The sequence below is a fragment of the Schistocerca piceifrons genome, chromosome 4 (genome assembly GCF_021461385.2).
Source record: "Schistocerca piceifrons isolate TAMUIC-IGC-003096 chromosome 4, iqSchPice1.1, whole genome shotgun sequence".
Lineage (NCBI taxonomy): Eukaryota > Metazoa > Arthropoda > Insecta > Orthoptera > Acrididae > Schistocerca > Schistocerca piceifrons.
Window position 1 is genome coordinate 573,325,754 of NC_060141.1, and position 144,179 is coordinate 573,469,932.

General features: G+C 39.6%; 2 protein-coding genes across 2 annotated transcripts; one reads left to right on the forward strand and one right to left on the reverse strand.

Annotated features, from left to right (window-relative positions):
• Nucleotides 1-17,983: 17,983 nt before the first annotated feature.
• On the reverse strand, nt 17,984-93,741 carry LOC124794900 (pre-mRNA-processing factor 6). The gene is made up of 19 exons (XM_047258600.1): nt 93,522-93,741; nt 93,285-93,344; nt 89,006-89,105; nt 86,606-86,741; nt 86,034-86,190; nt 85,648-85,775; nt 76,971-77,148; nt 76,653-76,797; nt 69,672-69,845; nt 62,970-63,109; nt 54,456-54,598; nt 53,910-54,088; nt 51,510-51,725; nt 39,493-39,656; nt 38,269-38,446; nt 26,979-27,180; nt 26,471-26,609; nt 25,496-25,622; nt 17,984-19,114 (listed from the first exon to the last, which is right to left on the reverse strand). Exons 1-19 carry the CDS (start codon nt 93,614-93,616, stop codon nt 18,962-18,964), a joined length of 2,814 nt encoding a protein of 937 aa, XP_047114556.1. The 5' UTR covers nt 93,617-93,741; the 3' UTR covers nt 17,984-18,961.
• Nucleotides 93,742-125,124: 31,383 nt separating this feature from the next.
• LOC124796012 (piggyBac transposable element-derived protein 3-like) lies at nt 125,125-126,765 on the forward strand. Its single transcript, XM_047260095.1, has one exon. The coding sequence runs from the start codon at nt 125,125-125,127 to the stop codon at nt 126,763-126,765; it is 1,641 nt and encodes a 546-aa protein (XP_047116051.1).
• The last annotated feature ends 17,414 nt before the right edge of the window (nt 126,766-144,179 follow it).

Consider the following 144,179-nt stretch of genomic DNA (forward strand, 5'->3'; position numbering starts at 1 on the left):
GCATTCAGCGAAAACAGTCATGTCATAACCCTGTGAATATACTCTTTAGCACTTATCTGGTAAGTACAGAATCATTCAGCATAAACGCATTGTCTTGTGCTACAAAACTTTTCAGACTGTGCTCGTGATATGATTCTATGAGTACAGAACGTGAGACAGGATTTTAGTAATCGTTCAACAAGCAAATTAATGAATATGAATAGCGAGTTGTATTAGCTACTGCTAGGAACACGTTTCCTACACTGTAGAGAAAAATCTTAACTGCTCTGCGATGGTAAGCCGTTCAGGCTTAGCACAATCATGGATGGGGAATAACGTTGCACTCCAACTGAATGTTTTAGTCGTTGGATACGAACACAGAAAGTAGTACGTAATCTGTACACATTGAAGTATAATGGAGTACTGCATTTTAGCCTGCTGCTTTACCTTAGTATGCAAGTCATTTAAAATCCAATCGAAATTTTACAAGGATAAATAAGTTACGGCTTTGGCTACAGCTGCAGTGGAAATTAATGTTAAAATGCAGGCTAACTTTAACCCCATTCATGGCAAATTTTCACTTGTCCAGAAATTTTGCCATTAAAATTGTTCAATTTTTGACAGTATTTGAGTGAAAAGGAGAGGGGAAGTTGCAGCACATAATGTTTGTTGACTAGATTTTATGGTAATGCCGTAGGTCAAACTCGAAAACTTTTCACAGTATCTCATGGAGCTAAGGCACGTAACACCTAACATTGTGAGTAACGAAGGTGGCAGGTGAGTGAAACAAGTGCACTGTTACTACATAACCTTAATGCTAGAGACAGTCTGTGAACTTCGACTCAGTGGCCTTCTTGGGCTACTCAGAAGGAGAAGGCTATGTGCTAGCACTAGATTTCATCCCTTCCAGTCTCATCATCATTATCATCATCGTCAACAACAACAACAACTACTACTACTACTACAACTACTACTACTACTACTACTAAGACTACTACTAATACTTCCACTACTACCACCATTACTACTACTGATTCAATCCCAGACTAGGCTTATACTGCCATATTATAGACTGCAATTAGTGATTAGGCATTTGCATACGTTTTAACCCTGTTCCAAGTACATTCCTTCTCTTTTTTTAAAACCATGAGTAGCAGAATTTGGTTTATGATGCGACTAGGACGAAATGACACTGTGAGAACAGCGCGCGTTTAAAGTCGCAGGCTGAGGATAAGGCCCCTTTACGCCCTCAGATATCTGCATTACCTTGGCTGTACGTACAGATAAATCGTTGCGTGTGAATGAATCGCGGACTAAAAAATGTGTCTTCGTTAATGTCTGTGTTTGGCTTGTGCCAAATCTGACTGCGATCGAATTTACGCAGACCAGCTGTGCGGACCGGATTAAGTGCTTTAGTACTTCATACATGACACGACATGTTTCTGGAATGAAGTGTCTCAACGCTTACTGTGATATCACAGCAGAAAATTTCAGATAAGCTTAGTTTTTGCCAGTTACCAAGTATCTTAACGTTACTGTAAGTCTTTCAGATGCGCTTAGCGAATTCCCCATTACAGTTTCATTGCACCTTATACAGTATGTTCCAAAAACACTTTAACAAACTCTGGTGACAGGTTCCTTACACCAAAGCAAGAAAAAAATCTGTAATAAAGGGGGTTTAGAGTCACGATGACGTATATTTTGACATATCTGCTTCACCAGTGTCTTAATTTTAAAGCTGGGAAATTGTTGAATGAACCAGGTGGTGTCACGATTATCAGCAACGTGAACTTAGGTGGCAGCAGTGATAGTGTTTCTCTTGTTGCAAAATTTATTTAGCGTTCATCTCAAAACACCGTTATGACTCTAAGCCTTCGCTCTAAAATGCATACCTTAAGAGCTATGAAGACTTGTTCATCTTCGCTACTGTGAAATACATGTCTTCTGTGAAACAAGTGCTAATAGTTCTTAAGGTATGCAGTTTAACACCCATGTTTACTGGACTTTTTTTCTTGTTGTGGTGTGAGGAACCAGTCCCCAAGTTTGTAACAGTATTTTCGAAACACCCTGTATAAGGCATAACATACCGCGACAACACAAAGAACGACTCTTCGGCCTACGTAGTTAAGGGTTGGTTTCTTTTTTACGCTAGATTAATATGCAAAAGCGTTACACGTTTTAAAAGCTACTCTTCTGCGTATTGGGGTGTGTCTTTTTATAACTGTAAATAATAGCAGTAGAGAGAATAACTATCTTCTAAGCAAATTTTCTTAATTTCGTCATTGCCAGAAAATACTCTGCACTCGCAGGATACTGATTACACGTTTTAAAAGCCACTCTTCTGCGTACTGGGGTGTCTCTTTTTATAGCTGTAAATAATAGCAATAGAGAGAATAATTATCTTCTAAGCAAATTTTCTTAATTTCGTCTTTGCCAGAAAATACTCTGCACTCGCAGGATACTGATTCAGGATTGGGAGAAAGCTACATTGTTGTTTGAAGGTGTAAATTCGAATTGAATACTACAGACGAGATGCGCAAACGGTCGTCGCAAACATGGTCTGCTCAGGTAGACTTGAGCGTGTAAAGGACCGTAAAGGCTCCTCCTTGTTAGCTCAAGATAGCAAAACAAGGAATAGGATAGCCCACGTAACTCTCCCGGTTACTTACACCGTCTTCCTTGTATTTTCTTTATCTAATAGGTTTCCCGCCCTAGGTGGTGTCCCGTCTCGCCATGCCACGCCCTCGATATAGCCGCAGAAGGCATTTTTCTTTTGGTCTTCCATTCATACGCCTTGCTGAATAACAAAGTCGAAAACGAGTCTCCGCCGTCATCGGGCGGGGAAGATGACTCTTTATCTCGCTTCTGAGGGGCAGGTGCTGTCCGGCTAAGAACTGCGCCGACGTGAGTGCAGCGGATCAAACTAGATTACACCTGAGCTTTTAAAGTGAGGCAGCTGCCGTGCGTAAAGTAGGGGCCAAGTAGGCCGCCTGCCGGCCGGCGACCTGTGACGTCACGCCAGCCTCGGAATTGGCAAGCAGCGCTGGCCCGCGTCCACCGCACTTCGCGCCTCCCAAACGGCGCCACTAAAAGGCCCCTGCACACGCACCAATAGCGTGGCCAACAAACTGGACGTGTGTAGGCGTTTCGACCGATGTCGGAAGGGGACCACCCGACAGCCGAACCCCCCCCCCCCCCCCCCACCAGCACCACCACTGCACCCAACAAATTGTGTATTGTTTAGCGCTGTCATGCCAATCGCCTGACAAAAATTCATCTTTTGCCATTGTGTTGTATAACAGGGTGCGAGGTACGTGAAACTGTAAGGGCAGAGTTTCTGAAGAAATTAAAAGACTGCAGATGTTTCTGGGAGACGTAGTGCGGGGAGTATAACATATAGATGCGAGAAATGAAGCGCTTATTTCATTTTTTTAACGAATCCATAATGGTTTCGTGCAGGATATAGAAAGAATAAAAAAGTCAGTTGACCTTACGTAGCTATATTTTTAGGTTTTATTTCCGATATATTGGATGGACGTTAATTCAATAAACCAGCTTGGTTCATTGGTTGTATTTATTAGATGATGTGTGCCACCAACGTTTGTAGTCTTTCTTCTTCGAATTTGAAATGACTTTCTTAAACTCATAGGTCATCTTTCATGCTACATATAGATAAATTAATAACGTTTACTTGGACATCTTTTGTTTTATTGATTTTGGTTTACCACTATGTATTTCCTCAGTCAACTATAAATCACAATGCAGGTTTCAGGAAACATTTTAATTGATGGGATGCAGCAGCATTGAATTTGAGATCCCCGTAACTTCTACCACTAGCTAGAAATTGTAATGTAGCTAACAGTCTCTCCTTGCAGCTTACAGCCTCTCGCTTGACTGTACACTTGATCGTTAAAAATGTTCAGCAGTGCCGAAATGCATGTTTCATCCTTTCTTAGATAATTACGAAAATCATCGGGTCCCAACTGCTTAAGTCACAGAACGTGGGTAAATTTGTTTTCTTGCTCTAGCCAATTCTTTGCTCACAGCTTCCTATCGGCTTTTATGGCCTTGGTACCTCTAAACCAACCAAGGCAAACCTCCCTTTTTTTCTGTGTAAAACCAAGCGGGATCTCATAGAATATAAACAATGATGATGATGTTTGATTTGTGGGGCGCTCAACTGCACTGTTATCAGCGCCCATACAAAGTCCTAACTGTTACACAGTCACAACACAAACACCCAGTCCCCCGGCAGAGAAAATCCCCAACCCATCCAGGAATCGAACGCAATACCCCGTGATCCAGAGGCAGCAACGCTAGCCACTAGACCACGAGCTGTGGACAGAATATAAAGAATGAACGAGATAAACAAATTACAATAATAGGGAGGCATTGCAATCGCTAAGTGCAGTCGGTCGGGACGTATGTAGAGTGCCACGAAATTGTTCGGTCGGTCGGCCGATAAATTATTGCATGTGTAGGAGCCTTTTAAGTGCGGCCACATTACGGTTGGGGATAGTAGGATAGCCGCTTCCTATTGATGCCCCAAAAGCAGTACAAATATAGCTTGCATCTTTCTAAGCAGATACAGATCGATATTATTTTACTTTGATATGCCTACACACCCGAATGTATCGATAAATAAATGTTCATTTCATCACCATTTTATATTGTACTGCATCACAAATGTACCACTTGATGATGAGGATTATTATTATTATTATTATTATTATTATTCCTTTCCAAAGAAACAGCAGTTAAGCTGTTTGCTGAAAGCTAAAGAAAAGTTTTAAAAAATAAGGAGAGTCGAATGCAGTGCATCTACATACACACCAATGTACAGACCCCACAACCTCTGTACAGTGCCTGACAGAGGTACCCTGTACCACTACCAGTCGTTTCCTTTCCTGTTCCAATCACAGATATGCCTAATTTCTCGTATCTTATCTTCATGGTCCCTAAGTGTAATGTATGTTGGCAGTAGTAGAATTGCTCTACAGTCAGCTACAAATGCCAGTTCTCTGAATTTTCGCAATGGTATTCCTCGAAAACAATGTCGTCTTCCCTCCAGGTATTCCCATTTCAGTTCCCAAACCATTTCCATAATACTTGTGTGTTGGTCAGACCTACAGGTAACAAATCTAGCAGCCCACCTCTGAATTGCTTCAATGTCTTCCTTTAATCTGACCTGATGCAGATCCCAAACACTCAAGCAGACTCAAGAATAGGCCCACTAGTGTCCTATATGTGGTCGTCTTTACAGATGAACCACACTGTCCTAAAATTCTCCCAATAAATCAAAGTGGACCATGCCAATTCCATTTCATATCACTTTGCAACATTACACCCAGATACTTATATTATGTGACTGTGTCAAGCAGAACATTACTAATTCTGCAACCGAACAATACACTTTTTTCCCTACTCATCTTAATTAACTTATGTTTTTTCTACATTCAGAACTAGCTGCCATTCATCACACCAACTAGAAATTTTGTCTAAGTTATCTTATATCATTCTACAGTCACTCATCTTCACCACCTTCCTGTACACCACAACAATATTAGCTAACAATTGCACATTGCTGCCCACCCTGTTCCCCAGATCATTTATGTATATAGAAAATAATAGTGATCTTACCACAATTCCCTGCAGTGCTTTTGACAGTACACTTGCGCCTGATGAACACTCACCGTCAAGAACGATGTACTGTGATCTATTACTTAAGAAGTCTTCCAGCCACTCACATATCCGGTCATACTTTTGTTAACAGTCTGCAGCGGGGTACCAGGTACAGACAGACTTCTAGTCTGCTGCCATAAGATAGTTTTTCTGATGCCACTACTTGATGGCTGACAGTATCATGCGGTTTCCTATGGGCTCATAAAGTTTTCCATCTCAATTTCTCATAAATACTATCAAAGTGCATTGATTGTAGCAGAGTAGCATTTGTTACACCAAAGTATGTACTACAATCGTAACAAGATGAGGAAAATCAATGACCCACTGGGTGCACGCTCCCTTGTCAGTGGGAAACTGATGGCAATGTGGACAGTTCTGAGGAGAAAAACTGGGAAATTGTTGAAAATGGAGGGATGCAGATCATAGTAAATTAATGGAATTGTACTTGCAACCAATGGTGGGACACAGCTGATGGTAAAACAATAGCCAATACTTTGACTGAGCTATGTAGGCATGCTACTCTGTCTGCCAAACAGGTTCAGGTCACCAGAACATCATTCCTACAATATAAAATTCCTCAGGTCTACTGATAGCTTACCAAACTAAAGATTTTGGGTTCACCTCATATGCTGGCACATTATTTCAAACTTTCTGGCAGTTTTGTAATGGTAAACACACTCCTTTGAAGTGAAGGAGAAATTCTAAATAAAAACTTGTTGTCTACTACTATCACTATACAATCTCTGTTCCAAAATGGTACAACTACTTCAATGCATTTAATAAATTGTGTGACAGATTGTGTGCTGCTAGTTGGAGATAGTGCCCACATCCTTCTTTGACATGCACAGAAACATTTGAACTACAATCAAATAATTTGTCTCTTGTTTGTACTTTCTCCCAAGGATTTATGTCATTAACCAACTCACAAACAATGTTGACCATCATGAATCCATAAATAATAAACTAATGGAGAGAGTTCAAGTGACATTGGTGACTTCCAAAAGCACTTCTCATTACCAGTTATAGGATAGATTTAATTAAAGTACTATACTCAAAGCACTTAATTTATACATTCTGCAGAAACTGCAAATAACATTTATCAATAAGATAGTTAACTAGGACTTTGAGTTGGTTGTCAGATATCCTGTACCACATGCTAACTGTACTCACCAACATAGCTGAGGCCACTAATGAATGCTTGTATGGTGGCACTTGACTTTGAGAAAGCCAATTTGAACCCAGGTGGTGAAAAATAAAAGGAAGCCCCGTATTTGGATGACAAGTAGACAAGAAGATGCTCAAACTCAAAACCTCTCTCATGGAGTGAGGGCACATAACACTGTAGATTGTGAACTTCAGCTCAGTAATGCCCTTGTGCTGTTCAAGAGGAGAATGCTATGGGCTGGCAATAGATTTCATTCTTTCCTATCTCATCATCATTATAATCATCATCAACTACTACTACTACTATTCATGATTCAGTACTCAGGATAGGCTTATATTGTCATATTATATCACTGATGATTAGGAATGTGTGTGGATTTAATCCTGTTGCATGTACATTCCTTCCCTTAAAAAGGCAAATGCAAAGGCCCTCAGCAACATGTTCTGCTGGAATTTCAGACAGCATGCCTCATTAAAACAATCATCAACAAAAACTAGACACATGAGTTGCTTATCAATACCACATGATATCAATAAAAGTTATCACTAACTTCACTTACTAAGCAAATCAAGACAACAGTTGTTACAATTTATTGATAAAATCAAGTTGCATTTCAGGGACTAAATTCGTATCATCAGTAATAATAATTAATATTTCAGGAATGATCTTCACTAAAATCAGCCACACTAATTAATAGGTGGTCACATTGAACAGCTGTAAAGTTGCTGTTTGTTTAAGGAAATCAATGAAGTAGCAGTATATAGTATTTGGTCACAATGTCCTGAATGAATGCCACCCAGCTGTGAGTCAGGTGAAGCTGACAGCAGTTGGTTGACTTTGGGTCATGACTGTTTTCTGTCTGGCCACTGCCAACATTGGCAATCTAACAATATAGTACTTGTGCATACCATAGTCATTACAAAGTGATTGTTGAGCCTTACCATATCAGTAAGCACATGTGTAGTGACAGTTCTGCGAGATGAAATTGCAGCATGTTCTCACCCACACGACCTCTTCTACCTAGATAGCCAATGTCTTGGAAATTGGATGGGTGGAGCTTGCTTCCTCTGCAACCCCCTCCCCCCCCCCCTCTCTCTCTCTCTCTCTTTTCTTTTTCTTTTTCAAATTATTTTTTTTTTTTTTTTTTTTTTTTTTTTTTTTTTTTTTTTTTTTTTTTTTTTTTTTTTTTTTTTTTACAAACTGTACCTTGCACTTAGTTGCAATTTAACTGGCAACAAATATATCACATTTGACAACAATTGCAGTAATCAATCCCAAGTATCTCCTTCTGTGGATGAAGACCAAAAAGTAAGAATAAGAAACAATGAGTGACTCCAGAAACTCTATATAGGTGATATAGCAAAATAGCTATTGGTATTGAAAAAGGCAATAAAATGAGTTACTCAGCACTGATTATTTAATTTTTATAGTGAAGCAGCTAATGAACAAAATTTATTTCACAACAGCCAAGTGTATCTATGAATTTTAAGTCCCCATCTATATAGTTCATAGGCACCATTAGTAAGATTTAAAAAAAACACCAAACGTACAGATATACATTCCCTGTACCATATCATTCCACTTTCTAGAACAGTTGCCACTGCACAGCAACAAGCATATATTTTAGATTGTTCTTTTGGTTGTTCAACTGAGTTACTGATTTCAGTTTTCTGAACAATGTTTTGATGACCAATCCAGTTGTCTTCTTCAGGTGTTGTTAGGTGCGTTATTGAGTGTACTCCAACCAGGTAATATGCATAATGACACGGGTCACAGAAACGGAAGAAAACCACTGTGTCAATCTTTACAATACTGTACAAGAAAATGGAATCAGTAACTTGCATGAACAGCCAAACCCACAACATTTATCAAGCATCACAGCTATTTATTTCTCTGGCTATATACAGAAGCAATCATATATTTTTGCCAATGTGTAAAGAGGAGAATAAACTGCTCACTTATCTTGTTTCTGACATATATCTTAAATATACTTTCTACATGTTGTTGAAAGTAACTTTAATGGTAGCTTGTGCATTTTGTGTAATTCTTTCTGGGCTCTCATGTGTACACATAATTTCAAAATTTATTAGCTAGCCATCAGTCACTAAATATTTCACAGAAAAAGTACACACCTAATGTTACACCAAGCTGATATGACATTAAAGCAGTGTTTAAAAACTCAACTATCCAAAAGTGTATGTTTCTTACTTGACTGAAGCCAGAAAAAGAGAGGTGTTGCCAGTACACACACACACACACAGACATGAGAGAAAACAGAGAAGTGAAACTGTGTCTGGTAAAGTCTTTTCTGTTGAACAGAAAAACAGAATTTAAAAAGAAAACTTTTAAACTTTTGTACATGACTATTTCATTACATGTTATAGTTACCAGTCCATCAGGCAAGTTTTCCCTATTCATTCCACCAAGTTGTGGTTTTAATTCCCACAAGTCTCAAAGTTTATTTTCTTTCATAGGTTTTACTTTACAACAGTAATCTTATGAGACAGAAAATATTCTATTGAACAGTGATGAAAATCTTGTGTGATGGGATATGAGTTATTACATAGTGATGATACTGATTGAAAACATTTTTAGAATGAATGAATGTAAACCTAAATGCATGTGTTAAGTAGTGTTAAAATAATGTATGTTCAGTATCAGACCTTATCAATACAAACTCTGAGACATGTACAGCTTACTGTTTTACTTTATGCGATTTGTGAGTGACATAGACAAGAGTATTGCATTTTCACAGTCTTGTTACATTCAAGTCACACACTCTCTTCAGAATCAAAGAGAAATGCAAATTTTATTTGCACAGATAGCTAAAATAAACCATACTAGAATACTATATGATTTCATGAAGTTTGAACTGTTTGTCAATAACATTTTATTTGATGTAAAACACTAGTCTGTCAACAGGCTTAGGTGGATGTATCTTAGCTGAAGTATAGCATGAATATGAATCATATTATACATAAGAACTCTTAAAATTTTGTCTAATGATAGTGTAAATTATCTCTTTCTAGTCAATTTAAACTGTATGTATTTTATTTCTATGTGTATAATTTTTTGTATTTATGTACATCTGAAAATAAAACATCAAAATATAACTACCCAAACAAAAAGCAACAAGATTGCTATAAATAAAGATACCAAATTATCCCATAAATGAACTTCTGGATTTCAGAAAATGTTTATGTGGTATAGTCCATGTAAAAGTCTATGAAAATGCAAGCAATCAGTGTTTCCACAGAAATCTGTAACTGTTTGTTCATCAGCATTTCACAAGGAATGTGCAAGACCTCTATGAAGAATAGTGTGCACTGTCACTATCAAACATATCTGGGATACATTTAATTGGTAAGTCATCGTCATGTTTCTCAGGTAACAACTGCTGATGCTTTGTGATGTGAAAACAAAGTGCATGGAGGGAGATTCACTAGCAACATATTCAAATGTTGTTTGATTTCATGCTCGACATTTAGAAAGCCTGATGGCAACATGTCGGCACTTCACAGTGGACTGCACTGTGATTAAACATACATAGTTCTTTAATTCTAATCATTTGCGTGTCTTGTCATGAATCTAATATGTAGTATATAGCTTTAGTAATCATTCTTGGTGCTGCAATTATCACAAATATTAGTGTATTGCTGTGACTTGTTGCCATTCTAGTTGGACATATACCTTATTTTATGGACTATAAGGTGCTACAGACTATCACACACACCTTAATTTTTAAACATTTTTTTAGATAGCATTGTTATTTTTTTTATTATTTGATTTGCAAAGCCCAACTAAAAAAATTCTTAGTTTATAAAACTGAACTGACATTTAAAATCTCTGAAAATCATCATTTGAACTTTCTTCTTCTCCTTCCTCTTCATTGTCATCATTGTCCTCTTTATATATAATATGGTCTTCACTTACATTGAGAGTGATACTTATGCCCAACTTCATGAAAGATTGAACAATAATCTCTTTGCTCACTATAGACTACGACTGTTTTATCCACTGACACACTTGTTTGATTATAGGTCGTTTTAAAGCTCCCTTTGGCTGAATTAATGGTGGGTTTCATCCATTAACCATTTGTTCCATTCCTCTCTCATATACACTTTAAATGCTTTATTTATCAAGACATCAAGAGGTTGCAGTTGTGAAGTAAGTCCTCCTGAAATAAGAGCAAGCTCAGTATTGTCCTGTCTCAGTTTCTCTTTTCACAGAGCTTTTCACATGGCTACTAAATTGATCTGGCACAAGAAGAGATCTCTCCTTCAATGAAGTGGCTTTTTTTATCTTCCTCACTCTGTTAATCAATAATTTCACACCAGCCTCATCCATCCAACCCATCATGGACATGGACAACACCACCTAGCAGTATTTCAGAAGGTTTTGGCATTGTTTTGTGATTGAAAACAATCATTGTATTAAGTTTAGTTCTGTCAGCACTGTAGTGCATTTTTTCATGTTCATGTTTAGCACCTTTCATGGCAACAGTTCTATTAGCCACCACATCACATCGAATGTCAGAGGAGTTTTGTCCAGTTCGCTATTGATTTAGTTACTCACTTGTTTTCTTTCAATGTTGAATAACAAAGTAACGGAGATATAATATTTTTCTTCATACTCTTGTGGCATTTTCTGAGATAATTTGGTTTTGCTTCGCATGCCTCAGGTTATGTCTTTATCAACCAATCCATTTCTTTTATTCATGTACTGCCATAAACTTTTTTTCTCCCCAGTTCGATTCAGTAGCACTTCTTTAGTTACCTGATCTACTCATCTAATCTCAACTTCTGTAGCACCACATTTCAGTAGCTTCTATGCCCTCCTGGTCTACACTGTCTATGCTCCTCATGTTACTTCCATATAAGGTTACACTCCAGTCAAATATCTTCAGAAGAAGACTTTCTAACACATAATTTTATATTGGATATTAAAATATTTTCTCCTTCAGAAATGCTTCTGTTGCTATTGCTAGTCTGATTTTATATACACTCTACTTACAACATTGTCAGTTGTTTTGTTCCCCAAAAAACTCATCTACTACTTTAGTGTCTCATTTCCTGATCTAAATTGCACAGTTCCACCTGATTTAATTTCACTACAATGCATTACATTACAATGACTAAATACCCTTACCATACACACTGAAACATGAAAATCAATACCAAATGTTCAATGCCTGGCATTAGCCGGACAACCTCAGGAGATGTCTCCTGCAGATGGAGACGAAACATTAGGTGGAAATTTTATACATCAACCACGGCCTCTCAGCCCAGAAGTTTCAACTGAGGAATTCAATAAGATTGATATCAAGAACCAGATGGATTTCAGGAAAAGTATATGCAACTGGTTCTTGGCCAGAGTCAGATTGAGTTTTCTGAATTGGAGATGAATGGACAAGTATTCATTTTGACAGATTTGGGGAAAATGTTTGGTAAGAGAGGTATATAAATTTTATAAGAAAGGTAATAACAGAAAAATTATTTATTTTCTGGTACCATATTTTATAGACTCAGATGCTACACTACGGACTATAAGATGCACCTGAATTTTTAAGTAAGTTTTTAAAAAATAACATTTTCCCCATTTTTATTATTAGATTGCAAAGCTAGACTAAAAAAAGGTCTTAGTTTACAAAACCGAACTTGTCTCGTTTTTCAAAATCCGTGAAAATTATCATCTGAACTTTCTTCTTCACCTTTGTCATCATTGTCCTCTTCATATACAAGAGGGTCTTCCCTGACATTGAGAGCATTACTTATCCCATACTTCTTGAAAGATTTGACAACAGTGTCCTCTCTCACTCTAGACCGTGAATGTTTTATCCACTTGCCTGACTATAAATTATTTTAAAGCCCCCTTCAGCGTGAATCCATGTAGGGTTTCATTCATCTTCCATTTGTCTCATTCCTCTCTCATATACACTTTAAATGGTTCATTGGGTAATACAGGATGGAGTGTAACAATATAATAAAAAGGATAGTTCTACTCACCATACAGCAGAGATGCTGAGTCACAGATAGGCACAGCAAAAAGACTGTCAGAAACTAAGCTTTCGGTCAACAAGGCTTTTGTCAAACATATATATATATATATATATAAAAACAAAGATGAGGTGACTTACCGAACAAAAGCGCTGGCAGGTCGATAGACACACAAACAAACACAAACACACACACAAAATTCAAGCTTTCGCAACAAACTGTTGCCTCATCAGGAAAGAGGTAAGGAGAGGGGAAGACGAAAGGAAGTGGGTTTTAAAGGAGAGGGTAAGGAGTCATTCCAATCCCGGGAGCGGAAAGACTTACCTTAGGGGGAAAAAAGGACAGGTATACACTCGCACACACGCACATATCCATCCACACATACAGACACAAGCAGACATATGTCTGCTTGTGTCTGTATGTGTGGATGGATATGTGCGTGTGTGCGAGTGTATACCTGTCCTTTTTTCCCCCTAAGGTAAGTCTTTCCGCTCCCGGGATTGGAATGACTCCTTACCCTCTCCTTTAAAACCCACTTCCTTTCGTCTTCCCCTCTCCTTACCTCTTTCCTGATGAGGCAACAGTTTGTTGCGAAAGCTTGAATTTTGTGTGTGTGTTTGTGTTTGTTTGTGTGTCTATCGACCTGCCAGCGCTTTTGTTCGGTAAGTCACCTCATCTTTGTTTTTATATATAATTTTTCCCACGTGGAATGTTTCCTTCCATTATATATATATATATATATATATATATATATATATATATATATATATATATATATATATATATATATATATATATATATATATATATATATATGCAACTCACACACGCACGACCACAGTCGCTGACAGCTGGAACCAGACTCATATTTCCCTGCCTGATTTTTCAAATGACTACTAAACTGGTCTGGCACAAGAAGAGAACTCTTCTTCAATTAAGCACCATCCCTTCTCTTTCCCACTCTGTTAATCCATAACTTCATACCAGTCTCATCCATCCAACCCTTGTCATGGACATGAACAACAACACCTGGTGGTATTTCAGAAGGTTCTGGCACTGTTTTGCACTTGAAAATGATCACTGGATTGAATTTAGCACAATGTGAAAGGACAAGACTGTAGTGCATTTTTTCATGTCCCCTTGTTTTTATAGTTACAGCTTTAGTACCTTTCACAGCAACATTTCTATTATTCAGCGCATCAAATGTCAGGTGTTTCATCCATATTCGCTATTTCGCTTAGTTCCACACTGGTTTTCTTTCACTGTTGAATAATAAAGTGATGGAAATATATTAATTTCTCTTTGTACACTTGTGGCATTTTCTGAGATATTTTGGTTTTGGTTCACATGCTAAGCCCACAGCACTTTATGATTCTGTAGCACCAGACAACTCCACCCTTAAAGTCTGTAGGCTCCGTAGTGCTGGCTTACGAGCATGTATTTGAATCTTTTTTGTGTTAACTCGATTGCCATTTTGATGATATCCTTGAATCCATTTCAATACGTCCTCTTCTAGTTTTGGCAATTTTGCATACAATCTTCTATTTGCACATTTAGTCTTCCTCATTTTTTTCAGTTCTTCTTTACTAGCCCGCCAATTGCATATGGTTTTATCTGTTGGTGGAAGGCCGAAATGCTGCTCAGCTGCTCTGTTTCCATGTTCTTCTGCATATGCTATTATTTTCAGTTTATATCTCACATCATATGAACACCTTTTTTTTCCATAATAAAACTAGCTATTAACAAAAACATTATACTGTTACTGATAACACAAATCACTTTCAATTTAAGTTCACTGGCACTATAGACTACAATGGCACATCATAGGCTAGACAGTGGTCTGGTTGTGTGATGGCAGGGCAGGAGGGAGACAGTGTCAGCAAGCTTGTGAATCACCGCAACTCATGTTCATTGCATCAGTGCACTGCTGCTGCCAATTGAATCCAATGTTTACCAAACAGAGATAGGTTTCCTGCGGCATCGAATATATCACCATTTTTGAGACTGGCAGGAATTTTAAGTCAAACACTGGTCATTTTTTAGTTAATTTTGGAGGTGGAAGTTATTCTACTAAAATATTACCACAACCATAGTGCCCAACCCATTAGCTGAACGGTCAGCACGTTGGAATGCCACGCATGGGGGGGCCCAGATTTGATTCCCGACTGGGGTAGGACATTTTCTCTCTTCAAGGACTGGGTGTTGTGCTGTCCTCACCATCATTTCATCCTCATTGTTGACGCACAAGTTGCCCAATGTGGCGTCGCACTCAATAAGACTTGCACTTGGTGGCCGAACTTCCTGCCTGGGAACTTCAAGCCACTGACGCCATACGTTCATTTCCATTTTCCATATCCCAACCATAGTGACTGGTAAATGTAGAATCAATTTTTGGCAAAATTCACATCTACTTTTATTATTTTTTTGTGTTTGTAAATGTTTAGATGCACCAATATAAAAGATTATCATGCTACATGAATGAAAACGAACAAAGCCTTAGTTCTTTCAAATTGACTGTTAACAAAATCACTGATTGGGAACTTTTTGACTAGATTGTTTGCTTTTGCAAAAATTTCAACACCTTTTTGTTCCAAAATGGTCTTTGTTTTCTTGGTTTGGCACTATTTCATCTTTCAAGAATGAATGTTCTGTTGAAAAGCAGGAGCGTTTTCCCATCAGTGAACTGAATGTGTCACCAAGTTTTGGTGTTTCTGGACTTAACTTGTCTTTTCCTGCCCAATTCGATGATTACAAAATGTGCAGGCTATTAATTTTGGCCTTCTGTGGGCATTCACTGCAGCACAACCCATGCTTGACAATGGTACAAATTGAACTGACAAGCTATTTAGCAGAGATGTAGAACCAAAGATACAGTAATTCTATTTTTACGTTAGGAGAAGGATTTCGGCGCAGTCGAAAAAAGTTACACATTTCGTTTTCCAGTCACTATAGCACAGAGTCCAGGCATTTTTGCTGTAGCAGCAGATAACTGTGAGCGTAAACAAGCTAGAATTTTGATTGCCAGACAGGAGAGGAGAGGTGCAGGAAAACAAGCCCGCTTCCCTTTAGCAGGGCAGCAGCCTACAGCAGGACTGACACATTGTTATAGGGATGTCAATCTCTTCTGGTGTTGTAAGGTTGGTAATCAAAATCAGTGATACACCACATCTGTACAAATAAGAAAAGAAAACCATGAGCAGTACACAATACTAAACATATGGGGATGGCTACCGTGCAGTTGCTTGTTGAGGTTAGCACAGTATTGTCAACAACGTAGTTCAGATCTGACCTCTATTGGTATTCGATATGATCACAGTTCTAAACATCCGCCACCTAATTTACCATGCTAAAAGTTTTTGCATTATACCATGTTTTGAGCTTTGGCTAACAAACAAATGTATGCATTTCTCTGTTGTAAAATGCTAGGTCCAATGGCTGAGCACTACTACATTGCATTACATGGTGTGTACCTTAAATAGACCATTCAACGATCCACAACTGGCATGGCGCCAGCTCATTGTGCGCATTGATATGTCATTGCTTTCATATCCTTTTTATTTTGTAAACAGGTCCTTATGTCATTATCTTTTCAAACTGAACTTCACCAGATGATGTACAATTCTAATAATTGAAAATTTGTTACATTTTCAATACTTATATGCAGAAATTGAAGCTATTTAACTGACTGGTAAAATAGTTCATATGGATACAATTCACTATGAAATAAGGTCTATTAAGTAATTTCACTTTTTCACATTTTGAGGCAGAATCCGCATCTATTTTGCATTTACTAAAAAATGTGAATTTTTGGAGTCTCTACCCATTCATTACCCACTAAAATTACACAATAATTTGGTCCATCCGTACGCCCTTTATATTCCCAATCCTAAACTACAGTTCAGTCACCTGTGAACGATTTCAGTAAAAAATCTGTTACACATGACCACTCACAATCTCCCAAAGCAGTCGAATCACCACGGATGAAAGCATCTCTGTCATATACCAGTTGCAATTCAGTTTCTGTACAAAGTTTTATTTATATATGACAGCTAACCAGTTGTCTACTCACATAAATGGTCACTGTCAATATGCTGTTAACTGTAAACTTGACCACCTCATTGTCGAACATGCTGCACACAACACCCAAATGAGAATCCCAGCACCAGCTTACTCTCTCTCTCTCTCTCTCTCTCTCTCTCTCTCTCTCTCTCACACACACACACACACACACACACACACACACACACACACACCATCCAGAAGAAATCCCTTTCCCTGTCCCACGTCTTCGCCCTCCACCATGACGCCTCTGCCTGGGCGACCACCCGTAAAATCATGTTACTCATATTGTGCTAGTTTGGATGTTTAGTGATACAATGCAAGCTGGTGTAATAAGTCTGCTTCCAAGGAGTAAAGAAACGAAATGCTTGGCAATAGCAGAGCACATCTGACTATCAAGGAAGCAGCAGCTACACATGCTGACCAAGCAATTGCATGAAAGGCTTTTCTATTATTATCATTTTTGGGTAATTTTATTATTTTACTTGATTAAACAGTCAGTTCTTGGTGAAAGACTGAAATTAACAAAAAATAGCTTTAACAATAATAACACTGCAAAATGTACCTGAAATCTGAACCTGGGCCATTTAAAATACAAAGTTATGAAACATAAGCAAAAAGTGTGTTTTCTTTTGTAGTAATATTATGACATGTAATATCACATTTTAATGTCAAAACAATGAAGATTGTTTGTGTTTTATGTTGGAGGGAATGTCAGTTTGTTACAATGAGTCACACAAATGAAACACATCTCACTGTAACTATAGGAGGCAATAAACAGGAGATATATGCAACTGGGTTCTTGTAGCACTTTGTTACCTACAATAAGCAGTATAAAGTAATACAATATCTCAATTTAAATCTAAGTTGCTTCTAATTATAATTTTGTACAACTTTGTGAAATTTATTTCTACCAATGTGTAGTCTATTGATAAATAGTATATTTCTACACACTTTTTTTAGGGTGGGGAGGCGGGAGGGGGGGGGGGGGGGGAGAGGGGACGACATGACACATTGACAGAATGTGCTCATAGCTTCATAAAAATGATTTAATTTTTTATGGATATTTGAAGAATGAGTGACATAAAAGTAAGTATTCTTCTTTATGAGTCATATTTTTAATATTTATGATTCATCTGAGGGTGAAAATTACAGTTTCCTAGATGCATCAGCAAACTTTGGTCATCTTGGGACTATTTGTACAATAAGGTTACAAAAGTTAACAAATGTATATAAACAGTGAAACTGGTTATTTAATTATCCATCTTGACTGGAACATACATTACAGTTCCACATCTGCAGTGATTGATGTAATAAAACTATGTACACTTTACATAACTCTTGATGGCTAGGAGATAGTCCACAGAAGCACTGAAAAAAGTTAACTCCTGCCATAAAATTAAAAAAAAAAAAAGTATATATACAGTTCACCACAGTACAGCACAATATAAAATTAAGATGAATATAAATTGTTGCTATCACATTCTTTAGGTGCTTCAATGTGACCACAATTTTTTAAAAATAAAATTATACACCACAATGACTGTGTGGCATTGAAATTGAAATTAATATGTTGGATTTTGCTACAAAAAGATGAATGATGTTTTCAAGAACATCTTTGAGGAGTGTGGTTAATGGCAATTTACAGAAAGACAAATACTGCTCTCATACAAATGAGATCGCATAAGCATGTACACAACTTAAACACATTACAACACACAATAAAACATTATGTTTACTCCAAATGAACATTATATATGCTATGTGATTGTTTAGTAATCACTTTTGAAATATGTTAATGTTCTGAGCACTTCATTTACAGCCAGAAATAATACGTGTATAGCCCTGAATGAGAGGTCACCATGTAACACACACACACACACACACACACACACACACACACACAATTATTCATGCCAAAAAAAAGGGGCAAGTGTAGCCACAGAAAACACTAAAGACACAACTTTGTTTTCTTTCAACTCACAATATATACTAACACATGTAGGTCACATGAGGACACACATAAATATTACAATGTTTTATACAGCATTACTCACTCACTTAAGTGAACTACTGTTATTTACACAGGAATGGGAAGATCCTTTGCAACAAGACGCAAGATTTGTTCTGTATTGAACCGCCAATTACGAATGTCCTTTGAAACCTTACACCAAGCTTCACCGTGATGAGGCTCTGCAGCAATACATCTCTTCTTAACCTCCTCTTGTTGCTCCTACACAAAAATGAGATAAATATGTATATAAAAATGATACAGTACAATGGAGTCACAAAAGACCAGAAGGCACTAAAATAATACTTGGTATGTTTTACCCTTGCATCAATAACTGGCCCACTGCAAAAAGTTCTACATAAAAAATTGTATCATCACTACATTATATAAATAATAAGTATGGAGTTCAAAAGCTAGACAAAATACACACAAACAACAAAATACTTAAGTCAGTGGGCACCAAAACTGGAACTGCTGTAATTATTCTGCTTCACAAGACAGGAGACAGATTAGATAAAAAAGGTGCACCTTTCATATCAGTTTTCTCTTTGTAACGGACAACATGAGTTTATAAGTCCTGCTAGCTTTCAGTATGGCCTGGGAGAGTAATGCAGCAATGATGTGATTCCGTAGATTTCCTCGGCACAGCAATGAGTTGGAACAGCTAAGGTATGGTAGGTGCTGAGTGCCAAGGACAAAAGGCAGCCACAGATAAAAGAATAGGAAATCCTGGAAGCAACTGACGTGTGAGCAAGTGGCAGATACATTGTCAAACTGTCAAAAGTGTTGGTTTAGAGCTGTGAAATATTACTCCCAAGTATTACTGGGAAAATTACAAATATTGCGGACAGTGAACCTACATAATAAATGCATATATCAAATTGTGTGATTTAATGTTAGGAGTTCAATGCAGTATTGCATGCTGTTGCATGTTTTGAGTGACACTGATTTTTATAAACAATGATTAAATAAATACTTTAAATTATACAATTGGCAAACCAATGCTGCTACACTCACAAACAAAATGTCAAACTGAAGCTGAACTGCATAGTAAACCCATACTAACATATTTTACCAGGAACTCAACTGGGTCTACAGCACTGGTTCTTAAACTTTTTTAGTTCACAGCTGTAGCACTGTAGCAAGTTCCCACAGAACACTGACACGAGTTGGCAATAGTAAACGGGGAGACAATGTATGAGTCGGCAACAATACGAGAGCCTCCATCTAGCATGTGCACAGCTTGTCTCCACCAATCAAGTTGTTCGTACGCTCACAGTCCTAACGCAATCCTTGTTGAGGCATACTTTGAGGTGGATTTTTAGTTACACACATGCATGCACTGTCCAGTTAATGTGCTGATTTTTGGCAAAAGAAAAAAATTTTAGATGAGTCAGTGACAGAAACAAATAACAATAACAAAAGTGAGAGTGATAGATTTCAAATGTAAGTCTTGTGAAAGCAGTGAAACCCAATGGAACAGTGTGTAAGTACCAAGAGAGTTATTTAAACTTGGATTTACGTTCAGTGGACTTGAAAACTGTCTGGTACCAGAATGCATCATTCTTAGAAAAACTAACCAATTATCCCTAGCAAACTGAAAAGACTGTTAAATAGCAACCATGGTCGCGACTTATCTGGGAATGAAAAGAATTATTTAGCCAACTGATCTCACCAGCATAAAAGCAAGCCAAAGCTATAGTATGGAGAGCAGTTATTTCTGAAAAAGTACAAGTGGCCAGTTATAAGATTGCTGACATAGTAGCAAGAAAATGCAACCCCATACTACTGCAGAGAATGTAATTTTTCCTGCATGTTAAGAAATGGTGAAATCGATGTTATGTGATGGTGCTAAAAAGAAAATGTCTTTGGTTCCACTGTCAAATGATTCATCTTCTGATACTATTTCCTGGAAAACTAATGATACGTCTTCAGATATCTAGTACAATGTCCACAAAAAGCGAAGCGATGGTCATGTATTTTCACTACAGCTCGATGAGTCAACTGATATAAGTAAGGAATGTAGACACTGTCATGAGAGAAATTGGAAAAAACATAAGAAGAAGATAACAAACCTCATGAGACAACAAATACAAAACACAAATATTAACCATAAACAATCAAAATACACACATCAATTTTACCCTAGACTGATGAAAATTATATGTTGAAAACAAGGATTGAAATACAATGAGAATATAAAAGTAGATGAAGAATACATAGAAAACCTCATAACATAGTCAGAAACTGTTCTGAAACAATAGGAGAAAAATGAAAATAGCAATATGAACACTAGGCTAACATGAGAACTGATAAAAAATGAAATACACAACATTATAAGACACATGAAAAACCAGAACGACAAAAACAATAAAAACACGAATCAATAACGCTCAAAAACCTCAGACAGATACTCCAAAATGAACACATCATCAAATCTAAAACAGACAAAGGAAATACAGCTGTTTTTATGGATGAACAACAACAGATGGACAAAACACAAGATTTCATTTCACAAAATGGTGTAGCAATTTTAATGGCCAGTAGTGTACTTTATTTATGATGCTGCCAATTGCAGCAAGCAATTGTGCCATTACTGTTGTATTTTACCAAATACTTTGTGTACTCTGCTTTGCTTTCTGTTGTGTATTGCTAATTGTTTTCTTTTCTTATTTTGAAATGAGTGAAGAGACTAATACTGGTCCATCACAGGTTTCAAGTACAGCTCTCAAAATACCAGGAGGGCTTGCCTTCCCTATGATAGTGTGTTAGGTCTGCTTTCACAGAAGCACAAATGATTGTCAAAGACTACAAATCCTGTGAGAGGGAGAGAGTGTTTGTACCACCGCATGAGTCCTCATCCTTCAGGTGGTCAAAGTTTTCAATTGCTTATGATTGCTGCCGAATGTCATCTTAATCATGTTGGTAGTAGAGCAACCAGAAAACAACATTGTTGAACATATTTCAATCTTGCCAAGGAGAAAATGCTGCTGATTTTCAAAACAAAGAATCACTTGTTGAAAGCTTAAACAGAGTCAAAGGAAGAAAATGGGCAAAGATCATTTCGGAAATGGAAAAAAACTGTATACGATTTTGTGAAATATTCCACTCAGAAGCTCTTATTATGGAGAGCAAAGATCATTTCGGAAAGATAAACTGTGTAGGATTTTGCACATTCCATTCAGAAGCTCTTATTATGGAGAATAAAAAGTATTTATTCTCTTTTATTATTCTTTTATCCCCAATCACAACTTTTTAAATTTTTTGTGATCAACTTCCTCTACTAATTTCATAAAAAATTGATGCTAATTTTGTCCAAGACAGATTCTACGAGGTGCATTCAAGTTCTAAGGCCTCCGATTTTTTTTCTAATTAACTACTCACCCGAAATAGATGAAACTGGCGTTACTTCTCAATGTAATCGCCCTGCAGACGTACACATTTTTCACAACGCTGACGCCATGATTCCATGGCAGCGGCGAAGGCTTCTTTAGGAGTCTGTTTTGACCACTGGAAAATCGCTGAGGCAATAGCAGCACGGCTGGTGAATGTGCGGCCACGGAGAGTGTCTTTCATTGTTGGAAAAAGCCTAAAGTCACTAGGAGCCAGGTCAGGTGAGTAGGGAGCGTGAGGAATCACTTCAAAGTTGTTATCACAAAGAAACTTTGGGTAACGTTAGCTCGATGTGCAGGTGCGTTGTCTTGGTGAAACAGCACACGCGCAGCCCAGACGTTTTTGTTGCAGTGCAGGAAGGAATTTGTTCTTCAAAACATTTTCGTAGGATGCACCTGTTACCATAGTGCCCTTTGGAACACAATGGGTAAGGATTACGCCCTCGTTGTCCCAGAACATGGACACCATCATTTTTTCAGCACTGGCGAATACCCGAAATTTTTTTGGTGGCGGTGAATCTGTGTGCTTCCATTGAGCTGACTGGCGCTTTGTTTCTGGATTGAAAAATGGCATCCACATCTCATCCATTGTCACAACCGATGAAAAGAAAGTCCCATTCATGCTGTCGTTGCACGTCAACATTGCTTGGCAACATGCCACACGGGCAGCCATGTGGTTGTCCGTCAGCATTCGTGGCACCCATCTGGAAGACACTTTTCGCATTTTCAGGTCGTCATGCAGGACTGTGTGCACAGAACCCACAGAAATGCCAACTCTGGAGGCGATCTGTTCAACAGTCATTCGGCGATCTCCCAAAACAATTCTCTCCACTTTCTCGATCATGTCATCAGACCGGCTTGTGCGAGCCCGAGGTTGTTTCCGTTTGTTGTCACACGATGTTCTGCCTTCATTAAACTGTCGCACCCACAAACGCACTTTCGACACATCCATAACTCCATCACCACATGTCTCCATCAACTGTTGATGAATTTCAATTGGTTTCACACCACGCAAATTCAGAAAACGAATGATTGCGCGCTGTTCAAGTAAGGAAAACATCGCCATTTTAAGTATTTAAAACAGTTCTCATTCTGGCCGCTGGCGGTAAAATTCCATCTGCCGTACGGTGCTGCCATCTCTGGGACGTATTGACAATGAACGTGGCCTCATTTTAAAACAATGCGCATGTTTCTATCTCTTTCCAGTCCGGAGAAAAAAAATCAGAGGCCTTAGAACTTGAATGCACCTCGTAATTTCGCCCAAAATGTATTGGAATTTTGTCAAAAATAGATGCCACGTTTTCAGGTCCATATTTATGTGGAATAACAAAAAAATTTTAACTGCAATAACTCAGATCAGAGGGCAGTAAAGCTAACTTTAATTGCTTGGAATTCATTTAGGGAAAAATTACCTACACTGAAAAGTATGTCCCTTACGTGCTTCACGTGGAACATTAATCAGGATTGTGTGCTGGAAATTCTCGCCCATAGCAGTGAGGCATGGGCCTTAAATGTAAAGATTATTAGAATAGTGAGAACTTCTTGGAAGAATTTTGTTGGTTCTGTCAAGGAGAGACTCAAATCAAATAAAGAGAAATAAAAAGTGATTTCTGGATGTAGCGATGACTGTCAAGAAATTAAGAAACTAAGTTGTATTAATATTTTGGGCACCAAGGTTTTTCTTCTGCAGCACCACAAAGAAATGACTGCACAATAACTATAAATGAGTTCTTAGTGTATGCAGCAAATTTAGTAGCAAAGGTTGAACAATACTGACCAACATTTTCACAAAAAACTGGTATTTAATACTGATGTACTTTGATTTAGAGCAAAATTTTTGTATTTATTAAATATAATTTCATCAGCTGTGACTGATTCATCAGGCCATGGTCAAGATAATCAAACAAAATCTTTAAGACCTGAAGAATAATATACATGTCCATTTTTTAAAAAGTTGCCACTCTTTACTAATAAAATATACTAAGGAAATGTTCAATTCATTACACTTATCATATGGTAACACATGAATGTCATATGCCTGTTTTTCTGAACTTTTTTTCATTTTTTTTCAAATTCTAAAATCCAATATTTCTTGACCTCCAGACTACTTTTGTTATATAATAAGCTTCTTTTATCAGGATTCTTATTCTTTTTAACAGATACATGTATTTTTCTTATAATTTTATCTCTTGGTAATTCCTTACAGTACAGCAGAACAAAATTTCTTAACTAAAAAGACTGCATGAGGCATGTTACAAAGTATTGAGAATTTTGTAAATTCATGTTTGTATAATTCTGATTCGCATGATTTTCAATATTGTGTTGGTACCCATGCCTCAAAAGTATTTGTACACTTTTATCCATATCAGATGTTTAGTCTGTTGTCAGTTCTCAAAAATGTCGTGCACATTTTGGTAATTTTGGTAATTATTTATTTAGTATAAAAATGGGCCACAGAATATGTATCAAATTTTGTTATAAGAATGGAATAAAGTGCAGCAAAGTTTTAGAAATGTTAAATATGGCTTCTGGTTAGTCTGTTATTAGTAAATCAAGGGTTTATTAATGGTACTAATGTTTCGAAGAAAGCCATGAAGATGTTGAATATAACAAATGCCCTCTACACACTAGCAAATCATCAACCAATCAAATCATGGAAAAAGAGGAAGAAGTTATTATGGATGATCACCAAATCACTAACAGATGGTGTTGACAAATCAATTGGCTGATGCAATGAATTTTTTTTCCAATGTTTTGGTTAGGAAATGTGTGACAGCAAAATTTGCTCAAAAATTGTTTAGTTTCAAACAAAAATAGCTGCAAGTGCGAGCACCTCAGATGTTGCTAAATGTATTCAACAACGATGTCAAACTACTAAACATGTCATAAAAGATGACAAAACATGGTCTTAAGGATAGGACCTCGAAACTACGACCCAGTGACCCCATGGGAAGTATTCTGGATTGCCAAGATTGAAAACAAGTGTTGCCCAATGTGATAGTTCATGCAAGTAATTTTTCAACTGACTTGTGAAACCACAATGGTCAAAGTAAATTCTACTTTATTATTTGCATGTAAGTACTCACATTAGATTAACTTAAAATTCATAGGAATGTAGAAAAGTAACTGAAGTATTTGTAGTAAAATATGATAACACTGTATTTAATAATAAGTACAGGTGCAGATTAGTTATATTGTGACTGATACTTGCCTCTGTTCCATTGAGTAATTCAAACTTGTAGAAATATGCCCACGCATCACCGAGATCTGAGTCAATCTTCACAGTCCTGTTGAACCACTCACGACATTTCTGAAGTTTCCTCTCTGACCAAAACAACCTTTTTCAAAGAAAAACATGACAATAGAATGATTAATGAATGAAGAGTTTGTGCATGAAAATATAAAAAATTAAAAATATGTGTAACCAATCACATTTCAGTGACAATTATTCTTAATTTACAATTATTGTTACGTGGAGTTGTGCAGCAGCAGATGTGCATAACAATTATCTACGAAACTACTGAATCACATGAAGACTTAAAAGCTTCTGCTGTAATGACAAGTCACTTCTTTAAAATGATTTATGTTATGGTTTGAAACCAGAGTTAGTCGAAATAAAGAAAAAAGAAAACAGCACTCTTCCAAAAGAGCTTTACATGGAAACTTCCAGTCTGAACTACAGTCTCCTACCATTAAATCAAATGGACCATCAAGCCACACTAAAGAATGCATATTGAAAAAAAATTAACAGATAATTATGCTTTAAGCTTCAAGTACATCAAAAAATTAATAACTATTGTTACAATAACCATTATGTGATGCCAAAAGCAATGCTGTTTCGATCATCACCAATATTTAAGCTTCTTTTACTTTTGTTTACAGAGGTGAGAGAAGAAAGAGAACACGAAGATGGAACCAGGATAGGGTATAAAGAAGAATTTGGCATCCAAATCTCGTCAGAAAGATTTTTTCATTGGGATTCTATTATTTACAAATAATCATCAATCATCAGCCTGAAATCATCATAATAATGGAAGATATAACAGTGGAAGAGAGTGATTTAAGTGTGACAAAATAAAACATTTCTATGCCTCTCCAACAGTTTGCTTCCCTTAACAAAGGGTTTTTATGATGACAAAAGTTGCACTGTGTGTAATCAGAGAGTAAGTATATAACAGACACTTACTTAGAGACAGCAAGGAGTACATGAGGGTCATGCTCACATCTCTTCAGTGCATCCACACTTTTTGTCTTTCTCTGAGGTCTCTGTTCAAGGAAAATAGCTTCTGCCCATAAAATGCCAGATGTTGGGCATTCTTGCAGTGCTGTAAAATTTGTTCAGTAATAAGTTTTTATTACTGGAAATAGAACAAGTCTATCTGCTTGAATTATCAACAGTGTTGCAGATGAGTATCTTATTTTGCACAAATCTAATTACACATTAAAAATTCATATTCCTCATTAAATTTATAATGGTGTTACTCAAAACCAGTTTCGTAATAAATTGGGGTTCTCTTGTTAAACAGCTCTTGCAATATGCTATTAAAGAGTTAATATCAAAATTCAAACAATATTGTAACAGTGAAACACATGACATTCCTTAAAAATAGACAAAAACTTTTAGGTGAAGAACAAAAGTTTCTTTCAAGGTAAAAATTTCAGCCATCACAACTGGCCATACATTCCACACATACCTTTAGCCATTAGAGTATTGGCTATGTCTCGTAATCCACCACGAAATTCAACACGTATAGCCTCCAACCACAGTTCAGCACATTTTGGATTGCGCAATCGGCCTTTCTCCAGTACTGAACGTGCTTTTGTTAACAGACCACGACGTTCTTCCAAGGATGACAACAATCGCCATAATGGAATTGAAGTAGGACACTTCTTAATCTATATAACAAAACAAAAACGCTGGCAGGTCGATAGACACACAAACAAACACAAACATACACACAAAATTCAAGCTTTCGCAACAAATTGTTGCCTCATCAGGAAAGAGGGAAGGAGAGGGGAAGACGAAAGGAAGTGGGTTTTAAAGGAGAGGGTAAGGAGTGATTCCAATCCCGGGAGCGGAAAGACTTACCTTAGGGGGAAAAAAGGACAGGTATACACTCGCACACACGCACATATCCATCCACACATACAGACACAAGCAGACATATTTAAAGACAAAGAGTTTGGGCAGAGATGTCAGTCGAGGCAGAAGTGTAGAGGCAAAGAAGTTGTTGAAAGACAGGTGAGGTATGACTGGCGGCAACTTGAAATTAGCGGAGATTGAGGCCTGGCGGATGACGAGAAGAGAGGATATACTGAAGGGCAAGTTCCCATCTCCGGAGTTCGGATAGGTCGGTGTTGGTGGGAAGTATCCAGATAACCCGGACGGTGTAACACTGTGCCAAGATGTGCTGGCCGTGCACCAAGGCATGTTTAGCCACAGGGTGATCCTCATTACCAACAAACACTGTCTGCCTGTGTCCATTCATGCGAATGGACAGTTTGTTGCTGGTCATTCCCACATAGAATGCGTCACAGTGTAGACAGGTCAGTTGGTAAATCACGTGGGTGCTTTCACACGTGGCTCTGCCTTTGATCGTGTACACCTTCCCACGTGGAATGTTTCCTTCCATTATATAACAAAACAGATAAACAAAAAATAAACAATTTTTTTTTGCACTTTCTGGATGATTATGAAGCAGTCAAAGACATATCTAAAAACAAAGATGATGTGACTTACCAAACGAAAGCGCTGGCAGGTCGATAGACACACAAACAAACACAAACATACACACAAAATTCAAGCTTTCGCAACCAACGGTTGCTTCATCAGGAAAGAGGGAAGGAGAGGGAAAGACGAAAGGATGTGGGTTTTAAGGGAGAGGGTAAGGAGTCATTCCAATCCCGGGAGCGGAAAGACTTACCTTAGACTTACCTTACCCCTAAGGTAAGTCTTTCCGCTCCCGGGATTGGAATGACTCCTTACCCTCTCTCTTAAAACCCACATCCTTTCGTCTTTCCCTCTCCTTCCCTCTTTCCTGATGAAGCAACCATTGGTTGCAAAAGCTTGAATTTTGTGTGTATGTTTGTGTGTCTATCGACCTGCCAGTGCTTTCGTTTGGTAAATCACATCATCTTTGTTTTTAGATATATTTTTCCCACGTGGAATGTTTCCCTCTATTATATTCATAACATATATGAATCTTTCGTATAAAATACATAGCACATACAGTTTATTTCATATTAGAGGAAATTAAAAGAAAATATTAAAACAACAAAAAATACCTTCAATATATGGAATGATTCATTACAAATCAAATGAGAGTAAGTCCTTCTGTTACTAATAAAACTGTATGAGAGACAACTCAGTCTCCAGTTTCAAAATTCTTTTATCCATTACATTGTAAAACCTGGCAAGCATTAACTAAAACATCTGTGTTCAAAAAAAGAAATCAAATTTAGCAAGCACCACGTGAACCCTATCTCTCTGCAAAGGAAAATACTATGATGTGATCATAGAATAACATATTCTTTTTATGTACATACATGTTCTAATCTACAGTAATGCTTACTTTCAAAGCTATATCATGCATGATAGTAATGTAACAAAGGAAATTCTTACATGTTATTCAATTGCTAAATTTGTGTAATGAGAAATAATTGAGCAAAAATAGTAAAATTAAAGAGAGGCACCAGGTACAAAATATATCAATATGAATGGGCCATGGAAACCAATCATGCCATATGTTGAAAATAGAATCAGAGTACCAAACACAGGAAAAACAAGGTAAAAAATGTGATACATTTCAGAAAATCCATGAACATTAAATATGGCCAATCCATGTTATGATAGCAAGTACACGGAAAAACATTACATTTTATTAAAATTAGTTATCTTAATTTAAGAAGAAACAGAAGCAATGTGGAATCTATACATGCACATTAAAATTTGCATTATGAACATTATCCTGCAAGTAAACAGTGTCATATACTCATGTTCTTACATCACCTCTGGCTACATGATCATCTCTTACAACAAAAGGTCTCCACTCTACTTAACTCTAATATGCCCTACACTATGCAGACCACTCTCACAATGGTTCCACAACTTCCCTATGCATACAGGAACAGCTAATTTAGGATTGTTCTCCCCTCTAATCTTAGGTTTCTCAGATATTATTTTATTTCATTCTTTATACAACTTGGCAAAATGCCACATGCAGCTGCAGTAAGTATGTGATGTTTAAAGCTTTCACAGCGTACTGATTGTTCCATAAAAACACGGGAGAACTGCCGGATATCAGTAACTTCCTGCCACGATATTTTGGCGCAGAGTCTTCTGGCCATATTCAGGTGAATGCCACTGTAGTAGTACTGCAGTAAGCAGTAAGTATATTCTTTAAATTGCAAGTCATTACATAATCTCATATTTCTGTCCAAAATATTTGTTTTCCTCTGCTCCAAAGGTCTCAACATATTTTACCTCAGGATGGTGCATCTGAAATATAAAACACTGATCACTGCTCTGTCTTCAAAGTAATGGACAAGACCCTCCACAGTCACTGTCGGATCCTGGTGATGAACTTATGTTGTGAAGAATTCAAATTCAAGATCTCTAATTGTTCAGAAATTAGCTGACTTACTGGAGCTTCAATTATCATTTATCCATTGAAACAAAAAGCACACTGCTAAATAGTAACTGCTGCTTAATAGGAAAGCTTCCTGGCTACCCAGTTCACCTGAAGAGCCAGAACTTGGAAATTCCTTTTTATCAGCTATTCACTTTGTGAAACATCCATTGGTTCCCCAAAAATTAAATGTCAAACATTAACAGCATATTCATGACAAACATGCAAGGCAGTGGCAGAATGCTATTAAAATATTTTTATTGGTTCAAAAATAAGTGATTGGCCATCTGGAGAAACACCTTCTTTTGTCCTGGCTTCTAAGTCGAATAGTTGTCGACCTTCCCTTGGACCATGTCAGTGTTCACTGTGGAGACAGTGGCTGTCACACAAGAACACTCATTCAGGTCACCTGAAGTGCACCAAGATCCTAATCATGTCTGACTTATTAACTCTAATACTGGCTCTCGACAACCTAGCAATGTACAGGTACACCAATGTACGTCTTATGAACACAAAGAAAAAGGTTGCATGCTACAGCAACATAGGACTTCAGTGATATTTCTCTGGAAACCAGAACTCCAAGGCATCCAACATTATGAGTATGTAGACTTCTTTGCAAAGCACACAACACAACCAGCAGTAGCATATTCCTGATTTCAATGCTACAGGCAATCTTCCTGAACTTAAACCCCAGAGGTCATTGGTACTATAATCTTTAACCTGCTCCTGTACAAGATTGTGGTTTATGGATTCAACATGAGGCAGACAGGACCTAGTGCCCAACATAAGGATGTGCTCCCATAATGGAAATTTCCTGTCATGTGTACAAAACAGGCATCACACATCCAACTTTTTTTACATGACTCAACATCAGAGTGTGATTTAAACTATATGTTATTTTTGCATGAATGCTGTGGGGGCACACCTTCTTATGTCACCACCACAACTGCAGAGTTGTTATTCAGCACTGCTGGCAACAGACCACAATGCAAGCAGGCATTTCACTTCTTGCCAGTGCTGTCGCTAGCCGCATGTTAACAGTGTGGCCCTCTTCTTCCATCCGTCATGCTCAGTGAAGGTTCTACTTGATCACTAGGATTGTTCTGTGAATCTGCTATAATGAACTTTGCCTGTTATTGGCCTCGGCTTGGATTGTTGTTTTCCTTAGTCAAATTTCGTGTGCATGTGTAACTCCGGTGCTCCATCACTGATGTATTTCTTGTGCTTTTGCTTGTTGTAACAAAATTGTTGATACTACAGTTTTTGGCAATGACGTTATTTCATATCTGCGTGATCTGTGAGCACAATGGAGTGTTGGTTCCGCTGTTACAACAATAACAACAGCAGCAGCTTGGGCAACAACAACAGCAGTTAGACTTGCTTAGTCAGCTGGTTACAGCTTTGCAGTATGTCACGGACATTCCACAACCACCCTTGGAACAATCATCTGCGGCCCCAGTTTTTTCACCACCATTCCAAGAGGCAAAGGGAGAGTGTGACTTGTACATGCAGCATTTGCAGCAACATTTTGCAGGATTTCAGGTAGTGGACCCGACTCTGCATAAATCCTTTTTCTTGCTTGGATCGAGCCCAAAATATTTCGTTTCCTCTGGAAACTTGATCCATTAATAGATCCTGCAGCATTGTCATTTTCTCAAATGTGTAAGTTCCTCAGAGCTTATTGTTGTAAGGAAACCCCACAGGGTGCACACACACACACACACACACACACACACACACACACACACACACACACACACAAAAAAAAAAAAAAAAAAAAAAATCCCTTGATTTTTCCTAGATTTCCAGTCAAAAATACTGTTTTTCTGAGGCGAAAATACACTTTTTCCCTGTTGAAAATTCTTTTTTTCCCAGGTGAAAGTAAATTTTTTCCATGTTAAATGACAATGTGCATTCCCTTGGAGCTGTAAAATATACCAATACTTTGAAGAGTGAAGGTTTTATACACCAGCATAAAACTTCCCGGCACTTTAGGAACCAAAACCACAAAAAACATCAAGTTTTCTAAAGACATTTGATGTGCAGCAAAATTTACACTAAATATTTTTGTATTATGAAAGTATAAGCACAAATTCCACAAAATACAACACGATAACTTCCAAAGCACTGAAATCTAGATTGCGATGCACTTTTCTCAGCCAGCAGAGCATAGGACATGTAGTGTAGTGAGCCAACAGCAACAACACTGTTAAACAGCATGAATACACAAACAAGAAAAGTTAATGGTTTAAATTAATATGGATACAATATAGCTACAAGAAATACTAAGCTTTCACATATAATATATGTCATATAAAATTTTTTGCTATTTTTTTCTGAGGGTGTGGTTACTCAGGATCCTAGGAGCATGCCTTAAACTGGAACACCTAAATATCTCTGGCTAGGACGATTATAAATTTCACTGCTGTGCACCGAACAATTTGTGGGTTACCTGGCTGAATAAATGTTCCACCAAGCACTTCAACTTTCCCATTGAAAAGCTAACTAAATGTGAAATTGCTCGAGGGCTCACCTCGCACATTTTTTTTTTTTAATGATAATTATACTTTTTGCCATCGTTATTGGATAATCTGTAATCTATGAAAGAACTAAAAAAAAATACGAAAAACTAATCTTGAAGATTGGTCTTTTTTAGCGTGTGTTACTCTTTAAGATATATCAAACGCAAATGTGCCAGTAAAATTTTAAGTATTGGCGTAAATGGCTGGTCTTTTGAGCCTGTAATTTTTCTACATGTCTGGTCCTCAGTGTTAAGTTTTGAATGAGAGTCTAATGCTCTGTGATTTAAGAAGTTAGTCACACTCTCCCACATGTACCATAATTCAACGTGCGTAAAAGGAAATTTACTTAAAAAGTAACGCTTCTCAAACCACCATTCACAATATTTTCTCCAACTTGTTAGAAACATAAACAATTGTGATTTTATGTTCACTGAAAGCAGTTTGTTGTTACAAAGTATTGCCAAGTATTTGGCATGTTTTGCTGTCAGTGGACACTTGTGGGTGCACCGTGTTTAGTTGTTGTAAATGGCTCACTTTCTTTGCAACTGTAGTTTTATTTTGATGTTATTCTCTCATTTATGTTTTATTACTGCAGTGTTATTCTGCAATAGTGGGCTAAGTAAAATTCTTTATTAAAGTATCAGTTCTTACCAGTCAAAATTACAAAACTTTAACTGAAAGCTAAAACAATGAGAAATTCCCGGAATTCAAAAAATTCCAGCATTTTCCCGGATTTCTCCCAGATGAAAAAATAACCAGGTTTTTCACAGATTTTCCCGGTTGCCCTGGGGCATATACACTCTGAAACCCACATTGCGGCATCCTGCCTGAACTTTCATCAGCAACAAAAGAAACTGGACAGTCCTATCATCTGTGGGTAACCGACTCCAGGGTTTAGATCATTAATGCAAATTCATTTGTGCTCATTGTAAACAGTCCTTTGCTAACTTTGATATCACCTGTTCTGCTCCAGACAGAGGTGTGTCAGGAGGTGTTGCATTTACAAGATCCCACAGTCGAGAAGATCCTGGCTGTTGCTCAGGCATTTGAAGTGTCACAGGCTGTGACTGAACAGTTTGAGGATATTATGGACATAGCAGTAGTACAACCACTACCTCAGTGCAGGTGTCATTAAGCAACACCCTCATCATTTTTATCTGGCTTGCAAAATTCACCATCGGATTGTGGCTTTTCCCCTCGTGTCGTGATTGTTTCTGAACACATGCCTGCAGTTGCTGCCCACACAGGTGTGTATGGTGTGCAGCTTGCCATAAACATGGCCATGTAACAGCTGTTTGTTGAAGCTGCCTGCACAGCCAATCCTTGGGTGCAGACATGGAGTTTATGGAGATTCAGAGTGTCATACCAGTGCACAGCCAGGAGCTCAGTGTTCCCAGCAATATTTATATTATGCTGCAAATTCAACAAAAACAATTCCGTTTATATGTTGATATGAGGGCCTCTGTGCCTTTCTTGTAACATATCATCACTTGGATCACCTGTCTCTATTCTCCACCAATTAGCACTTGGTCAATTCTAGTGATCAGCTGATTCTTGTTCAAGGCCAGTTCATAACTAACGCTGAGTATTGGCATGTTAAGGGGTGGTCACATTTTTGGCTGTTGACTGTGTGAAGTCTGAAACTACTTTTCATCTCAACACATTCGCTTTGAGTTTCAAATTCAGGATGCTGTGCCTCTCATTTCCAACTCCATCCCATTCCAGATGTTGGATGATCTCTTCTGTGAGTTCAGGTTTCTGCTGCTTCCAGGACTGGGTGCTGCAAAAGACTGTGATGCCCACATTGCCCTTAAACTGAAGGCAGTTCTCAAATTTTGTTATGCTCAGCCTATTCCATTTGCTCTACAGCTGACTATCAAGAAAGAACTGGACAAGATGCAAGGCCTGGGCTTCATCAATCTCATGCCTTCCAGTCAGTGGGCTACAACTCAAGTCTTTATCCATAACCCTGCAGGGGCACTTCACTTGTGCGGGTTTTTTAAATCCATCATTAACGTTGAATGAATAGTGGACTGCTATCCTATTCTTCACCCTGAAGAAATATTCGTGACACTGGAGGGCAGTGAGTGTTTTTCGAAAACTGATTTGGCACAGGTATATGTCCAGCTTCAGCTCGATTCTGGTTCTTAATAAATTATGGTAATCAACACTCCCTTTGGGTTTTACTGTAATACATGCCTACCATTTGGCACTGTGAGTTCCAACAATTTACCTTACCAAAGAGTTAATGCAAGGTGTTCCATACTGTACAAGCTATCTTGAAGACATTAATTTCACGAGTTCCTCATGGCAGAAACATATCACTAATGTCTGGATTCTGTTCACTAAATTGCAAGAGGTGGGCTTTAAGTGCAACCTGCTGAAATGGAAGTTTTCTCAGGCCAAAATCAATAATTTGGGCCACCTTCTTTCAAAGGACAGCATCAAACATATGAAGCATCATGTTGCGGCCACTGACAATCTACGTAAGCTGCAGAATCTGAAGGAACTACAGTCATTCCTGGGTTAAGTCAGTTATTATTCAAAATTTGTCAGGATTGTGGTGGATATCATTCATCCATTGATCACATTGCATAAAAAAGGATATTCTTTCATTTGTTTGGGGGACTGCGACAGATGGGCCACCCATATTAAGTTGCTGCTAAAGTCGTTGTGGTGCCTTGGTCCCTTCACACTGGGTAAACAGCTTGTCCTTGCAGCAATGCAGCAATGGGGCAGTACTGGCTCACAGAAATGCTGACAGCTCTGAACAGCCTATTGCATATGCCTCGAAGATGTTGACAGCTATTCAGTGCAATAACTCACAGTTAGAAAGGAATCTTTAGCCATAACGTACAGAGTTGGAAAGTTCCACGTTTTGTTCTACGACAAGTTCCATGTCATCACTGACCGTAAGTCACTTGTGGCACTCTTCAGTCCCCACTCGCAATTTGCCGACAAGACCGCAGAATGACTCCAGCATTAGGCTTCGTTTTTGTGTGTGTATCACTATGAAATTCATCACAAATCCATGGTACACCATGCTAATGCAGACGCATTGTCTCACCTGCCAATGTGACCCGACCTGTCGTTCGCAAAAGCCAAAGTTTTCTACTTCCAAATTAATGCTCATTGGCAGCACATGGTGGATACTCTTCCAGTGAAAGTCCATCACGTAACACAGGCCACCCGGAAAGATCCCATGCTCTGACAGGTAGTGGATTCTGTTTAAAATGGTTGGCTCAAGTGGCTGCCCACCAAGGTGTTCGGTCTGCTCCCCCTATTTCCTCCCTTGTTAGGGCAGTCAATGGCGCTCTACTCCTTAGCAATGACTCAGATAACCCTGCATCATCATCCTTCCAATACTACAGGCTCACATCCTGGCTCCCAAACCCTGTGCCCATTGGCGTATGACCCACACGATAGTCCTAGTGCAGTGTTTTGTCTACTGGCCTCGAATCAATTTGGCAATTGAGTAGATCGTCCATGATTGCAAACAGTGCACCAAGCAGTAGGCGGCATCACCAAGAGCTTTTGCTTCCTGTCCCATGTTGAGTGAGCCACTGGACAGCATCCACATTGACTTTGCAGGATCCTTCTGCAATTCTATGTGGGTAGTGATGCTCGACAAGCTGTCCAACTATCTGTATGTCCTGTGCATGTGCCCTATCAGAACAGAGGAGACTATCTGAGCTCCCACTCAGTTTTTCATGACTGCAGGACTGTCCCTGATGATTGTCTCTGATAATGGCCACAGTTCACATCAGCATTGTTTCACAATTTCTACACCTGCAATGGCATCATCCACTTCACTTCGGCAATGGTGTTATCCACTTTACATCTGCATCATTTCACCCACAATCAAATGGAGAGGCAAAGCGTATGGTGTGCATCTTTAAAACAGTGTTAAAAAAGTGCTCGGCAGACTCATCATAAGACTCAAGATTGCTTTGTTTCTCAGCACCTACATGAACACACCACTGAATCCCTGAAGACTGGAAGATATCCTTCACAGCCTGCAGCTCTTGACTCTGGTGAACCTGTTCTGCCTGGTGCTGTTGCCAGACAGGTGTGCTCATGCCCTTCACGGTATGCCCTGAGTGCCCCTATCTGGCAGCATACTTTTGGTTGGCAGCCTGATGAGTGCTGGTGACAACACGAGTGATGTACAGTTAGTGCATATTCACCACGGCACTGGTACGGTATCACTGTCCCACCAAGAATCAGCTGCAACCTGGTTAGGGCACCTACCTACCAGCCGCCACCACAGTCACAAGAAGACCCCTGCAGGGAGTTCGCCTGCAAGCACCCTCCACTCCAGGGGCCAGGCGCCACGGGAGCACTGCTGCTTGAGGCACTGTCAGGAGCTGGTGACATTGAGTTGCAGTTGCTGGCAGCACTGAGATCTCAGTCGGTGTTTGACAGCAGCTGCCTGGAAGCTGCCCTCTCACAGACGCATCCGGTGGCCCTTCCCTTGTCATCGTGATGACTACCTCTCAACGCCAATGGTACATTTTTCTCATCACCAGTGAGTGCAGTGTTGTTATCGTGTCTCCAAGTCACTTCCAATAGACTTCCAATCATATGCCCTGCTGGGCCGCAGACTGCACAGGCTCACGATGATGACAACCCTTTGGACACCGACAAGCTGATGGAGGTGATCATCGTGGCATACAATGGCTGCCACTGCCATGCAGTCGTCTGAGTGAACCCTGTGGTCTCCTGAGCTATGCCAGTTCATCTTCAGCAGCAGACCCACCCACCTGGTACATCTTCTACCTCCTTCCAGCGATGTCAGCTCAACAGAGAAGGGGAAGCACGTGGTGGTGCGCAGACTTAAGACGTCACCACAACTGTGGAGTATGTATGTGATGTAGCTGGCAAGAGACTGAAACAAAGGCATGTACTTCGCTTGTTGCCAGCACTATTGTGGGCCGCATGGAGCCAGTGCACATCAACAGTGCAGCCTACTCTCTCTTGCTTCAGTCATGCTCAGTGAAGTTTCTACTTGACAACTAGAAGTATTCTATGATTTTCCTGTAACAAACTTTGCCTGTTATCAGGTTCAGCCTGGACTGCTCTTTTCCTTAGTCAATGTTCACGTGCATCTGTAACTCTCGTGCTCTGTCACTGCTGTTCTACTTCCGGTGTTTTTGGTTGTTGTAACAAAACTGCAGATGCTACAAATGCTCTCAAATCAGCAAGTCACTATGTGCAAGACACTGACAAACTAAAACATTTATTTCCCACTAGTACCTTCATTATCTTCTTATTAGAAACTGCAATAAGGTACATAATAGTCATGGACTTTTTAACTGGTTGTTGCCTGCAAATATTATTGAACCTATTTTCTTGTGCCTGAACTTTGTACTGTATATCCTTACTTTTATATTACGTCTTCTGTTTGATGCATGGTACGTGAGCCAAATGCAACAGATAAAAAAAAGTGAGATTTGAAACATATATATTGCCACATTTGACCACATTTAAGATAAAATTTCTTCTAAATGATTTGAAAATAAAGGAGATAGTCACAAATCTAACCACAATGTAATGTTGCTATAGTTCCATAGCAACACATATTAGATGACAAGAAATAGTTGTGGAATCACTTCTGTAACATATTATGACAATAAAGCTTTCTGTTAAGATTTAGAATTATAGGGCATCTATTGTTCAAACACAAATACATAGTACACATAAAACACCTCTATTATTGAACTTTCAACAACTGCTGCAATAATTATGATGACATTCAATAATCATATTTGAGCTGATGAAGCAACATGACTGGCAACAAATGGTGATGATGACGAAACTGTGTTTACACTCACCCCCATGTTATATGTGTCCCACGCCTTATCAACTTTCCCTTGCTGCTCTTCTATTTGACCTTTCATCAGCCAGAGTTTAGGAAATTCTGGAAACACTTTAATAGCTTCTTCCAAGAGCATAAGTGCTTGCTCTAGATTGTCCAAAGCCCACTCAAGCTTTGCAGATTTCATCATTACCCTACAAGATTGAGAATTTTAGTGTAAAGAAAAACAATTTAAATAATCAATGAATGACAGAATTCTAAACATTTATTTTTTTTATTTTTTTTATATTTTTTTAATAACATATATATAATACTCCAGAATGAGATTTTCACTCTGCAGCGGAGTGTGCGCTGATATGAAACTTCCTGGCAGATTAAAACTGTGTGCCGGACCGAGACTCGAACTCGGGTCCCGAGTTCGAGTCTCGGTCCGGCACACAGTTTTAATCTGCCAGGAAGTTTTATACATAATATTGTTCAAGAAATGTAGTATGGCAATCACAACAGAATACAGAAATAAATTTAGGGAATCAAACATTCCTAATGAAGGCGCAGCAACATCCACATTAAAGCAAAAATGTTTAAAAGCTTTATTAGTTTCAAGTACTTTAAAACCAAATGCAAATATGCACTCACATGTATTAGCTAGAACTTCTGAAAAAGCTTACATTATTGCTGAAAATGTTTAATGCATACTGAATGTCCTAATAAAGCATGAGTTCTGGCTGAGATAAATGTACAGAATTTATAAACACACTGATTATTGACAGAATTTCCCAGAAGTTGCATATTACTGGTTAACGAAACCCATGAAAATATCAAAGGAGATACATAAAAGTTGATAATACAAACAGAACATCAAATCTGAGGAAACACTAAGAAAGTTTGTCAAGAGTGGCATGCAAAGCGATAATATTATTCGAATGTGATAATCTTTCTCAACCACAGGTTTCTAAAGACTGAGATTCATTACTCTGATATCCCTACCATCATTGTAAAAGATTAATGAAAAAAATTGCTTGTGACTCTTTGAATACAGTAAACCTATATGATTTACTTTCTGTTTAACATCAGATTTACTAACTTTCTTTTGACTAATTACAAGCACAATCATAAAAATGTAGCACTGACCTTTCATCTTAACAAAATAGCATGGAAAATATGTAGTCCTGTGATTGAAGAAGCATCGACAACATTTTCCCTGATTTCAAATTTTATGTCAATAACGGATTACAGTTACCTTGGGGTTGGTGCAGATGCACGAGCCTTAGCCAGCAGACGACGAGCACGTTCATACTCAGAGTTCTCCGATTCAAGTTTGACAGCAGCAAGCCAGATTTCTTCTGAGTTTGGGTTAGCTTGAAAGGCAAGCGATAATATTCCTCTTGCAGCAGGTACGTCACCCTGAAACAGAAAACCTGATAACACCAGATTACATCCAGAGCAATTTGCAATAAACTGGAAGCTAGCTGTCAGGTTGCTGTGTTAGGACACAAAAACGCTCTCTCTCTCTCTCTCTCTCTCTCTCTCTCTCTCTCTCTCTCTCTCTCTCTCTCTCAGCTCCAATGCTGATGATTTAGCTAAATACAAGGAATACTGTAAAATATTTAAAAAAAGTAATTCAGACATCTAAACAAATGCACTGTGAGAAGAAGATAGCAATGTCAGGGAACAAAATAAAAACAATATGGGACATAGTGAAAGAGGAGACTGGTAGAACCAGAGAGGAACAAGAGCAAATAGCACTAAGGGTGGATGACACATTAGTAACCGAGTGACATAGTGTGGCAAATCTATTCAACAAGTACTTTATATCTGTTACTGATAGAATGGGATTGTCAGGGTCAGTAAATAATGCCCTTGAATATCTGAAACTAGCCTTTACAAATAGCTTCAGGTACATGAATATGTCACTCACTTCACCAAAAGAAATAACTTCCATAATAAAATCTTTAAAAACAAAGCATTCTAGTGGTTACGATGAAATATCAACAAAGTTAATTAAGGCGTGTTCTTGTGAGTTTCGTACAATTCTAAGTTACTTGTGTAACCAGTCAATTATAACTGGGACATTTCCTGACTGGCTAAAACATGCAGATGTTAAGCCTCTATTCAAGAAAGGGGATAAAGAGATACCATCAAACTACAGACCGATTTCACTTTTGCCAGCATTCTCAAAAATTTTAGAAAAAGTAATGTACAGTCAGCTTCTCAACCATCTGAGCACAAATAACATATTATCAAGAACACAGTTTGGATTTCTGAACGATTCTGATATCGAGAAGGCTATTTACACCTACAGTGAAAATGTACTTAATTCATTAACAAGTTACAAGAAACAGGTATTTTCTGTGATTCGTCAGAGGCATTCTATTGTGTGAACCACAACATCCTTTTAAATAAATTGAATTCTATGGTGTCATGGGCAGTGCTGCAAAATGGTTCAAGTCATACCTCACTAACAGGAAACAAAGGGTGTCAGTGCAAGGGACTAGTGAATTAAGTCATCAGTCATCATCAGAATGGGAAGAAATTACATGTGGTGTCCCACAAGGATCCATCTTAGGGCCATCTCATCAGTTACACTAGCAGAAGCAGAGTTCGTTTAGTTTGCAGATGACACAAGTATTGCAATAAATAGTATGTCGAGTGTAGATCTAGAAAGATCTGCTAATGATATTTTCATGGATATTTATAAATGGTTTAAAGCCAACTCACTGACATTCAACTTCAAAAAGACTCACTATATGCAATTCAGAACCTGTAAGAGGTTTCCACCCAGCATATGCATGAAGTATGAAGAAGAGCAGACAGAAGAGGTTGACAGTCTTAAATTCCTGCAATTACAACTTGATAATAAATTCAGTTGGTAGGAGCGCACCACAGAAATGCAGAAACGCCTTAACAAATCTGTATTTGCAATTTGAGTGTTAGAAGACATAGGTGACATAAAAATGAAAAAGCTTGCATACTTTGCCTACTTTCATTCCATAATGTCATATGGTGTAATATTTTGGGGTAACTCTTTAAGTCAAACAAAAGTTTTCAGAGTCCAAAAGCGTGTAATACGTATTATTTGTGGAGTAAATTCATGGACGTCCTGTAGAAACCTGTTCAAAGAACTGGGTATACTAACTACTGCCTCTCAGTATATTTACTCCTTAATGAAATTTGTCTTAAATAATATATCTCTTTTCCCAACAAACAGCTCAGTTCATACATACAATACCAGGAACAAAAATGATCTGCACAAGGACTTAAAAGCACTTTAGTTCAAGAAGGGGACCACTACTCAGGAACATTCATCTTCAATAATTTGCCAGCAAACATAAAAAATTTAGTTACAAATAAAGATCAGTTTAAAAGGAGCCTGAAAGACTTACTAGTGGCCAACTCCTTCAACTCCATTGACGAATTTTTTAATAGAAACAAATGATGTATTTTATATATTCATACTACTAGTATTGTTATTTCAGCTTTAAAAAAAAAAATATATTGACATGTTCTACATCCACGAGGATCTCCTCAGCACGGATCTATGGAATGAAAACTAATCTAATCTAAATCTAATCTCTCTCTCTCTCTCTCTCTCTCTCTCTCTCTGTGTGTGTGTGTGTGTGTGTGTGTGTGTGTGTGTGTGTGTGTGTGTGTGTGTGTGTTTATTGTTAACTTTGAAGAAAGGGGTTACTGGAAACCTTCATCTGCAAGTTCAGTCTTGTTTATGTGTAATTAGGACTGTCCAGTATCTGGTTAATGTTGCCATTGGCTTCCTTCCAAACTGTTACTTTATATCATCTATCCTTTGTTGATGTCTCATGTTCTGTTTTCTACCTCTCACTGCCTGTTAGCATCTTTACCTGTGTTTTATTTCTCACCTTTGTTTACACAAATGAATTAGTCTCTCTCATTGTAAAAGTTGTCCTGAATTTGTACAGCACAATGTAGTAGCAATGTCAGCCACTTTCTAGACAGTTTTTCTAATTACCCCCACAACCACTGGAGTTCTTTTTAATGTTATTTAATTATGGCATTATTTCACTTTAACTTGTGACCTGTCCATTGATCCTCTACATAGCATTTTCATTAGTATTTCAGATGTAATTCACAACAATATGGCCAACCATGCCATATTTTGTCTGCATTCTACAATCAACTATACTTAATGAAATATTTTCACACTACAGAATTAAAATACAATACACAGTGTAACTTCTGTTTTTCATTTTGCAATACCTCAAATAATTTTAAAGTTGTATGTATAATCACTTCACATTTCTATTCATTTATTTATTTCATCATGCATTTATTTTGCATTTTTACTTAAAGCATTTACCTCTCATTTGTTTGTGTATGTGTGTGTGTGTGTGTGTGTGTGTGTGTGTGTGTGTGTGTTTTAGTTTTCACAAAAAACATTAACCTCATAGCTAAGTTTCTGGACAATCTCGTTTATGTTCCTGTCTATTACTTAACACTTCAATAGTGTGGTGTGTGGTTACCTGCAGAGCTCCAGTGTTTAATGATAAACATTATTAGATAGTAAGTATCATTCACAAAAGGATGATGTTATGTGTCAACTCACTATGCGCTAATTAAATACATACAATGATTGACTTTATGGGTTTTAGTGAAATCAGCAACATACATGATGCATCATTTCTCAGACGAGCATTGTTAAGAACAGGTTGTTTAGTTGTGTAAGAGCTAGAGGTGCAGTCTGTTTGCAGTTGCCTTTTTTGTCTGAATTTTGTACTGTGTCAAGTAGTAGGCACACGATATTTGCATTATTAACAGGGGAGTGTCTAGAAGAAATTAAAAGCAGAGCTAAAAATACAATGTTTTGTCTGTTTAGCGCCCGAAAACCTCAAACCACACACACACACACACACACACACACACACACACACACACACACACACACAATGTTTTGAACCTCATTGGTTACTGATAGACAACTCATGTTACCCTGATCCATTTCCAGAAGTTATCTGAGCAATTGATATGCTGGGAGAAGCTCAAGTTTCACACTGCTGATGTACTATTACAATATTGTACCAAAACCATTGTCATAAGCTTGTACAATACTCTACTTGTATGATTCTATCTAGTTTGTGAAATAAGATTTTATGCACACTGAAACATGGACTGAAGACACTTGCTTTTCTTGCGGGTATTAAGAGTGCAGATGGCAAATGTATACTAAACTAAGAAGGGAAAACCAAAAGGTATTACTGCATATTGGCAGAAATACATAAGTTCATACATAAAGGCAACATAAAAGAAGTGCTGTTAATAATATCAAGTCCCAGTTCTGCATCAATGGGTATTTCATAGTCTTGTAATGTCTTTTAAGAATCAGCCCAGTTAGGCTCAGGATTGCATAGAAGTAGTAATTCCACACTCTGCTAATAAGGACAGCATAGGTTTGAATCTGTTACCAATGATATTTTTGACTATCTATACACTTGTCTTCCCATCAAGTTCTACAAAGGTCCAAAAAACATTTACTGCCACTTGGAAAATCCAGGACAGCATATGACAATATCATGAAAAGACTAGATTGCTACTCACCACATAGCTCTCTGCTATGTGATTAATAGCAACGGTCGTGTGTGTGTGTGTGTGTGTGTGTGTGTGTGTGTGTGTGTGTGTGTGAGTTGTTCGTTTCTGGTGAAGGCCTAGTTGGCTGAAAGCTCAATTTCTAACAGCCTTTTTCTGTGCCCATCTGAAAAACATAGATCATCACTTGGAAAATCCATGATGGAACATGACAATATTATGATAAGGATAGATTGCTACTCACTATATAACAGTGATGCTGAGTCCCAGATAGGCACAACAAAAGAACTGTCAAAATGTGAGCTTTTGGCCAACTAAATCTTCGTCAGAAACAGACAAAACACACACACATACACACACGCACGCACACGCACACACACACACACACACACACACACACACACACACACACACACACACACAAGAACATGGAAATACAACTCTCTCTCTCTCTCTCTCTCTCTCTCACACACACACACACACACACACATACAAGAACATGGAAATACAACTCACACACACACACACACACACACACACACACACACACACACACACACGGTCACAGTCTATGGCTGCCCCAGCAGCAACAGACAGCCAGACATTGTGGTCATGTGTGTGTGAGTTGGTGTGAGTTGTGTATACAAGTGTGTGTGTCTATTTTGAATGTTTCTGAAGAATACATAGCGACCAAAAGCTCCTTTCTGACAGTCTTTTCGTCATGCCTATCTGTGACTCAGCAGCTCCATCTAATGGTGAGTAGCAACTATCCTTTTTATAATACTGTTAAAGCATAATGAAGAAAATAAAGAGCATCTTTAGCATCACGAGGCACCTGACTTGACACCTCTCTCTCTCTCTCTCTCTCTCTCTCTCTCTCTCTCTCTCACACACACACACTCTCTCTCTCTCTCTCTCACACACACACACACACACACACACACACACACACACGCACGTCAAGAATCTCTGATAGTATGGTCTTCTACAAATATCCTTAATCGGTGTACAACTGTGAAATGCACAATGCTAGATCAGATAAAGGATTCAGACAGTTTGGATGGAAGAACAAAGTGCCCACAGAGTTAAAGTAGGTTTGCCCCTTGAAAACATCTCATGGAAACTCTAAGTAATGGGATAGAACTTTAAATATTTTTGTATGATTTCCATGGGGCACATAATGGGAGTACAAAACTTGATGTTGAGAGAAATCTTGGATTCATATCATATGCTGGAAACAAGTACAATGATGATGCTTATAGCAGATCACAGTTTCTTGTATCAAAATCCAAGTTGGTAACATAAGACTTCAAGAGATCTGCAAGTTTAGAAAGCAGTATAACAAATAGGAAGATGGGTCAGTAGAATAACTGTTACCTGACTGTAAACAAGAGGAATTTAATGTGACAGTTTGAATAGGTCATGGGAATATGCCCAGGTAAAATATTAAAACACAGTTAATGTTTTGACAGGTAACCTTCCCATCATGAACTACTACGTGATCTGCTTCTGCTTTCCAGTTTGAACTCGTGGACAGAGCTATGTCAGGCAACGCAATATATACACATCAAAAAAGGTTTTGTAACACCCCAGTTCCCAGAACTCCTGAAGACTGACATTGACTGTGGATACTGTATCACAGACACAGTCCCTTTGACTGTTCAGAGATGTCACTAAACCAGCCCAAAGATGTAAACAATCATGCATGAGCAGTGCCTATTAGATGGACGGGATCCAACAGCTGATCAGTTCCAGTCATTCCTCTAGGAAGGAGGTACACAGCTCGTGTTGTCTGTAGTTCAACCATGCCCAGACGGTCAATTCCGCGGTTCGACCATATCTGCATTGTTACTTTGTGGCAGGAAGGGCTCTCAACAAGGGAAGTGTCCAGGTGTCTCGGAGTGAACCAAAGCAATGTTGTTTGGATTTTTTTTTTTTAGCACTTGCAACCTACGTCCCCAATTATTTGCTTGATGTATTCCAATCTCTGTCTTCCTCTACAGTTTTTGCCCTCTACAGCTCCCTCTAGTACCATGGAAGTCATTCCCTCATGTCTTAGCAGATGTCCTATCATCCTGTCCCTTCTCCTTATCAGTGTTTTCCACATATTCCTTTCCTCTCCAATTCTGCGTAGAACCTCCTCATTCCTTACCTTATCAGTCCACCTAATTTTCAACATTCGTCTATAGCACCACATCTCAAATGCTTCGATTCTTTTCTGTTCCGGTTTTCCCACAGTCCATGTTTCACTACCATACAATGCTGTACTCCAGACGTACATCCTCAGAAATTTCTTCCTCAAATTAAGGCCAGTATTTGATATTAGTAGACTTCTCTTTGCCAGAAATGCCTTTTTTTCCATAGCGAGTCTGCTTTTGATATCCTCCTTGGTCCGTCCGTCATTGGTTATTTTACTGCCTAGGTAGCAGAACTCCTTAACTTCATTGACTTCGTGACCATCAATCCTGATGTTAAGTTTCTCGCTGTTCTCATTTCTACTACTTCTCATTACCTTCGTCTTTCTCCGATTTACTCCCAAACCATACTGTGTACTCATTAGACTGTTCATTCCATTCAGAAGATCATTTAATTCTTCTTCACTTTTACTCAGGATAGCAATGTCATCAGCGAATCGTATCATTGATACCCTTTTACCTTGTATTTTAATTTCACTCCTGAACCTTTCTTTTATTTCCATCATTGCTTCCTTGATGTACAGATTGAAGAGTAGGGGTGAAAGGCTACAGCCTTGTCTTACACCCTTCTTAATACGAGCACTTCGTTCTTGATCGTCCACTCTTATTATTCCCTCTTGGTTGTTGTACATATTGTATGAGTCGTCTCTCCCTATAGCCTACCCTTACTTTTTTCAGAATCTCGAACAGCTTGCACCATTTTATATTGTCGAACGCTTTTTCCAGGTCGACAAATCCTATGAAAGTGTCTTGATTTTTCTTTAGCCTTGCTTCCATTATTAGCCGTAGCATCAGAATTGCCTCTCTCGTCCCTTTACTTTTCCTAAAGCCAAACTGATCGTCACCTAGCACATTCTCAATTTTCTTTTCATTCTTCTGTATATTATTCTTGTAAGCAGCTTCGATGCATGAGCTGTTAAGCTGATTGTGCGATAATTCTCGCACTTGTCAGCTCTTGCCGTCTTCGGAATTGTGTGGATGATGCTTTTCCGAAAGTCAGATGGTATATCGCCAGACTCATATATTCTACACACCAACGTGAATAGTCGTTTTGTTGCCACTTCCCCCAATGATTTTGGAAATTCTGATGGAATGTTATCCATCCCTTCTGCCTTATTTGACCATAAGTCCTCCAAAGCTCTTTTAAATTCCGATTCTAATACTGGATCCCCTATCTCTTCTAAATCGACTCCTGTTTCTTCTTCTATCACATCAGACAAATCTTCACCCTCATAGAGGCTTTCAATGTATTCTTTCCACCTATCTGCTCTCTCCTCTGCATTTAACAGTGGAATCCCCGTTGCACTCTTAATGTTACCACCGTTGCTTTTAATGTCACCAAAGGTTGTTTTGACTTTCCTGTATGCTGAGTCTGTCCTTCCGACAATTATATCTTTTTCGATGTCTTCACATTTTTCCTGCAGCCATTTTGTCTTAGCTTCCCTGCACTTCCTATTTATTTCATTCCTCAGCGACTTGTATTTCTGTACTCCTGATTTTCCCGGAACATGTTTGTACTTCCTCTTTTCATCAATCAATTGAAGTATTTCTTCTGTTACCCATGGTTTCTCCGCAGCTACCTTCTTTGTAGCTATGTTTTCCTTCCCAACTTCTATGATGGCCCTTTTTAGGGATGTCCATTCCTCTTCAACTGTACTGCCTACTGCGCTATTCCTTATTGCTGTATCTATAGCGTTAGAGAACTTCAAACGTATCTCGTCATTCCTTAGTACTTCCGTATCCCACTTCTTTGCGTATTTATCCTTCCTGACTAATGTCTTGAACTTCAGCCTACTCTTCATCACTACTATATTGTGATCTGAGTCTATATCTGCTTCTGGGTACGCCTTACAATCCAGTATCTGATTTCGGAATCTCTGTCTGACCATGATGTAATCTAATTGAAATCTTCGCGTATCTCCCGCCCTTTTCCAAGTATACCTCCTCCTCTTGTGATTCTTGAACAGGGTATTCGCTATTACTAGCTGAAACTTGCTACAGAACTCAATCAGTCTTTCTCCTCTTTCATTCCTTGTCCCAAGCCCATATTCTCCTGTAACCTTTTCTTCTACTCCTTCCCCTACAACTGCATTCCAGTCGTCCATGATTATTAGATTTTCGTCCCCCTTTAAATACTGCATTACCCTTTCAATATCCTCATACACTTTCTCTATCTGTTCATCTTCAGCTTGCGACGTCGGCATGTATACCTGAACTATCGTTGTCGGTGTTGGGTCTGCTGTCAATTCTGATTAGAACAATGCGGTCACTGAACTGTTCACAGTAACACACCCTCTGCCCTACCTTCCCATTCATAACGAATCCTACACCTGTTATACCATTTTCTGCTGCTGTTGATATTACCCGATACTCATCTGAGCAGAAATCCTTGTCTTCCTTCCACTTCACTTCACTGACCCCTACTACATCTAGATTGAGCCTTTGCATTTCCCTTTTCAGATTTTCTAGTTTCCCTACCACGTTCAAGCTTCTGACATTCCACGCCCCGACTCGTATAACGTTATCCTTTCGTTGATTATTCAATCTTTTTCTCATGGTAACCTCCCCCTTGGCAGTCCCCTCCCGGAGATCCGAATGGGGGACTATTCCGGAATCTTTTGCCAATGGAGAGATCATCATGACACTTCTTCAAATACAGGCCACATGTCCTGTGGATACACGTTACGTGTCTTTAATGCAGTGGTTTCCATTGCCTTCTGCATCCTCATGTCGTTGATCATTGCTGATTCTTCCACCTTTAGGGGCAATTTCCCACCCCTAGGACAAAAGAGTGCCCTGAACCTCTATCCGCTCCTCCGCCCTCTTTGACAAGGCCGTTGGCAGAATGAGCTGACTTCTTATGCCGGCCGCCAATGCTGATTATGTATCAAAATTTAGGCAGTGGCGGGGATCGAACCCGGGACCGAAGACGTTTTGATTATGAATCAAAGACGCTACCCCTAGACCACGGTGGATATGAAGGAGATACAGAGAGACAACAACTGTCAATGACATGCCTCACTCAGGCTGCCCAAAGACTACTACTGCAGTGGATGACCGCTACCTACGGATTATGGCTCGCAGGAACCCTTACAGCAACACCACCATGTTGAATAACGCTTTTCGTGCAGCCACAGGACATCATGTTATGACTCAAACTGTGCGCAATAGGCTGCATGATGTGCAACTTCAGTCCGGACGTCCATGACGAGGTCCATCTTTGCAACTAGGACACCATGCAGCATGGTACAGATGGGCTCAACAACATGCCTAATGGACCGCTCAGGATTGGCATCACATTCTCTTCACTGACGAGTGTCGCATATGCCTTCAACCAGACAATTGTCAGAGACGTGTTTGGAGGCAACCCAGTCAGGCTGAATGCCTTAAACACACTGTCCAGTGAGTGCAGCAAAGTGGAGGTTCCCTGATGTTTTGGGGTGGCATTATGTGGGGCCGACGTACGCCGCTGGTGGTCATGGAAGTGCCATAACGGCTGTACGATACGTGAATGCCATCCTCTGGTCGATAGTGCACCCATATTGGCAGCATACTGGTGAGGCATTCATCTTCATGGACGACAATTCGCACCCCCATTGTGCACATCTTGTGAATGACTTCCTTCAGGATGACGACATCACTCAACTATAATGGCCAGCATGTTCTCCAGACATGAACCCTATCGAACATGCCTGGAATAGATTGAAAAGGGCTGTTTATGGATGATGTGACACACCAACCGCTCTGAAGTATCTGCGCTGAATCACCATTGAGGAGTGGGGCAATCTGGACCAACAGTGCCTTGATGAACTTGTGGATAGTATGCCATGATGAATACATGCATGCATCAATGCAAGAGGATGTCCTACTGTGTATTAGAGGTACCAGTGTGTAGAGCAATCTGGACCACCACCTCTGTAGGTCTCGCTGTGTGGTGGTACAACAAGCAATGTGTGGTTTTCATGAGCAATACAAAAGGGCAGAAATGATGTTTATGTAGATGTCTATTCCAATTTTCTGTACATGTTCCGGAACTCTTGGAATTGAGGTGATGCAAAATTTTTTTTTGATGTGTGTATGAAGCATAGCCATATTCTTAATTATTAAAATATTCTCAAACAACAATTAACGTAAAGAAACATTAGTGGATGATCAATCAAAGATAGTTTTACTGTGGCAACCTACAGCTCCAATGATTTAACAAGCAAAGCCATTTCATTACTAAAATTACATGAACTGCAAACAATTAAGCAACTCATTCCAAATGATTGCAGAAGAAAGCACAATATTAAGCATCTCACTCCATGGGAGAAAGATGAGTCTTTAGCATCCTACTGATGATGAGGTCATTGAAGACAGAGCACAAGCTTGGACTGGCGAATGAAACTGAGTGTGTCCTTTTCAAAGGAACCTTCTCAGCATTTTTCTTACGTGACTTCATGAAACCATTAAAAATCTAAATCTTATTGGCAGGACGCATAGAGATGAGTATGTTAAGTTCAATTTAAGTGGGAGTACACAAAGATGCATTGACAAAACTTTGCTTTGTAAACTGAAAGTTATAACAGAACATAAAAAGTCTGGTCTAAAGCAGTAGATTCTGGAAAGTTGTTAACTTTTTATTTAAAGTAAACTCTACTAGTCTCTCAGTTTCAAAATTAACTGTTCAAGACAAAGCTTTGTATATTTCTTTCAATAACACACATTTTGTTTTTGCAACACGCCTTTTCTAGTAAAGTGACACAAAACAAGCACTAACACTACTGTAGATTAAGTTTTCATAAGGATAATCAACTTCTTGTGCCAACACTGTGCCACTGATTGACAATAATCCTATTATATTTATCCTTGAGACAGCTAAGTGAAATTTCTGGATAAAGCTCTTAATTTTTCACATAATAAGACTACTTATACACAACTATTGTACAAACACAATTACATGTGATAAAGGACTTAGTCCTACAATTTATAATTATCTAGCAGTCTTCATTTGATTGCCTACCTGTCACTCAGTGCTTCCTATATGTGATACGTAGCAATCTTTGTTCTTTTCATACTACTGTACAAAGAAATATTTATGTCAGATTCTAATATAACTGATCTCAAATGTACCATATAGAATTTTTCTGACACTAAAAACATTTAACACATTTTTCTCAATACAAAGAACTGACACGTAACCACATAATTCATACAGCCACCAAATGTGTAACCTTTCTAACAAACTAAAACTGCAAACCAATTTTCTACCTAGAGTGACACTCTACCAATGACTGAGATTACCTTTAAACCTGACTCAAACATTCAATATGCCAGTACTTCTATCCTTTCATCTACAAATTCTACATTTTGCTTGGATACTAATTTTTCCCACAGAAATTTATAATACTTTGGATAGTACTGACAACATTTTCGTATATCTTATATAAGAGGGAAGGCAAACAAATTCTTGCTTGGGATGATGTGTGAGACACATAATGAACAATATGAACAGTAGTACACTTACAGCCATCCACTTAGATTTGGCACCCATTAACCAAAGAACCTCTGACTTTGGACAATGTGCTACTGCTCTCTGTAGTAGTGCTTCCAGAGAATCTCTGGTGCCATGATTCTTTTCAAAATATGCAGCACGGAGCCAGATTGATTTTTTACTAGGAAAAGTTGCAAGTGCATGGGCGTAAATGGCACGAGCACATTCATATGCTCCCTGTTGTGCACACTGAAACATAAAACAGTAAAGTCAGTAAAGAAACAGGACATGTGCAAGAGTTTATAACATCACAACATTACATTTACATCTGTTCATCACAAGCTATTACACAGCACGCAGCAGAGAGTAAACCACAGTCACTTTCCCTTCTTCCAGTTGCAATGGTGTAAAGGAAGGAATGCAGTCAGTACCTGCCATACAGAGGGCTACAGTCTCCCTTTTCTGATTTTTTCTTTCTTTTTATGTGATATGTAAATTTGAGGAAGCACTGTGTTCCTTGAATCATATTGGAACACAGGCTCTTGTAATTTTAAGAACAAGTCTTTCTCTGATGTGCAGTGCCTTTCCATAATATCACCCACTGGAGACTACTGAACATTTCTGTACTGTGTTCTTGCTAACTATACAAACCCATGACAAAATATTCAGCAATCTTTGAATCTTTTCTGTTTCCCATTATTAAAACTTGGTAAGGGACCCATATGGATTAACAATGGTCAAGAATTGGCAAAATAAGAGTTTTGTAAGCAACCTCCTTCTTGGGAAAATTACAGTCCCCCATGGTTTGCATCTGCCTTTCCCAAAGGCACATTTATGTGATCATTCCTTGAAAATTGACTGATTGCCAATCAAACAACACCAGGTCTTTTCATTTATCTATGTACATTGTATTACACTTAATGATCTTAAGGACTACTTCTTCTTGTATTTCATGTATTTCACCAAAATTTTTGAATGATTCTGGAATTGAGAATCACAGTACCAACCTGGAGTCTGCTACCTCAGTCTTTTGGATCTCACATATGATCACAGTAAACACTGTTTCACGTGACTGGTGCTTGTGACATTTATGTTGTTGATTCTGTTCCAAAAATCATCAAGTACAAGCATGAAATATAATCCATGATTCTACAATTGCCGTGCACCAATGAGGTAGGTCTGTAATGCTATGCAATTATCTTGTAACGCTAAGACTGGAATGAGCTGTGGCTTTTTCCTATCAAGAGGTATGCTTCATTGTTTCAAGTAACCACCTGATTTTTACCAGAAAAGGGACGAGTTCTTTCACATTTTCAATACAGAGTATAAAATTATCTCAAATTCTGACACTATGTATCTCATCACACTTTAATGGGTTTTTAAAAGCAATAAATATGCTTAATGGCAAGCTTTTTGGGTGCCGCAGAACTGTTGATTCCATTTCATGTAAAATATTTTGATAACTGCCACGTGCTCTTCTTCAGGTATTGTAACTTGTGTTATTATGTGTACTCACTGCCTAGACTCCAACCAGATTTGTTGAAAAGCACCAGCTACTCCAAGAACACCTGGCAGATCACCACAAATATATTGCTACCATTAGCATCAAACCTTCATTTCCAGGTTGTATTCCAATTGCAGTTTTAGATTTTGCTGTTATCCTAGTCACATTTCTTTTCTAAATACAATGATGCATTACAATTGTTAATAACTAAAAGTAATTTTGGCACCTTATACTCAACAGTGTTAGATTTACATTTTATTTTTCTGGTCTGTAAGGACATATACTAATGAGACAACTTGAACAACGAGAAAAAGTTAAGAATTACTTAAAAATTTAAATTCATTCCCTGTTTATCTATCACCAACAATGTGTTCTTGTGAAGTTTCACTTATAAGTTTGAAGTCATTCTACCAAGCAGCAAAGTGGAATCTAAATCATTTGTTTAAAAAAATGGGAAAAATACAGTATAGAATAATGACAGTATTATGAAAAGGATAACTGCTACTCACCATATAGTGGAGATGCTGAGTTGCAAATAGGCACAATAACAAAACTGTCAAACAAGTAAACTTTTAACCAAAAAGGCCTTCTTCAGAAGTAGACAACACACACATACACACTCATGCAAATGCAACTCACAAAGACAGGACCTGCCGAGGCTAGTCTGACCTCGGCAGCTAGAGACTTTGGACATGTGAGTGTGTGAGTTGCACTTGCAAGTGTGTTTGTGCATGTATGTTCTCGAATTAAGATTAAGGCCTTTTGGTTGAAAGCTTACTCGTCTGACAGTCTTTCTGTTGTGTCTATCTGCGAAACGGCATTTCTGCTATACAGTGAGTAGCAACTATCCTTTTCACAATACTGTCACTAAAACATCAGTTTAATTTTTCAAATGCTATAAATTTCATTGTTTTAAAGTGGTTCCTTACAGACTCTGCATCATCCATCCAAGTGTGTTTCCTGTCTTCCTCTTCAACACCATGTCCAATTATGGTTCTGATCAATACTTGACAGCAGTGAACAGAACCTGATTTTTCAGCTTCTATTGCTTCTTTAATCCAGTGCTCACGATTGATTTCTACACCATTTGAGCTCAGAGATGTTATTGCTGCAAAAAGAGGAAAATATATGATAATGTGAGAAAATATGGCAGTGGAGGGAAATGTGAGAGATGAATATTGTAGATGGAGACAAAGGCTTGACTACAGAGAGCACATTCAAATGGGTGTAGGTTGCAGCAGTAATCCAGAAATGAAGTGACTTACACGGGATAGACTACCATGCAAAGCTGCACTGCACTGAACCATTCTTTGGACTGGAGCCCACAACAACAAAAATGTGGGAAACACAAGGAGAACATTTTCATTAAATTACAACTGGCTTATTTGTCTCATAAGACTTTCATTGTTACTGTGAAATAATATTTTAAAGTGGACGATTTCTAGCCAGAGGCATTTTGCAATGAATCTGCTTACCTCTCTCAATGATCTTTTCCACCATATGATTATTCCCATTGGCCTCCTCAAGTTTGGCAGCAGTTGTCCAAATCTGTCTGTCAGTAGGTATATTTTCTCTTGCTTTATTGAGGACCTTACGAGCATTTTCGTATGTCTCTAATCTGTGACAAATACAAGACACAACATTCAGACACAGAAAGGAAGAACACCATTAAAAAATTGTTATACAAGAAAGTTTCCTGACCTACAATATTTATGGATAAATGCACATCAATGCAAATAAATGCTTGGAAATAATCTAGTTAAATAAATGGCAAAATGATGAAAATAAAAAAAATATGGCAAAGTCCATTAAAAAAAGTGTTATGATGAGATTATGTATATAGTAAGTGGAGCACGAGTAAAAAGTGACATACTAGAATAATACTGGAGACAGTACAATTAAATCCTTGTGTGCTCAAGTTTTCTTCAGTTCTTGCTTCAGCATACAACCAATCCATAAAGATATTTTGAAATCAGGCACTACAGCAATAACAAATAGCATGCTATGGTACCATCCCTCTTATTCCAAAACCATGATGTGCTAAAATGATTTTGACTTATGTGCATTGGTGAGTTACATTTTTCATGTCCTCTGTTATGGAAGAAGGGAGTTGACAGCAACATCATTAGAGATGGAGAACAAGCTCAGTTAACGAAAGGATCACAAAGGAAATCAGCTGTACCCTTTTCACAGGAACCACCCCAACATTTGCCTGGAGTAATTTTGCAAAATCGCAGAAAACTTTATCCTTTGTAATGGAAACACCTCAAATGTGATGCTGTGACAGTGTAGGATAAAACGCAACACCTGCTATAACAGAAGTTTAAAAAAGTGTACTTTGTAATGCCACAACAATGAAAGTCACACAGTCATAATTTTGGTAATGTTGGCATAATGCCAGAAGAGCGAATAACACATATTTGCATTCTTGACAATCCGTTAAATATCCTGAGATAATTGTATAAGCAAAGATGTATTAAATATATTGATAAGATGTCATGACAAATTTTCTTATATATGATTACAACCTTGAATTTCATCATTATTTATCTCACTTGATGTGTAACGATGTGACAACATTATAGCTGTTCACTTAAGTGAAGAGTTCGTTACTGACAGCATTACAGTTAGGCAAAGACAGCTCAAAAGCGTAGCCGGAAATAAGGTTGTGTATTTTTTACTTCACTTTTGGTGAGTTCAATTTCCGTACAGTACGACTGAAAGAGCGAGAACAACTCTCCGGATGGCACAGATGATGTTTAAGCAAAACAAAAACAAAATGCATCCTATATCTTGTTACATTAGATTCTTTGTTCTTTAAATCTCTAAGCTCCCTAGGCCCAGAATCAGATCTTCAGGATTCATTTAATGAATTCCAGCCTTCCAACTGTACTGAGATCACCAGTTTTAATAATGACTGTGTTATTAATTGTAATAACAATACCAGCAATACAAATGATCACAACTTGATAAAGGTATCCAAAGTAAAATGTAGTAAACCTTCTTTAGGAACTCACCTTAATTATATCACTGTGATTTTCATCACAGAACCTAAATGTCATTTTAATACCTGAAAATCATTCATTTTGCAGTCATTAAGAAATGGATAAAATGTGGAGAAAATAAACAGACAAAAAATATGGTGGAACGAAATATGGTACACTGGATCTACACCGGGAACAAAATAATAAAGAGACTGACAGTGAAGCACAGCTGAGCGTGGAAGGGGCGATGATGTCGGTTTGCCAATGCGTGCACGTGCATTATGGCTTTAGCAGCAACAGCTGTGTGGTTACTTACTGGACTACCTTTTCACGCCGCCTTTTAATGTGCAGTATTAAATTCACTTTACAGGATCATTATGTCCATGTGGCCTATCAAATGCACTCCCATGTATAAAATGATACTGTGTCCCTATTATTTGTATATCTCAACAAAAGCAACAGGAAGCGCACTGTTTTTACAATAATTTGAATAAATCACGCTCAGCTGTCACACTCAGTATGTAAGGGGTGTTGAAATTGATCTGAATCATTCATATAAATACAATAACTAACAACATTAAAACAATACAAACTGCTTGTGTACTTACCAATCACCGTAGTGTGCATGCAGAGTCATACATGTGCAGAGGAAAATTCCTTAATAATGAGATTTATTGTGCAATTACAATATGCACCACTCAGTAAAAAATATGAAATACAAACACAAAAATAAAGATGAATTAAGGTAAAAGGTATATGCCACTTAGTTCAGAATCTCTTTCTCCCTCGACAATGTCATTATCTGAGCTCTGGTCCGTGGACAAGCCACTGGAATTGCCCAAGGATATAATTATATTTTCTATATTACTCTTGCCATTCACTTCACTTTTCCATGCTTCTTTAAAAACCGATTCTGTGTGGCGTACAACATTTTTCCACTTCTCAAGCATTATTTGTTCCCTAACAGTCTTTGAATTTCTGCCACAATGAAGCTTTTGTTATTTTTTGCCTGGTAATTTTTAATTTGAGCCTAAATCATTTTGATAGTGTTAAAGTGGCAGTGTTATGGTGGAAGCCTAAGAACCCTGTGGCCATGTTCTTTAGCTACCTCATCCACAACATACTGTTGAAACTGTGGCTTATTCTTTTTACTATTTCAATGAGCTCCACCTTACATAAATCGTATTAAATTTTCACATTGCAGCATTTTAACCATTCAACAACATCAGCCTACATCAGCCTTTTTTGTTGCCATCGTTGGAGCTTTATCTTTAATAACTTAATGGTATGGGGCATTATTCATTACAATGACAGATGGGTGATTTAAGCTATTGAACTGCTTCAGAAAACTGTTGTAGTTCATTTCCTCATGGCAGTTGTTTGTTTTCTTCGATTTGTAAACAAGGAGACAATTAGGTATGAAACCAGATGCAGTTTCAGCACACAACACAATAATTCTTGCGCCCTTTGCCACATATGCTGTCAACTGTCCAGACTTTTCTGACAGAACGATCAGCATTTATTCAGGTTTTGTCAAGTCACACAATGTCTTCAAATGGCACTTTAACAATTGTTCTTCAAAATCGACAAAGCCATGCTACGATGCCACCTCTCTCCATTATAATTTTCAGTCGATTAATTTTTTATTCTGAAAACTGAGGGCTCTGACAACTATTAACAAAGAAGTTTTGCTGCCACTGAATCACTCTGCCTTGCAAAGAGTAACACATAGCTTTTTTTATAGATGGATGTTCTTTTCTTTCAAAATATCCATATATATGGCAATGAATAGCATCTTGTTAAAAAGAGTCCAAGTTTGTTACACATGGTTCTGTCCTCTTCTTTCCAGGTGTCCACAGTTTGGATGAACCATTCTGCACAGTATTTCTCCTTACAAATTTTGATGACAGTATTTTTGTGTATCTTTAAGGCATCTGCAGTTCTTTCGACTACCTTCATTAGAGGCAATAGAGTTGCAGCACTGTCTCTCTCTTCCTCAAAATATTCCCACACCAAACAAACAAATTCAAGTGTCTGACCACACGAAACATGAGTAGATAGCTGAACTTTCCATCCTGCACACTTTCACTACAAGTTTCAGACACTCTGAAGCAAAATAAACTTGCGACACTGAGAAACAAAGCACACAATGAAACGGACCACAACTGTTTATGTTGCTGACCGTGAGCATCATCTACAACTGGCTACAGTGGCTGCTACCTGCAGTAGCAGAGAGATTTGACAACAGTGAACAAAGATTTGACAATGGTGAGCAGAACAGGAGGCACGGCCAAGCATGTTCTCTGACTGTTGCTGTCACTTTAGTAGCAGCACTGTGAACAGCTAGATGTCAATCTCTTTGTTATTCTGATCCAGGTTTACATAGGCAGTGTGTGGGGCAACCCTGACCATCTGCAGCATGACAGAATAAATAAACACAAAAATGTCTTGTATTATTTGATACAGATGCCCAACTCAAGAAACCCCATGCTTTTAGGAACACAGAAAATTCAGACCGACGACGCCATTTTATTGAAGGACATACCCAATAGAGTCACACTAAACAGCCAAAGGCATTTGGCCACAAGTAACAAAGCATTTAGAATGGAGAGAAGCAACAAAGGCAGGTGTGTTAGCATTTTGCACACAGAGAGAAGGAAGATACGTTGCGACGCTGCCAATTTCCTTCTGTCAGTTCACGCACGGAGACAGCTAGCATAAACATTGTTCCTCAGTGAACTTTAAGAATTGCATTCTTAGTAATGAGAATCCTTACACGGGCGCACACACAACCTTCCACATAGAATTAATTGATGTTGAACTCAATCACAACATTCCCAAGGTATAAAATATCAAGATAAATAATTTCTCTACATTAAGTTCTATATGGTTGAAGATGACAGTCTCTGAAAGTAAAATAGCTGTAAAGAAAAACATAAAAAAATCAAGAAAACCACTGTATGTGGTAGCAAGGTATATATGCAAAACTTTATGCTGTTTTCAGATTTGTAAAAACTTTCTTAAAAACTCTAATTTATATATATGTAAGTAATAACGAATATTTTTGCTATTTTATAACAGAAAGCAAATGAAAGCCCAGTGATGATGCTGAGACCTCAACGAAACGTCTCTGGTTGATAGCACAAAAAGAAACAATTGTGTTTTGCTCAAGGCGGATCCCTTCCAAATGTACAGTTTATTTGTAAAGCAAAGACAGACAGAAGAGCTCCAATCTCAAGACAATATATACACTATTTTGTCAGTAATCATGACGTAGATTCATTATTTCAATGTTTACTGTCAATGTTTAATGTTCTGTCTTTTGAACGACAACAATTTGTTTTGTTAATCAAATGAATTTTTGCATTACTTACATTAGGCACCTACAGTGATCAAATACATTTAAAAGCATTTTCAAGTTTTAATAATTTGTGACCATAAGGATATCAGAAATAGATCGTTTAATGTGTTACAAAAAGCTAATTTCCTTTCATTGTGCAACCTGCTGTGGTGTTACAGTATGTCTACTTAACTGAACGAAATATGTTTTATGAAGAAAACGGCATTGTTATGAAGTCAAAGATGAAACTTGAGCTTCTATTAATTTTTTATGCTGCTGCAGGCACGGTCACACAATGTCATAAGTATCAGTAATTGGTTCTTAGATACATCACAGCAAGAAATCCACGCCATCGTCTTCGCAGTCTGACATAGATGAATCAGACTCAGCAAGATTTATGATGATTGGTTCCATAATCGTGTCCCTGCCAATTTCCCTGTTGTAATCTTCATCTTGCAGTTTGTTTGCATGTCTTATGCAAGCTGCCCATGCAGATGTTGAGATGCGGTCTATTGCCTCATGTGTAAGTGTCTCAACATCTGCAATTTTGAATGTATTGTTCTTTTCCGCAATATATGCTTTCACCTGAGTCCATACCAGCTCGATTGGGTTGTAATGGCAATGATATGGGGGTAATGATACTGTGTCCATACTGTTCTGCAGCTTCATCTATCTCGTAAACTCTGTATGCAGGCTTGTGTTGATTGACAAGAACCAGCAATTCTGCTCTGGTATGCAAAGAGTTATGGGGTATTCTGTTAGATGACAGTCATGCAATAACGTCTGCCTTTTGGGAGTTCGTATTTGGAGCTTTGTTCACTTGCACTGAGTGGATGCTTGCATTATCCATGACTATAACTGAAAACGCAGGAATAAGTGGCAATAATTGTCATGTAAACCACCTTTTGAAGAGTTTGTACGTCATTTCAGAGTGGTAATCTTCAGAATTCTTAGCTGTAGATGCCTTAAAAATCAGCTTACCCAGGGGAATAAAGCCAGTATCTGCTGATCAGACATGAAGCACTATAATTCTATTGATTGGCAACTCCATGGAGTGTCCTGTGCACCACGACCAGATAATGGATGTACTTGGAAGGAGAGACAGCATTGGTCATATTTTTTTGTTTTATTAACCGCAAAATCGATTTTCGGTCACTTAGTGACCATCCTCAGTGCTGTAATATACAATTTAAATTGGTAGGCACTGGTGTCAACAAGCTTAGAGCGACCACAAAACAGGCTCCCAGTTTATGTGATCGCTCTAAGCTTGTTGACACCAGTGCCTACCAATTTAAATTGTATATTACAGCACTGAGGATGGTCACTAAGTGACCGAAAATCGATTTTGCGGTTAATAAAAAAAAAAAATAAATAAATAAATAAAAAAAATATGACCAATGCTGTCTCTCCTTCCAAGTATTTCCAACTATAATTCTGTTACCCTTAGCCCTTGCGTGGTTCTGATTAATGAAAGTTTCAGCTAAGTAATAAATTCAAGATGTGCCAGCTTCTCTGATCTCCTGCATTGTTCTCAAAAACATACTTCTTGCAGCTGCAGTATCGCTTCATTCCATTAATAATTTCCTAACATCATTCGTTTTCTGATACCTGAACCCCATGTCTTTCAGTCTCCTCAACATGGTCCATTTGCTTCCGTTAAAATTTTCAGCTTCTTTCATACACGAAACTAGTTTTTCTGCTGTTGGATACTCGCCTTCAGCATACATGCTGAACACTATGCGCCACAAAACATTTTTCATGAAATCGTCTAGTTCACCCTCTTCTTTTTTGCGGTTGTGTTGCTTCCCTGGTGATTTGAAAACAGCTGAGCCGCAGGCTTGTGTAGACGTCTTAGCATCACTGGATATTCTCTGAACGGTCCTCAAACCAACACCACAGACTTCAGCTGTCTGTTCTGGCATTTGGGAACAGCGTGACCCGTGCCTTGTGCCGGCATGGATTAAAGTACTGGTACACACAGAATACTATTCCTCTTGCCTGTTTGTGTAGTACTTGGTGTGATTGCCTACCATCACCCATAATGAACACTATGAAGGCAGTCAGCACTCAGCACGGAACACAATGACTGAAATAAACAGTTAGAACTTCCAAACACAGCATGACCCGCACAGAACGAAGATAAGAATGTCACTGATGAGGGATTGGCTGTAAGTAACGTGGTATACTTCCACATGCTTCTGCGCATCTGACCCTCATCCACTTTCGTAGCTGCTCTCCACTCTAGCAGTTATTTTTCGACATGGCAGCAGAAAGAGTCACTAAGGACCACTACTCATTATTTTCCTTAAGTGCGTCCGTATGGCTAAATGGGATACGAATCTCTCTTAAAATTCTAATTCAAAATTAAGAAAAAAAGACAAAAATTGAGAAAAAATTTAAGCAGCTATGTAAAATCCTCTGTTTGAGATTGCAATAAATGATCAATTCCGTATTTTGTAGAATTTCTTCCATACTTTTTCCTGTCAAGTTCTCTCCCTCTTCCCTTTTTACTATTTAAAGTGATTTATTTCTTCTGGCATACTAAACATCAAAACTGATCATCAAAATACCTACTGCACTTTCTGTAGAGCTCAATCAGATTATTACCACACAGTGGTACCAATTTGAGTCAATCTTTCACACATTGCATTCAACAGATCCATATTAAAAAGAAATTCCACTAATGTCAATAAAAAGCATGTACACAATAGCACAAAGAAGCAATTAGCAGCTTCTTCACAGTACTTCAACAACTAAAAATGGCCTAATTAATTATAGCACAATTTGTGATATTAGCTAAGCTATTTGCACACTATTTATCCATATAGCAGTCACAAATGAGCATCTCATTACTGTACAGAAAAAATAAAAAACTACCACTATTAAAAAGACAGCTCCTCATCTATTTATACTACTCAAACACTGTTTATCTATGATTTCTAAAAGGGGTGCGTTATATGGTGCTGCTTCTAATATATCTGTCAAAGGTTATTTGACAACTACAAAAAAAATTTTTAAAAAAAATAAAATAAAATAAAAATAAAATATATAAAGGGCATGAGGAATTAAGGAACAGAGCAAAACAGTACAGGCTCATGTGTAACAGCTACACAAATGTAAGAACATACTCTTATATTTAAATAGGAGAGAATAGGATAAGACACAACAGATGGAAATATGGCATATTCTATAGCCAACATCAAGCCTCTTGTTTGGTACTCTTTAACAATTTCAGGCTTACATTTCTCAATGTGTCAGTCCAATAGACTCCATAAAATCCTTTTTTGTAACTGGCAGATATACAATAATTTTATATTATTGAAGTTTTTTACATAATTACCAGTCACAAAGCACAAAGATGAGTTTCACTCTTAACTGAAAGAATAATTTTAATTTCTGTCAATGAACATGTTGGCTAAGAGGTAATATTTTGCTTGAACTTGCACATTCCACAAATACCAATGTAGCATCACAGACTAACACGTTATACACAGCTATGTATACAGCTACCATGGAACTGAGTTTAATAATTGAACAATGAGTTTTCAGTAAGTAAAACTGTTGGTCTCACTGGTCTGATGACAGTCAACATGTTGGAAAGAAGGCAGACTATAACTAAAAAGGCAAAATATTGCTACAGAATAATACAGATGTAGCCGACTCACCTAGCAAGTGCAAGCCAGAGGTCAACACTAGTTGGACAGCATTCTACAGCACGACTGAGCAAAATCCTTGCATCTTCTGGATCTTCAAGCTCTACAGCAGCTTTCCAAAGTCGAACTGAATTAGGTATATGTTCAAGAGCCTGGAACAATCCATTTAACCATTTTGAGAAAGGATGACACGACGTATACTACAAACTTAACAACACGCGTAAAGCTGAAATACTAAACACCTTTTTCCAAAGCTGTTTCACAGAGGAAGACCACACTGCAGTTCCTTCTCTAAATCCTCGCACAAACGAAAAAATGGGCGACATCGAAATAAGTGTCCAAGGAATAGAAAAGCAACTGGAATCACTCAACAGAGGAAAGTCCACTGGACCTGACGGGATACCAATTCGATTCTACACAGAGTACGCGAAAGAACTTGCCCCCCTTCTAACAGCCGTGTACCGCAAGTCTCTAGAGGAACGGAAGGTTCCAAATGATTGGAAAAGAGCACAGGTAGTCCCAGTCTTCAAGAAGGGTCATCGAGCACATGCGCAAAACTATAGACCTATATCTCTGACGTCGATCTGTTGTAGAATTTTAGAACATGTTTTTTGCTCGCGTATCATGTCATTTTTGGAAACCCAGAATCTACTCTAGGAATCAACATGGATTCTGGAAACAGCGATCGTGTGAGACCCAACTCACTTCATTTGTTCATGAGACCCAGAAAATATTAGATACAGGCTCCCAGGTAGATGCTATTTTCCTTGACTTCCGGAAGGTGTTTGATACAGTTTCGCACTGTCGCCTGGTAAACAAAGTACGAGCCTGCGGAATATCAGACCAGCTGTGTGGCTGGATTGAAGAGTTTTTAGCAAACAGAACACAGCATGTTGTTATCAATGGAGAGACGTCTACAGACGTTAAAGTAACCTCTGGTGTGCCACAGGGGAGTGTTATGGGACCATTGCTTTTCACAATATATATAAATGACCTAGTAGATAGTGTCGGAAGTTCCATGCGGCTTTTCGCTGATGATGCTGTAGTATAGAGAGAAGTTGCAGCATTAGAAAATTGCAACGAAATGCAGGAAGATCTGCAGCGGATAGGCACTTGGTGCAGGGAGTGGCAACTGACCCTTAACATAGACAAATGTAATGTATTGTGAATACATAGAAAGAAGGATCCTTTATTGCATAATTATATGATGGCGGAACAAACACTCGTAGCAGTTACTTCTGTAAAATATCTGGGAGCATGCGTGTGGAACGATTTGAAATGGAATGATCATATAAAATTAATTGTTGGTAAGGCGGGTACCAGGTTGAGATTCATTGGGAGAGCCCTTAGAAAATGTAGTCCATCAACAAAGGAGGTGGCTTACAAAACACTCGTTCAACCTATATTTGAGTATTGCTCATCAGTGTGGGATCCGTACCAGGTCGGGTTGACGGAGGAGACAGAGAAGATCCAAAGAAGAGCGGTGCGTTTCATCACAGGGTTATTTGGTAACCATGATAGCGTTACGGAGATGTTTAGCAAACTCAAGTGGCAGACTCTGCAAGAAAGGTGCTCTTCATCGCGGTGTAGCTTGCTCACCAGGTTTCGAGAGGGTGCGTTTCTGGATGAGGTATCGAATATATTGCTTCCCCCTACTTATACCTCCCGAGGAGATCACGAATGTAAAATTAGAGAGATTCGAGCGCGCATGGAGGCTTTCAGACAGTTGTTCTTCCCACGAACCATACGCGACTGGAACAGAAAAGGGAGGTAATGACAGTGGCACATAAAGTGCCCTCCGCCACACACTGTTGGGTGGCTTGCGGAGTATAAATGTAGATGATGTAGATGTAGAACACAATAACATGTCTGAGAAAAGTCGAGACAGATAAACATGACAGAACTGTATGGAATTACACAGAAATTATACCATACCTGGACATGTTATAACGCCTCCCTAACATGTTAATGATCTCCTCCTTTCTGCTCACAAAATCCTGGAAATTAACTAGACACTGCAGAAATGACATAATGCACACCTTTAGCTGCTGTTCAATTTAGTCTTTATAAGAAATAAAAAGAATTGCAACTTATGGTGTTATATAATGTCATTTTTGTGATTTATAAAAGCTGTGGACCACGCTCAACAAAAAATAACTAGAATTTGAAATGAAGGTCTCCTCCATGATGGAATCACATATTAATTATAGACATGAGACCTGATAACAGGACAGAAAAGTAAGAAGCTGTCAAACGGCATAAATTTCCCTTCAGTGCAGACCCATTATAAAGTGCGAAGTTTCAGCAACATTACATCAAAGACATGAACACTGCTCCCTAAACATTCATATAGTACATTTACAGCATACTCACAAAATATTTCAAAGTTATTACACCAACTCTGTCAGATCTGTGAATGTAATGTACTCAGAGCAGATGCAGCCCGTAATTAAAGGTCACCCCAAAATATATATTAAAATAAGTTTCTCTGTAATGTATTACAGAATTTAAATTATCAGAACACATTTCACATATTTCCCACATTGACTTAAATAATGCTGGTCAATACTGACATGTGACATCATGCGATGTTTTTCGAACAATTAATAGCTACTCCTAAGACTGCGTTTAGAAATACCACTTAGCTCTGCTTAGCAGAGGTTTGGGGGCATGGCTTCCTTGAAGTACAGCTCTTATGGGCATCCTGAAGGCTCTGATGCTTGGACATCCTGAAGGGTCTGGTGTTTCGGCCTAAGGGTGTCCTATCAACCTACACACAATTTTCATGTTCCATTGCTCACATCAAAAGGGAATGAACAGAGTTGCTGAAACTCTGCTGTCGAATCCCTGTCTCTATATATCTCTGCTATGCTTTGATGCACCACTATTTGACATATTGTTTTGATAGTTTTTTAGAGACTTTCCTGTTTCTGCCAAGTCTGTCCATCATTGGAATTAGTTTGCAAATGTCTCATCAGAGTACACTAGAGTACAGTTAACATAAGAATCAGCACCCAACGAGAGATTTCACGAATGATTAGAGAGGAAAGTGCGTGAAATGTACCACTGTGCAAAATATGTCCTGTTACTTTAGTTTCCTTGTTAGCTGACTGCAGGTAACATGCATTATTAGCAAGTTTCTTTTTGGGTGTTATGCACGAGCATAGTGAGTTTTACTATCTTGCTAATAACAGCAGCATACCACAAGTTTGAAAACAGCGCAATGTGCAATTTATCAAATAAAATTTTGGAACATGTGATTAGGAAGGAAGTTAAGGAACTCGGTGCACCCAGACTTGATGTAAACGTGAATCGAGAACAAAAATAGCATAAATCCAGGCAAGGGTATACACACAATTTTAACAGATCAATGTACAATGCAGCTGAGTGGTTGTGTGTGCTGTACCACCACCTAAAATACATATTTTTGCAGTACACAAGTATAAATATGATAAGCACAGTGCATAAATTACCATGCCGGTCGCTCGGGCTGCTCAAGTCAGCCAGTCATAGCACAAGACCTATGACATCATGGAAACATCACTGTTTCATCACGTAATCTCAGAATGCCACGATTTGAGAGCACAAAACATTGAAGTCTGAAGTTTAGAAATGAAAATACAAAAAACATTAAGCCTGGAGCAAAGCTAACGCACACCGCATTAAAGATCTCTCCAAAATGCATCTTTTAGTATGATTTGTTGTGGTAAACTGTCGTGAAATGTGATGTTGGGGCATAAATAAGTTACCTATACATTTTATCTTGGAGTTAACTTCTAATGTTATTTAATGGTTGATTACAAAACCAAAAGAAGATACAGTATGTAATTATTTGGCTAGAGTGCAATATTGCTCCCCTCCTCCACCCCCACCCCCACCTTCTGAAATATTGATTCTTTTGACGAACTGATCTGTAGTGCAGCTCGAGGTCTAGGTTAGTTCCGATCAATAAATGTCACAGCCTTCCCCAGCATGCAAACCTCACGCTGCGCTTGATTCAGGGATATATAATATGAGAAGTGCACATAAAATGTGACAGGTACGAACAAATAATAGAAAATCTGGAATGGAACAACAACAATATGAATTAGTCTAATTTTAAATGTACCTTAAAATGTGCCTGTCTGCTGCTCAGTGCCTCCTCTATATGGTGAGCAGCAATCTATATATAATTCACATTATTACACGGTAGGAACATATGGAGAGTGGAAGTGGAAAAAGTGTCAAATCTGGCAAATCTCACATTTGTCAGGAGACTCAAAAATCTATGCATCTTTTTGTGTACAGAACTTATTTATGATCCCACAGAATTATTCTGTCCATCTCATCACCAGACAAAATGCTAAGACAAATTAGAAAATAAATAATTTATTAAGAATGTTCTACGTGCCATACCATGAAACTGGTTCTAAGTGCCAATAAGAAAGTTTCTGTTTGAAGCACCACTAAAACAGAGGCACTTCATTTTATTTGTGATAATACAAGAACAGAAATACTGAAGAAATACTTTAACAAGTAGAACTGTAGTCCACAAAAACCATTTCTCATTTGTTTAATCTCTCTCCCCCACCACCACCGAAGAGAATAACAAAATTAAACACAGAAAAAAGTCTCAGTATTGACTTCTGTTTCTTACACAACTCCATTCTTGGGATCAGATGTTGCAAAGTGAAGTTTTGTGCCATGTTTTCAGATAGACTATTCATTCCACACCTTGTGTCAGAATATTGTGCTGGTGGAAATCGGGGACAAGACTACCACCTTGCTCAGCATCTGCCTTTTCTACTATGCTGTGCCTTTTCCCAGTACCAACCATGCTGGCGAGTGACACTGCCAGAACTTACGAATTCTGAGAATATTTCATTATGTTTCTTTGTAGTTGCGTAGTCGGGTATTAGATGTGTTCCTTGATCATGTGTGAAAGTAGTTCTTTGTGCCACACCTACCATACCTTGCTCTTACTGTTTGGTAGTCGACTTACAAGGTACATAAGGAAACATTCCTGCAAAGCATACATTGACAACAGTGTTTCCGCAGCATCTTTAAAATCAAAGAAGTTAGCTGTACACACTATCTGAATGGCAACTGGACTTCTGAAGGAAGAACTGCTTGGCACAAAGACCATGCACCTTCTAGTTATGAATGTTTGAAACATTTATCCCATGTTTTGACACTTGGAAGAAATGCTGGGACATACAACAGAGTATCACAAATGTGACAGCACTAAAAACTTGTTTTTGAAAAAAAACTGCACTTAGAATATTGTAATGGTTTCCTTTCTGGTGATTTTATTTTATACAGCAGGCTCAATTTGAAAAAGGGCTGTTAACATGTGAAACAAATGTAATTACAACCTTTTTCACTGCTATAAAGTAAGATGCAATCCACTTATCTCTGCTGATATGTAATGTATTTTTCCATTTATATTACATTTTGTTCAAGTGAGCTAATGTACAAGACTTGTTACTTTTTTGATAAACTTTACAACCAACCTCAAAAAATCAATTAACAGTAATTTATTGTCAAAGAGAACAATATTGATGAGATGTCATAGAAATCATCCTCTCAATACCTTTGGCTTGCATAACAGGCACAACAGCGGCCAGTTTATACTACAAGGTAGATAAATCCCAGTCAGCCACAGCACTTGCTCATCTCAGGGGCAGTGAATTAAATTCTTCTGAAGAAGTTTAAACACATTAAAAACAATCCATTAAAGGAGTAGTGAAATTAGGCATTTCCCCTGATTGTGGTAGCAGCAGGAGTACAAAATGTAAGCACAACAATTTTGTGACATTATGTTTTCCATTTCCACTCCTCATATTTTTACTGTATACAGGTAGAATTCTGCTTACAAGAAATTATACATAGAATAAATATGAAAAAGAAGTTCCACAAAGTAGAAGAGGAGGCTTCATTTAAGATACATATATAGTGAAAATATCTAATGACATACACACAAACGTAATTTATTAATGTGACTTTTCACTTATACAGTATTCGAAACAACTGAACATAACAGACTGCTTGTGTGAATGGTGTGGAATAAATGAGAAGTTGACAATGTGGTAACACCTGCTAAAAAGGAATTGAAAGCTGAAGGAAATGCAGCTTACTGCACATTGGCTTCTGTAATTGACACTGGTGTTATCCATGTTAGATACATGAAGTATGCATGTTAGATATGTCAGTGGCAAAGTGGGGAAGTGTCAGACCGCTCATCTAAAAGTAACATATTAAATCCTCAGTAGATGCTGTCTCCCCCCACCCCTCCCATCACATATCATTTCCTTCACCCATGGTTGTGATACCAAGCTGTCTCATGTCTTTTAAGAGCATTTTAAACTGCAGATTAACAACAGTGGAAATTCCTGGTTGAAAAAATACATAAAAATCTGTATATTCATGCACAACTGGCTAGGTAAGTTAACTGAAAGGTCAGAGGTAGAGCATATCAACTGCAATACAACCATATGTAATATAGCACAGAAGTGTTCAAAGCAGCTTTCACATAAAGGGCAGCTTTACTTTTACTTATCAAGATGGTTTCAAAACAGAATGATTGTAGTCCATCCCCCTCTAATAACAGATACACTAGTTCTCTACTAACAAACAGCAGCGTGCTAACTCCTCAGTGATAAGGGTTCAGACATGTTTTAAGTGTTTTAATAAAACAGAAAACAAACAATCAAAAATGTAATATGGATATCATACCTTCCTGTAGACTTTTCGTTTTGCCTTTATTTCAGTCTCCAGATCAGCAGCTTTGATCCATATCCGCACAGAAGTGGGTATATGGCGAACAGCCTGGGCTATAACAGCTCGTGCAGTGTCTGGAGGTTGCAGTCGAGCTGCTTCCAGCCACAGATCTTCAGACTTTGGATTGACCTAAGAAAAAAACATAAATACCATCACAGCAAAACAATATTATATGAAATGGAATTACTGCTATGATTCAATGCATGTCTTTCTGGAAAGTGGGAGACCTGCCTGATGTGTGTAATGAAACAGAACATATTGATGGTAGTCGTGGCAGTAGATACATGATGTTGACAACTAGTGTTTTGCTAACATAAAGTACAGCAACACTTTCAATTATTTATTGCACATTAACTAAACACTGTACAGATGTCATACATACTGCATTTTGAAAAGAAACTCTGAAATTATTTTTTACAAACATTCGATATGCGAACCATGAGTGGCCCAGCAGACATCAGTACGGTAATTGAATTCTTGCCATACCTGTCCCAGCATGGCATTGTTGACTGTGGCAGTCGCTTCCCGTATTCTCTTCCGGAGCTCTGCTACATCACATGGTACAGGCGGTACATACTTCAGATCTTTAATGTGTCCCCACAGAAAAAAGTCACACGGAATGAGATCTGGTGATCGGAGAGGCTATTTCAAACTCCAACAAACAGAAAGCTTGCTCAGCACCTGAACTTGCCATGTTTGCATCTAGCACTGACTATCAGCAAATTTCCAAACTACGCTGTGGCGATATATATGAAAAGAAATTTTCAGGGTTTCTCTTCAAAGTAACAAATGTATGATATCTGTACAATGTTCGGTTCCTGTGCAATAAATAATTGAAAATGTTACCGGACTTTATGTACACCCGTATAACACAACGTTCATCAGTGCAGGCAAAAGTTATCACAACTCGGTTCATTGGGATTACAATATTTCATAATAAAATGCAATCAAGGTCAGTTAGTATGTGCGATAACTGCCACTTCATGTCTCAGCTGGATATGAGACGCACAACAGTCCGAACAGTGGCAGCACTGTGTCCTGTTACGGCTACCTTGGGTGATCTGCCAAATGAATAAACAACAACTACAACACTAGCCATAGCATGCCAGCAAGACTCACCAGTTGGCCAGACAGGCCGATTTCAATATGTCTGATAGAGTGTGAACCATTGCAACATGGATGCAAGTCTCGCCTTTGGCCACTAATCCTACTCACGCAGGTGCAAACACTATGTACAGCATGTAGGCCACTACAGGCAGTTCATGTCACTTCATTGTACTATACAGTTACCTATGCCAATGATCAAGAGTTAGGATCATGCTCCAAATTCTGGACTACCATTTTGGTATATTCTATCATTCTCTGCCAATGCTTGGTTGGACTAACTGGACACTGTTCATTGGAACAGACTCTGGTTTGCGAACTGGACCTGTATTTTCATGGTGTGTGAAATAAACACCTGTTAGTGATTGACAGTCTGGGTTCTTTCAGTCATTACAGTATGAGTGTAAATATAGATGAACATTACACATATTAAATGGTAACAGATAATGAGTTAAGAAAGAACAACCGATAATGTGTTCATTTCTTTTATAAGTTGTAAGCTGCCTGCATGTGAGAAAGAGTGGGGCTTGTCCCAGCAACCAATGTGCTACGACCCAATAGCAAGCTTTCGTCCCCAACATCTTCCACTTAAGTGCCAAGTTAAAGTGAGTGATTAGTACGAGGATCATGGAAATACTTCAGGATAAGTAGCAGTAGATGAGCTACAATGACAAGCAACCGCTGCCACTCATTGGATCATAGTTCCTCATATACAATATTCTGTTTATTAATTGGAATTATCTTTCATGAGATCCTCCTTCTTAAAGGCTCCTGTGGTTTCAGAGGTGCTGCATCTTTCCTCTGTTCAGCAGCACTGTCATTTAGTGCAGTGATGAATGATATTTCATCCACATTGCTGTGACCATCAAACACTTCCTTGAAAGACAGTTGATATGCTTGTGTTTGTGTCTGCTTTTGAATACCACAGTACTTTGTACTTCTGAAGCCTCACTGCCTGTCTCACCAGTCAACCAAATAGATCCTGCAGGCCAGTCAGTCTGCATAGAGAATGGTGGTCCATCACAATGGTGAATGGTTTGCAAAATAAATATGGCCAGAAATTGTTGATGGCTCTAACAACCACAAGACACTCTTTCTCCATTGCAGAGTAGTTCATCTCGGACTTGGAGAGTAATCTGGAAGAATAAGCTATCATCTTCTCAGCACCCTTGTGGATTTGTACTAGAACTGCAACTCTCATTAAAAATGCTAGCACCAGTGCAGTTCTGTCTCAGCATTCTCGTCGCATGATGATAGGACTGGTGAGATGCTAGTGCCTTCATAAGGACAAGAACAGATCTTTCTTGCACCTCGTTACAGGGAAATTTTCCTATCCCTGCAGTAGTCCTTGCGAGGGTCGTACTTTGATACTGAGGTTCATTATGAATCTCCAGTAGTACAAGCAGATACCACAGGAATGTCCCACATCATGAATGTGCCAAGGAGCCACAAAATTTGTGATTGCTTTTTTTTTCTCTGGATTGGTCAGACTCCACTACCATTCACTGAGTCCCAAAAATTTTTGTTTCCAGGGTGGTGAAGAGACATATTTTTGGATTAGGATGGACACCTGCAGTCTGAACACACTTCAACAGGGTTGTCAGGCAGGTTAGATGTTCTTCAAAAACAATAATTTCATCCAGATAGCAAAGATACATCATCCATTTAAGATGGGCACCTGCAGCCTGAACATGCTTCAACACTGTTGTCGGGCAGGTTAGATGTTCTTCATGGTCCTTTGAAAAACAATAATGTCATCCAGATACTGAAAACACATCATCCATTTAAGGTGTCAAAGCAGATCACCCTCCATATGCTCAAAAGATGGCTGGAGTGTTACACAGCCCAAATGGCTTAAATTTGAACTCAGACAGACTGACAGATGTTCTGAAGGCAGTCTTTTCCTGGTCAGCCTTATTAACCTCAATTCGCCAGTACTCTGTCTGCATGTTCAAAGTTGAGAAATACTTTGCCCCTTTCAAGCAGTCTAAGGCATAAAAAAATGAGCGGCAATGGGCAGCAATTTTCTTTGTAATTTTGTTCAGTTTTTGGTAGTCAACACTAAAACTGTTGTAACCACAACAGGAATCGTCGCGGGGTTGCCGCTAATGAAAATGCAGCAGGACCGAACAGGACCGGCCTGTAAACAAACAAGACAGACGAACAGGAATGGAAGTACAAGCACGACGATGGACAACATAGCAAGACACCAAGATCAACAACAAAGTATTAAGCAACAGGGTCACAAGAGATAACCTCACGAAATCAAAACAACATCCACTCGTAAATGGGAAATAAGCACACGCAACGTAAACACGATGTCTGTAAGTGAGACATTAACTGATTCAATGCGAATACCAGACTGCCTCGCTGCGTGAGAGGCAGCCACCTAAATACGCGACAGGGTATGTCGCTATTGGCCACTGGGACCACGTGCTCCACAGTGGAGCCCTCACATTAGACTCAGGGCCAGGAGCGAGCGCAGCCACGGCGTACAGCACGACTGCTGCAGAGACCTCTAGTGGTGATCGAGTTCCATGCCATCTGGCGTAGATTCGAAACCTGCGGCGCTCGGTACCAGAAAAACACCATGTGCCATCGTTCTTCTTCTTCACAAGGACTACAGGAGAGCTCCAAGGACTCTCCGAAGGTAGAATGATGTCAACTTGCACCACCTTCTCCATTACCTCCTGAATTATCCACTGTTCAGCCAACATTGGCAAAAGTGGGGCAGAATGGCTAACACTCAATGACATTGTTTCTCAAGAAACCCGGAACCCATTGGCAGCTCAACAGCAGCTTCCTTCCCGCAGCAGTAGTGAGCGCAGAACTTCTCCAATGGCATGCACACCTTTAGGGATGAGCTATGGCTGCTCACGACAATCAGTTATCTGAAGTTCTTCATGATCTCCTGCAATGTTTATGATCATTGCTGGTAGGTAGATTTCTTTTGTGAGCCTGAGTAGCTTTTTTTAACCAGCAAAAGCTTCACGGTTTTTACTAAGCACCACTAATGATGGTGAGGTAACAACATCTGCACCAGCAAACAATTGCCCAGCCCAATCTCTGTTGTGTGTACTTGTTTGAATAGCTTCGTCAATCTGAAGCTCTGACCTTACACAATCTATGACTGCTAGTGACACCAGCAAGAAGCCCCATCTGAGAATAACATCAAGACTACATACTGATAAAACAATAAATTCAAAAAGCTATGTTCTGTCACTGATAGTTATGATTACAATGCATGTCCCTGTTGACTGGACAATTTCCCATTTTCAGCCTTTGGCATAATTGCTTTCATATCATGGAACATAGTCATCTTTAGCTGGTGACAACAAACATTCGACATTACAGGAAAAGAAGCCTATAAGTCAACTAGCACCCAGAGAGGATGGCCAGTGATGAGATTTCCTGACCTTTCATCAATGGTCAATTTTCATCTACGGCAGCCTCATCTTCAAAGATGGTCACCTGATTTAGTTTTCCTGAATTTGGTGGCTAGGTGAGCAGCTGGTATCTCTATACAATGATGGGGAGGAGCTATGGCATGATGAGAAGTGATCTTATCCAGGGTACAGCAACAGGGTTCATGCCGCAGGTCAACTGTAATCGTCTGCAGCTGACTGCCGCTAACCATACTGTTGTAATGATTGATGTCATGGGGTGTAATAGTTGTCAGCACTCATTGTCTTTCTCTGCAGTAGCATCTTGGATATCCACAGTGGAAACAGATCTCTGTATTGTCCTCTGTCCTCCAAATGTCTGTTCTTCTGTGATGTTTTATAGTTGGCGAAGGGTTGATTGTACCTGCACTGGTCAGATACTGGGTTGTCTTTTGACAGCTGCCGCATACGTTTGAGTCCATTGTTCATGGGGCATTCTACTGGTGGCTGAGATTAGATCCGCAGATTGATAAACCTCCTCTTCAACATACTCTATTACCCTCTGATGTGTAGGGCAACAGTCATGGCCGTTGTCTCTCGTGTACTCAATCTGATATTTCCAACTTCCATAAACTGCTGTACCGCGTCTCTTGCTACCTTATGTACAGGAGAGGCAAGATCATAGTGATCTTCAATGATTGACATAGGGGCCACATTCAGGAGTCAATCATACCTTTTTTATATAACTCTCTCTTTTTTTTTTTTTTTTTTTTTTTTTTTTTTTGCAACATTTCCCTGACATGCTGAAATCACTTCATGAAGCCTTCTATTGTTGTGACATTCCTTACAGAAGAGCTTCGTGCATGTCTGCTGCGCTTCATCAAATGTGAGATTTTTTCAGTTTATGTAATGTTCAGATTCACAATGTTTCATACGGCCAAAACATTCTGTACGTGAGTATGACTGTCTCATTTCACCCTGATACTGGGCTCCTTCCTTCAATTGTTCTTCTACTAAGTGTGTTTTGCTGTAGATCACCACCAAACATTTTCTTCAGTTCAGCCTGGAATTTGTCCCAGCTATTGATTTTCTCATTTCTGTTCCTGAATCAATGCTGGGCTGTGCCATTCAAGTAAAAGTATACATTTGCCAAACACATCGTGTCATACCATCTGTTGTATTTGGCAACTCAGTTGAATTCTTTCAGTCATTTTGTTGGGTCTTGATCAGCTCTCCAAAAAACACTGATGGATGCTTGAAATGTAGCTAAGTTACTGCTAACTCGGAATCCATTGGTCTCGCGTATATTCATACCTTTGGGATGATGTACTGTTTGTATTCAGGTTCCTGTTCATGTAGGTGATGGCTTTTAAATTGCTTAATTGGAGCCAAGGTTATATACTGTTTTGAGGTACCCAGCATCTCCATGTCATGGCATAACAAACATTAGAAGTCCTGAGAACCTTCCAAGAAGTATAAATACTAAATAACAAATACATGTTGGTGATTGGGACCTGCAACACTCCAGCCAATGATGCTAACCAATACTCCACAAGGGATGCACCACAGTTCACATCATTATTTCTACCTTGCAATGTTTTCAGTACCATACCAGATCTGAATCAATTTTTTAGTCAGCATACACACTGAGAGACTTGCTACTCATATTTTATAAACCAACTGAGACGGTAAAAATCATAACAAAGTACTGCGAATGTGATCAATGGAACTTGTAAATCCATAACTCATCAGTTCATAATCATTTTCACTTAGATTTAATTGGTGAGATTGTTCTCTTTTATCTGATTTATGAACTACCTTCACTTCAGCTGTGTTTCATTAATCTTCAGGCCTTCAAACCTGATACTCTGTAATGCACATTTTGCCCCTTTTTTTCCATACTGCTACAACACATTTATTATTTTTTTTTCCCTGTGTACCATGTCTTTCATGTTCTTCTCCTGTTAACCTACTGATGACAAACAAGTTAAAAATATTTAGGTTTTCTGTTAATCTTCAATTTTACCCAGTGTGGATTATGAGGAATTAATTCATGGTGGGTGGATCTCTGGTCCAATAGCCACAACATTTTGGCAAATAACAATGTTGCCACCTTCAGGTGTGTGATAAGTTCATCAGTGCAAGTGATGACGGCAACATGATTGTTTGCATGTATAAAGCTTTTATGTGTATTCCATATCAAAGTCCCTACTTCTATCAAAACTCTGCCAACCTGCCAAGACTATATCTACTTCAACTTTCCATTTACACCCACTTCCAAGACTGTCTGAATGAAATCCTGTGTGTTTAATGTCCTTTTTGCATGCTAAAGTTTTTTCAACTGAAAAATAGCAGCCTCAAAAATTATCAAATAATGGTTTCAAATTTCATAAGGGTGACATTAAGGAAAACAATAAATTCAGAGTATGCAAGATTTCAAAGCCATTACCTCACAACCTTTCATAATAAGGTTCCTTGCAGCTTGTACTTTGCCAGTAACCTCCTCCAGTCTGGCTGACGCTATCCAAGCAGGTGGGTGGTTTGGATTTGTCTCTCGCACAGACTTTAAGAGAAGTCGTGCCTTCTTTATGTCACTGAAAATAAAATGACTCAAGAGTGAAAAAATTGTATTCTGGTTCCAATCAATGGCAGAAATAAAAATAGGCAGAAATCTACTATTATCCTGTGTAAAGCAAATCCACTAAATAAAAGATCATAGTTAAATTTTTGTTAGCAACAATAGTACATATACCCAATCAAAACTCACTTTATGTCTCCACCATATGATGGTATCATGCTCTGAAGATCTGTCAGGTATCCTTTAGGATCAACTACTGTCTGGCCCTCTACAGAGTCAGATACTTGGCTCAACTTCACATTCATCAATGTGTTGCGAGCTTGTCCAATTTTGCACAAGTCCAAATCTCCAGTAGGTGTTAACATTCCTTAAAGCACAAACAGAAAAAAACCTAAAACACTGTACAAAATACTGATGACTTTTCCTAGACAAAAGAACAATTACATACATTTTACACATATTTATTAAAATAAAAGTATCCACAAACAAATTAAAAATATAAGTTTTCATAAAAGTTGTGTGATGAGTGGCTTGTCCCCACAATTGGCATCACCTTCCAAAAATATTTCTGAAAGATAACTTGTAAAAATGGAACTTCCTTATGCTGTAGGTAAATCATTTGAAGAGTTTTGTCAATTAAACAACACAAGTTGATAGGGCTTCCTTCAAATCTTTTTATTAGTTTGCAGAACTTTTGTGATGCTTGTTAAAGAAAAAACACATTGCCCACAAGTAACTAATTTTTTGTTAAAAATTGGCCATTGTTTAATTTGACCCTCATGTCTTTTTTACCGTTCAAATCGTGATTCAGTCAAACAACAGCAACTACTCTGTGTCCCATACAATAACATGTTCAGTCTATGTTCTACTAATTCACATGAACATACCTTTAGCAAATCTCAAGCCAAATGTTAAGTTCAAGCAAACTACAAATAAAAAGTACTTTGTTAACTGAGTCCTGATAACAGGACATAGCGATAATAGTTATATGTACCTACCAACTTCAACACAACATACTCTCTTTTTCAGAAATTTTCAACCTAGGAATGACTACAAGTCTACAGAAATTTCTATCAACATTTTCAATTCTACAGTAATAACAGCTTCATACGTTACCATTTATTTTAATTTTTATAGTGATAGTCTCCCACAGCTTTGGATGTGATGAATGAAACATTTGGTCCAGTGCACTTCCTCTCATCAGCAAAATTATTAATCTAATGAATCTGAACACAAACATGCAATCAAGTCTCACAGCCTACGTGGGATCAATTCAAATGTAATTTAAATCAATGGATCAGCTACCATGTAAGGCTGCAGGTATCACCCGTACTGGGATTGACATTTTTTTAACACCTTAACAGGGTAACCTCAAATCCACCTCACGTCCATATCTGGCCCTATGTCTCCATATCTGGCCCTACGTCACCTCTGAATGTGTCATCTAATACCAAAATTTTTTACCTGAGAAGATTCATGGGAAAATGATGTTTAGTAGCCCTATGCCACTGTCACTCATGTACTATCACTGAAAGTGTCAAGAGGAGGGGTACATGAGAATATTTATGTTATCTTGATGAGAAGAAACAATATTTAATGGGCTTGGCTATAGCACAATGGTAATGATTAAATCTTTAAGGCAACCAGCCACAAATATGGTATTTTTTTAATTTTTAATTTTTTCAGAGTGTATACGCAGACAAGGAAAAAAAATTCCCGGATTTTTCCCGGTTAAAAATACACTTTTTCCGTGTTATTAAATGACAGTATATTTTCCCTCAGAACTGTAAAACTTATCAATCCTCTGAATGGTTATGTTTTTATACACGGGCGTAGAATTTCCCGGCACTTTAGAAGATGAAACTCAGGGCAGAAAACCCCTTTTGGAAAGATTTTAGATGTGCAGCAACATGTACACTGCATATTTTCGTATTACGAAAGTATAAATTCGAATTCCACCAAACACCGCATGATACTTTCCGAACCATTGAAATCGAGATTGCAACGTGCTTTTGTAAGCCAGTAATAGCTCATGTCACGTGATCCCGCCAGACGATGACAGCGGTTATTGAGACCACAGGACACGTGATGTAGTCAGCTAATAGCAACATCAATGTTAAGTAGTGCGGACACACAAACAGGAAAACTTAATGTTTTAAATTAATATACATAGTGTTGCTGTAAGAAAAGCAAAGCTTTCACATATAATATTGGTCTCTAAGGTTAATAAGCCGCAAGAGAAGCTAAGCTTTCACATATAGTGTTGATCTTTTTTGTGCGTGTCACACTTTAAGATATATCACACAAATGCGCCAGTAAAATTTTTAGCCGAGTCCAGTGACTTGTCCTCAAAATTTTCCACAAATAAATTAGCTACCACAGAGGAGAGAGAGCTTCCCGTAGCACATCAATTTGGTCATAATAACAACATGAATGTCTGATCTTCTGGGCATGAAGTACTTCTAAATGGCTCATCATCAAACGCTCTGTGATTTCAGAAATTCATTGTACATTCTTGCACGTAGTTCAACTTGCGTAAAAGGAAATTTACTTTGATAGAAACGCTTTTCAAACTGCCATTCACAATATTTTCCCATGACCTGTTAGAAATAGGTTCGTTTCAGTAGTTGTCAGAGAGCGACAGATAACAAGCGCCACCGCATTGGCAGCTACTATGACGCAGGAAACCCGTATGATCATTTGTGTAAAACATTAAAAGATCTTATATTATGTCATAAAAGAAAAAATCCATCAGAGGATACTCCAAAAGAAATGGAATTTCGTGAGCCATACTCAAGTGGCACATTTAAAGTGCATACTTAAAGAGCACATTTGTATGTCCAGATTCCCAATGAAGCAGGCCACGACCTGATATTAAGCTTTTCAGTGTGGGTTTCGGGATGTAAATTTTCTTTGAGTACCAGTACTGTATGAAAACGTGCACTTGAAATGCAATGAGCAGTTGCAATTAGCCAATAGTGTGGAACTAAGCACTTCGTTTCAAATACATTGACTGCCTCATTGTAAAAGATTAATAAAAAACCAAATTTCTTTAGCAAACCGACAAAAATAACTTCATTGTTCTACAAGGCGATAAATGAATGATTGTCAGATAAGTGGAAATAAAATAAAATCTGAAACTAATAACATATATTAGCCTTCCATAATCATGTGTATGTATTTTACTTCACTTGATAGCTCTCCGCCACAGAAATCCATTTTTTTTTTTTTTTCATTTGACGTGAGAGCAGTAAAAGAAGAGGAAACAGCAAAATCACTAAATGTAAACACGGGCCACGTGGAGACTACACACTTCCCCACTATAACTCAGACTGCTCTGCACGTCAGCCCTGGATCTACGATATTTCAGAACCGGGGCAATACAAGAATGCGACCCCCCCCCCCCCCCTCCTCCACCGAGCGTTTGAAATATGACGTAAAAATTTAAAAAAAAAAAAAAAACGTATTTTCAATAATATGTTCATTTTGTGGTGCACATCTTTCTGAAGAGTCTGATACATAAAACATGTATGTTTGAGGAAATGTAAGACATGTTATTTGGGCTTCACACAGCATTCTTTTATCACACGTCACTGTATTTCGCTCCTTGCAATTGAAACATATATATTTTGCACTGGTTGCCATAAAACTATTAATTAAAATGTCCTGTGGTGCCTCTCCTGTTCCCAGTCGCCCAGTTTGACATCCTACCCCCCCACTAAAAAAATCCACAATTAATACTGGGTGGGTCTCTTTGTGACTGGGAGAATAAGAACTCTTCAGAAAATTTGCACTCTTTATTGCCTGTTAGCTAATAACTTTCTGTTTTGGGTGACATAAAATTAAATATAGGGTACCTAAAATCAGTAAAGACAAGAAACAAGCAAGACAATACATATTTCTTCAATCTTTAGCTCCTATCTTTGTTTTCGCTCTAATCTTGCTACAGCTTTACAGGGTATGCCTCCCTTTCTGCGAAAGAATCTATTACCTCATCAAAGATTGTTAAATGTTTTGCTACATGAAAAATCCAAATATCGTTGTCTAATACTGCGTAAGATGTTAATACAAATAGTACCCAAGACTGGTGTGGTTTCTTGATCTGATTAAGTCTATTTTGTCACCATCTGCTAGATAAAACAAAGTAGGCCTTTCTATCATTGCAGCAATTGTAACACACACCAAATAAACAAGACTGTTTTGGCACAATTGGTCAGTTTTATAACATGACAGAATATAATTCACAAAGACCAACATAAAATGCCCATTAGGCCCACTACAAGCAAAAAGCTGTATGTTAGAAAATAGTTTCACATTTCATTCATACACTCCAGTTTCTCTAGCTTGAGATCGAAAAGTAGTAGTATGAGATTTTTGTATAAATTTGGAATCATCATATTCTTCCATAATTTGTGTGATGTCCCCGTTCCTTCTCCTTCCTCTTTCTAACAAACAATCCTTTCATGACTAATTCTGGAACTACTCCTGCCTTTGTCAAAACTTATTCACCGGTTAACTTCACTAACCCTGCCAGAATCACCAGTTTAGTTATCCCTGATTATTCTCTGGTTAGGCATTGTTATGTTCGTACAAACCATTTTCCACACTACTTCCAGAATAGAACTTAAGCGGCTGCTAGACGGGAACTGTACAACTGGGCCTTACTGGTGTAGTGATCTGGGAAAAAATTTTCTCAAAATTTCATTTTCTTGGATACAATGAGAAGATAATATGTAAGCTTTCTTAGCTGTTATTCCTCTTAGTCGTTTACTTCCACTCTGGTAGTCTGAGTCCATGGATTTTGCTAGTAATTATAACAACGCTGATCACTCGTAGAACCAATCAACCACATAATCAGACAGCGATTGACATTCACTCGTTCAGCTTTACTCAGCTCAGCTCGTATAGCCCGGTCCCCTTTTGCTTGCAGGAAAGTTTATTTTTAGATGCGAGGAGGATTCCCCTGACAGATACATCATGCACACTATGCACATATTCAAAAATTAACTTATGATTCATTCAGAAATCAACTTACAGAGTATGTTCAAAAACCAACAGGGATGCGTTTCAAAATCATATGAGTAATCGATAGACCAATGTACGCTGGATGCTAGGCGCTTTGTGAAACAAGGTTTTTTCTCCTCAAGAGTATGAATTTGGTGCAGGGGCAATATTTACAGTACTCTTTATGCTTGTGTAATGTACAGGTGTGCAGTAAAGCATGTAAACATGTCAGAATTTACCAAACTGGGCATACAGAAACATCCAATTACTCCATCAGTTTTTCCTTAAATTCCGCAATGTCATGTTCACTCAGAAAATTTTTGAAAGGAATAAAATTTCTACCGTTCCAAAAACTCATTTTCATATCTTCTCAAATGTACCTCCTTCAAGTTGGATTACCTATTATGTCTTGTCAAACCACTTAGAAGAGTTTTCATAGCAGGTAAATTTGGAAAAAACTGTTTACTGCTGTTTAAAAGGTGGACAGACACTTTTCAAGAGCTTAAAATAATATCCACAAGAGTTACTTTAATGTTTGTGATATGAAACAAATCACATGGGTCTAGTTAAGTGTTATAAGTGGATGGCTTTGAGAAATATCAGTATTTGGACTGTCCTTTGAGAAGGCACATTCATACCAACTTGTGACTACTGACCTACTTTATTCAATTGTGATAGCAGTTCTATAACCATACAGAGCAAAGACAATGTATCTTTTAAGCCACTTTTCCTCTCCTGTTACAATATTGGATAGGGTCCAGTTCCATAACTGCTGATGTCTCTGGATCACATTCATATGGACCATGGACAGCAACCAACGATAATGTTGAATATTTACTGCCAGAATTAAAACACTACAACATCTGTACATAGAACTGCTAACATGGTCTTCTATTTCTGTTTTAGGTAGTGGTAAGGTCTAATGGGACCAAACTGCTGAGGCCATCAGTACATTTCTGTTTTAAACAATCCCATACTGATTACCTACAGTTCATCCAAATACAGGTGTTTATGTAAGATAGAGATAGTCACCAACACAGTCTTAACAGTACAATTCACAAAATGAAAGAAGCACTGGGCACCCTGTTGAACCACTGTTTCTGCAACAATAGTTGGGTGCATCTATAAACTTCTATTTTCAAGAGAACATATTTAGTCTTTGCTTTTGTTTGCACAACTAGTTACCATAACCACAGAAGCAGAAGAATCTCCTAATTTTATTTTTCTCTTCAACCCAGCAGTTCCTTCCTCCCTTTTTGATGCTAGTCTCTCAATGCTCTCCTATCTACTGCCACTGTTAACTTTATCCATCAACTCCTTCTCAGTCATCTTTTCTGTCCTCTTCCCTCAACCATTTCCTCAATCAGAGTATAGAACTGAAATGAATGGCAGAGTATGAGACTTCCCATATTTATCATGCTAACAGTGATTATTTTCAGTATGCTCCTTGCCCCTCCTGCTCTTCTCTGCACTTGTTTTACTGAAACTTTGTCAGTGTGTGGCTAATCATGACATTCCTCCTAACAGTGACTGTTTTGAGTAGGCTTTTTGTCTCTCCTGCTCTTATTAGCATTTCTTCATTTGAGTTGATGGTACCTTCAACACTCTCCTCTAACACCTCATCTCAAAAGTTTACTGTCTTCCTTTTCCTTCTTCCTCAGCTTCCAAGTTTCTGTCCAATATGTGCAGATTCTCTGAATGTAGCTCCTTAAGAATATGCTGTGCAGTGTCTTGAGACATTGCACTTACAATTAATGGCAGCATTTAATTTAGAATGAATTCTCAAATTGAAATTATGGTTTCACATCAGCTTTTGAATATTTCAGAACAAATTAAAACTTGTGACGGACTGAAACTCAAGCCTAGATTACCCGTTTATCGTGAGGGGTACTTAACACCTTTGGCCATCCAAGCATACTTCCAGGAGCAGCCCAAATCTCCATGCATCATGGTGTCTACTTTCTCTTGTGCTCGCACTACATTCCGTGATTTCCACACAGCGTGAGACACTATTTTCTCTTGTCATTGCCTTGCTATGGCATGAAATACAAAAGAATCAGTTGAAAGAGCACTTTATGGGACATCATAGATTTGTCAATCTGGTAATAGAAGGATGCGTGGCAAATACAAATTGTGGGGCGGGGGATCAAGAGATTAATACAGTAAGCAGCTTCAAATGTATGTAGATTGCAGTATTTGTGCAAAGTTAAAGGGGCTTGTGCAGGACAGGCTTGCTTGGAGAACTGCATCAAACCAGCCTTCAGACTGAAAACAAAGGCAACGACAACAATAACAATGAGTGATTTCAGTAATTCCCTGTGATGGCAGGGATGGTACCAGTACTCGGACCTTTATGATCTTTCAGTCCCTTTAATTCTGTGTGAAATTCTTCCCTCAATACAAAAGTGTCAAGCTCATCTTCACAAACTACATTAACATTTTCCAGGAGATTTTCATCCAAACTTTTCCCAGAACACAGTTCCTCTATACACCTCTTCCACTCTCTATGTATTGCTCAGTAGGCTCCTTCTGTATTACTAAGTTTTCAACAATCAGTTTAAATTTATTTTGAGATAGAACTACTGGCCAGCATTCAGGAGAACTGGCAATACTGCTGATTGACATACTCATATTTAAAAGTATACACACTATTCTCGGATTTTGAACTAACAGTTTCTTTCTTGGGGAGGAGGAAGGGTTGGATTGAGGAAAACTGGAAGACAAGATTAGGTCACTCAGACCCCATGATGCTTTGTCTCTCCTCATCCTCACAGCAGGTATTTCCCTTTGATCCTGTAGTCTCAATGACCTGTCCTTCCTTTTTAATCTCGTCCAATCCACCCCTCTCTCCTCTGTGAAGAAGGAACTAGTAGTTCTGAAAGTCACAATAGTCTGTGCACTTTTATATGTGTCTTATCAGCAGTACTAACAATTCACTTTAAGGTGAGTATAGCCAGCAATTCTGCTTACAATCATATAGTTTCCTCGAGAGAATTTTCCTTTTCATACGTTTACTTGAAACCATTTTTTGTGCTTCCTTAATCTCTCTATTGATCTGCCGATGTCCAGTTTGGTGTACTGCTATCTCACATTTTCTCCTTTCTTTCATCATGTTTAGGACAAATTTTGTTACCAATGGCTTGTACGACACATTCTTCCTCTTCCCAAAGGATCCTTATACTGTCTCGAGACACTACTTCTTTCAACAATTTTCAATTTTCCTAAACACCAAATACGAACATTAAAGTCACTGAGCTACACTGATATCCACCTTGGGTTTGTGAAAAAACAATGCATTAAAACAGTCAAATGCAGGGCAGAGAGTTGTAGAATATAATGTAGGGCACAACAAAGGAGGTTACTCAAGAATTTCTATTAATTAAACATTTCTGAAACTTTCAACAACTCACTAGGTTACGTGATGCTATCCCACTACTTTTATCTGCTATTTCTTACATATGAGACAATTCAGGAGAATCCTGTTATTATTTAATGTTTTCAGGCTGACCCTTAGACAACAAATTGTAACTGCCCATGAAAACCTCCCTAACCTGGAGTTATAGTAGTTAGTTACCTGGCACACCAAATAACAGCTATCTGGTTTGCTTTGTGGTAACATGTGGCTTTCCTGTTTGGCCAGAGATAATGAAACATCTCATAAGGCACAGACCTGGAGGGATTACAATTACTGCAAACCAATGTCCACTCACAAATCACTGTATGATGACATCACCGTCAGGGAAGACATCAAACACAAAGGGATGCAGGTAATTCACAGCTGTCAGTGTCTCTTCGATTACTACCATTCATAAATACTTAATGCAATACATCAATGTCTTTTACATGGAATTCTTGAACGTACCTGGTGTGGAAAATCCGGGTGTAGTTGTGCCTGGGAAGGCACTAGCAATACCACTACTCGGATCCAGTGACGTAGTTGTTTCACCTCCCAAATTTCGTGCAAGTACAGAGTCGGGAAGAGGAGTAAATCTACAGCAAAAGAAACATCATAACTTCTTATACGCTATCTGCATAGCAATCAAATACAGTTCTCATTGCTGGAGCCACTGTTCTGTGATAACAGATCTGTCAATTGGAGAACTAAATTATAAGTGTTCACTGATAAAGAAAACAAGGTATTTTCAAAACTGGTGCAATAATTATTTTACATTAGTATGCATACAAATTCCACAACTACAAAACAGCAGTTGTTGTTTAAACTAACTAAATTAAGGAAAAAAATCTTACTTTTCAGAGCGAGGGTTTCTCATCTTCCTGTTTCGAGCGTCTCCTACTTCAGGAACATTACGCCATTCATCCTCAGTCACATTTACTAAACCTCTTTTTAAATCACTGAATTGCTGCTGAATTTTTGGCCTCTCCTGTCGATAGCGCTCCAGTTCCTCTGTGTATCAGAGATTTGAAGTTAATACATTGTTGAAATAAATAATAAAAACAGCTGTAATTGTATTTAATGAACTGATTTCTTCCAATTTTATCTCTCATGTTAACCATCATAACTACTACACTCAGACCAAGTGAAAGGGTAATGCTGATTTAATTTCATATATATTATGCAATACTTACAAAGTGCAAAATTCATTTCAGAAGAGACCAGTTATTTTTGGGGTTAAAGTTTTACATTTATTAGAATGCAGCATGTAGCAAACAGTAAAACAAAACAAGTGTGAAAAAACAAACACCGATAACTACTTATAATAAAACGTCATGAGTAGGATGTTGTTTTCAATATGACAATCTACATCTCACAGAATAGCGAGGTATCCCAGAAGTAACAAATAAGAATTTTGTGTACAGACCTTTCAGTCTTTTTTCTCGGTATTCTTTCCTTTTCTCATCCATTCTCTTGTCAATTGCTTCATAAATAGCATCAGCTTCCTCATCATCTTTGTCATATGGATCTTTACTAAATAAGGACCCACCATAACCTGAAAACTGTAACACAGTATAAAAACAAAACACTGTAAAACGAATATTAAATCAAATCACTGTGAGTAAGTGACTCTTTTGACTGCAGTGTCATAAGAGCTACTAACACAGGCCAGTAAATAAAATCATATTGAATGCCAAGTTATTAAATACCAAACACAATTCTTCAACAAGAGCTATTCCTTAAGTTCAGTATGTGACTCAAAGGTTGGTCTTAGAGAACCACGAGACAAGGAAGGCAGTTTAAACCATCCATCATGCAATAAGGGCAAGGCAGTGCCCCTGTACATCTGTGTTCAATGTAGAGCACGATTTTAGGGTTGCTGAGGTAGAATACATCTCTGTGGAAAACTCTACATAAATCTATGCACCATTGAGTCACCATTCACCATCTTAAACTCTATTCAATAGTACTTTAAGGATTGGTATTTGGCAGGAAATCATGAAAGTTTGGAGCAGAGTTGCCACACTCCAAGTTGAATGTCACATCAACATGTTCAAATTCATAAGCTGTTTGATGTATGTTGACAGTGCATGCATTAGTACATTCTAGAAGAGCTGCACATTTTTTTTTTTTTTTTTTAAGTTTTAAATCCTTGCGCCAAGTTTTTGGGCCACAATTTAAAAACAAGTTTACTGGTAAAATAAACAATCGAAAGTCCAGGTTGGAATTACAAAAAGGATAGACTAGTACTCACTGTAAACTTGACACAATGACAAGGCAGACTAGCACAATGGAAAGACCGTTACACATTGAGCTTTCGGCCAAAACCTTCTTCAGAAAAGAAAACACACACCTTCAGAGAAGAAAACACACACACACACACACACACACACACACACACATTCACACAGCAAGCACACCTCATGCACACATGACCGCTATCTTCAGTTGCTCTCATCAGAACGCAATGGTGTCATGTCAAATGCAAGGACCAATACGGAGTTGGGCAGACAAGGGGGAGGGAAGCAGGGTAAGGGTGGCAGGAAGAGGAGTCAGCACTGTCTGGTGGAGCAAGCAGTTACTAGATGGTAGCTGGACGAGGCTGCCAGGTGCAGCATCAGGATGCTTTGAGGGACAACGCTGATGGGTGCATTGGTAGAGAGTGGAGCACAATGAGGGTGAAGAGGTGTGAATTGGGAAGAGGTATTACGACAATGGGGGTGAAAGGTGTTGCATGGGAATGTGAGGATAGTCGTTTACAATACACTGAGGCATTGATGATTATGGTAGTGGAGAATATGTTGTAAGAAGAGTTTTCATCTGCACAGTTCAGGAAAGCTGGTGGTGGCACAGAGGATCCAAATAGCCAAGATTTCAAAGCAACCACTGATATGAAGCATACTATGTTCAGATGCATGTTGTGCCACATGGTGATCCAGTTTGCCCTGGGCTAAAGTTTGACAGGAGCCATTCATCGTGGTGGACAGCTAGCTGGTGATCATAACAATATATAAAAAGCTGTCAGCTGCCATTTCCTTTATTTCCTGTATGATTGTACAATTTCGACCTTAGACCATTTTCAAGTATGTTACAGATGATTTTTTGGTAACAGATTATGTCATATGCATCGTTGCTCCAATGACATCATGTTATGCTCATAAATTAGTTCGAGGTGTTCACACTATTTTACGAGCACATGCATATGGAAGTTATCCTTACAACACATTCTCAATTACCATAATCATCAGGGTTCCACCTCCTGTAACCTACTATCCTCACACCCTCCACCCAACAGTTCCCGGCTCCTTTGTCCTGTCACCTCCTCCCAATTCACACCCCTTCACCCTCAATGTGCTCTGTTCTCCTCTGCCAATGCACCGACCGGTGTCTTTCCCTTCTCCAAAGCTCTCATTTACCATTACCCGTTTCTGCCCCCCTCCCTGCCGCACAGCATTCCAATGCTGCACCTAGCAGCCTTGTCTGACTGCCACCTAGTCCCCGCACGTTCCACCAGGCAGTGCTGATTCCACTTTAAATTGCACATCAGTTCATCCTCCCAAAACAAAAGACTATTCTTAAGGAATATGCGTAATAATTTTGGTAGCAACTTTTCATTTACAGACACACGGTATGCTTTAAAGTCTATACATAAATACCATCTGTAGAATAATTTGGTGAAAGCCGATAAGAAAATATTCTTCTTTAAATAATAATCTAGAAGCTTTTTTTGAACAGAATTAGCTTCGTGCATTATTGAAAAAGTAATGCAAGATAAGTATCACAATTCATTGCTACGAACAAAATCAAAATTCAGACCACTACGTACCTCATCATAATTGGAATCATTTAAATCCTCATCATCATCTTCTTCTTCCTCTTTCTGATGACCTTTTTTTCTTTTACTTGGTGGAGCATGCCGATCATCTCTGCAAAGTATATGGCACATTATTCAGTGCATCTCCATCTCCCTCAACAAAGAGGAGATATTTTCACACATCACTAAAATTCTTTAATTAAAAAAAAACTTTCTTGTGCCCTCCTCCCATCTGACACTTAATCATCTTATCAACACTCATACAGAGTGAAGGAAGGCTCAATTTTCATAAAATCTTTTTGCAGCAATGCAGCCATAATACTGTCCCGAGCATAAGCTTTTTGTGTTAAAATCCATCTTAAGAAATCATTTTAAATAAATTGAGATGGGAAAAAATGTCCATGCAGGACACTTTTTCACCAGAAACATTTTACTTGAGCAATGATTAGCAAAAAGTGTTACAAAAATAATTACATTGATTGATTCATGAGTGCACTTATATGGCACAACCCTTAATTTTGTAACGAGCAAGTTAAATGACAGTGAACACTAAAGTACACCACCTACTTCCAAAGGTTATTTCCATGTCAAGATAAGCTGGATGTGCAATTGCTCTGTGTTACTACTGATCAACTTCTATTGGAGAACAGCAGTCAGCTGCAAAATATACGAATTCCTGAAAACAGTGTCTCTGCTAAAACACGATTTTAATTGAGACGTGATTCCATAAAACCAGTACCATGTCAAAATTTTACCATGTATTCTACTTCAAACTGTTTCGCACATTATAAGACCTAAATGTTTTTAGTGGGGATTGTGACTGAATTGGATGCCACTGAGGTACGTTCTAAACTGTATCTCTGCCTTCATTTTTGGATAAAAGCAGAAAGGGGTGTCTTTGTTCAATTTCATGTACAATGAGCAGCTTGTATGATTTATATGTTGTCAATACTATAAGAAACTTGCCAGAAACAAATGGAAAAAGCTATGTGAGGTACATAACAACTGAAAAGGAAAGGTACAACATGCCTTTATGACAAGCCAGTTTCGAAATACTTTATTTCATATTTGACACAAAGAGTAAATAATGTTATACATCAAATAAATAATATAAAATACAAAGGGTACTTAATAAAGACAACAATAAAAATAACAGCAATAGTAATAACAACAATCTAATAATAATGTCTATGCAAGATGATGTTTTCAGATTACAGAAAGACTGATGGGCACTACTATGACATTTGTCTGGAATAATATGGTAAAACTGGGAAATTCAAGATGAAACAATCAAGTATTAATCCTGCTTGCTTTTAGCAAGAATAAATTTTCTAGGTCTCATTAACTTTACACAGTTTTGATCAGCTGGGATAGATATTGTTACAGCCAATACAAACTGTGACATTTCTGTGGAGAATTAATTGCTCAAAAGCTAAAACACTTGACAAAATCCAAGAAGGGAACTCAAAAAGCTTGGTATTCCAATTTTGGCAATGTGTGAGGTACTTAATTGTGAATCAAAGTGGCACTTCCAGATTGCAGAACCCGGCCTGTGCATTTTGAGAGTCTTATGGCAGCAGATGGTGGAACTTGATAGATGGTAGTTAACAATATTCCTGTTATTTATTTGAGTGATGCCCAATGTGCATGAGAATATCACAAAATAATCAGTGGCTTTGTACAGTTTGACATCTCTGACTTCATGCTGGAGCACAATATCCAATTTATGCTGTTCTTGAGAAGGACCAGTGTGTTTGTTGTCAGAGACATTTTGTGTGTCTACAACAGGGTTTGGATTATGCCTAGGTAATTCTTAATGGCTTCCATCAAATCAGTAGCGAAATAGTAAATGAAATCAAACAAATTAAATATTAAAAGTAACTTGGCAAGTTATCAAATCTAAACTGTCAACACTGGTGAAAAGGTAAGTTAACAATCCATTTGTATAATTGCTTTAGACTTATGACAGTATGACAGCTGAAAATTGGCTTTTAATTTGAGAACCATGAAGCAATCAACAGTTGCTCAGAAAGCAATGGAGAGATGCAAGTTGGAGAATTACTAGGAGAGAGAGAGAAAAACAAAAATCAGTGGGCAGGCAGGAGTGGTAGACGTAATATTATTTTAATGCATATTATATGCAGAAACAGAGACAGACAGGTCATGTAGCCAGGCAGATGGTGGTAGATGGACAAGGAAGTTCTTCACTGGATTCAATCACATCAAAGAAGGCTGTGACAACACCAAAGGAAAGGTGGGTATATGAGATCAGAAAAAAAGAAAAACTGAAATCAACATGAATGTATACAGCTGAAGACCATAAATCACGGAAAGTTTAGAGAAGGCCTTCATCCAAAATGTGGATGTCAAATGCAGGATGACAAAATACAGGGAGCAAAATCCTATTTACAATTTGTACAGAAACCAGATGGCAGTTATACGAGTCGAGGGGCATGAAAAGGAAGCAGTGGTTGGGAAGGAAGTGAGACAGGGTTGTAGCCTACCCCCTTGTTATTCAACCTGTATATTGAGCAAGCAGTAAGAAAAATTCGGAGTTGAAATTAAAATCTATGGAGAAGAAATAAAAACTTTGAGGTTCGCCGAAGACATTGTAATTCTGTCAGAGACAGCAAAGAACCTCGAAGAGCAGTTGAATGGAATGGACATTGTCTTGAAAGGAGGATATAAGATGAACATCAACAAAAGCAAAATGAGGATAATGGAATATAGTCAAATTACACCGGGTGATGCTGAGGGAATTAGATTAGGAAATGAGGCACTTAAAGTAGTAAAAGAGTTTTGCTATTTGGGGAGCAAAATAACTGATGATGGTCGAAGTAAAGAGGACATAAAATGTAGACTGGCAATGGCAAGGAAAGCGTTTCTGAAGAAGAGAAATTTGTTAACATCGAGTATAGGTTTAAGTGTCAGGAAGTCGTTTCTGAAAGTATTTGTATGGAGTGTAGCCATGTATGGAAGTGAAATGTGGACGATAAATAGTTTAAACAAGAAGACAATAGCTTTCGAAATGTGGTGCTATAGAAGAATGCTGAAGATTAGATGGGTAGATCACATAACTAATGAGGAGGTATTGAAAAGAATTAGGGAGAAGAGAAATTTGTGGCACAATTTGACTAGAAGAGGGGATCGGTTGGTAGGACGTATTCTGAGGCATCAAGGGATCACCAATTTAGTACTGAAGAGCAGTATGGAGGGTAAAAATCATAGAGAGACACCAAGATATGAATACACTAAACAGATCCAGAAGGATCTAGGTTGCAGATGGTGGGAGATGAAGAAGCTTGCACAGGATAGAGTAGCATGGAGAGCTGCATCAAACCAGTCTCTGGGCTGAAGACCACAACAACAACAATGAAGTTGCCTGCTAGCATCCATTAGTATATATAGGATAATCTCAGGAACTGCTGTAGGAGCTTTGATGTTGTTTTAACCAACAGATACACTAGTTCATGAGAAAAATTTTTCTTCATAAATATTTCATACAAACTGTCTGAATTATGATGAATGAAGGTTGAGTTGCGAAAACGATGTCACTGCCACCTAGAGAACAGCTGGAACAATTCAAGACAGCAGCATTGATGGAGAATGCAGCAAGTAGGATCTGATTTGAATCTGGCGTGGTAGTCTAGTGGTACACTTTGTGGTTGGAAAGCATGAGGATGTGGGATCAAATCCTACCAGGATCATATTATTTTCACTCTGTCTTTCACCTTGGATGTGAAGACACTTATTTCAAAATATGACAAAAACTTCAGACAGCCAACTGCTGCTTTCCTAAGATTAGCAATAGCAATCATACTCTTAATTCACTGTGATTTGAACAACAGGCAGTGAGTCACTCAACATTGAAGTATAAAACATTGAAATATAAAAATTGCTAAAAAATTTATGATGGACCCGCTCTCTAATGATTACCCTATATGAAAACAAGCCAACCAGCTGATGACAAAATACATCTTCAAATAGAAATGCTGAAGCAAATGTGGTGGTGGGTTATGAATTGTGTGTGGTAGTACAAATGTTTCAATAAGTTTATATTTGGTATTATTCAATATTATCAATAGTTTCAAGACAGTATTAGCACCTTTCTAAAAGTAGAATATTTAAAGTACTTCCACCGGTACATCAAATAAATCATATAGGCATAACCTTATGGAAGTAGAGGCACTGTTATAACCATATACGTACAATGAGCAAGAATCCAAGACGTGTAGACAATGTTATGTTTCATATACTTAGGTGAACGTATGGAATCTGTGATATAACTTACGAAACATCATTTGCATCACGGGCAGGACCGATATCAGAACGTGTTGTGAAGCCAGTTGCACTGAAATCATAAAAACGGATTTCAATATATTAAAGCACCACCGACATACAATTTCAGTCACTATACTGAAGAGTGCTACAAACAGAATTTAAAGATGGCAGTTAATCTTCCAAACAATTTAGCTTCGCGTGATTACATATCACTTCCATAAGCAGAAATCAAAAGAAAATAACTCACCCTCGTCCAACACCAGCAACATATCCAAGAGGAGCAGGTACACCCATAAAATGTTTCTTATTTCGGTTCACCAACGCTGCTGGTGGAACTGCCATTGTGTTATGTTTAATTTAAGTCCAACTACGGTAAACTGTTTACCTATAAGCTGATGTAAACAAATTCTATAATGTTTTTGTTAGGTTAGCAACACAATAACAAATCTATCAACAAAGATGCAGCTACAAACACTGATCGACCAAGGACATACATTACTATGTCTGTGAGATCGATGAACGTTACTGCAAAGTCGACAACTAGCCATCGACCAACACCACCGCTAGACGGATATGTCTTGGTGCTGTTTTATCAACACACAGAAAGTACAGAAAAAGAAGTTTATGCTTCTAAATAACAAAACATAAAAATTTTAATGGGGATCTAAAGCTTTTTACTAATATCTATGCAATTCTTTGTTTAATATAAGGATATACTGGATGTAGTCAGATCAGTAAGCAACTCCAGAACTGAGGACATCCATGGTTTTCTAATTTTACCATAAAGAAAATAATAGACGTTATATGCATTCCACCGCCTTACTTAATCAATAGGATGTTTACAGAGGAAACATTTCCAGACTGACTTAAACGGACAATTGTATTGCCCATATACCAAAAGGGCGACAGAAATTCACCCCAAAATTACAGACCTATAGCAATAGTACCAATATTATCTAAAATTATTGAAAAATTAATTAAAGACCAATTAAACGATTTTTTTGAGTGTCACAACCTTCTCAATAAGGCTCAGTATGGATTCCGAACTGGGCTATCAACAATAAAAGCAGTTAAGGAAGTTGTCTTATCAATATTAAAAGGTTTTGAAAATAGGGAACATATCTATACAACTTGAGTTGATTTAACTAAGACATTTGACACTGTCTCACATAGCATTTTAATTAAGAAACTAGAAAAATATGGAATAACTGAAACAGAACTATTACTGCTGAAATCATATGTGACAAACAGAAACCAAATGGTCTATGTAAATTCAAATAACAAATCTGACCTTGTTAAGGTAAAATATGGAGTCCCACAAGGATCTGTACTGAGACCTTTCTCATTCATTGTGTATGTGAATGACCCGCCCAACACATTACCATATAAATCTGTAATGTATGCCGACGACACAACTTTTATCACGTCACATAATGATGTGAATGTTGTCAAACAAATGAACAAATCCATGATGGAAATGGCAGCTCACTGGTTCCATGAAAACAGGCTGTCATTAAACAAAAATAAAACTGAACACATCCTCTTTTCCCTTATAGATATTAATGATGGACTTAATGAGCTCAGACATTCACTAAAATTGCTAGGCATTTATCTTGATATCAAATTGTGCTGGAATACCCACACAGAAAAGCTGTGCAGTAAGTTGGTAAGAGTTCTATATCACCTTAGGAAACTGAAGGATTGTGTCAGTAAGGAGTAGGCCTACATACTTATGGCCTACCATGCCTTTTTTCATACTCATCTGCATTATGGAATACTTCTTCGGGGAAACTCTGCTGGGGCCAAAGATGTTTTCCTCTGGCAGAAGAAAGCCATTAGATGTATTTTTGGTGTGAGCAATTTAACTTCTTGCAGACAGTACTTCATTGAGCACAAAATTCTTACAGTTCCCAGTCTATACATACGTAAAGCACTTATGCATGCCAAAGAGAATGCCCACATGTATGAAAGCAGGCCAGATGTCCACTCAAATGAAACCAGAAATAGGAATTTATTAGACATTCCTTGGACACCTTTGAGTAAAATCCAAAATAATTTTTTACATACTGGCAAAACATTTTGCAACACTACATCACATGGAACGAGGGAATTTCATGAGAACAGATTTAAAATGGTGGTAGAGACATGGTTAAAAGAGAAAGCATTCTATAGCATAAGTGAATTCCTATATAATGAAAAAATATGATAAATGTGATTGTGATCAAAGAAACTGTAATTTATCTCATACAACCATACTGACCTTTTATATAATCATATACCATATGTTAACTTTTGTGTAATCATTTGTACCACAATCTGTATAACTATGTAACTACTGACTTTATGTATAATCATTTGTATATCCATCTGACAATGCCTATACAACGCAACAGTTGTCTACAGGCAAATAAAATAAATATTAATTGTCAGAAGATTTGTTGTTGTTGTGGTCTTCAGTCCAGAAACTGGTTTGATGCAGCTCTCCATGCTCTTCTATCCTTTACAAGCTTCTTTATCTCCAAGTAACCACTGCAACCTATGTCCTTCTGAATCTGCATAGTGTATTCATGTCTTGGTCTCCCTCTACGATTTTTAACCTCCATGCTTGCCTCCAGTACTAAATTGGTGATCCCTTGATGCCATAGAACATGTCCTACCAACCGATCCCTTCTTCTGCTCAAGCTGTGTCACAAATTCCTCTTCTCCCCAATTCTGTTCAGTACCTCCTCGTTAGTTAGGTGATCTACCCATCTAATCTTCAGCATTCTTCTGTAGCACCACATTTCGAATGCTTTTATTCTCTTCTTGTCTAAACTATTTACTGTTCATGTTTCACATCCATGCCTGGCTACACTTAAATCTAGACTTACACCCATCACAGTTTTTATCACATTAGCCGTCCCATCACACCACAACACGTTCCAGCTCGTGAAAACCTTCAGCAACGCATTTCAAATGGTGGCACTCACATTGGCCGTCCCCTTCCCTCACGTCATGTCATGTCATGTCATGTCATGGAACCGCCAAGGTCTCTCGGGAAGAAATTTTTTGGTTGAATAGTCTTCAATCCAAAAATGAAAAAAAGTAAATAAATAAAAGGTACTTTTGAGGGTTGAAGTCATTTGTCCGTCAATGATCACATGACCTCCAAGCTCATTTCCTCCTGAGTCATGGCCATTAGCATATTTACATATTTCATTTCGTCATGGTTTTCGTGGTTCATATCAGTTAGTTGTTGTTCGTTATTTGTTATAAATTGTTTCGTTTCTTTATTAGTTTTGTTAAAATTTAAAAATGTAATGGGAATCGAGAGGTAGCAGTCTGAATTGTACGACATGAGCAAACTAAATTACTTGCTCTTTATTACATTTAAAAAATGGACTTTTATACATATCAGTACCGTATTTAATATTTTACAATGAAACTGACTGCAGTATGGTTGCAACTTGAAGTCAAAAAAGCACTATGGGTAGGATCAGATTGATTAATAAGTGGAATTTATTTTAATGTTGTCAGGCATTAGTAGTGTTTCATAAGGAAATGGAAGGAAACCTTCAGACACTGCATGCCATTTATTTGAATCTGTGTTTATGACAGGCTTATTTATTGTTAGGTAGTTCTCTGGATTGTGTTTGTAACAGTTTTGCAAGCACCAGTAGTCAATATTTACGTGGTTTCACTAGCTAACTCAAGTACAAATAAGGGATTTGAACTATTAAAAGCCAAATACAAGATACAAAGAAAACCTGTAACTCTTGAAGGAAAAGCACCTGAGGGAGATATGATTATAGCACAGAAAGTTGAGGACATCCATGCCTGTTGAGATCACGTGACTTGTATTGGCTTGGCATTCCTTAATGTAACAGATAATGTGAATACATCGTGACATGCATTGCGATGATGTCATGATGCTGTGATGGTCAATGTGGATAGGCCTTAACTGAGGAACCTAACAATCCACTCCCTGCCGTCGTTGGATAAGCAGCTGCAGCAGCAAGTCGTATACTCCTAGCTCACTCATTTGCTACATAGTTTAATTCTTAATTTCTTTGCGTGTTTTTGGTACTTGCATTGTTTAATTCATAAATTTCTGGCGTATTATAGTATTTGAGAGTTGTAGCATCGCGTTTTAGTACCTGAATAGTGTAAATTCGCGTAGTCGCTTGTCTTCTGTTTTTGTTTTGAACGGCCAGTGTCGGTTGGTCACAGTCAGTGTGCTCCCTGCCGTCGTTGGATAAGCAGCTGCACCAGCAAGTCGTATACTCCTAGCTCACTCATTTGTTACATAGTTTAATTCTTAATTTCTTTGCGTGTTTTTGGTACTTGCATTGTTTAATTCATAAATTTCGGGCGTATTATAGTATTTGAGAGTTGTAGCATCGCGTTTTAGTACCTGAATAGTGTAAAATCGCGTAGTCTCCTTCCGCCGCCGAGCAGTGTGTCAGCAGTGCGCAAGTAGCAGCATTACAGCATTTACTAGGCAATCTTGTATTTTAATAACCGTTTAAATTTTGTGTCGATTTGTTTGCGCTCTCTGTAGATTAGTTCAGACGTTCTTTGCACAACAGTTTTTAGCATGGATAGGGACTGCAACTGCTGTGTTCGGATGCAGGCTGAGTTGGCATCCCTTTGCTCCCAGCTTCAGGCAGTGTTGGCTTCGGTCAGACAGCTTGAGGCTGTTGCCAATGGGCATCACTGTGGGAGTCCGGATGGGGGTTTGTCGGGGACGGCCAGCTTTTCCCACGCATCCCCCAATCAGACTACGACTGTGGCTGCCCGTGATACTGCCCACATTGTGGCTGATCCCTCACCTGTGGTAGAGTGGGAGGTCGTCTTGAGGTTTGGCAGGGGGCGAAAGACATTCCGGAGGGCTGAACAGAAGGCCTCTCCAGTTTGTCTGACGAACCGGTTTCAGGCTCTGTCTCAGGCTGATGCTGATCTTCGGCCGGACATGGTTGCTTGTCCTGTTCCAGAGGTTGCCCCTCAATCTGCAAGATCCGGGCAGTCGCAGAGGGTGGGCTTACTGAGTTGGGAGCTCCAGCGGCAGGCGTGTAGTGGGGCCCCTTAGGGATGTGGCAGCAAGAGAGGGGAAGAAAACCAATGTGCATACTGGGGGGAGTCATTCCAGATGTGGAGAGGGTCCTTCCGGATGCCATGAAGGGTACAGGGTGCACCCATCTGCAGGTGGTCGCTCATGTCGGCACCAATGATGTGTGTCGCTATGGACCGGAGGAAATCCTCTCTGGCTTCCGGCGGCTAGCTGATTTGGTGAAGACTGCCAGTCTCGCTAGTGGGATGAAAGCAAAGCTCACCATCTGCAGCATCGTCGACAGGACTGACTGCGGACCTTTGGTACAGAGCCGAGTGGAGGGTCTGAATCAGAGGCTGAGACGGTTCTGTGACCGTGTGGGCTGCAGATTCCTCGACTTGCGCCATAGGGTGGTGGGGTTTCGGTTGGGTAAGTACAGAAAGGGCAACAGCCTCAAAGGGTGCAGGGCAAAATCAGGACATGCGGGGACCAAGCAGCAATCGGTATTGTAATTATAAACTGTCGAAGCTGCGTTGGTGAAGTACCGGAACTTCAAGCGCTGATAGAAAGCACCGAAGCCGAAATCGTTATAGGTACAGAAAGCTGGTTGAAGCCAGAGATAAATTTTGCCGAAATTTTTACAATGGTCCAGACGGTGTTGAGAAAGGATAGATTGCATGCAATCGGTGGTGGAGTGTTCGTCACTGTTAGTAGTAGTTTATCCTGTAGTGAAATAGAAGTGGATAGTTCCTGCGAATTATTATGGGTGGAGGTTACACTCAACAACCGAGCTAGGTTAATAATTGGCTCCTTTTACCGACCTCCCGACTCAGCAGCATTAGTGGCAGAACAACTGAGAGAAAATGTGGAATACATTTCACGTAAATTTTCTCAGTATGTTATAGTCTTAGGTGGAGATTTCAATTTACCAGATATAGACTGGGACACTCAGATGTTTAGGACGGGTGGTAGGGACAGAGCATCGAGTGACATTATACTGAGTGCACTATCCGAAAATTACCTCCAGCAATTAAACAGAGAACCGACTCGTGGAGATAACATCTTGGACCTACTGATAACAAACAGACCCGAACTTTTCGACTCTGTATGTTCAGAACAGGGAATCAGTGATCATAAGGCCGTTGCAGCGTCTCTGAATATGGAAGTAAATAGGAATATAAAAAAAGGGAGGAAGGTTTATCTGTTTAGTAAGAGTAACAGGAGGCAGATTTCAGACTAGCTAACAGATCAAAACGAAAATTTCTGTTCCGACACTGACAATGTTGACTGTTTATGGAAAAAGTTCAAGGTAATCGTAAAATGCGTTTTAGACAGGTACGTGCCGAGTAAAACTGTGAGGGACGGGAAAAACCCACCGTGGTTCAACAACGAAGTTACGAAACTACTGCGAAAGCAAAGAGAGCTTCACTGCAAATTTAAACGCAGCCAAAACCTCTCAGACAAACAGAAGCTAAACGATGTCAAAGTTAGCGTAAGGAGGGCTATGCGAGAAGCGTTCAGTGAATTCGAAAGTAAAATTCTATGTACCGACTTGACAGAAAATCCTAGGAAGTTCTGGTCTTACGTTATATCAGTAAGTGGCTCGAAACAGCATATCAAGACACTCTGGGATGATGATGGCACTGAAACAGAGGATGACACGCGTAAAGCTGAAATACTAAACACCTTTTTCCAAAGCTGTTTCACAGAGGAAGACCGCACTGCAATTCCTTCTCTAAATCCTCGCACAAACGAAAAAATGGCTGACATCGAAATAAGTGTCCAAGGAATAGAAAAGCAACTGGAATCACTCAACAGAGGAAAGTCCACTGGACCTGACGGGATACCAATTCGATTCTACACAGAGTACGCGAAAGAACTTGCCCCCCTTCTAACAGCCGTGTACCGCAAGTCTCTAGAGGAACGGAAGGTTCCAAATGATTGGAAAAGAGCACAGGTAGTCCCAGTCTTCAAGAAGGGTCGTCGAGCAGATGCGCAAAACTATAGACCTATATCTCTGACGTCGATCTGTTGTAGAATTTTAGAACATGTTTTTTGCTCGAGTATCATGTCGTTTTTGGAAACCCAGAATCTACTATGTAGGAATCAACATGGATTCCGGAAACAGCGATTGTGTGAGACCCAACTCGCTTTATTTGTTCATGAGACCCGGAAAATATTAGATACAGGCTCCCAGGTAGATGCTATTTTTCTTGACTTCCGGAAGGCGTTCGATACAGTTCCGCACTGTCGCCTGATAAACAAAGTAAGAGCCTACGGAATATCAGACCAGCTGTGTGGCTGGATTGAAGAGTTTTTAGCAAACAGAACACAGCATGTTGTTATCAATGGAGAGACGTCTACAGACGTTAAAGTAACCTCTGGTGTGCCACAGGGGACTGTTATGGGACCATTGCTTTTCACAATATATACAAATGACCTAGTAGATAGTGTCGGAAGTTCTATGCGGCTTTTCGCAGATGATGCTGTAGTATAGAGAGAAGTTGCAGCATTAGAAAATTGCAACGAAATGCAGGAAGATCTGCAGCGGATAGGCACTTGGTGCAGGGAGTGGCAACTGACACTTAACATAGACAAATGTAATGTATTGCGAATACATAGAAAGAAGGATCCTTTATTGTATGATTATATGATAGCGGAACAAACACTGGTAGCAGTTACTTCTGTAAAATATCTGGGAGTATGCGTGCGGAACGATTTGAAGTGGAATGATCATATAAAATTAATTGTTGGTAAGGCGGGTTGCTTATCAGTGTGGGATCCGTACCAGGTCGGGTTGACGGAGGGGATAGAGAAGATCCAAAGAAGAGCGGCGCGTTTCGTCACAGGGTGATTGCGTTACGGAGATGTTTAACAAACTCAAGTGGCAGATTCTGCAAGAGAGGCGCTCTTCATCGCGGTGTAGCTTGCTCGCCAGGTTTCGAGAGGGTGCGTTTCTGGATGAGGTATCGAATATATTGCTTCCCCCTACTTATACTTCCCGAGGAGATCACGAATGTAAAATTAGAGAGATTAGAGCGCGCATGGAGGCTTTCAGACAGTCGTTCTTCCCGCGAACCATACGCGACTGGAACAGGAAAGGGAGGTAATGACAGTGGCACGTAAAGTGCCCTCCGCCACACACCGTTGGGTGGCTTGCGGAGTATAAATGTAGATGTAGAATTCACTGTACATTTCTTTCTGTTGTCTTGCAGTTATAAGATTTATATAAACACATTGGAGTTAAGTCAGTACGGTTGGTGTAACTCGAAAGATGATGATGTTCACATTTACTGTTATGGTTTTCAGTCTGAGCACTGATTTGTTGCAGCTCTCCATGTTATCTATCCTGTGCAGCCCTCTTCATCTCTGCATAATTTCTGTATTGCATATCCTTCTGAACCTGGTTACTGTTTGCGAGCCATGGTGTCCCTCCATAATTTTTTCTCCCACACTTCTTCTGCTTACCAAATTGATGACCCCGTGATGCATCAAGAAGGATCCTATCAACTGATCACTTCTTTCAGTCAGATTTTACAATAAATTTTTTTCCTCATTTCCATTCACCAAGTGGAATAGTTTTGTCACATCTGGCTCTCCCAAGCATCTCAATTGTTCTGTGGGAATTTTGTCTACTCCAGGGATCTTGCTTCTACTTAGATCTTTCAGTGCTCTGTCAAATTCTTCTCTCAGTATCATATCGCCCATCTCATCATCACTACATCTTGTTCTCTTTCTATAATGCTGTTCTCAAGTTTGTTTCTCATATTTAGAGGCTCTGTATTTTTTTTTTTTTTTTTTTTTTTTTTTTTTGCACCTTTCAGTTTTCCATTCTTTGTTTAGTACGGTTTGCTATCTGAGCTCTTAATATTCATACAGCTGCTTCTCTTTTCTTTGAAGATCTCTTTAATTTTCTTACAGGCGGTATCTGTCTTTCCCACAATCAGGCATGTTTCTGCAACCATGCATTTCTCCTCTAGCCACTCTTGCATAACCATTTTGCATTTTCTGTCAGTCTGTCTTTTATAGGAGTCTGTATTTCATTTCGCGCATTTCATATGTTGCAGCTGCGGCATGTCGTACATCGGACAAACTTGTCGCACTGTAGAAGAGAGATGCACTGAACATCGACGCTACACTCGTCTGGAGCAACCAGAAAAGTCTGCAGTGGCCGTGCATTGTCGCAGTACAGGACATTCTATGAGTTACCTACATACAAAAATTCTCGCATCGGCGAGTTCGTACTGGGACAGTGTTATTAAGGAAGCAGTGGAAATACGTAGCTCGACGAATCTTGTAAACAGAGACACGGGCTTTCAGCTTAGTTCAGCATGGGATCCAGCACTGGCCATATTGAAGTCGCTTCGAGCAGAGACGAATACTTTTGGTCATAAGACGGACGACGATTCGCCAGCAACATAAATATTCTGTTGACAATGGGAGGACAATCAAGGCGCCTACGTAGACGCGCTGTACTGCTTGCGGCTTCCGACAGAGGTCGCTGGGGCTGCCGATGGCAGCGCAGAGCAGCGGCGGCAGCCTCCGCGCGTGCGCCGAAGTATTTGGTTCTTCATCCTGTAGGCGGCTTTACTGTCCTTCCAGCTATCAGTTGATATCGTCGCTATTGGCCATCGAATTTGGCGCCTCCACGCATGCGCACTTCCTGCCTAAAACTGGCATAAATGGGGAGCCCTGGTCCTGCCTTAGCAGTGTGTTCGTCGCACCTGAAGATGTCGGCCAGTTGTGCTGACGAAATATTGTGGAGTTTTCACTATGACATCCGACGTCTCGCCCGAGAACCATATATACAACAATGTTTGCTGATGTTACGAAACCAGGACAGTCAATCATCCAGACCGTAGCCCCTGAAAATGGCGCTGCCCCTCATCAGGATCCAAGGGTTAGTCTGGCCTCTTCATAGGCAGCCCTCCTTTGTGGCTGCGCCTACTGTTTGTATCTTACAGGAACTCAAGACACCCACGTCAGAGAGGTCAATTGTTTATAAGAGGACAACATACATTATCATCCGTTTAAAGCAGGGGAGGTGAGGCACAATAACACAACTACACATGAGCCATGAAGCTGGAAAACGTTTGCATCTCCTATGGCCAGTTAACATTCTTACAAGATAAGATACTCATCATAATACAAATTAAAATATGTAAACCATATGTGTTCTCTTTACCAGAACATGTAATAATCCATAGCATATGTAGGTGTTTTCGAGTTCTACACCTCATGTGCAGCCATCATAGTGAAAGATATTTCTCAAAAATGGAAATATGATTCTCGATGGCAGTAGGAAATAAAATGACAGTTGACTGAATAAGACTTTAGCCTTTATGTCAGTACAACCATGATAAAAAACAGTCACCACGTAAGAATCACTTATCCTAATACACTTGTATGCATATGGTTTTAGAGGACTGAGTACAGCAACCCAACATGCATGCCTCTGAAAGAGGAGAAGTAATTTAAAAAATCGAAATAATCAAAGTGTGCTATCACCAGATTCGTACATACTGTTTGACAACACAGCTATTGTGTGACTGTTGTCAAAGTTTGCTGAATATCACTGTTACACTGATAACAGTCATTGTCATACATGTATAGCACATTGCTTGCATGGCATGAGGCAGTAAATCCAATGGTAATAAGGAAGAGTTTTGTGAATGATCAGTCCATACAAATGGCGATTTGGAAGGACAGAGCTGAAAAGTTACAGTGAGAATTTCAATGGTCTTCTCCCAATGACTTTGCTATCCTTGAAATTGGTGCCAAGCACAAAGAGCAAGAGATGTGAAGTGGCGTTGTGCTGAGTCACAGCAATTTTCACCAATATATGGATCAGCACACATTTTCTGCAGCCATTACATTGGGGGTATTTATCCATCTATCACGTAGTACTCTTCCTCATCTCTCTTACATTTGAAGTAAGTTCATTTGGCGCAATATTTTCTTTGTAACAGAAACATCAGCTCGCTTTCATAGACTAGGTTTCCAGGTCGAAGACTTCTATGACAAAAGCACACATTTGCACAATACGACAAGTATTTCATTTCTGATGATTAATATTCACATAAAAATCCATCTTCAATTTTTTGTACTTTGCATTCAAACATCACAACAATTTAGAAAAAAAATCTTAAAATTATTCATGCATTATGACTTTGAGTGAGATACACTAAATAAAACATAATTATTCATAAATTTCTTCAAGAGGATATGAGGAAGAGGTATGATGTAAGCGAAAAAGGAACTTTGGGTAGGCAACATAATCCATGAACTGAGATGGCACATGGTAAAATAACTGACATCGGAGATGGAATTATATAAGCAACTGACTTTTCATTCAGTATTCATATAGTACACAACTCAACAGATATTAAACTGGAAGAAAGTTAGTCTTCCAAAATTGGTTTATAGTTGGGAAAGAAAGGTGTGTGGACAAAGTCCCCAAGTGGACAACAGGCAGTGTCTCAAAAATGTATGAGAGGTGTTATAACCAATTAAATATATTTTATTGAATTACGACATACAGGGACGTGTCTTACGTCAACATGACTCAGAACACTCTTCAGCCTTTGGTCAAGTCACAAATATTCCATTTATAGCAAATCCAGCAATGTGTATTGCAGTGAGTGTCCGTACAGAAGAGGCCTCAACTCCTTAGTGCAGAGCACTGAAGGGAAGACAAGAGTAAGGTCAGTGATTGTGTCAGTGGTGGGTACTGATGTGAATGACTGGTCATGCTGTGGCTGGCACTTTCGAGAAACACGACTGGACCGTTTCTCGAAGCGATGCTGCACAGATGCACATGACCAGTCATGCTATGGCTGGCACTTTCATTAGAAATGGCTGGACCTTTTCATGAAGTTGTGGTGGGTATGATATGAGCGTTGAACATGTAGTATGGCTATAGCTAATGTGAGAAGCACATAGTGTGCCTGCAAAGGACACTGGTGGTATGACTGAAGGTATGGGGGTGGGGTGTTAGTGGTGAGTGCACCAGCATGTGATGTGGAGGCCACACATGCCAGAACAACTTTTATCTGACCTAAGTAGTAGTGTACGCATAGGAGAAAGTGCAGTTGACATGAGACGGTAATTTGTTTGCCAGAACGAACCTCTGGTTCAGTGTATCCACACGGGATGCCAGTTGTACCGACTGAAGAGGAGAGGGTGGGGAGACAGTAGTGAGGATGTTGTCACGTGAAGGACATACATGCGAGAGAGACTTTGATAGGATTAAAATGGTTCAAATGGCTCTGAGCACTATGGGACTCAACTGCTGAGGTCATTAGTCCCCTAGAACTTAGAACTAGTTAAACCTAACTAACCTAAGGACATCACAAACATCCATGCCCGAGGCAGGATTCGAACCTGCGACCGTAGCGGTCTCGCGGTTCCAGACTGCAGCGCCTTTAACCGCACGGCCACTTCGGCCGGCGATAGGATTAAAGGAGCAGCATATGTTGAAAGGGAAGTGCAGTTGATGTGAGCTGGCAATTTATTTGTCAGAACAAATTTGACGAGTGTGGTCTGCACAGTGGCCATTTGTGGCAGAGTCAGGGCCATGGGGAGGCAGAAAGGCAAGGTATCAATGTGTACTGGATCATGGTCAAAGGCAATGTAGACAGAGGTGCAATTGTAGTTGTACTGAACTCAGGTCATGAAAGGGCATTGGAATTGTCATTGGTGGTTGACGGCGAATTGTGTGATTGAAAGTGGTGTTCGATTCCCCCTGTGTGTTTTCGGTGTGGCACTGTAGAGCATGATCAACCTGTGATGGGTGTGAGGTAGTCGCTCGTGGAACCTGATAGATGTAGCAGGAGGTATCAGTGTTGTCATGTGAAGATCAGCAGCAGGTGATGATTGAGCTGCATTGTGGTGATTCATGTGGAAGACATGTAGCGACAGTGTGCTGTTCAACCTGAGAGTCTGGTCACACCAATGGGAATGTGGCTGAGTGGTGAGGTGAGACACAGTTTACCAACTTGTTTGCTTTACTGTTTGTCCCGGGTCTGTGACAATGTAGTTGCAGCGTAGAGTGAGAAGTGCTCATGATTGGATATCGAGTGGGTGTGATTGGTTGGTGGGACTGGAGCCACACGTGTGTTCCCACTCTCATCATCATGATAGTTGTGTGTCAAGGCCATGAGCTACTCATGTGCCAAGGCGAGGGCAGTGGAGATATTATGTCGTGGGGTGCGTCCAATGGCCCATGGCAATCAGCATAGTGTTGGTGAAGCACGAAGAGCTTGTCATCTGAGGAGGCACACTGCTTGCGTGCGTTGATAGATGTACAGTTGTCCTCCTGTTGTTTGTCTTGAATGGCCAGTGTACTGGTAGGGTGGAGGTGCCATGATGAAAGGTCCTGGGTTGCAGTGATCTGCGCCAAATCACAGGAGCTTGGCATGCTGTAAACCTAGGAGAGATGCAGTAGGCATAAAAAAGTCCATTGCTAGGTCTGGTTTTATGAAGTCGTTAATATAGAATGTTCATGTGAGGCGACGAGATGGTAATAGTTGTAGAGTCCAGGGCATGGATGCATGCACTGTGATTGGCAAGCTGGTAGCTTCATGCAGTTACAGAGCTATAGGTCTGTCCTTTGTTGATGAGGTGTCTTCTCTGCCTCGTGATGACTGGGTGCTGTGTGCTGTCCTTAGGTTAGTTAGGTTTAAGTAGTTCTAAGTTCTAGGGGACTGATGACCATAGATGTTAAGTCCCATAGCGCTCAGAGCCATTTGAACCATTTGATGAGGTGTCGAGGTCGAGGGGTGGAGGGTGGATGCTGGAACTGATGGCTACTGAATGGTGGTTCATCGTAGGTGATGGAGCAGACAGCATCGTTGAAACCACAGTTCTTAGAAGTGGGACCATTGGAAGCGTCACAGAGCACTCATCAAAGTCCAGGTCGATGTGATCATGTTCATGAGCGCAGTCAGAGATGTGAAGTCCGGTAGCAGTCATTATCAGTGGGGTGAGAGAAGGTTTGCTGCTGTACGGAACGTTGAACGTTGAGGCGACTAGAATAATCTTCTCGGATAGAGGAACTCATTAAAGGCCGAGTAGTCACGAGACAGTGGAAAGTCACTTGCAGTGTCAGCAAACTCCTTCCTGTCGGACATGGTGTCATGTGGCGTGCGACTGCTCAGCTCGGACTGGATGGTCGCTGTGCCGATCGTCAGTGATGACATATCTGGCATGATGCCGTCTGAAGTGAATCTGTCTGAGTGTGGCACAGTTGGTCACGTGGTGCAATTGTAGTATGGTTGATGATGTTCTGTGCAGGCGAGAGCACAGTGCACTTGGCAGCATTGTGTGCAGGCTTGGGCGTGATTCAGAAGGCGATGAAGTAGGAGTTTGTTGATGTAGTGCGGAGGTCATCACTCAAGCTGGGCATAGTGATAATATAATAATAATAATGTCGTGTGACAAAGGCCTCCCGTCGGGGAGACCGCTCGCCAGGTGCAAGTCTTTCGATCGGACGCCACATCGGCGACTTACGCGTCAACGGGGATGAAATGATGATGATTAGGACAACACAACACCTAGTCCCTGAGTGGAGAAAATCTCCGACCCAGCCGGGAATCGAACCCGGGCCCTTAGGATTGACATTCTGTCGCGCTGACCCCTCAGCTACCGGGGGCGGACGGGATGGTGACATCAGAGTCAGAAGCAGCTGGTCGGATATGGTAAAGCTCAGTCACTGTACGAAAGTATGCCAGTGTTATTTCCAACTGTATGAGTGCATTGCTGGTGATCGGTGAACATTCTTGATGTATTTTCGCATTTGTGACTTGAGTCGTTTAAATAAGTTGTCGACAACTGCGGACCAGGCTTGAGGTTGGTCTGGACGGAATCGACTATGCTCCATCTCTGCCCGTGGTATGATACAAAAGTTGGAAATCTGGACAAGCGGTGGTAACAAAGATGGGTTGAACGAAATCGCACGTGGTACAGAAGAAGTGGCGCCCTTGGCAAAGGAACGCAAATCCGAACAGCCAGAATGTTGCTAATCAGCCGTTGCCTGGTGTTTCTACAAGATGGGAACGCCGATGAGGGCCCACAGTGGATCGTTTGTTGCATTCGGTTGTTCGGCACTGTTGTCGTACGTCGCAGCACAGTAGTGAAGCACGTAACTTTCACAACTGATAACTATAGACGGTCAAAGAGTCAGTTGAGCATCAATGCACCGTCCAGAAAGAAAGCTGTCGCCATGGCACGAGAATTTCGGAACACGATGACTACTCGATGGTCACATTTTGCTTATGCCGTAACTGAATAGGGGCGAAAATAACATCGTATGCAGCCATGGTGAATTGTCAGGATCAGCACTGAGGACAAAGACACTACAGAGATAAAAGGGAATGTTCCAATAGCGTTCGTGAGGCAGTTATAGTTAATTATACTTTACTGAGTCACGACATACAGACACACATCTTACACCCAACACAACTTGGAACACACTGCAGTTTGAAAACATTCCTGGTGCGAGTTTATTTTGGTAATGCGGGATACCACTCCTTACTTCTGCCTGTAATACTCTGCGTGACAGAACCACCTTTCGTCTATACCACTATAAAACTATGCACAATGGAGACAGGGGTATTTAATTAATATTTCAGTCCTAGGTGGATGTTATGTAAGAGATTTTCAACTACTTTAAGTACCTCGCACATAAATTAATTGGAAAAGGGTTATAGGGTCTCATTTGTTCTGAAATGTCCGCTTCCGTAGCATGGCGGCAGCGTTACCGCCTACCACGCAGCGGGCCCAGGTTCGATTCCCGGCAGTGGACTGGGTGTTGTGTGTCCTTCATCATCATTTTCATCATCACTGACTCGCAAGTCGCCGAAGTGGCGTCAACTAAAAAGGACTTGCAATACGGCGGCCGAACTCCCCCGAATGGGGCCTCCCAGCCAACAATGCCAAACGATCATTTCATTTCATTGTACTGAAATTAAAGGTTTCCTTTGTGATTACAGATATTTATTCTCGAATCCACAAGGGTGAATTTCAGGGAGCAAACATAAATCACCCATAATTAGTTTCAATACAAGAAAATGGTGCGGTGCGGTTCCCACTTAGAATGTGGATAACGCTATGTGACTGAAATTGTTAAATCCTGCCTAGTCGTCAAAGATGGGGTGTCTAAGAAACCTGCTTTCTCGGATCGCTACACAACAATTCAAGCAAATCGTATTAATGAGTTTTATTACGAAAAGTAAATGACAATACTTAACTTTGAGAATTACATAGATGTGTCGTAAGCAAAGGGGGGCGGGCGTACGGAATAAACAAGCGTCTTCAGTTTATACAGTTCCTAAGTCGCTGCTATACAAATGCTTAATATTGATGCTGCTGTTCCATTGGCCGCGGCCAGTCGGTCGCGGCGTTTATGTTCTCTTCACATAGGGGTCGCTGTTGTCGCGTTGTCGTCCTGGAGAAGGGTCGGTCAGCGTGCCATTGGCTGACGTCTGCTCACAGCCCTGTCTGCTCTATCGTTCCCGACTGGCGTACCGGCGCTTGACTTTACGCCGTAACATTCCTCCCTCCTCCCCCCTAAAGCGACGGATCATCGTCGTATAGGGAACACGACAATGAGAGGGGAGGCAGGAGGGTGGACGCTGCGCTGGACCGGAAGCTATGGCTGCAGGGGACGTCATGCTTCCAGTTGTACCCCGCCATCCGGCCTTCGCTCTGGTGGAAACGGCCCACGGAAAACGCCCGGAAGGGTACGCTCCACCTCCTGAGGCCCATAACCAGATGTAGAAGTCATCGGCTCCTGCGGCGTGGCCTGGTCCAGCTCCATCTGTAGGACGAGAGGAGGCGGAGGAGGGGAAGTCTCCGTCTCCATGGGGTCGTACCGCGATGTCGTGATGACATCCCCTGGCGGCTGCTGTGGGCGCGCTGTCCTCGGGATCCGTGAATCTGGGGAAAGAGATACAGAAGGATCACCGTGCACTTGACAGTGGCGAATTTGACTGTCGGCGCTGCAGTCTGTCTGGGCTTAAAATGAGATACATGCACGCGCCCGGTCGACGAAGGGTCTCGCCTCGTGCCCACCGTTTGCTGCCACTGAAAACCCTGAAGAACACAATTCATGTGTTGCGAAGCGATACTTGCGGCCTTCCTTCGCAGCTAGATGCTGAGGATGGTGGAGCAGGTGGAGCAGTGTCTGATGGTAGCTGCTGTGAAGCAATTCCGCTGGCAATGGTCCATCGTGGATGCGAACAATAGGAGATGAGAAACAGTTGCAATGCTTGATCCCTGGTGTGTGCGGTGCGAAGTCTGGCCACTTTCTGCTGGAATGTTGTGACAAAACGTTCCGCTTCGCCGTCTGACATTGGATGGAACGGTGCACTAGTTAGATGCTGTATGCCATTGCGGCCACAGAATGCTTCAAATTCGTTTGACGTGAACTGAGGGCCGTTGTCCGACACTATCACTTCAGGCAAATCTTCGAGGCAAAAAATAGAGGACAACACCTGAATCGTGCTACGTAACGTTGTCGAGTTCATTGACATAGCGAAAGGAAACTTACACTATAACAGTCTACCACAATCAACCAACGAGTGTTCCAAAAAGGTCCCGCAAAGTTTAGGTACACACGTTGCCATGGCGACTGCGACTTAGACCAAGCAGAGAGTTTTTGTGGCGGAGCGGACTGATTTTCCCCACAGGCGTGACACTGTGAAGTCATCTGTTCTATTTGGGTGTCCATACCCTGCCAAGTACAGTGTCAACGAGCTAACTGTTTCGTACTCACAATCCCCCAACGTCCTGGTGAAGTAACTGCAACACTTCTTTCTGCAAAGCTTTGGGTATCAACACACGTGACTGGCCATCGTAATTTTGAGCAAGAATCATACCATACTGTATAGTGATGCTATGCCAGTGTGCAAAGTATTGGCGCACTGCAGAGTTCTTTATGCTATGCAATGAGCGGGGCCAAGTCGTGTGAATGAAGTTTAGCAAAATGTTCAAAGCGGAATCAGCTTTCGTGGCCTGTGCTATTTTTCTCTAGTTCAGAGGAAAGGATTGAAGCATTAAGCATCGATGTGACAACAAGATGCAGGAGAAGCTTCAAAGACTGTATCAGGGCCAATTAGGAGAAATGAAAGTGCGTCCGCATTACCATGTTGAGTTGATGGACGGTACACAATATCGTACTGGTATTGAGACAACAGAGCCCATCTTTGCAAAAGAAATGGCTGTGAGCACTATGGGACTTAACTTCTGAGGTCATCAGTCCCCTATAACTTAGAACTACTTAAACCTAACTAACCTAAAGACATCACACACATCCATGCCCGAGGCAGGATTCGAACCTGCGACTGTCGCGGTCGCGCGGTTCCAGACTGTAGCGCTTAGTACCGCTCGGCCACCCCAGCCGGCCCCATCTTTGAAATTTCTGGGTAGGATGATACAAGGACTACAATGGCTTGTGATCCGTTTCTAAGAAGAATTTTCTGCCGTACAAACAGTGGTGGAATTTGGTGACACCATACACAATAGCCAATGCCTCTTTCGCTATTTGTGAATATTTACACTGAGCTTTGGACAACACTTTTGATGCGAAAGCAATAGGCCCGTCTTTATCACCAAATCTGTGTGAAAGCACAGCACCGATTCTGTACGAGGAAGAGTCAACTTGCACCACAACTGATTTGTCAGGATTAAAGTGAACCAAGCATCGATCACTGAGCAACGCATCTTTAAGTTTTTGAAAAGCCTCTTGACACTCATTTGACCAAACAAAGGGGATGTTCTTGTGACGCAAGCGGTGCAATGGAGCAGCGATTTATGCAGCATTCGGTATGAACCGAATATAATAGTTCATTTTTCCTAAGACTGACTGCAATTCTGTGACATTGCGAGTAACTGGCAGGTCTCGTATAACTAACAAACGTGACTGAAGAGGATGTAAACCTTGACTGACAAAGATACCGCAACTCAGATTTTAAAAAATCACACTTGTCCGGTCTACACTTCAGTACTGCATCAGATGACACATGAAACAAAGCATGCAAATTTGCAATGTGTTCTTGAGGTGTACAACCTGCTACGACAATATCGCCCAAAAGTTTGAACAATTTGGTACTTCAGCAGTCAGCTGTTCCAAATACCGTTGGCAAATGGCAGTTGCGGAGGCACTGTCAAAAAACAAACGCAAATATTTAAAGAAGCTCAAATGAGCGTTAACAACACGCACGTTTTGAGATTCTTCATCTAGTGGTATTTGAAGATATGTGCTGCAAAAATCTGGGCGTGGCAGTGGTTAAGTATCAATCACAGTTTGTGGGTTGACTGTAGACTTAAAGTCAACACAGAGGCGAATGCGACCTGAAGGTTTGGGGAACAAAACCAGTGGACTTGCCCATTGAATAGCTTGTATGGGCGCAATAGCTCCGCTCTCTTGCAATTCTTTTAGTCCAGCAGCGACTTTTCCCGTAATGCAATGGGAACAGGTCTGGTCCGGCAAAATTTCGACCGAGCATCGTATTTCATAGTAATATGTGCAACATAATTGTTAGCCTTGCCTAAACCTTCAGAAAAGAGTTCAGGGAATCTTTCAGCAAGCTAGCTACACCGTCTTTGGTACTGAATGCAATCACTGACAACACATTGTCCTGAATGTGAAAGCCAAACAAGCCAAAAGAATCAAGGCCAAATATTTTCTCACAATCGCCTGATTGTAGCGTAGTGAGTCACAGTTCATGTATGCGAGCGATACATGGCAGGTAAAGTACATTTCCCGAGAACAGGAATGTCCTGCCCATTATAAGTTATCAGGTGCATGCTAGTTTTAGACAGACATGGGGAGCCTAACAGTTCATACGTGTTACGATTCAGCAATGTAACAGAGGCACTCGTATCCAACTGAAATTTCATACGTTTTCCACTAGTATACAAATGAACAAAAAGTTTGTTGGACTGGCGTAGCTCTGAAGAAACTGTTATCTTGCTAGTTTTGCTAATGCCCCCAGCAGGCTTTGAATACACTGCATTTTTTACACGGACCTTGTGACTATATTTTTATGAGTGGGCAGGATTCTTATGTTTGTTCCGTTGCAAACATACGGATTGTACACGACCTTTCTTGCCACAAGCTAACCTGTGCTTGTAGAGACGGGCAGTCTTGGTGTTTGTGCCGTGAATAGCACCAAGGGCACGACTTAATTCTGTTAGTCGGGATAGAAAACAGTTTATGTGGTGTGGTGCATGTGGGCTGTCATTGCCTAATGGACCAGTCACTAGCAAGGGACGACTCGACCCGACAAGTTGGTGCCTGCTCAGATTTATCGGCCGACACTGCACTGGGAGTGTACTGATTTAGTATTTGCACTACGTGTTGAAATGGTGGATGTGACAGTTTCAAATCTGTTCGCTGAGTCTGACATCAGTTACATTGTACGTGATTACATCATGCAACATATCATCTGAATTTAAAGCATCACATGCACATTTGAATTTGCATTTCCTCGTCAATGACTGCAAATCTGTTACCCACTCATGATAAGTTTGTTCTGACCGTTTCTTGCATTGAAAGAATTGGTTCCTAGCTGCCACCACATTCACTTGTTCTTGACCAAAAAGTGAATGTGGTTACAGACGGCTAGGTACCAATAGTTTCATTGCAAGAAACAGTCAGAACAAACTTATCGCGAGTGGGTACCAGATTTGCAGGGTCTGACGAGGAAGTGCAAATTCAAATGTGCTTGTGGTGGTTTATATTCAGATGTTATGTTGCGTGATGCATTGTGTTTAATGTAACTAATGTCAGACTTAGCGAAAAGACTTTGAAACAGTCAGATCCATCATTTCAACACGTAGTGCCAATACTAGATCAGTACGATTCCTGTGCCTTGTCAGCCAATAAATTTGAGCAGCCATCAATAGTTAGTTAGCGAATCTACAACCTGATCATAAGAAAGTTCACTTGGAGTGGCGTTAGGGAACAATTTCTGAATGAGACGAAGCACTACACTTCCTACCATTGACAAAAAGTAATGTAGTTTCACAGTACCTGGTACGTTGTGAGCAATTAGGTGGGCTTCAAACTGTTGCAACCATTCAAGCCATTCCTCTTGTATTTCATTAAACTGGTGAAAAGGCGGTATGGCACTCAGAGCGAACGTTATTGTATTTTGCATTGTATTGGTGGCTTGAGTCGTCAGTAGTTGCTGTACTGTGTTTAGCAGCGAGACAATTTGCTGGGTCTTAAACGGAAACATCTGTGTTAGCTGCGTTGCATCTATCACTTGCAGCTGATGCGCCTGAGCAGAAGATGGGAGAGGTGGGTTGTTCATTTTGGAAGAGACAAATGCAATAAATAGACAATGGAAGCAATAAATATGAGCACACAAGCAAAGAAAATTTCCGCAATGCCCCCTGAAACGCGGATTAGTAAAAACACTATAAGACACTATTAATGCAAGTGAACAAATCTGCAAAGAAAAGACAACGTAGAATTAAGGCGCCAGCAAAAAACAAGAGAAAATCAGTGGCCGCCAAGCACTGGGTTCTTCTTATAACTCATCGCCAAAATGTTAAATCCTGCCTAGTCTTCAAAGATGGGGTTTCTAGGAAACCTGCTTTGTCGGATCGCTAGACAACAATTCAAGCAAATCGTATTAATGGGTTTTATTACGAAAAATAAATGACAATACTTACCTTTGAGAATTAAATAGACGTGTCGCAAACAAAGGGCAACCTACGAAAGAAACAAGCTTCTTCAGTATATACTATTACTAAGTCGCTTCCTCCCGTCGGAGGTTCGAGTCCACCCTCATGCATGGGTGTGTGTGTTGTCCTTAGCATAAATTAGTTTAAGTTATGTTAAGTAGTGTGTAAGCTTAGGGACCGATGACCTCAGTAGTTTGGTCCCATAAGATCTTACCACAAATTTCCAAAATTTTCTAAGTCGCTGCTACACAAGTGTCTAATCTTTATGCTGCTGTTCGATTGACCGCGGCCAGTCGGTCGCGGCGTTTATGTTCTCTTCACATATGGGCAGCTGTTGTCGCGTTGTCGTCCTGCACAAGGGTCGGTCAGCGTGCCATTGGCTGACGTCTGCTCACAGTCCTCTCTGCTCTATCGTTCCCGACTGGCGTACCGGCGCTTGACCTTACGCCGTAAAAGTAGTTCACTCGATTGGCAGAGACCGTGAATGGCAAACTATGCGCCAAAGCGCCATTTATATGTGGAGCGTTGACTGTTGCTGTTTACAGGGATAACGCCGCATGCGATGAGCAATTCATCTCCAATATTCCTATCAAGTTGGAGCAGCTCAATGCTTATGGTTCAAGTGGCTGTAAGCACTACGGGACTTAACATCTGAGGTCATCAGTCCCCTAGACTTAGAACTACTAAAACCTAACTAACCTAAGGACTTCACACACACCCATGCCCGAGGTAGGATTCGAACCTGCGACCGTAGCAACAGCGCGGTTCTGGACTGAAGCGCCTAGAACTGCTCGGCCACAGCGGCCGGCCTCAATGCTTACTATGCACCTATGAGAGTCTGTAAATGGTGAACAGTGGGCCACAGCAGTGACTCAATTGAAGTATCACAGCCTCCACTGTTTGATGCAGTCTGATCGGAATTGTCCTCTATCCCTGCTTGCTGATTACTCATTGCCTCCTCTCTCCAAACCTATATTCTCCACATGGATCTCCTTCAAAAAGAGCATACTCCACCAATGGCAGGATATGAGCAGTGCTTTTCGCCAATAGCATATTTTTTACCACCCATTACAACCTCTGTCCAACAAATGGGCAGATATTTTTCTATCAGTCCTCTCTCTACTGCAGCATCAAACACTCTCCGGTGCATGCCTCGATGTCACAGTCAGCTCGCCATTCATGCGGGAACACTGATGTGGGAGCCGAAATGTCCCTCAAAAAATACAGCAGTTTGTGGAACATGTGTGCAGCAGACATCAAGCCGCTTTGATCCATTATAGAGACCAAAGCGAAAAGTTTTCTTTCACAAACCAATATTCTCAGGAAGGCTTACAGAAAATCATTGGCAGGGCTGCCTGTGAAACCTGAGGCGTCCTCTCTCCTCTGCAGGGATCAGCTACTAGCGCCCTGTGCCGATGTGATCCAGCAAAGGAGCCATAAGAACTCAGGTACTGGCCTTTGCACTGAACTGCCCCATGTCAAGTTAAATGCACGTCCCTGCAGGACACAAGCAACCTCCTGCTGTCAAGGCTCGTCCACCACTGTTCCTTCCACAGGGGGGAAGCAGTGACAAAGATAAAGTTGCTTTCCACTATCCACACTGTTGGCTGCTGCTGCACCCAGCAGCAGACTTAGCTATGAGGCAGGCGTGCTTTCAACATGAGCACAATTCCTCTACCTCATTATGCTGCTTGTAAACTTCATTCCTAATCACTGGCCGACCAGTGTGGCCCAGCGGTTCTAGGCGCTTCAGTCTGGAACCGCGCGACCGCTACGGTCGCAGGTTCGAATCCTGCCTCAGGCATGGATGTGTGTGATGTCCTTAGGTTAGTTAGGTTTAATTGTTCTAAGTTCTAGGGGACTAATGACCTCAGATGTTAAGTCCCATAGTCCTCAGAGCCATTTGAACCTAATCACTGACAGTCCTTCATACTATTCGTTGGACTGGCCACTGTGCTTCCTTAATGCGACATGAGTGTCCTGTTCGGCATATGGTCCATAATTGTGATCAGTGAGGTGAACGGGAGGCAAGACCAAAGAACTAGCCATCTTTCAAATCCCTTTCCTCGCATAAAATTTGTGTGTGTGTGGGGTGGGGGGTGGTGGGCGGATTGGGGGATTTGTACTTAAAAACATGGTAGTGGAGTCTGGACAAATACTAATTTGAAAACTGATATAGCTATTACACAAACAAATCCAATTAAATGTGAATAAGTAGAGAAGCAAAAGGGGAATCAACTTTGTCAACCTCCACAGGAAATAAAACACGTGTAGAACCTCAACACATAAACATCCTCAGGTATACTGAAAGACGTCTGCATGTATTATTACTTTAACTGATACCAAATACTATGCTTAAGGCTGTATTGGATTTTGCTAACATTTTGATATCGGACCGAATGGTCTCTGCAACCATTGTCAATACAATTAAACAATTAACAATTAATAAAAAATGTATCCAGTAAGATAATGAAACCATAACTCAGTTTACTGATGAGATAGTGGAAAAGATTTTAATACAAATTAAAGAGTATGCTAATTCATCTCTGTTGCTCTTCAAAAGTATGGTCTCCTTGTTTTAGTAGTAAGCATTTAAACGGACTAAGGAGCCAAGCATTTAACAGATTTAACAGTTACATGCACAGTAACACTCATACACTGAAGAAATGCAATAAACAGGTAAACATTGAAATGTATTTATGTAGCCAAGAGATGAAATGTACAAATGTGTAGCTACAGGATGTAGATCATTGTTCAAATGGACCAAAAAAAAAAAAAAGAAGGAGATAATGAACATGTGAATCAGTGAATCAGTGCATGTAAACTGTGGCAAGTGCAATTGTAATCATCGTAACAGATTAAAATTTTGGTTCAACATAGCAACAGCTCAGGAATATTATTGCTGTTTGATACAAGGCATGAAAGGCATGATGAATATATTACTCATTGTCAAAACACAAGTGTTTGTACTAGGTGTCAAAGTATCTAGTATCAGCAAACATGAACATATTTAACAGTAACATAATTTCTGATAATGACAACAAAGATGAGCAAAAGTTACTAAAAACAGTCCAGTGACTAACTATATAAAGAAATGGGCGTCCAAAAATATTGTAGTGTGTCAAGGATGAATGTAATATAATTATAAATAAATGACGTTAGATATCACACTGGCAAATATAAGAATAACATGTTATAGGATAAAATTATAGAAAAACTTGGCGTACATGAAGGAATGACATTGTCAAACACAAAGAAATTCAAAATGACTTGTGTGATATGATCCAGGTTCTGTAGAGAAAAGAAAAGCCTAATGGTTAAGTGGCTGCTGTACTATGAACAAAATATACGATTTCATGAACTATACATTCAAACTTCACTTTACGATTAGGTCACCCTCTCTGAGCTGAATATGTGAAATTGAGTGGGAGATGCAGGACGATTGAATCCTGCAGGGAATGGGAGAGTGGCAAGGACCTATTGCAATAGCACCCATGGTTGTGGGACTGTTGTGGGCGGTACATGACATCCTTCCTTCCTAGCAATGGCAGCAAAGATTGGACCAGCTCACTGTTGTTGTCATGCAGTCAGCGCAGCATCAAAGTGTTGCAATCGTAGCAGATTGGCAGACAGAGTGTTTGAAATAACTTTGTCTTTATCTTACAGTGCACCCTGAATGGCGTAGTTGTTCATCTCAGACTTCTTGTTTGTAACAAGCACACAGGATACGCAGTCAGGTATTCATGTGACACTGTTATCTGCAAAGTGTGTGCGGAAAAGATGATGTAGAAGCATACCTGGTGCATTCTTGCTCTATAGCTGCAAACAGACCGTGGGATGGTGTTGATAGATTCCGCTTTCACGGTCGATAGGAAATAACGATATGCCCATGGAGAAAAAATAGACTTCACAGTTGTCAGAACTGTGTTTGGCTGCAGTCCTGGCCATAGTAGACGAGTTTTCAGGACTCAAGTGACAAGAAAGGGTCAAGAGATTACGGGATTTCACTACAGAAGGCATAATACTGTAGTGGATCTTATGAAAGACTTTGCGAGAAGAGTCCAGCTCAACAGCAGTCCTCTGCTCATTGACAAGTCCAAGAGGTACTCTGTTATATCTCTCCACATCAGACACCATGCTGTCTGCTCTAGTCTGCTGAATAATAGAATCAGAGGAGCACACTTCGTCATGACTTTGTAACTTAGTATTATGATGACAGAAATGATGATGATAATAAGTTTGATAGCTTCTACCCTCCCTTTCAACACCGTCATATGAATAAGCAAGTGCCACCCAAAAGGTGGAAGCAAAAGAAACAAGCAAAACATCTGCTAAATCATATACGACTAAAAGATAAAGAGATCCAAAAGAAGTTCCAGAACGTTGTGCAGAAAAAGCTGCCTGCTGAGTATCCTCACAATGTTGAAGAACGCTGATCAATACTGAAAACCATCATGCTTTCGGATTGCCAAGAATCAACTGGATTCATTGAAAGAAAACATCGAGACTGGTTTGACGAAAATGATGATGAAATTCGAAGCATGTTGGCTAAAAAAAAGGAAGGCCTACAACGCCTGGCAAAGGGAATCAAAATCAGTCCACAAGAAACAAGCTTATCTCCAAGCCAAATCTGATGTTCAAAGGAAAACCAGAGCTGTCAAAAACCAATGGTGGACTATAAAATCAACCGAAATGGAAAATTTAGCAGCAACCAACAATTCCAGAGCCTTCTTCATTGCCACAAAAGCGATTTGTGGCCCCTCCAAAAAAGGCCTAACCCCCTTCGATCTAAAGACTCTACACAACTTTTTAAAAACTCGGGATCTATCGGCTCTCGGTGGAAGGAGCACTTTGAAGAACTTCTGAACAGAGATTCAGAGGTGCACGAAAACGTTCTTACGATAATACCACAAAACCCATTCAAGACCATATGAATGATGACCCTTCCCTTCAAGAGGTTGAAGAAGCTGTCGACCAACTAAAGAATGACAAAGTCCCTGGACTAGATGGATTCCCGCTGAACTATTTAAAAATGGCGGCACCGAATTAATCAAAAGCTTTCACATCCTTATCAACAAGATATGGAACACTGAGATAATACCTGCAGATCTACGTGACACCGCTATTACTACTGTATTAAAAGAAGGCGATAAGACCCATTCTGGAAACTACCAAGGAATGTCACTACTCTCCACAGCTGGAAAGATCCTTTCTAGGATTCTCTCTGACTACTTCCTCTGGCTCAAAAAACGCTACCTGAAACTCAGTGCGGCTTTAGACCTAATCGAGGCACGGTGGATGTGATTTTCAGTGCAAGGCAAATGCAAGACCTTGTTAGAGCCTTTGACTCTGTTAATCGAGAAGTACTCTGGTAAATTCTGGCATCAAATGGATGTCCTGGAAAATACATCAAAATACTTCGGCTTCTACCTGATAACATGAATGCCGCTGTCCTTGCCAGCAATGGACCCAGAGAAAAGTTTAAGATACCACAGGAGTCAAGCAGGGATGTGTTATTGCACCAAGCCTATTCTCGATATTTTTGGAAACCATACTTAACCTTGTTAAGGAAAACCTATCGTTGGGCGTTGAAATAGCTTATAGGACTGATGGTAAGCTATTCGACCTCAGCAGACTACAAGTTAAAAGCAAAATAACGATAACAGCTGTCATCGAACTTCAGTACTCTGATGATAACGTTATCTTGGCAAATACAGAGGAGGAGCTACAAACTACCCTAAATGCATTCGGTCTGGCATACAAATCAATTGGTCTAGGGCTTAACACAGACAAAACGAAAGTCCTCTATCAGCGAGCCCCAAATTCAACTGCAGCAGCTCCAGTTATCACAATTGATGGAACACCTCTAGAGATTGTAGAATATTTTCCATACCTGGGAAGCCATCTTTCTGCAAATTCAGATATAGATGGAGAAATTCAATGCCGACTAAAGTGTGCAAGTACTGCATGTGGTAGTATTTTGAAAGGAGTATTTGATAACCACGATTTGAGTGTTAAAACTAAACTTACAGTCTACAATGCCATTATCGTTCTTTATGGATGGGAAACCTGGACCACCTACAGGTGTCGCTTAAAAGTCCTTAGAAAAGTACCACCAACGCAGGAGAATATTGAAAATAAAGTGGCCGGATCAGCGAACAAACAACAGCATTTTGGAAGAAACCAACTCCACCAGCATTGAACCAAATTTGTGAAACACCAACTTCGCTGGGCTGGTCATATCATCCGCACGCCAAACTCCCGTCTCCCTAAGCAAATTATGTTCTCCCAATTGAAGAATGACCAACGCAATCAGGGAGGATAAACAAAACGATGTAAAGATGTCCTCAAGTGAAATATGACAAAATGTCAAATAAATACAAATGACTGAGAAACTTCAGCTCTAGATAGATCCCAATGGTGACAAATTGTTCACCAAGGAGCACTTAATTTTGAAAAGCAGAGACAACTGCCGGAGAATAGGAAAAGAGATCGCAGAAGAGAACAGGAGCTCTCGAGAGGAACAAACCTGTTACATTATTCAGTCAACACCAACTGGGTATGCCATAACTGCGGGAAAATCTGTGGCTCCATAATAGGACTATTTAGCCACCAAAGAATCCACTGATAACGCTACCAAAAGACATTTCATACTCGTCAATGAGTAAATGCCTATGTCGATGATGAGTATCATTTCACGCGAGTTAACTGAAAGGCTTCAGAGCGATCAACATTATAATGTGTCAGATTAAGGGTAAACCTTCTACGAAACCGAAGAAACTTTCAGGTAAATAAAATTGATGTGTTATGTGCTTTTTCACACAGTGATTTAGTTATCACATTTAATGCTTTACACTTTCACACACACTCTGCAGCCAAACAGTTAGTATAACTGTCTTTGGTGTGTGACGACCCACTGATACTTACTCAGATTAATCTGAGGTAGGGAGGTCTGTCATGGGGATTCGCTTAGCCTCACGATAAAATCAGTCACCATTATTTTTCAGTGGAGCCAAGCTGATGTGTTCACCTTACCTGGAAGTATAAAACGTTTATCACCCGTGCTAGCTTTTGCTGTTAGATTGTTGTAACGAGGTGGGCGCTTGAATAACAAATAAGTGGTCACACAGCATGTTAGAAAGTCATTCAATGGAATGAGAAGGACGTTGTACAGAAAAAAATTAGTGAGTGAAAATGTGTAAACAGTCTTCTTGCAAACTGCTTGTTTGTTGATGCATGTTTTCTAAATGTTTCTGCTTAATATTTTCGTTTGTATTAGGTTTTTCGCTATTGATTCAGAATTTCGCAACTAATTTTCTTTGTGCCCTTTTACGAGAGCTACAAATGACAGCCTTAAAGCTAGAATAAATACAATGCACACGAGAACCAACATTGTTACAAACAGGTAAAAAGCCCCCCTCAGACACTTGAAAACACAGTTTCTCGCACTTTCCCTGAAAGACTGTGTAAGCTTCTAAGAGAAGAAACTGAATGTACGTATTGTTCTCTAGAGTATCATGGTGTACGAGTGTCGTGATGAAACTTATCCAAAGTAGGCAGTTATGCGATAATTTGTAAGGTATTTCTCTTTCCTGACGTCAAAAGCTTACGAAGAGTATAGTGAAAAGATGTGATTCAAGAAGCCTCCACTTCAACTTTCCATCAAAGTTTACGATGCTCATCAACAATAGGCCAAATGCTGTTTTTAAGAAACCTAACATAAAATATGGAACTGTTCCGCAGCAGAGATCACACAAATATGATGTAGACCTATGCATTTGACCTCAGCTTGGCATGTGATGGCACAGACGCCAATTAGGCACTGGCTAGACTGAACTCACTGACTGAGAGTCTTTTTGTTCTGGTAAGTTTTTTCTTATTGACCTCTAGTTCATTTAACCTTCAGCTTGGAGTAATATGACATAAGTATTGATGTAGGCACTGGAAATCCTGAAATCGCTGACTACCCATTTTGCAAGTCCCAACTTGTTCAAGAGTGAAATATACGCTGGGAAATTGCTTCAGTGCACAAGTGCAAACGTCAGAACGGGGTTATAAAATAGGGGAGCAGACACTCATGGCAAATTATTGCTTCTGAATCATCATAGCTGTCATTTCTAAGCTTTATTTGGACACACTAGCAACTCTGCAAAAAATGTAAGGCTATATTATTATATTTTTCACCTACTGTTTACTTACTGTAACTTAGGCATGCTAATTTTATTCAATATTTCAGAATCTGCAATGGCTGTTATCGAAATACTCAAACATGAGGGAGTTGCAATACAGATGAAAACTCTACAAAAAATGTAAGTGTGACACACAAACACAGATACACACACAATATATTACATCTTCCACTTACTTCTTCCTCAAACGTTTCTACTTATGCAGATTGTTCACAAAACCTCTTCTAAACTTCTCTTTCCTCCTATAGACAATTGTTATCAACGTTGCAGACCTTGGAGTATGAATGCAGCTACATTGCCTTTCACAATATGATCTTGCCCTCACTCAGTTTGTAGAATCGGCAAGCAGCAGTGACTGTCGAAGATACAGACGAGCAGTCGTTGAGCAACAGAGAATCTGCAGCATTAGGACAAGAAGAAGAAGACCTAAGTCGCTCAGTGTTTAACCATTCAATTGTTCAATCATTCAACTGTTCAACCATTTAACCGTTTACCAACGTGAACAGTGATATAAACTGAAACTTTTGCTTACATTCGATTCAGTTGTTGATTGAGCATTGCAACTGTCAACTTGTCTCTCAGCTCCACATGACAAGTATTAGTGTTAAAAAGTCGGGTGTTGAAATATTGACAAAATATCCATAGGAAACTGGTGTTTTGCAAAACAGGCAAGCTGAAGCTGACTCTGTGCTGGAAAATGTATTTAAACACGTTTCTCTACAGAGATTGTGGTAGCTATTTCAAAAAGAGAAGACAGACCATGACAAAGCCAAAGAAATCAATGTATTTATGAAAGCAGAAAGTGGAGGATAAGAAGAAGAAGAAGAAGATAATGAGTAACAAATGGAAGATGGTGGTGGGAGTGGTGATGATGATGATGATGATGGTGATGATAAAAGAGTCATGAAAGAAAATTATGTCAGAGGCATGGCGTAACTGACAGCATCATTTTTTGTTGAACCAATAGACAAAATATGTTATGCAATATATGGCTTCAGATTTAAACCAGCGTAAGAAGTGTAGATGACTGGTGATCCACCGGAAAATGTTGACAGAGATGATCGAATAGTTCACAATTATCTAGAAATGATAGGATTATATAAATCTATTGTTTAAACTTGAAACTCCTACAAAATTCTCAAGGCTATCAATGCTCACAAGCGAAATTTATTTCCTTCACAGAGAATTAAGTACCAAAAGAGGCTATAAATATATACATTTAGTTAATATTGCATTAGGTAAAATAGGTGGATCATTATTTAGAGATTGTGGTATGTGTACCGTTATGGGTTCAGACTCTCATCCAACTCTGCCTGATGTTGGATACAAAAAAATCTCACCAGGTTTTGTTAGCCCTTTCCAGCCCAGTGATGCCACATGGCATCATCATATTTAACTTTTTCCCAAGGCCAAACTCTTTGTCCAAAGATTATAAACAAGTGTGCAGGGCTTTCTAAAGTTCATTGTTCTTAGGTTGGCCACCGTGAATTCACTGAAACAGAGAGCACCAGGCTACAATGCCTTGACAAAAGTATTGTTGCATGGTGTCTACGGTACAGTGCACCCAGCTGGACTTTCAAAATATTATATCAAGGTAAAGGAAGCAAACTAATATAAAAGTTGCACTAATAAATTATTGTTGAAAGTGTAAATTAACTAGTAAACAGTTTGAAAATAATGCTAGTTACGGTAATTTTCTGCTTGGAAGTCACAAACATGTGTGATTCCATTTGGCATCATTGGGCATTTGTTATGTTACCAAATGTAGTACATGCCATAACTTCGACTAAAGTTTACCATAATGTGTAACTCTAATATTTTCAAGTTTGTGTTAAAGCTTTATTATACTAATTAATATTAATATGATAAAATTTTTATTGATATAATTTACCAGTTTTTTTGCTGCTTTAGTAAAAAATTCCTGGTTTGTTTACCAGATGATTCGCAATCATAAATCATTATCAGAAGAAGAAATATTGCTGCTTCTCGAAGGTGATTTACCTGATTTGGACCTGGATATGTCTGATGTGGAGGAAGAGATTGAAAATGCTCGGCAGCAGGACCCTACTACACTGGGTATACAGTTTCTTCAAGGAATGGATCTTGATATGGTTGAAATTCTGGACCCTCAAGCCAATGATGAAGATGATGTTCCTTTAGCTTCAAGATTACTTGCTGAGCCAAACCTTGCACCAAGTCATTCAGCTCAGAAAATTCAGTGTGATACACATCGGGATCTTCGGTGGAGAATGAAGGACATTGAAGAAGTGGACACATCATGTAATGCAGTTTTTTCTGACCCTCCAGGAGATGAACTGACACTTTTGCAGTATTTCAGAACAATGTGTAGTGATGACATTATCCAGAACCTAGTCCAGCAATCTAATCTATACTGCACACAGAAAACAGGTGCATCTCTAGATACAAATGTTCGTGAAATAGAAAAGTATATAGGGATAAACATCCTAGCAGGTGTTGTGAAAATGCCTAGTTACAGAATGTACTGGGCAGAGGCTACAAGATTTTCTCCAATAGCTGACTCAACGCCTAGAAATAGGTTAGATAAGCTAAGAAATTATTTACATGTGAATGAAAACACTAAAATGAAACAAAGAGAGGACCCTGATTATGACAAGCTGTTCAAGGTGAGACCATTTGTTGACAAAATCAAACAAGGTTTTTCAATTATTGAACCTGAGGAATATCATTCAGTGGATGAATTAATCATTCCTTTCAAAGGTCATTCATCCCTGAAACAGTATGTAAAAAGCAAACCACACAAGTGGGGTATAAAAGTTTTTGCCCATGCTGGTTCTGGTGGAACAGTGTACGATTTTGATATATACCGAGGGAAAGGAACAGTACATAATGATACTGGTCTTGGTATAAGTGGTGATATTGTGATAAAGCATGTGGTAGGACTGCCAAAATATAAAAATTTTAAAGTGTTTACAGACAATTGGTTCACCTCTTACAATCTTATTTCTGCCCTGAAAAACTATGGCATTTTGGCTGTTGGAACTGTTAGATCCACAAGACTTCAAGGCTGCAATCTAGAAGCAGACAGTGAGCTGAAAAAGCAGGGACGAGGATCATACGATTATCGAACTGAAACAGAAAGGAACATCATAGCGCTGAAGTGGTATAATAACAAGTCTGTCGTTCTTGCATCATCATATAAAGGAGTAAGTCCATTAGAACCAGTGAAACGTTCGTCAGTGGGAGAACGAAAATATATTGATGTTCCAAGGCCAGACATTGTTAGAGAATATAACCATTCGATGGGAGGAGTTGATCTGCATGACATGCGGGTTGCTTTGTATAGGAGTAATACTGGTGTGAAAAGATTTTATCTAAGGATCATATTCCACCTCCTTGACATGTGTGTTGTGAATTCGTGGCTCCTTTACCGCCGACATTGCAGACAAAGAAGAATTACCAAACACATGTCTCCGTTGATTTTTCGGTCTGATGTAGCTCATGGACCACTAAAAGCAGGAGACATTTTGGTAAGAAGACGAGGACAGCCATCAGATGACAGTCCATCGCCTACAGTTGTGAAGAAACGAGCCACATAGGTTCCCAGCCTAGTTGATGATGTAAGGTATGACAACATTGGACACTGGCCACAGCATGTAGAAAACAAACAGAGATGTAAATTGTGCATTATAGCATATTCTCTAACGAAATGCATCAAATGTAATAAACCTCTTTGCTTTACCAAAGACAGGAACTGTTTATTAAATTTTCATGTAAAGTAACAATCATGCTGTAAAAAAACATAAAATTGTCCTGAAATACAAGTTGCTTTATTGTGTGTACTAATTTTTCTTTAATAAACTGCATCAAATTGTGTAATTTGAAATATTCATTCAAGTTCCATTACCAAGCACCGTGACATCCCAACCACCTGACTGAAGGAAACAAATCCTGCCCAATCATGCCATATGGAGTCATCCCAAATTTCTCTCCAAAAACAAAAAAATAACAAAATTTCTTATGAATATATATTATTCCAATCATTATGTAGGGCTAATACGCGAAAAAATATTTTTTCCCACAAGTAAATAAAAGTTGGGGTGGAAAGGGTTAGAGGAGAAGATGCAATTCAGTCAGAGTGCATTGCAACCAACCATTTCTCAGAAACTGATTCAAGTAAGACAGTATTCCAGAAGAAGATGAAAACAGATCATGACGAAGATATTATAGTCACAGGAAAGCAGAAGGTTAAGATATTGAATAATGATTACAATGCTGAAGATATTAATAATGAAGAAGATGATGATTATGATGTTTGTGAAGAAGAAGAGGAGGATGATTGTGATGTGAATATGATGTTTGTGACTGGAAGATGCTGTCCAAGAAATTGTTGGCAGATATCTATTGGAATAACCTGAATGAATTGGTGGAGCTATTAGTTTTCTTGGTAGTTCTGAAAGTTGTAGACAATAACTTACATGATTGTGAAGTATTATCTATTGTAAAAGAACTTGAGAAGCATCGGTTATTGCTTGAAATTTATAAATAACTGCTGAAAATAATAAACTGAAAACTCAACTGCGGGATGGGATGTTCCATATGAGAACTTGTTTGGTTTTTTTCCTTCCATTCCCTATGTAGTATATTTTAAAGCTGATACCACGTGAAAATCTAAAAAAAAAAAAATTAAAATGAAATTTATATCTTGAGTATTTTTGTGTGGCATTTATTTTAGTATATTATTACATAATTATTATATTTATATTTAGTATATTATAATGTCGATGGCTCATTTAAGTAACCATTACAGAGAGAGAGAGAGATGAAATTTGACATAAATCTTAGTGGAGTATAAAACAGAGAGGGACTGAATTTACTTTGAAGCAGAATTTTAGGTGCTTCTGTATTTTTGGCGTTGGAAATCTTGTTAGAGAGAATACTTTCGAACATAGCAAAAAATTTATGTATGTGTGTATTTACACAATTTTTAATAAATAATCGAATACTTTTAGACATGGAGATAATTCAGGTGAAGAAGCTTGAGTGTCTTGTATGTGTGCTTACATAATCGAATACTTTTGCTCATGGTGAATTTTGCCTGCAAATGTACACTGCATTGTCATTGGCTGAAAAATATTTCCTACCCATGGTACCTCACAATGTGATTGAATGAAAAATATCCATCATCCATAATTTTTTAAGTTTCCCATCATATCGTGTGTGCACATGTCATGGTCGTTGATGAGATCATGCGTTCTACATCTACATCTACATTTATATTCCGCAAGTCACCCAACGGTGTGTGGCGGAGGGCACTTTACGTGACACTGTCATTACCTCCCTTTCCTGCTCCAGTCGCGTATGGTCCGCGGGAACAACGACCGCCGGAAAGCCTCCGTGCACGCTCGAATCTCTCTAATTTTACATTCGTGATCTCCTCGGGAGGTGTAAGTAGGGGGAAGCAATATATTCGATACCTCATCCAGAAACGCACCCTCTCGAAACATGGACAGCAAGCTACACCGCGATGCAGAGCGCCTCTCTTGCAGAGTCTGCCACTTGAGTTTGCTAAACATTTCCGTAACGCTATCACGCTTACCAAATAACCCTGTGACGAAACGCGCCGCTCTTCTTTGGATCATTCCACTTCAAATCATTCCGTACGCATACTCCCAGATATTTTACAGAAGTAACTGCTACCAGTGTTTGTTCCGCTATCAAATAATCATACAATAAAGGATCCTTCTTTCTATGTATTCGCAACACATTACATATGTCTATGTTAAGGGTCAGTTGCCACTCCCTGCACCAAATGCCTGTCCCCTGCAGATCTTCCTGCATTTCGTTGCAATTTTCTAATGCTGCAACTTCTCTCTATACTACAGCATCATCCGCGAAAAGCCCCATGGAACTTCCGACACTATCTACTAGGTCATTTATATATATTGTAAAAAGCAGTGGTCCCGTAACACTCCCCTGTGGCACGCCAGAGGTTACTGTAACGTCTGTAGACGTCTCTCCATTGATAACAACATGCTGTGTTCTATTTGCTAAAAACTCTTCAATCCAGCCACACTGCTGTTCTGATATTCCATAGGCTCTTACTTTGTTTATCAGGCGACAGTGCGGAACTGTATCGAACGCCTTCCGGAAGTCAAGGATAATGGCATCTACGTGGGAGCCTGTATCTAATATTTTCTGGGTCTCATGAACAAATAAAGCGAGTTGTGTCTCACACGATCGCTGTTTCCGGAATCCATGTTGATTCCTACAGAGTAGATTCTGGGTTTCCAGAAATGACATGATACGCGAGCAAAAATCATGTTCTAAAATTCTACAACAGATCGATGTCACAGATACAGGCCTATAGTTTTGCGCATCTGCTCGACGACCCTTCTTGAAAACTGGAACTACCTGTGCTCTTTTACAATCATTTGGAACCTTCCGTTCTTCTAGAGACTTGCGCTACACGGCTGTTAGAAGGGGGGCAAGTTCTTTCGCGTACTCCGTGTAGAATCGAAATGGTATCTCGTCAGGTCCAGTGGACTTTCCTCTGTTGAGTGATTTCAGTTGCTTTTCTATTCCTTGGGCATGTATTTCGATGTCAGCCATTTTTTCGTTCGTGCGAGGATTTAGAGAAGGAACTGCAGTGCGGTCTTCCTCTGTGAAACAGCTTTGGAAAAAGTTGTTTAATATTTCAACTTTACGCGTGTCATCCTCTGTTTCAATCCCATCATCATCCCGGAGTGTCTGGATATGCTGTTTCGATCCACTTACTGGTTTAACATTAGAGCAGAACTTCCTAGGATTTTCTGTCAAGTCGGTACATAGAATTTTACATTCGAATTCACTGAACGCTTCACTCATAGCCATGCTTACGCTAACGTTGACATCATTTAGCTTCTGTTTCTCTGAGAGGTTTTGGCTGCGTTTAAATTTGCAGTGAAGCTTTCTTTGCTTTCGCAGTAGTTTCGTAACTTTGTTGTTGAATCACGGTGGGTTTTTCCCGTCCCTCACAGTTTTACTCGGCACGTACCTGTCTAAAACGCATTTTACGATTACCTTGAACTTTTTCCATAAACAGTCAACATTGTCAGTGTCCGAACAGAAATTTTCGTTTTGATCTGTTACGTAGTCTGAAATCTGCCGCCTATTACTCTTGCTAAACAGATAAACCTTCCTCCCTTTTTTTATATTCCCATTTACTTCCATATTCAGGGACTCTGCAACGGCCTTATGATCACTGATTCGCTGTTCATGCTCTTACAGAGTCGAAAAGTTCGGGTCTGTTTGTTATCGGTAGATCCAAGATGTTATCTCCACGAGTCGGTTCTCTGTTTAATTGCTCGAGGTAATTTTCGGATAGTGCACTCAGTATAATGTCACTCGATGCTCTGTCCCTACCACCCGTCCTAAACATCTGAGTGTCCCAGTCCATATCTGGTAAGCTGTAATCTCCACCTAAGACTATAACATGCTGAGAAAATTTATGTGAAATGTATTCCAAATTTTCTCTCAGTTGTTCTGCCACTAATGCTGCTGAGTCGGGAGGTCGGTAAAAGGAGCCAATTATTAACCTAGCTCGGTTGTTGAGTGTAACCTCCACCCATAATAATTCACAGGAACTATCCACTTCTATTTCACTACAGGATATACTACTACTAAGAGCGACGAACACTCCACCACCGGTTGCATGCAATCTATCCTTTCTAAACACTGTCTGAACCTTTGTAAAAATTTCGGCAGAATTTATCTCTGGCTTCAACCAGCTTTCTGTACCTATAACGATTTCGGCTTCGGTGCTTTCTATCAGCGCTTGAAGTTCCGGTACTTTACCAACGCAGCTTCGACAGTTTACAATTACAATACCGATTGCTGCTTGGTCTCCGCATATCCTGACTTTGTCCCGCACCCTTTGAGGCTGTTGCCCTTTCTGTACTTGCCCAAGGCCATCTAACCTAAAAAACCGCCCAGTCCACGCCACACAACCTCTGCTATCCGTGTAGCCGCCTGCTGTGTGTAGTGGACTCCTGACCTAACCAGCGGAACCCGAAACCCCACCACCCTATGTCGCAAGTCGAGGAATCTGCAGCCCACACGGTCGCAGAACCGTCTCAGCCTCTGATTCAGATCCTCCACTCGGCTCTGTACCAAAGGTCCGCAGTCAGTCCTGTCGACGATGCTCCAGATGGTGAGCTCTGCTTTGATCCCGCTAGCGAGACTGGCAGTCTTCACCAAATCAGATAGCCGCCGGAAGCCAGAGAGGATTTCCTCCGATCCATAGCGCCACACGTCGTTGGTGCCGACATGAGCGACCCCCTGCAGATGGGTGCACCCTGTACCCTTCATGGCATCCGGAAGGACCCTTTCCACATCTCGAATGACTCCCCCCGGTATGCACACGAAGTGCACATTGGTTTTCTTCCCCTCCCTTGCAGCCATATTCCTAAGGGCCCCATTACGCGCCTGACGTTGGAGCTCCCAACTACCAGTAAGCCCACCCTCTGTGGCCGCCTGGATCTTGCAGCCTGAGGGGCAAGCTCTGGAACAGGACAAGCAGCCATGTCCGGCCGAAGATCAATATCAGCCGGAGACAGAGCCTGGAACCGGTTCGTCAGACAAACTGGAGAGGCCTTCCGTTCAGGCCTTCAAGGTCATTTTGATCTAATGGGATGTCACCAGGGCTCAGAGTCAGTCGAAGTAGATGAAAGTGTACTTTGTCATACTACTACCATGCGAGGAATGACTGCTTCTATGCCTTTGTGCAGGCCTATTTCACTTGCACAGTCTCTATGGGACAGCGACATAGAGGGCTGATGATTCATGGTTTTTGCACTGAAAAATAGATCTTGGTGTTTTCCAAGGCGAAATGTTCTGCATCTTACTTCCAGTACTGTCAGTTAATATTTTTCAACATCTCTTTTCACTCTCTCACCAGTGAAACAAGCCTGTGACCATTTATACCATCCATCCACTGTCGATAGTACTGCCACATCATATTACCATGCCTGATTTATTATAGACCGTAAACACAAACAATTCTGAAAAATCTTTTAGCTTGGAAGAAGCACGTTCAATTTTTAATTTTTTTTTTTTTTTTTTATCATAGGTTTCTTAGACACATGAGGACAACTGCACGTATGTCATGGCACCTCAACAATAGCTCCGCTATAACCCCAGACCTTTTTTATATTTGTATTTTAAATAAAGTTCTTGCAAACACCAGCTATGTATGAAACTTAACAGGAATGATATGAGGAAATGTCACTGAAAAACTTAAGTGCTTCATTTTCAAGGTCATCGTCACAGGCGGTAGGGGTAGATTGTATTGCTGCATATACGTCTACACCATACATAATTCCCTAGAACCATATACTTAGTTGTGAACAAATATTGGCAACCCTGGATAAAAAAAAGTTGTTAGTTTAAGTTCAGTTATGGACTCTCAGTCTCTCGTCCTTGCAAAGCTCGTTGAAATGCTTCTCTGCTGTTTTAATTGGTTTACTAAGCAATATAAACTTAATGAACCATTTTCACAGTTGTTGAAAGTTTCATCAAGTTGTTTGCCCTATTTCTGACAGCGACTGAGTGAGAAGTTGCAGCAGTACGACTATGGATTAGCATTCGGGAGGACCACAATTCAAATCCCCGTCTGCCTGTGATGATTGAGGTTGTGCATGACTTCTCCTCACTTGTAGCAAATGACGGAATGGTTCCTTTGAAAAGGATGCAGCTGATTTCCTTACCCATCTTTCTGCTACTCGAATTTGCACTCCATCTCTATTGAACACGTCATCCGTGGGATCTTAAATCCTAATCTTCCATCTTTATTTCTGACATTGCTGTTCCTAAAACGTCATATGCACTTAGAGCGTCCACATTCTCAGACTATTTTCAGAAAATTGTAGCATTATGTTTTTAAGATTTATTCCGCCTATTACATTTCTTATTTTATGATTTATAAACAGATTTTGATGCTGCTCAGCAACAGTTATAGAATAATTTTTAACTGAACACACCGCCATTTGAATGTTTCGTTGTTTATTTAATTACGACCCAGGTTTTGGCCTTTTATGCCATTTTCAAGTGGTTGGGTTTATGTCTTAACACATATTGCAAGACATCAGGCTCAAAATTTAGAAAAAATATTCGCTCCCCACAAACTGCCAGATGTAAAATCACCATCATGTAAAAAGATCAGCAAATAGTGGTGAGAGCACGTCATATTTCATAAAAACACTTTTACTTTGGTGTAGAAAAGATGAACACATGTCCTTGAGCCGACTCAAGGACATGTGTTCATATTTAAACTATGAGAAATATTATCCTCACATATCCAGCAGCAGGAGGGGGTCTCTTTTACCCTATATACAGTGGCTCCAACAGATTTACCCACTCATTTTAAACGAATTCAAATCTAGATTAAGCATTCATTAGAAAAAACAATAAACAGGGCTCAAGACAGGAGAGAGGGGGAAGAGAAAGTGGACAGAGGGCTGGGGGGCTGGGAGAGTAAAGGGACGTAAACACAGTGAAGGAAGAGATAGAGGGTGGAGGAGGTACTGGACAGAGATGGGGTAGGTGGAGTGATGGCCAGAGAGGGGTGGAGAACGAGATTAATACTTATACCCAATTCCTATACATATTTAGCAACTGTGAGACATTGTCAGGTTCGCTAGTATTGTGTATAAATAGTATCTTCATTGAACATATCGATACGTTTAAACTATTTCAAATTCAATTACACATAAGACTTCTGTGATTTTTAACTCAGCGTGTTACCTCTACCTTCCTTTGCAAGTAAACTCGTGTAGACACATTCAACACATCTGTTAGCTAAAGTTAACTAAATAATTTTCATATCTTTACTTCAGAATGATTTCCAAAATCAACTTTGATTATTTTAATATAAGTAAAGACTTCGTATGACTGATGGATTTTATTAATTTTTTCCATTTTAATGTTTCATTTTTTTTATTTCTTTCTTTCGAGCGCCAGCGACCTTTCTTCTTCAGGGTCACCAGGGAAATAGCCTGATTGCCTTGCCTAATCTGTGATGTTGACTCCATTTTAACTTGTTATCCAACTGGACCCAAGGTATTTTACACAGTGTGTGACTTCTAATATCTACTTCTGGTGCCAACAGGTAACTATTGCATGTCTGGAACGGCATAATATGAGTCTTTGTGAGAGTAAGACTTAAACTGTTGCTTATGAACCAGTCATAAGACTGCTCAGGTACTGTCTGAATGGTGGCTGGTAAGGTTGAATTTGGACCTTAATTATTATGCTTCTGTCATTTGCAGATACTGCAGTTTTAAACCGCCCTTTAAAGTCACAGATCATTTATGTAGGTTAAGAAAAAGTGTGGACACAGTACCAGTCCTAGTGAGACGCCATATCTTACGTTCCTCCTTTCAAAGATTAGTGTCTTTCCTGTGTCACTGTCTATCAGTTTGAGTCTTTGCTTTGTGTTATGAAAACAAGGCTCCATACAGAACAAGAGAGGTGTCATTAGCGCCATGACTTGATAGTTTCTCAACTAGAGATTTGCGTTCCACACAATCAAAGGCTTTGGGCAGGACACGGAATATACTAACAGAATGACAGTTCTTTTTTTGTTGTGCCACAACAGTATATCTGAGGTCCTCTGTGGTGAAATTTTCATGAAAGTGAAACTGAGAGCTAGTTGAACATTATTAAAGTAGAAACAAACTAAAATGACAATGCAAACGATATTGGTCCCCAGAAAGTAGCTCTGGCAGAAATGACGAAATACTGAAATCACTGGCTATCGAATTATATGATTCTTGTCTCATTGACCATGTTCGACAACATTCCTGGGTGCATTACGTGTTCCCGCATCTCGCCATATGGGGGTACATCCACGATCCTTTTGGTGGCACAGCTGTTATGATGTGGCAAGGCATAATGTTGCATGGGCGTACTGATTCCCAAATATCTAAAAACGGCACACTAGCCAGTAAGCGTTATTGTGACTCTTTACTCCTGTACCATATACGTCTTTTCAACGGTGACTTCATTTTTATGGATGAGAATACGCGACCGCAAAGAAAAGCGCAGGTGGATGACCTCTTGAAACGAGAGGATATTCAGCGAATCGCCTGGTCTACCAGTTCACCCAATTTAAATCCCATCGAGCACGTGTGGAATGCATTGGGGAGATGTGTTGTAGACTGACTTGTGTTTCAACGCGTCAACCACTTTCTCTGTTAACTTGAAATACAATTTCGTGTTACTGTCTAGTAACGATGTATATTTTGAGACAGATTGAGTATCTGGATCTTAAGCTAGAGGTATTACGCTGCGCTATATGTTCTAACAGAGTTAGTGCGAGTAGCTGCCTATTTGGAATAATAAGTGATAAACCGATACTGTGCAGACATGCCAAAATTACACCAATGACCGTCCAGCAGTTGTCAACCTTGCCGTTGGAGGAATGGAACGCCCTAGAACAGAAACTCCTTATTAATCTTATCGCCAGCATGGAAGCATGTTGTACAGCGTGCATTGCTGTCCTTGGAAATCACACACCCTATTAACAACCTTTTCCAACTGTTTGTAATGTCCAGGGGACCGTCATGAATCGCGGTGACTTCAGTGTCATTGTTGTGATTGAATAAAAGTGTCATTTTTGTTCGTCCCTTTGCGTATTTCTCTCGGCTATCTCGAGTTCTGTACGGTACGGTATCATACCGTGGGATTTCCTTCTGTACGGCTCAAGTTTCAACGAGCCATGTTACTTGGCAGTGAGTAGTGACACATCATGCGAAAGTTATTTTCTTCCTTAAGTTTATACACTATTGTATGTTTGGATCTCCCCTGCGTGATTATCTGCATGTTTAACAATAGTGAGCTTTTCCATCAAAAAACAGGTGAAATATCAGGATGCTTGGATTATCATATAACGTTGGGATCCTTCGTAGAATGTAAACACTTGGAACTGGATTTGGGAAATGAATTTATAGTAAATCTTTAAGCCAGTAACGATAAATCCAAACGCATCACGTGAATGGAAGTGCAAGCATCTAAACGCACTGAAGCGGCACTTACACATTTTAGATAAATGCTGTAATTTCAAGTACAACAATGGCATCTTCTCTTACTCTTCATTTTTAAACTATTTAGTGATTTCGCATGTTAATAGGCCTTATTATGTCACAGTATGAGTTACTAATTCCGCCGCAAATTTATCCACGCCTTCGTGAGAGAAGTAGTTACAAATGAATGGCAGCTGGTTAACACCAAGGACGGAACAAATGTATCTATTTTCGAGGCATAAACAAGTAGAGGGGAAATACCGTTAAACATGTCGATTCTGCACATTCCAGGAAGCTTAGCAAATTACCAGTGGGTGGATATACGTCAGATGACAAAACAAAAAGTAAATGAGAACACAATAAAAAGTGAGTAACACTGCTGCAGATCCAACCAAAGCGTACTGCACGTGGAATTGAAATGTCAAAATTAATGCAATTAATTTGAGTAACAATTTATCGATATCTGTTAAGATGTTATTAATTAATGAAGGAGAGAATTTTTTGTCAAATAGCTTTTCGGAAACAGTATAACACAAGCGATATTAAAAGTTAAGGACAATGGGTTTTCTGACGTTACAACAGGCACAAATAAAATGAAACAAACATCCATTTACCGAGCCAGTTAAGCAACGATTTTATTTTTTACGTTTTGCATAGGAGGAAGCAAAAAAATAGAAGTAGAAACAGAAATTTTACAGTTGACGATGAAATCATGTTAGTCCGGGAGAATTATTTCACGCTAAATTAGGTAAAATTCTGACAAAACGGAAGTTGTATTAAAAGAATGTGCGTGGTGCGCTGACTAAGGAGTGATTTCTACAAGTGTTGGTATTTAATTAAAGGAGAAACAAGCAGCTTTCACGTTGATGTTTCACGAAAATGGTCGTTACTCATGTGAAGCAGGCTGCGAAGCGTTCAGTCAGATGGTTTTGATGCGTTGCTAACGAAATCCCGGCGAAACGACTTCTGCCACTCGCAGTCGGTAGGTAAAGCAAGCAAATTTCACCTCACCATTCGGCTCTCAAAACGTTTTAATTGTGAAAGTTTAAAACGCGAGTTTCAGAGCCTGGCTTGCGTACCGACATGTTAACCTGTTTCTCCATCAACTTCAAACTTGATTTTGTGTTACTGTCTGGTAACAGGGCATACTTTGAGCCGGAATGAGTATCTGGATGTCAAGTTTGAGATATTAATCTTTGCTACATGTCGTAACGGAGTTAGCGCTAGTAATTGCCTACTTGGAACAATAACTGTTATGTCGATATTGTGAAGACACGCGAAAATTTTACTCTTCAGTACTTCTGTTTAGCCAAGATTAGTCTGGATGCTACACTAACGGAAAAATGTAAACTGAACGCCACTAAATTCGTAGAAAAGCCATATCTGCATGCAGCATTCACAACAATAATGGTAATGATTAAAAGCGCTGTGCCGTTGGCACAGTACTGCGCATGGAAACATCGACTACGTGGAAACTGCACTACTCGACCAAAAAAGAATGCCTTGGCTTAATAAACGTTCCATACAAACCAGGATAGCGACGGCAAATCGATGTTAGTGCCTGCGGTCCAAGGAAGGTACTGAACATTAGACGAACACTCACTACTGATGGTGCTGGGACTACAGACAAATTCTGCTACCAGAAGGTCCATTGAGGCAAACAGAAACCGCATCCTGAAAGCTTGCTTTCGAATATCGATCCCACTCGTCAGGTGTCACCATGCAGTCTACCGCCCTGATACAGCGAAAGACTCAAATACAGGGATGAATGGACCAAAATAATGCTCAGTGGTACGAACGTATTCTAGTCACACTGGACAAAAAGTTAGTCATCTTCAGGAGACTGTACTTTAATACCGTGTAACACCGCTCCTAAGCATGATAATGACTTGATGACGAACAGAGTCTACAGTTTTTTCGGGCACACCATATCAAGATGAAGACGCCACAGTACTGCCTAACTACGGGCACATGGACTGCTACATTTCATCCGCTATTCGAAATACTCCTGTTTCTCTGTGGGATTAAGATCCGCTGATTTAGCGGCCCATTCGATGTGCGATGGAGTGCATGAGTATTTCTCAAACCGAGAACATACACTATCTGACCAAAAATATGCGGGCACTTGTTTGTGGGTATTAATGTGGAGTGTGACCACCTGACGCCTTTATGATGGCTTGAACTGTGCTGGGGACACTTTCAGTGAGTTGTCTGAATGTCTGTGGAGGAATGGCAGCCCATTCCTACTGAATATCAGAAACCAGGGAGGGTGGTGATGGACGATGAGGTGTGGAGCGAAGTCGACGTTATAACTACAAATGTAGTGTGTGGACAGTAAGTTGGAAATGTGGGTTCACAAGGAGCGTGCCAGAGATAATCCCTGTACTCGCAGTGTCTTCTGTGTCCTCGGTGGCTCAGTCGGATAGGGCGTCTGCCATGTAAGCAGGAGATCCCGGCTTCCAGTTTCGGTCGGGGCACACATTTTCAACTGTCCCCGTTGATTGAAAGCAGCTAATGGTCTGGGGTTCATTGCACTTTCATTCGACCCACTCTGTTGTTACTACTCCTCTACTAGACGAATGCATAGTTTTGTGGCGATACATACTTACAAAATTTTCACTGGCTTCGAGCTGCGTCCATTGGTTTAAAATCCACGAGCTTTCGGCCTAGTTCTCCTAGGCCATTATCAAGTGGTGACTGTAGCATGATTGCTGCTGCTGGTTACCACTTGACAATGTCCGAGGAGAACTGGGCCGAAAGTCTGTGGATTTTAAACCACTGGACGCGACTGAAACCCCGAGAAAATTTTGTTTGCTTCTCTACTGGCAACACCTCCTTCTGTATTGGCGAGTCTGCCTTTCGCGACATTTAGTGATCAATTTCGCTTTGCATAGGGGTGTCCATACATTTTCATTCAGATAGTGTACAGTTGCAGTCAGGTGAACGCGGCTGTTGCCACCTTGGAAAACGGGAGAGGCGACGGTATATTCACTATGAAAAAGTGGAAGTAAAGCTGAAACCTGCTCACAGACAACGCTGAAGTAAATATGTTGGTTCCTGTTGACGGTAACCTGAATGAATGGAACCCCATCATGGTACCATAACAACCCAGCAAGACCACAGAATCACCCCCGGCCTGAACCGTATTTTCCACAAACTCCGAGTTAAACAGTTCATTGAGCCGTCACTCCACTCGACACCTTGCATCAATTGCAGAGAGGCATGGCAAATCATCGAGAAACACTGCACACCTTTTGGGCAGCTACTGCCCAGTCTCTTTGTTGTTTGGCCCCTAAAGACTTACATCTTTATGTTCCGCTGTTAGCAGGTAATTAATTCCAAAAGTCCATTGTATGCAGTTCTGTACGCAATGTTTACTGAGAAACTCTTTGAGATGGATTTGCACTCACTGACAGTAGTATAATTCCAGTCGTGGTTGAAGCCAACTGTCATTGGGAAGGCGTCCCTATCAGTCAGTACCCTTTTTTCGACTATTCTTAATAGCCCAAGTTACGAGGAGCGTTCAATAAGTAATGCAACACTTTTTTCTCGACCTGTTTCGGTTGAAAAAAAAAAAGAAATTTGTTGTGGGACGTCGTGAAATATTCTCGCTTCAGCCCCTATAGTTTCATGAATTTTCGATAGCTGGCGGTGCTATACGTAGCCTTCAGCATGGAATCTGTAACTGAGGTAAGTTCCAAGCAGAGAGCTGTCATTGAGTTTCTTTTGGAGGAAAATTTGAGCATTGCAGATATTCATAGACGGTTGTGGAATGACTGCGGAGTCCTAGCACGATGAGTCGTTGGGCGAGGCATCTGTCATCATTGCAACAAGGTTCCACACATCTGTGACTGTTGCAATGTTCGTCGCCACAAAAATGGAAACGAACTTCACTAAGACAGAGCAAGACCTCACGCAAGTCAGCGTACCTGACAGGAGCTCACAAAACTGTTGGACTGTTCCTCATCCACCCAACAGCCCGGATTTCGCATCTCTCGGCTTCCATCTGTTTGGCTCAATGAAGGATCCACTCTGCAGGGAGCAGTATGTGGATGATGGGGAAGTTATTGCTGCTGCAGGGCGTTGGCTTTGACATCGACCAGTAAAGTGGTACCATGTGGGCATACAGACCCTATCAGTAAGGTGAGATAAGGCCGTTACATTGCATGGAGACTATGTTGAAAGATAGGGTTTTATAGCCAAAAAAGTAGGGAATGTTATGGGGTATTGGAATCCTGCGTAAAACCAATCTGCTTTCAGAAAAAAAGTGTTGCATTACTTATTGACCAGCCCTTATATACAGCTGCAAGCGATACACTCTTACTTTCAGAGACATTGGATTGTCCATGTTGACCCCAAAATATCGGGTAACTTCATTTCCATTGTGGTCACGGGCACATTTAAATACTCATTTCCACCAGTTTGTTATGGCTCCGCGCTGTCTTCATAGTGTGTTGTTTTCACACAACTGCCTAGCACATGCACACCAATTTACTGTCATGACGCACGTCAGTGATAGGGAGTCACAGGACTGTGTGGTACCAGTTCTAAACCATCTGCAGCGTTTCGTAGCGATCACTGCCCTCATATATGGCGTTGAATGATATTGTCTCCAGTGAGCTTGCCTCGGCATCTGTGACGTTGACCAGAAATTATTGGAATATCCTAGTATCAGTCAAAAGCATACAGGATCAACTCCATGTATCGCTCTGCAGTGAGCCTTTAAACTGAACAGTTGGATAAAACCAACAAGTTGACACTACTCGCTGATGATATGTGATATTTCCAAGTATATTTCTCAGAGCGATTTTAAGCAAATATGCTTTTCACCTTTCTATATTTTTTGTTGTGAATGTGGTTACTGAAAGCTATTATTAGCTCGGCCCAAACATTCACAGCAGCAGAAAAATGCCATAGTTCATTGAAGATGATTACGGCACATTTGCCAGTTACACACTTGTCTGACAGGTTGCAGTAATGTGGCAATAAGAAATATCAAATACATTTATTAAGAGCATGTTACGAAATGCTACTTATCTTTTGATGCATGGTACTCAGAGCCCTAAAGCTAATGCAATGAAATCTAAATAACATTGCTGTCTTTTGTTAGTCTATATTATTGTCACTAAAACTATATGTAATTGTGCAGACACTCTGTAGTGCTCCGAGTTCTCCGCAAACAGCTGCCATGTCGGAAGGTAGTCTTCAGAGTACTGAGTGGTCTGAAGGCACTAAACTGGACCGTCTAACATCTGGATCTTGGTATATATGGGTGTCACATTTTCTTGCCTGTCGATGGAAGAATCCGCTTGTCCGTCTGTACAAGGCCGAGGCAAAGTAGCCCGCAGTTGACAGCATTCCCTATTGGCTGTCCACACTAACAGTGGATGCAGACAACACACTGCAGGAATTAGCGCAGAAGTGGGAACGGGTCCGGGTTTGCAAGTACCATCTGGAGGCTGCTGCACGTTACTGAGAGATGCCAGGCGAGTGTTCGCGCCTGTGTGGTGGGGGCCTCACATAGTACTGTACTTGTGTATCTCTTGCTTGGTATCCAACATTGTTTAAAAATAATTAATGGCTTAAATGGCCAGTCTGAAATGTTATATAGTAACTACGTGAAGGTAGTTAAAAACAACAGAATATTACACATCAGTTTCACTGTCCCTGTTTGTTCCGTGCGTTTGCTGTTTATACCAGTTATCAATTGAACATGAAATAGTTTTCACCAGTGCACTATTTCACACTAGGTATAGCTTTCAAGTCAAATAAACAACAAAGATATTACTAATCACTGACACAATCATAAGTCTTTCTTTTGCTCATGGACTGACTATATGAGCCATTGGAATAATACCTGCGCTTAAAAGGGCTGGTGTGAGAGTACTAGTTGGTACTAGTTGCAATTGAACCCATTTTAATTGAACCCTCGTCATGGAATGGGTCCAATCCATGACGAGGGTTCAATTACAATGGGTTCAATTAAAATTCCAAATACGACAGTACTACAAATGGGGAAAAAATGAAGCAAAACAAAACCTACAGGTACCCTATTTTACTTATTTTATGTTTATCGTTCGATATCAGTTTAATTTTTTTGTCAGAAGAAACCTAAAACCGTGTTCTAAAATATTGTCTTGTTTCTCCACTAGACAGTGCCACAAGTTCCTCCAAAAAATCGTAAGACAACACACACACAAATGTCATACTAACTAATGTAAATCCATCCGATGATGGAGGTTTAAACCTTTGAAATACATCGTGGAAAGAAACAAAACGGTGACTGGTAACAGTAAGCTTAGTGTTTCATTTAATGTCAATAACAGTCACGGTAAAGCCTAACCTAAAATGTTCGCATTTAAAGCAAAATAAAGTCTCAAATTAATAACAATCATGAAATTATCATTAATTAACTTATCGTCATTGGCTTTATTTAAGACTGGTTTATATGGTAAGGCTACGACCAGAAATTGTATTTATGACAAGCAATTGAAAAAAGACAAAGCTAATAACTTCACCTAACACATAATGACTGTCATTAAGACTACTCGGAAACAAAATTTGATTTGAGAGATACTGACATCACATTACTTAATATATTCGAAACCAGTTTCCGGCGTAATTAGTTCCTAAGCTAAAGCATTTGCATCAGCATTGCACATACACATAATTGCATGATTAGTGATTAAGCAGTAGAATACGCGAATGAAAAGTAAAATACCTAATTCTCCTACTACTTATGTTTAAACACAGTGATCAGTTACAGCATATTTGCATTTTATTCCTGGAGCATATGCTCCAGGAATCCTTATGGGAATCCTTATGGGAATATAGTCTCTTGGTCGTATGGCGCATTGTGTATGCCAAGAGATAGGAATGTAGGTTGGTATTTTAATGATCTCCAACAGTCCAGAATATAGCAGTTGCCATTTCTTGTTTCTTCTACAGAGCAATGGCGATTTTGGGTGATTCTGCAATAACATCTTCATTCCAGTATCAGAGTTTTGTATTTTCTTAAGGTTTTTATAATATTGTCCTTTCCTTTGACATACCTTTGTTATCAGAATTCGTCGTATGTTCTCATGAGTCCTCATCACTTGGAATTCTTGATAAACAGTCAATCCACTAATTTCGTTCAGTCTTCTTGAGAGAGTCGCTTAGATTTCTTCAAAGGGACGTAGATATTCAACACAAGTAGTCTGTCTACGGTGGCAGTATGTTCATGTAAATCTGTTCAGTTCATGTAACAATTATTTGATTGTATTTGACGCAAGGTGGCAGCTGGATGTTAAAATTTCCTGGAAGGTATATGCACGAAGAAAATTTCGATAATGATAACCTGTAAAATTGTCAGTATTGTCTGTCAACAATGCCCGCAGCTTTCCAATGTGCAGAATATAATCACCTGCGAGTTTCTTTATGAACAGTTGACTCATGACACTTTTATCAGATACAGTTTTACAAATTTAGCGTCAAATCATAGAATCTGACTATATATTTTACTTCTCTTTGTGCTTGTGGGAGCGGTCCCATGGCTTCCAGACAAATATCTAAAGTGGCTTTTCTGTTAAAAAAGGACGCAAAACATTTGTTGAACCTTGATTTGAGGGTTGACTTTCTTACAACCACTGCATGTTTGTTGAAACTTGCGCACTTTTCTTCTTAGTTTTAATACATGACAAAACTTATCGATTTGATGATTCTGCAGTGACCCCAGGCAGGGTGGGTGTACCAGATTAATCGGTCTTCATAATCTGTGGGACCATAGACACACCACTGATCCAACTCTGCATGCCTTCAGTGAGACAACACTTCTTGATAAATCTTACACAAGATTATTATCTAGTGATTTTCATTTGACTTCAATTGTTCTGTAACATGGTGGCAGCACAGGTCTAGTTCCTCCAATGTTGACATATTATGACACATTCCTGCATAATACCTCCAATAGT

Coding starts and splice junctions, on each gene's coding strand:
- LOC124794900 (XM_047258600.1), bottom strand. CDS start 93,616: ATGGCAGTTCCACCAGCAGCGTTGGTGAACCGAAATAAGAAACATTTT. Junction 85,776..86,033: donor AGAAACCCTCGCTCTGAAAA/GTAAGATTTTTT, acceptor CTTTTGCTGTAG/ATTTACTCCTCTTCCCGACT. Junction 51,726..53,909: donor GGATGGATGATGCAGAGTCT/GTAAGGAACCAC, acceptor TTTATGTTTCAG/TGTGCACAACAGGGAGCATA.
- LOC124796012 (XM_047260095.1), top strand. CDS start 125,125: ATGATTCGCAATCATAAATCATTATCAGAAGAAGAAATATTGCTGCTT.